Here is a 135,288-nt window from a genome sequence, read left to right on the forward strand (position 1 = left end):
CTTTGTCCAGGTCCCCTCTGAAGAAGCCAGAGTGGGAGCATTCCTGGTCACAACCTCAGAGCCACTTAGCACCTTGCCTCTCAAATTTTGATTGCCAGCTAGCAGCGGTGGCAACCCTTGGTAGTCTGTTAGAAATGCAGACCCTCAGACCCTCACCCCAGCCTACTGAATTAGACTCTGCACTGTACCAAAACGTCCAGGGGTTCCTATGTGCACACTAAGGCTTAAGTAGCAGTGACCTTAGCACACAGATTTATTTTCCCAGCCAGTTTCTGACCCTCATGAGATAATCTCCATGCACTGATCTCAGAAGACTGGGTCATTCCCAAGGGGCTGAGCTGGAAGGAGCTCCCCTGCCCATCTGGCTGCCTCCTCCCTCTGGGAAGCCCCTGCTCTCGTGTGCAAGGGGGCCAGTCCACCTTTCTGGGAGCAGCTACAGGCCACTCCCGGCTACTCCTGGCTTCAAGGGGCTCCTCCTTCTACATCTCTTTCAGCTCAACGGGCCACAGAGACACAGAGGAACGAGAAGGTCTGCCTCTCACACTTGGTAAGGACAGAGGCTATGGAAGCCCAAGCTCAGATCCCCTTGGGGCTGGAAGTCAAGATTCCTGGGCTTTGCCTCTGTGACTTCCTACCTGGTCCTCCTTGCTTGACCTAGAGGCAGCGCTTGCTCCCCACCTTGGAGGAATCTGTGTGAGCCCCAAGATCAGCCCTTCAGGGTGTGAGCCGGACAGAGTGCCCATGGGGAACTCACAGATGGGAACCTGATTTCCCGCCAGGTGCCAGGCAGGGTGGGCTCCAGGAGCCATGTGAGCATCTTCTCCAGGCGCCTTCTTTCCATCCCCCCTTTTAGAATCACAGAACATCAGAGCTGGATCCAGATGAAGCCTCTGAGATCTCTAGCCCGACTTTTATCTCGGTTTGAAGCAAATCGCCTTTCAGAATGCCCAGGGGTCAGGGAGCTGTTAGAGATGCACTCTCCAGGGCCCCAGACCCAGCTGAACCCTCCAGGGGTGGGGTCCAGGGACTCTGGCAGTGCTACAAACTAGTATGCTTTTACAAAAGATGAGACTGAGGCCCAGAGAGGGCAAAGGTCTTGCCCATGGTCACACAGCAGGTGGTGGCCCAAACAGAGAACAGGACCCAGATTTCTTGACTCCCTGCTCTTCTCTTTCCAGAACTCCCTGATGTTTTCTCTGAGCCTTCCTTGGCTCTGAGACCAAGGTGGCATGGCTGCCCTGGGACCCAGGCTGAGGGTGGTGCTCTGGGGACCAGGGGCAGGAGAATAGGGGTCCCTGTGCCCATTGTCTGGAGCAGGGAACCTGCCCCAAGGCTACTGCTGCAAGAGGAGACTGTGCCCTCTGAGGCCAGCACTCCAACGGAGGGGGCTGCAGCATCGCACTTCAGGAAACAGAAGCCCCTCCTGGCCCCTCCTCCCTTCACTGTTTACTGAGATGCCTCCACTCCATTCCTTTAAACACAAGGGCAGGAAAGCGGGGCTACCATTGCCTTCTTTCCTGGCGCCAGTGAGGACAAAAGACTCAAGCCTGGTCACCCCAAGGAGGGTCTGAGGTGGAAATGGGACTTTGGGCTGTGGCTTAGGAAGCAGCTGTTGTTGTCTCAGGAAGCTCAACAGGGACAAAGGTAGCAGAGGAGAGTAAGGGAAAAGTCATGGAGACACATGGATGGACCGACGGTGGGTGCCACTGGCAGCCTCCAAGCCCGGCCTCCTGGTTCTGCGGGCTGGGGCCTGGGTCTCACCCCACCTAGCTCCAGAAGAGGGGCTGGGGTCCAAGGAGGCTGAGAGCACCGGTACCAGCCACAGCTCCCATGCTACTGCCTTCTGGCAACCCTGGGAAGGGCTGCTTTGGGCTTTTTCCTGCCTGAGGCACCTGACCCAGGCTCTGCTGAAGAGGGAGGGGACAGGAAGGGGCACACGGCCAGCAGGCAGAGGGGCTCTAGGGGGCGGCCCCTTGTTGAGGGAAAGATGGAACAGGGCCTCCCAAGAGGGTCAGAGGCAAGAACCCTGTAAACACGATCAGGTGGGTGCTTCTGCTTTTTCTTGATTATTTCCCTTGTGGCTTCTCCATAGGATTTAGCAGAGTCTGGAGATGGAATTGAAGGGGTTTGGGGCTTTCTTTGCCCACATTCAGGTCAAAGAGGGAGAGGGATGCATTACTTATACTTTGAGAGAACCTCACAGGGGTGTGAAAACCCTGAGGGAAGTGTTACGGGTCAGACCAGCATTTTCTTTCCCAAAGAGATCTTGCTAGAAGGATTGCCATCCATCATACAGGCTCAGAGAGAAAAGGGAAATTGCCCACAGTGACCCAGCCTGAAAGAGGCAGAACTGGGGAGGCTGACAGGTCTATGGGGCCAGCTGCAGACCCCTCTACGTCCTCCATCCCGCTGCACTGAAGTACAAGGGGTTTGAGGAATGGAGCCAAGTTCGCAGCCCAAGACTCCTCCCCCAGACTCAGGAGAAAGACCCTGGGACAGCTGCAGACCCTCACTCCTGGAAACGAATAGCCTGCTAAGCTCCGATCAGAACTCAGCCCTGGCTTCCCAAGACTTCCCTCTTTCTTTACTACGTTTATTACTAGTACCTAGAAGCAGGGGCTCTGATATATATCTTGCATATTTAGCAACCCAGAAAATGCCTCTGTGCTTGCTGGAACAGGGCCGATCGTCCACAGTGGAGGCAGGGGGCAGGGGAGAGGTTGCGAATCACACCAGACTTGCGGTAGTGGGCCTGGCTGCTGCCTAGGTGTGCCGTTTGGCCTCTGCACTGCGAGACTCTTTCCTCAAACTCAGTCACCCTGGAACAGGTGACACTTCTGTAGCTGCTGGTGGTCCAGGGTCAGCAGTGGCTGGGTTATAACCAGATTGCAAAGCTGTAAATATGGACTCACGGGTATGATGTCAGGAGTCCTCTGGTGTAGCCCCAGGTCTGCCTTGCATCAAGGCCCCCTCTGTCCTCACCATGGGCAGGGCTAGGAGGGACAAGGGCCCTGAATGGCAGCATTTGGGGATTGCCTTACCCCTCCCAGTGCCCTCATCCACCACCCACACTTCTCCCAAGGAATTCTGCTCTAATTCCTACCTTGTCCCCAGAAGGCTGAAGATGTCATCCCTGTGTTTCTTTTCTTTGGTATATATTTTATCTTTTTAATTTAAGGTTTTAGAGAAATGGGGTCTCACTGTGTTGCCCAGGTTGGTCTCAAATTGCTGGGCTCAAGTGGTCCTCTAGCCTCAGCCTCCCAAAGTGTTGGGATTACAGGCAAGAGCCACCACACCCAGGCTTCATCTTAGCATTTCTAACAGGAGATGGCTCAAACATTGACCTCTGCCCCCATCCACAGCCGCTAGGTATTGAGAGAAGCTGGGGCCCGGTTAGTAGATCATGGACACCAAGCCCAAGAGGAATGTGTCACACGCCCTGCCAGGATGGCAGCAGGGTATAGGAAAAGAGCTTGGGTTTGCGGTCAGACAGTTTCCAGTATGAGTCCCAGCTCAGCTATTTGCCAGCTGTGTGATGTCAAGCAGGTTGCATCACCTCTCTGAGCCCCTGTTGCCATAGCTCACATGGTTGTAAATAGGAAAGAGTGAGATGATATACCCTATACATGCCCAGAAAATGGGAGCTTCTTTCTCTGGCATCAGTGCCCATTTGACCATGGGATTCACTGTCCAGGAAACCTCAGGGCAGCCTGTAGCCTTGAGAGTCTTGGCTGGGGACCTTGGCCGGCTCCAGCCTCTGCTCTGCCCACCTGCTAGGGCAAGGCCTGAGATGGACAGGCCTGGCATTCCTGATCTGAGGACCCATGGGAGCAGCCAGGCCCGGGTCAGAATATGGGCTTCCCCACTGACCCTGGACTACCTGCTCTCTTCCCTGGGCCGTGGTCTCCTTATCTGATGGATAATGGATTGCTCAGACCCATCATCTCAAGAATTTTTCATGTGTCCCATGTTATTCGATGAATCTTTGGCATGTCCAACTTTGCTTTCTCTTGGCCTATTACAAAGAACCTGCAGCCTGCATGATCTTTCTGCTTTAAAGGATAGAAAATAATGAAAACAAATCAGTCATTCCAGAATTTCTCATTAGTTGAGTGGTAGGATGCTATTATGAATATTATAATCCCAAAGGACAAATTCTTACCTAGTTTTACAGCTGAGGAAACTGAGCTTCAGAGAGGTGAGACAGCTTGTCCTTCCTTGGACAAGGCAGGCAGGAAGGAAGTGGCAGAGGCATCCAGGAGCTTAGTATTCTCCCCTCCTGGCACCTCCCTGCGTTGCCTACCCCTCCCACGTTTCCCTCCTCTTGCTTGGGCTTGGCTGGGCTCGCAGACCATCCTTGCTGCCAAGAACAGGCTGTTCTGACCAAGTCTCTGTTATAGCCGCTGGGGAATGGCCGGGACCCAGAGGACGCCGTGATCAACCTTGCAGGGCCCATGGGGTCTCTCACCATCCCCGAGCCCTCTCCCAGCCTCTACACAGAGATAGAGTATCTAAGCCAGGTATGGACAGAAGGGCCCTGGGAGGGGAGGGGCTGCGGAGCCACCTTGCCTGCCTCCACTCTGACAATTAGAGGAAGTGGAAGAAGGCCTTTTCCTCAGCATCTGCTCCCCAAACCCCACACCCCCGCATCTACCCACCTTCCGCATCACAGCCATAGGCCTAGCCCATTTCACCTGGGAAGCCAGAGCTTTTGACCTCACATCCTCTTTTTTTCCAGTCCAGAAAATTCCTGAATAGCTTGTTGGGAGTCACGGCTGACAGTGCTGTGGGCTGGCAGGAGGCCATAACTGCACCAGAACCCAGCCTGGGGCCTTGAGGGCACCCTGCGGGAGGGATGGATTGGGGTCATGAGAGGCCATGAATCAAAGCCTGGGAGTTCTGGGGAGGAGAAGTTGTTAGGTCCTGTGCCTCTGCAGATGGACGGAGGGCTGGAACTTGTGGAAAAGGCTGGGTGGATGCAGCAGCTACCTGGGGACCACCCCTCACACCCCCCACCCCTTCATTTGGGCTCTGCTCTCCAAACCCCACTGTTGTCTTTACAGACTACAGAGGAAAAGGAAGCCCCTTCCCAGGCCCCTGAGGGGGACGTGATCTCGATGCCTCCCCTCCGCACATCTGAGGAGGAGCTGGGCTTCTCGAAGTTTGTCTCAGTGTAGGGCAGGAGGCCCTCCTGGCCAGGCCAGCCACGAAGCAGTGTGGCTGGCTGGATCAGCACTGATTCCCGAAAGCTTTCCACCTCAGCCTCAGAGTCCAGCTGCCCGGACTCCAGGGCTCTCCCCACCCTCCCCAGGCTCTCCTCCTGCATGTTCCAGCCTGACCTAGAAGCGTTTGTCAGCCCTGGAGCCCAGAGCGGTGGCCTTGCCCTTCCGGCTGGAGACTGGGACATCCCTGATAGGTTCACATCCCTGGTCAGGGTACCAGACTGCTGACCCTCAGCAGGGCCAGGCAAGGCTCAGTGGATCTGGTCTGAGTTTCTATCTGCCAGGAACTCTCCTGGGCCTCATGCCCAGTGTCGGACCCTGCCTTCCTCCCGCTCCAGACCCCACCTTGTCCTCCCTCCCTGGCGTCCTCAGACTCAGTCCCACGGTCTCCTGCATCAGCTGGTGATGAAGAGGAGCATGCTGGGGTGAGACTGGGATTCTGGCTTCTCTTTGAACCAACTGCATCCCAGCCCTTCAGGAAACCTGTGAAAAATGTGATTCCTGGGCCCCACCAAGACCCACCAAAACCATCTCTGGGACTTGGTGCAGGACTCTGAATTTCTAACAATGCCCAGTGACTGTCGCACTTGAGTTTGAGGGCCAGTGGGCCTGATGAACGCTCAGACCCCTCCAGCTTAGAGTCTGCATTTGGGCTATGACTTCTCCCACCTGCCCCCATAAGATCTGCTCTGTCCATGACACCATGACCCAGCTGGGGACTCCCCTGAGGCCTGCCTAAGTCCAGGCCCGGGTCAGGTCAGGTGCACATTGCAGGGATAAGCTCAGGACCAGCAGAGAGTGGTTGCTTTTCCATTCGCCCTCCCTAGCCATGCCTTCTTGCCTTTGGAAAAATGATGAAGAAAACCTTGGCTCCTTCCTTGTCTGGAAAGGGTTACTTGCCTATGGGTTCTGGTGGCTAGAGAGAAGACTAGGAAACCAGAGTGCACGTGGGTGTCTAACACGGAGGAGAGTAGGAACAGGGCGGATACCTGAAGGTGACTCTGAGTCCAGCCCCCTGGAGAAGGGGTCGGGGGTGGGGGTAAAGTAGCACAACTACTATTTTTTTTCTTTTTCTATTATTCTTGTTTTTTAAGACAGAATCTCGCGCTGCCGCCCAGGCTGGAGTGCAGTAGCACGATCTGCAAACTCCGCCTCCTGGGTTCAAGCGATTCTTCTGCCTCAGCCTCCCGAGTAGCTGGGATTACAGGCAAGCACCACCACACCTGGCTAATTTTTGTATTTTTAGTAGAGACGGGGTTTCACCATGTTGGCCAGGCTGGTCTCGAACTCCTGACCTCAAATGATCCTCCTGCTTCAGTCTCCCAAATTGCCGGGATTACAGGCATGAGCCACCGCGCCTGGCCCTATTTCCTTGAAAAAGTGAAATTAAGAGTTGTTCAGTATGCAACACTTGGAAAGATGGAGGGGAAAAAGAAAAGGAAGAAAAAATGTCACCCATAGTCTCACCAGAGACTATCATTATCTAGTTTTGTTGTACTTCCTTCCACTCTTTTCTTCTCCACATAATTTGCCGGTGTTCTTTTTACAGAGCAATTATCTTGTATATACAACTTTGTATCCTGCCTTTTCCACTTTATCGTTCCATCACTTTATTCCAGCACTTCTCTGTGTTTTACAGACCTTTTTATAAATAAAATGTTCATCAGCTGCATATTCCATCCTATCAGTGTGTCTCAACTTATTTAACCAATTTTCTATCACTCGATATTTAATTTGCTTCCATTTTTGCTATTGTAGATAAGTGTGGGTGAATCTTTGCCTGGGGGTTTATCTGCATTGGGAGATTTCTTTTCTTTTTTCTTTTTCTTTTTTTTTTCTTGGAGACAGAGTCTTGCTCTGTCGCCCAGGTTGGAGTTGAGTGACGCAATCTCAGCTCACTGCAACCTCCATCTCCCTGACTCAAGCCATTCTCCTGCCTCAACCTCCCAAGTAGCTGGGACTACAGGCGTCTGCCACCACACCCCACTAATTTTCGAATTTTTAGTAGAGACAGGATTTCACCATGTTGGCCAGGTCTTGAACTCCTGACCTCAAGTGATCCGCCTGCCTCAGCCTCCCAAAGTGCTGGGATTACAGACATGAGCCACTGCACCTGGCCGGGAGATTTCTTAAAGAAGGATTTGCGTGCATGGAAAGTGAACATTTTTGAAGTTACTGATGCCTCTTGCTAAACAGCTTCCTGGAGTGGGAGCACCAATTTCACCCAGACCCTTGAATCAGTGTTTCTTGAAGTCCTCTGCACCTGTCCCTCCTGGAAAGGCAGGAGAAACAGTTCAATAATGGCCCTGTGGTCAGAACCTCGAGGGCCTGGGGGACTGGGTGGAGGTGGAACTGGTCTGATGAAGCTAGAGCAGCTCACCGGAAGGTGCCAGCCTGTGCCCGAGGCCCCTGGGCTGGGGTTGCACCAAGTACCTTCTCCAGGTGGAGAGTGAGCTGCCAGGCCCGAGCTCTGTGTGCTGCACCCAGGCTGCAGGCACTGTGTGTGCCAAGGTGTTTGGGACATAGGAAGCAGCAAGTTTCAGATGGTCCCAAATCCTCTGCTGGGACCTGGGCACACACACTGTCAGAATGCACCCTAGAAGTGCATCAAAAGCAGGCTTCCCCCCTGAAAAATCCCTTGGCTGGGGTTTCCCTCGAAGGAAAGAACCCTCCTGTCCTCTGAATCTCTCCTCACCTACTGGAGCCGGGGCTTCCTGGGAACCAGGAGGCAGTCAGCTCAGCCATCCCACTCCCATCCCTTGCCCATTCGCAGACTAGGCTAAATAAATTGACATATTTTGAGAGGCAGAGCACTCTCCCAGGCAACCTAGGATTGGCATCCATGGAATTCCAAGTTTCAGTGGATTTATGAGACATGCAAATATTACTCAAAGACACTCTCTTATTCCCACAGTACCACCAAGAGGGCCCAGCTCCTGACAGGTAGGGGAGAAAGGCCACTCCCTTACCAGCTGACACTTTGCAATCCCCCATTTTGATACACCTTGGTTTTGTGTTTGTACCTGAATACTCAGATCTGCAGTCTTTGGTATTTACGTGAGGTTTTATTCAATCCCCTTAAACAAAAAGAAGCAACAAGTCACTGCTCACCTATCCTGAGAATGAGGGACTTTTGCTGGGAGGTAAAACTTCAGAAAAAATTGGAGGAACATCAAAGAATTGCAAACATTTAGTTTTGCCAAATTAGGACAGTAAATATAACAAAAATAACAAACTGTCACTTACCAGTCCAGGTATTTCTTTAAAAGAAACTTTTTTTTTTTTTTTGAGATGGAGTTTTTGCTCTGTCGCCCAGGCTGGGGTACAATGGCACAATCTCGCTCACTGCAACCTCCGCCTCCCGGGTTCAAGCGATTCTCCTGCCTCCCAAGTAGCTGGGACTACAGGTGCGCACCACCACACCTGGCTAATTTTTGTATTTTTAGTAGAGACGAGGTTTCACCATGTTGACCAGGCTGGTCTCAAACTCTTGACATCAGGTGATCCCCCCCTACGGCCTCCTAGTGTGCTGGGATTACAGGTGTGAACCACCACGCGGGTGGCCAGAAAGAAACATTTTAACACCACAATGGATTATTTAAGGCCTCTCTTCCCCACCTTACTCTTGACAAAGAATTGGAGATTATGATTCTAATCCATTGAGGTCTATTAAGGAGAAATTTGTAAATTCATCCAGGAAGTGGGTAAGGAAGGGGCATATAGGGGGAAAGAAAACAGAAACAGAGAAGGTGGAAAGTGCCTAAGACATGCAAGAGGCTGTGATGTGCTTTGGGGGAGTCTTCCCAGGAGCAGGGAAGAGCTCTTCGCCAGTATCACTTCAAGGTGTGGCAAGCAAGCACCTGGGGCTGACAGCTGGGACGGCACCATGGGGCTGGATGTGAGTGCCGAGGCCCTGAGTCTGATGCAAAGCAGCAGATCTGCCCATCTGCAATCACACATGGGCTGGGACAGAAGAGACAAAACCAGTGGCCCTTTCCTTATTGTCTTTCTTGCCTTTTTTTGGATTGACTAAGTTCTATTTTTGTTTTCTTATGCCATTCTTTTTCCTTCTACAGTGTGGAGGTTATATCCTCTATTTTGAATCTTGAACTTTGTATTATACATAGATTTTCAACAAAGACTACAGTTAATATCCTCACAATCCTTAATTTTTCCTTGAATAATATAGGATCCCCAAACCCTTTAACTCCCATCACTCGCTCCTATCTTGCAGACCATTTTCTTCCAGTTTTTAATTCTGTTCATTCTCTCTTTTTTTCTTTTCCAATGAACTGGACATCATTGTTAATTACTATTTTTAACAGCTTTATTAAGTTATAACTGGGGACAGGCACATTGGGTCATGCCTGTAATCCCAGCACTTTGGGAGGCCGAGGCTGGTGGATCACCTGAGGTCAGGAATTCGAGACCAGCCTGGCCAATATGGTGAAACCCCGTCTCCACTAAAAATACAAAATTAGCCGGGCGTGGTGGCGCTTGCCTGTAATCCCAGCTACTCAAGAGGCTGAGGCAGGAGAATTGCTTGAAACTGGCAGGTGGAGGTTGCAGTGAGCCAAGCTCGCACCATTGCACTCCAGCCTGGGCAACAAGAGTAAAACTCTGTCTCAAAAAAAAAAAAAAGTATAGTTGGCATTCAATAAATTGCACGTGTTTAGAGTATACTATTGGATAAGTTTGGTATTATGTATATACCTGTGAAACAGTCACCACAATCAAGATAATGAATATATCCATCACCCCCAAAAGTTTTCTTCTGCTCCTTTGTAATCCTGCCTCACTCCCATCCTCATTCACCAGTCGATGGATATTTGGGTTCTTTCCAGTCTGGGGCTATTAAAAATTGAGCTGCTATGAAGATTCATGTACAAGTCTTTGCGTGCTATCACTTCTCTTGGGTAAATACCTCGGAGTGGAACATCTGGGCCATATGGTAGGTATATGCTCATGTTTTCCAAAGTGGTCATAACATTTTGCATTCCCACCAGCCATGCAGAAGAATTCCAGTTCCGCCATTGACACTCACTACTATCAGCCTTTTTCATTTTAACCATTCTGATAATTGTATAAACTGCACCAAAATTGTAGCTTTAATTTATATCTCTCTGATAACTAATGACTTTGAGCATCTTTTTATGTGCTAATTTGCCATCCATTTATCTTCTTTGGTGAAATTTCTGTTCAAATATTTCATCTATTTTTATTGAGTTTAGAGAGCTCTTCATATATTCTAGAAATAAATCCTTCGTCAAATATGTGATTTACAGTTATCTTCTCCCAGTGTGTGACTTGTCTTTTCATTCTCTTAAAAAGGTCTTCTTAGCTTGCTGCACTGAAAAAGGGAAAAAAAGAGTCTTTCACAGAGCAGAAGTTTGACATTTTGATGAAGTTCAGTGTGTCAATTTTTTCTTTTATGGGTCATGCTTTTTGGTGTTGTATCTAAAAAATCTTTGCCTAACCCAGGATCATAAGGATTTTCTCCTATGTTTTCTTCTAGAAGTGTTATAGTTTTAGGCTTTACATTTAGACTTATGATTGAACTTGAGTTAATTTTCATATACGTGTGAGTAAAACAGCTTCTTCTTCTTCTTCTTCTTCTTCTTCTTCTTCTTCTTCTTCTTCTTCCTCTTCTCCTCCTCCTCCTCCTCCTCCTTCTCCTTCTCCTTCTTCTTCTTCTCTCCTCCTCCTCCTTTCTTCCTTCATCTTCTTCCTTTTTTTGTGTATGGATATATCCAACTATTCCAGCACCATTTGTTGAAAAGGCTACCTTGTCCTTCCTCTACTGAATTGACATTGCACTACTTTGAAATCAGTTAAACACATTTGTGTGAGTCTGTTTCTGGCCTTTTCTGTTCTATTGACCTATTTATCTATCTTTATGTCAATACCACACTGTCTTGATTGCTGTAGCTTTATAATATGTCTCAAAATCAAGTAGTATAAATCCTCCAACTTTGTTCTTTATCAAAGTTGTTTTTGCTCTTTTAGATTTCTAGTATTTCCATGTGGATTTTAGCATCAGCTTATCAATTTATACCAAAAAAAGCTTGCTAGGATTTTGATTGGGATTACATTGATTACATAGATCAGTTTGGGGAGAACTGTCCTCTGAACAACATTGATTCCAACCCATGAATATAGTATAACTCTATTTATTTAGGTCTTTTTCTTAATTTGGGCTGCTATCACAAAGTGCCATAGTGTTGGTGGCTTCTCAACAACAGAAATCGATTTCTCACAGTTCTGTAGGTTAGAGGTCCAAGATCAGGGTGCCAGCATGATCAGGTTTTGGTGACAGCCCTCTTTTGGTGTAGTGAATTCTTATAATTTTATGTTGCCTTGGCATCCATTTTACATATAAGCTGGACTTTCTCATATCAGAAGCCGGGCCCCTTCCAGCCACAGTTTCCAGTTCTCTGCCCTCTCGCAGTTCCTCAATATGATCGATCCCAGTTCCTGCTTCATACAACCACTTCCTCGTGACCACCTCTCTATGAGACAGCTAGATATGACCCACCTGACTTGCCCTACCCTCTTACACAGGGACTGTGCAAATATGCCACAGTGACTACCTCACAGTCACAGCATGACCCCATGGAACTCGTGCCTGCTTGCTCTAAACCCGTCAATTAGAACTCTGTACGGGAAACTTGCTTGGGTAAACCCCTGGACTCCGATAAAAGCTTTGCCCCAAGGTCTGTCACCATCTCTCTCCTGCTCCCACTCACTGGTTGAGCTCCTTGCCACCTCCAGACTTCCCATTGGCAACCAGTAGATGCCCCTAATGTCTCTGGGACCTGTAAGTAATACATTTCTTCTGTTTCATGCATTTGGGTTTCACTTTCTCATTGTGTCTCACCTGACCTACACGCTGTAACTTAACTTTCCCCTGATTGGGGCTCTCCTAGAAAATTGCTATCTCAGACCGGGCGCAGTAGCTCACACCTGTAATGCCAGCACTTTGGGAGGCTGAGTCCAGTGGATCACTTGAGGCCAGGAGTTTGAGACTAGCCTGGCCAATATGGTGAAACCCCATCTCTACTAAAAATATAAAATTAGCCGGGCATGGTGGTACATGCTGTAATCCCAGCTACTCAGGAGGCTGAGGCAGGAGAATCACTTGAACCCAGGAGGTGGAGGCTGCAGTGAGTCGAGATTGCGCCACTGCACTCTAGCCTGGGTGACAGAGCGAGACCCAGTCTCAAAAAAAAAAAAAAAAGATAAGAAAAGAAAGAAAGAAAATTGCTGTCTCAGCTTATGGCCACTGTCAAGAGAGACCTAAAGACCAAATTAAAAGAAACCATGGGCCAGGCATGATGGCTGATGCCTGTAATCCCAGAGCTTTGGGAGGCCAAGGTGGGAGAACTGTTTGAGCTCAGGAGTTCGAAACCAGCCTGGGAAGCAAAGAAGACCCCATCTCTGCAAAAAATAAAAAAATTAGCCAGGCGCAGTGGCATGTACCTGTAGTTCCAACTACTCAAGTGGCTGAGGCAGGAGATTTGCTTGAGCCAGGGAGGTTGAGGCTGCAGTGAGCCATGATTGCACCACTACACTCCAGCCTGGATGACAGAGCAAAGACTCTATCTCAAAAAAAAAAAAAAAACTATCTTCCTCTTCAATGACACCTATGGAGTCCACTCATTAAAGATAAAGTGTTGGCTGGGCACGATGGCTCACGCTTGCAATCTCAGCACTTTGAGCACTTTGGGAGGCTGAGGCGGGCAGATCATGAGGTCAGGAGTTCGAGACCAGCCTGGCCGGCATGGTGAAACCCCGTCTCTACTAAAAATACAAAAAAATTAGTCAGGCATGGTGGTGCACGCCTATAGTCCCAGATACTCGGGAGGCTGAGGCAGCAGAATTGCTTGAACCCGGCAGGTGGAGGTTGCAGTGAGCTAAGATTGTGCCACTGCACTCCAGCCTGGGCAACAGAGCGAGACTCCATCTCAAAAAAAAAAAAAAAAAGATGAAGTCACAAGATGGAAAGAGGCTAGATCCCTGAATCAATGCTAGTAGCACCACTCAACATACATGAGATGTCATGTGAGCAAGAAATGAGTAACGAAGTTATTAAGTTGCTGAGATGTGGTGGTTGTTACAAGGGTTGGCCCCTCCTGAACTTCTGATCTAATTGATCTAGAGAAGGGCCTAGGCAATTGTATTTTTAACTCTCCAGGTGATTCTAACGGGCAGCTAGAATTGAGAACCACTGGATTGAGACAGAAATACAAGTGCAGAGTTGCTTAGTAGAGAAATACTGAGTTTCCAGGAATGCCCCAGGAAATGGGAAGAAAGTTGTCCAGAAATGAGAGAAAAAAAGAGAGGACAGAGAGGACCCAGCAACATGGTGGAGGCAAGGGACCAAAAGAGAAGAAGTTCACCAGAAAGACATTCTTTGTGCTAAGAATGGTCAGAAGTTCTTTGGAATAGAGGTGTTTAATAATCAATGCCAAATTCCCATCAGAACTATGAGGTGATATGAACCCCCATGGATGCTTTGGGGAAATCAAAGGAAGGGTGGTTGCTCATCTGGCCATTGCAGGGAGAATGGAACCGCCAAAGCTCCTGAGAATCCTCAATGATCCCGAAGGAGTGGCACGCAGCTCTGCTGAATAACTCAGGTAGGAAGAAAGCTGATCCCTTAACCCTGAAGGATTTGCCAAACATTGCCCTTGGGTGGTCTTCTGATGTCACTTATGGCCCCTGTTTTTGAGCACCTGGAAGCAATTCTAGTGTTACCACTGGGAGGGTCCATGACACTTTTACAGAAGATGAACCTGAAGCCCAGAGAGGTAGAGGGACCTGCTGGGGGCCACAAAAGTTCCAGGTGGAGCTGAGTGGATTAGCCACAGCATGTCTGAGTCCTCTAGCCCCATGAATGCTTGCAGACACCTGGGTGCAGGCATTTATTTTTTTTTAAATTTTAGATTTTTAGGGGGTACATGTGCAGGTTTGTTACATAGGCATATTGTGTGATGCTGAGGTTTGGGTTTCTATTGAACCTGTCACCCAAATAGTGTGCAGAGAACCCAATATGTCATCAATATGTAGTTTTTCTTTTCTTTTCTTTTCTTTTTTTTTTTTTTTGAGACGGAGTCTTGCTCTGTCCCCCAGGCTGGAGTACAATGGCACAATCTTGGCTCACTGAAATCTCCACCTCCCAGGTTCAAGTGATTGTCCTGCCTCAGCCTCCCAAGTAGCTGGGATTACAGGTGCGTGCCACCACACCTGGCTAATTTTTGTATTTTTAGTAGAGACGGGGTTTCACCATGTTGGCCAAGCTGGTCTTGAACTCCTGACCTCAGATTATCCGCCCGCCTCAGCCTCCCAAAGTGCTGGGATTATAGGCGTGAGCCACTGTGCCCGGCCAATATGTCATTTTTCAACCCTTGTCTCCCTCCTTCCCTCCCTCCCTCCCTCCTCTCATCGTCCTCAGTGTCTAATGTTGCCATCTTTATGTCCATGTGTACCCAATGTTTAGCTCCCGCTTATAAGTGAGGACATACGGCATTTGATTTTCTGTTTCTATGTTAATTTGCTTAAGATAATGGCCTCCAGCTGTATTCATGTTACTGCAAAGGACATGATTTTTTTTTTTTTTTTTTTTTTTTTTTTTTGATACAGCGTCTCACTCTGTCGCCCAGGCTGGAGTGCAGTGGCGTGATCTTGGCTCACTGTAACCTCTGCCTCCCAGGTTGCAATACAAGCAATTCTCCCGCCTCAGCCTCCTGAATAGCTGGGACTACAGGCGCGCACCACCATGCCTGGCTAATTTTTGTATTTTTGGTAGACACAGGATTTCACTATGTTGGCCAGCCTGGTCTCCAACTCCTGACCTCAGGTGATCCTCCCGCCTTTGCCTCCCAAAGTGCTGGGAGTACAGGAGTGAGCCACCATGCCCAGCCGATTTCATTATTTTTATGGCTGCATTATATCCCATGGTGTAAATGTACCATATTTTCTTTATCCAATCCACCACTGGTGGGCACCTAAGTTGATTCCATGTCTTTGCTATGGTGAATAGTGCTACGATAAGCATACAAGTGTGTTGGAGGCCAAAAGAATGAAGGTCATGATCAACTCAGTTTACCACTGGAGGCTATATAAGCAAACAGCAAACTGTTCTCATAAATGCAGAATGTTGGCAAACTGACAAACTGTGTCTGCCACCCAGAAGGAATGCTGAAGGCAGTCACGCCCCAGGCCCAGTGTTTGTGATTATCTACAGGCACACCTGAAGCCTGTCAGCAATTATGTGAACCTGTGATAAATCAAGCAGCTGACCAATGGTTACCTGCTCTTCCCTACTCTCTCTACCCAATAAACGTGGAGGGCTGTGGAAGCTCAGGGCCCTTGCTCACTAGAAGCAAGAAGCCCCCGACCCCTTCTTTAAAACAGATTCTTTTGTCTTAAGTTTTCATTTCTGCGTTCATCCTCTTTTGTTCAGTCCCCTAGTAACTGTCACAAGTGGTGCCCAAACAGGGATGAACAGGGACAGGGACAGATAGAGACAAGCAGGGACTTGCAGGGACTAGTAGAGACTAGCAGAGACAGACAGGGACAGACAGGGACATGAATGAGGAGGGTCTGCTGGAGCAGAGAAAGTGAAACTGACCAGACAAATGAGACACCCCTGAAGGAGTCTGCTGGCAGTGGATATAAGGTCAGTGCCCTAAAGAAGTACCTGGGATATAAGGTCAGCATTCTAAAGAGGTACTGGGAGCGGGAAGTTTCTGAATCAGGGTAACATGGGGCAGAATTTGTCCATTCTTTCTGTTTTTTCTGTTTGGAGTTTGGTCCGTACTGTCCTTTTGTCATTATTTCAAAATTTGAAAGAATTTTTTGCCCCACCCACAGCACCTATCAAGGGTGGTGAATAGGAGAGGGAGGGTGAAGATTGGCCTGTACCGTCTTCTTTTGTGGCTGCAGAAATACTAACTTTGGCTTTGAGAATGCTAACGTGGATTGTAAACGTGCACTGGCACCTGTGAGATGTACAAGAAGCTTAGGAAATTTTCTCAGAGCTTGTCAAGATGTGGGAACTGAGCTTCATCGCTCTACAATGTTGGCTCAAGCAATGGCTACTTTAGTAGTTGATAAACCTAAAAGCCAAGGGTCAAACCCTGAAGTGGGAAAATGTTATAATTGTGGAAAAATTGGACATTTCAAAAAAGAATGCCGTCAGATCTCTGGAAAGAAGGGATCTTATAATACAGTTCCCTACCCCACAATAGAAAAAACACCAGGATTTTGCCCTCCTTGCAATAAAGGAAATCATTGGGCTCATCAATGCCATTCAAAATTTCATCAAAACAGCACCCCTCTGTGGGGAAATGAGAAGGGGGCCTGGATGTGGGCACCTCAAACAATGAGGGCATTCCCAGTCCAGGCCACAACTCTGTTTCAGGGGTGGGTTTCCAGAGGCACATTGATTCCCTTTCCCCAGGAACACCTGGAAGCACAGGATTGGGTCTCCCAGTCAGAGAATGGGTTACTTTAGTTGGAGGAGAAAAATCCACCAAGATTCCCACTGGTATTTGTGGACCTTTGCCAACAGGATACATGGGATTAATTTTAGGCCAAAGCTGTCTTAACTTCCAGGGCATTACTGTAGTCCCAGGAGTTGTTGATTCGGATTTTGAAGGAGAAGTTCAAGTAGTGATAATGTTACGAGATCTTTGGGTTTTGAGCTGGGAGATTATATTGCTCAACTGTTGCTTATCCCCTGCAAATTACACCCTTCTCCACAAAAGAAGAAACAAGGGAATCAAGGATTTGGAAGTACAACTCAAAGGGACATTTATCTATCACAACCAATAGCATCTAGTAGACCCACTTGTGCAGTGCAAATTAAAAGTTTTGTGGGCTTATGGATACGGGAGCAAGAGACTGGCCTCTGGCAGTAATGGATCTTGGAGTTTTTTTTTTACTATACCCTTACACGAGAAGGATAAGCCTCGATTTGTTGTCTGTGCCTTCTGTTGATTGGAGAAAGCCTGTTTCTCATTATCAATGGAAAGTTTTACCCCAAGGCATGCTCAGCAGTCCTACGTTATGTCAGCATTTTGTAGGAAAAGCATTAAGGAACCTCAGAATATGTTTCCCACTGCCTATAGATTTACTAACGTGGGGACGAGGGTAGGCTTATGTTTTTATAGGAGATGGACAAACCGTGTGGGTGCCCTCCAGGTGTGTGCAACCATGGAACAGGAGACTGGAGGGACCCATGGATCCCAACCATGGGCCTGGTTCCCCTGGTATGAGCCAAGAGCCAGTTGAATCTGAGTGCAAAGACAGAATGAGGACTGACCAGAGTCACACTGACATCAACCCCCATGAGGACAGATTTTGTTCAATTAATGTAAAAACAAAAAGGGGGAGATGGAGGCCAAAAGAATGAGGGTCATGATCAACTCGGTATACCACTGGAGGCTATATGAGCAAACTGTTCTCATAATGCAGAATGTTGGCAAACTGACAAACTGCATCTGCCACCCAGAAGGAATGCCGAGGGCAGTCACACCCCAGGTGCAGTGTTTGTGATTATCTACAGGCACACATGAAGCCTGTCAGCAATTATGTGAACCTGTGATAAATCAAGCAGCTGACCAAAGGTTATCTGCTCCTCCCTGCTCTTTCTACCCAATAAATATGGAGGGCTGTGGAAGCTCAAGGTCCTTGCTCACTAGAAGCAAAAGCAAGGACCCCTTCTTTAAAGCAGATTCTTTTGTCTTAAGTTTTCATTTCTTTATTCGTCCTCTTTTGTTCAGTCCCGTAGTAACTGTCACAAGTGGCGTTCATCCTCCTTCGTTCAGTCCCGTAGTGACAGTCACACAAGTGCAGGTATCTTTTTGGTGGAATGTTTTCTTCTCCTTTGGATCTGCCCAGTGATGGGATTGCTGGAATGAATGGTAGTTCTATAAGAACTCCCCAAACAGCTTTCCACGGGGGCTGAACTAATGTACGTTCCCACCAGTAGTGTATAAGCACTCCCTCTTGTCTGCAACTTCACCAGCATCTCTTATTTTTTGACCTTTTAATAATAGCCATTCTGACTGGTGTGAGATGGTAACTCATGGTGGTTTTGGTTTGCATTTCTCTGATGATTAGTGATGTAAAGCACTTTTTCATACATTGTCACTTGTATGTCGTCTTTTGAGAAATGTCTGTTCATGTCCTTGGGTACAAGCACTTAGACGGAGCATCTTCTGGGGATGGGGGAGTGTGCAGGGGCAAGACAGAGGAAAGGAAGATATCGCAGAAAACAACACGTGTCACTCTGACTTCCATTCTAGTAGAGTCATCTGTGCTGTGCTCCCCAGCTCTCACCCTCTCCCAAAGCCATCCACCCAACCCCAACCCCAACCAAAGACAAGCAGAGTCAGAAGCCTTTGCTTTCACATTTAATCCAAGGAAAAAGAAAACCAGTGAGAAAAGTCAAGAATTGGATGGCTGAGGGAGGGGACAGAGGAAGCGCACTGGGGCTGGGACTGAATATGGACAGTGGATGGTAGGGTCCTCACTCTTTCGAGGTCCCTCAAATACAAGAGTCCACAATGGCAGGGAGGGAGAACAGAGTCATACAGCTAATGTGGTGGGTACACACACCTGTTCCAACCCAGCCCCAGCCCTGTTCCAGGTGAGCCAAGGACTGACAGCCTCTGCTCCCACCTGATAGGTACCTGGGATGGCTGTGGAGTGGGGCTCAGGCAGGGGATGTAGGAGGCTGCTCAGAGAGGAAAGACTGAGAAGAAACAGGAGGGAAAGGCCCCAGGCCTGCCCCTTGGACATCACTAGCAGTGAAGGTGCCATGAGAGCCAGGTACCCAACCCATCTCCATCAGAGATGATGGTCATTTGGACCAAGGGAGTAGAGGCAGCTGCAACAACAAATCTTCCCTTGCCTCTACCCTCAAATCCCCCAGGAAAGGTAGGAAATGGCAAGTGACCCCATAGCCTCAGGTCAGCAAGAAAACACTCCATTTCCTTCCCACTCCCTTAGGCTGAGGGTGATGCAAGGGAGCGCTGAATCAGGATGAAAGGACACTGACTAAGGGAAAAGAGGAGCAGGAGGATGAGTGTGTAGTATACGCAGAGCCACACCAACGAGATGGGGGCAGGCCTGGCCTTTCCACCCCATGTGTATACTCTATGCAAATGCAAATGAGATTCCTAGTATAAGAAATATATTCTAACATTTGTAATAAATATTCTGTTTATTCTCCTTCCCCTTCCCTAGGAAATGGGCACACAGTGGTTCAGGAGCCAGCTTTGGCTGACGCTGCAGCGAAGACTAGTTAGACACTCAGAAGAACTGGGAGGCACAGGGGTTTGGACTCGGGGTGTCACAGGTTGTCCCCTCTGAGGACAGGCTCACCCCGGAAGGAATGCAGAGAACAATGAAGGATGAGATGCCCAAGTACATCTAGGACAGCATTCTTTCTTAAAGGGAGTCTCCTATTTTATAAAACTGCCCTCCCCAAGTTATGGCAGGGGGGCATTTAGGGTAGGGAGACAATAAGACAAGGGAGGAGACATCAGGAAAGGACCAGGGCTAAGGAGTCTGGGATCAGGGTATCATAAGAAATGAGGGCTCATGGGGAACCCCCAGAAAGGGGCCCCAAAGAGTGACCTCCAAAACAAAACAACTCTTTGCTTCCGCCCCAAACTAAACCTGACACACACACACATGCGCACACACGCACACACACACCCCGGTGCCAGAGGCACAGACAGGTGCCGAGCATGCACGTGGAACCACAGGCTGTGCAGACTACAGTGTAAATGGCGCCTCTGGAGTTGTGTGTGAGGAACCTCCTGGAGGGCAACTGTCCTTCAAGCCCAGGCTCCCAAGGTCCCCTCTGCACTCCTCCTTAGCCCCTCCAACCCCGCAGCCCTGATGCAAGTGGGCTACCTGGACCTGGCTAGAGAGAAAACCAAAATGGACCAAGGTCAAGGACATAGAGCTCAGACCTGTGCCTGCTGTGGGCCATGGAGAACTTGGGGCTCTTCAGTTGGTAGCAGCAGGTTGTCACAGGGCTCAGCCCTCCATCCCACCCCTACCTGGGCTGAGCCCACTGGCCCCTGCCAGCCTGGTCCTGTGGGGAGCAGGGCTGACCTGTCAGGACACATTGGAGAAATCTGGAGAAACTTCGGCAGTGAGAAGCTGTGGATGAGGGAGGGACCGAGCAGCATCTGCCCTGTGACCCTGTCCGTTTCTGAGGGAGCTGGGAGCTGCAGTGCTCTGCAGCTGTGGCCACTGGCTCTCACTCTGACTCCTCCAGCCTTCAAGATGGCACCAGGCTGGCACCACCACCCGGGCCTGCCTGGCTGTCAGCAGGCCACATATTCCCCTGGTCACACGGAAACAGCCCAAGGCCTGTTCCTGCGACACAGGGGTGAGAGGTGGGAGGAGTCCAGGAATGGGGTAGGTGTGGCTAGTCCAGAGGAGAACTGGTGACTGGGGAGGGGTGGCGGGGGCAGTGTGCCTACTGACCATGTGGTCCCAAAGCAGCTTTTATCTTCTCTGTACTGACTATTATGGAGGTGACTCTGACACATTCCTGGGCAGAGCTTGGCCCTCAGAGATATCTGGTGGCCAATGGGCATCGGGAGTGGGCAGCACCTGGGCACAGGGTACCCCATGAATGCCCACCTCCCTGGCAGTGCACGCCTCTGTGCTGAAGCCAGACTTAGGGCCTGCTGGGAGCTGTTACCCAAGGACAGCCAGATATGGGGGCTAAGGATTGTGGCAGGGGGTCACAGGTCAGGAAGGGGATGGATTCAGGTTCTGGGTTTCAACACAGAGTGGGCCAAGGACCAGGTGAACAGGCTCAGTACACCCAGCTGACAGGCACCCACTGGGGCTCTGTCCGTAGCTTCTCCATGGCTGCCTGGAGCTCGCGGAAGGTCCTCTCCAGGTTGCTATTGACCAGGCAGAGGTCAAAGTAGTGCCCATAGCCCCTCTGGATGCGGCTGCTCTCCTCCACTGTCCGTCTCAGGTCCGCCTCCTGCCCAGGCACAAGGGGACCTCCCTACAGTCAGTGCCCACAACTCACCCCCACTGTCAGAAGGAGCTACAGCTGCCCCCGTTTCCCAAAGCCCAACCCTGGTGTGGACTCCCTGGCTAGGGATGCAGGGGCCCCTCTCTGCGTGCCTCAAAGTGGCTCACCATCAACCACAAACAGATGGTGAGTGCAAGGGAGGAAATAAGCTTTAATAACTGCCAATCACACCCCTAAATGCTTTGCGTGCCACATGATCTTCACTAGAGCTCTGCAAGGTAGGATTAATTCTTTCCCATTTATAACAGAGAAAATGAAGGCACAAAAAGGTCACACAGCCAGCCAGTGGCTAATCAGGGTCTGCCTGACTCTCAAGCCAGTGCTCCCTCAAGTCTGCCTAGGCTGCCTTACCTATGCAGCTAGACAGGCTGGTACCAGGGCAATCCCACCCTCGACCCAGTGGAAGCTGGATGGGCAGGGGTGGGGAAGGGTACTTGACAACTGACTTAAATAAGCTGAAGCTAGCCGCATCCCAACAGTTCCAGTTGGCCACACCTGTTGCCAAGGAGGAGGTACCCAGAATGGGGATCAGGCAAAGGTCCAGAGCTCCTTAAGGGGGTCATTGGCAGAAGGGTGCCAGCCTAGACAGCCTCTCCTGGGCCCCAGGCACGCTCTGATCTGGGGCCTGAATGCTGCAGCACCAGGCATGGCCAGCAGAGGGACCCCTGAGCTCAGAGCGCCGCAAACTCTCCACCTCCTGGGAAGGCGCAGCAAGACGTAGGGAGGAAGGAGGATGGGGCTGGAGTTCTGCAATGAGGCCTTGAAGCCTCTCCTCCAGGCGCTGCCTGCTCCCTGAGGCTGACTCAATCCTCCAGCCAGCCTTCCCGCCTCTGGCTTTCTCCTACCCTTCAGCTTTCCCCCAGCTGTAAGCAACCCAAGCTCACCTGGCCCACCTCCTGCCCACATCTCCCAGTGGCCCTCTGGAACTCACTCTGGCCAGCACTCTGTCTCTGCAGAGTGGGCTGAGCCAGGGGCCTGGAGTCAGAAGCACATGTATCCCAGGCTAGGCGTGTGCCTGGCTCACTCTGAGACTTTGGACTTCCTCTCTCAGACCTCCCCTTCCACATCTATGCAGGGGGGACCACGTCCTGCCTCACTGATAACTGGAGCAGGCCCCTGTCCCTCCCCAACACCACCTCCTTCTCTCTGTCAGCTCAGACCTGTCCCCCACCACCCTAGGCAGCTATCAGACCCCTCCCCCACACCTCAGAGCCCTCACCGTGAGCTGCTTGGTGGATACTCCACTCTCCAGCGCAGCCCTGTTCATGGCCCGCAGGGTCTCGAAGTCTGGGGCCTCGATGAACACCACGTAAGGGACAAACTCGGCCGTTCGTAGCACCTTCACCGCCTGCAGAAGGAGAAGGCAGGGTAGGGAGCATATCCCCATGTCTGTCCTAGGAACCAGAGAAAGGCTGTGAGGGTGACCGGGGTTGAGGTGGGCACTTGGGAGTGGATGAGAAAAGGGTGCCTGGGGGTCTGGTACACAAGTCCTGGGACAAATGACAAACAGCTGGCAGGTGGCTGGGGTGACTGGAGGAGACCAGAGGAGGAGTGGGGGCTCTGGGAGGCTGAGAAAGGTTCCAGGTGGGCTGGGTTTCTAGCAGTAGTTGAGGGTTAAGGGGGTACATGGGCGTGCTCAGGTGACAAGTGTCTGGAACTATATGGGGGAGCACTGAGGCAGCAGAGAGGACATTGGGCAGGCTGGGAAGGAGCAGAGTGGCGGTACCTGGGGGTTGACATCCAGCACGCACACCTTCCCAGCAGCGACCACGCCCCGGATGGAGTCAATACGTGTGCCATACAGGTTGCCCTCGTACTCGCCATGCTCCAGGTAGCGCCCAGCACGGATGTCAGCCTCCATCTCCCCACGGGACACAAAGCTGTAACCCTGACCTTCCCGCTCTGAGTCTTTCGGCCGCCGGGAGGTGTCTAGGGGGATGGGGGTAGGTTGGACCGAATGGGCACGGGCAGGTCACAGTGCCTCAGACACATATATGCACCCCTACCCAGGCCCCCATTTCCCAGCCTTGGAGGTGCAGTCTGCTTCCCATCTTGCCAGCACTGCTGCCTTTGCACACACCTGCCCCCCACTCTCCCCACTGGCACAGAGACATGAGGTGGCAATCATGGTCCAACCCAGAGCCCACAGATGAGAGGCTGAGGTCCAGAAAGGGCGATGTACAGCCAAAAGCCACACAGCAAGAGCCAAGCAGACCAGGGCAGTGCTCTTAGTCCTGCCTCTGGCAGCCAGGAGCTTCCACCACCCCCGCTGGTTCTGCCACTAAGAAGCCCTGTCTTCCACAAGGCTACACACGTGCAGCTCATAGCCTGTTTCACCCGGGTGCACAGCTGGGTACTCACTTTCTTCACGGCTTTTAGCAAATGAAACAAGAGAAGGAAAGGGGACGCCAGCCCAGCCCACTAGGCCACCTGTTGGCTGGACACCTCCCTCACCCTTCCTACCCACCCACAGAGGGCGTGCACCCCAACCCGTGTACCCAAAGGTACCACCTGGCCTGGTGCCCATGAAGATGCCCATTCGGTGGGCCCAGCCCCTGGCCCCCAGGGGAGTCCTGCTCCCTGTCCCCTACTCAGCAGGGCCCAGCTCCCACTCACAGGGCACCGTGGTGCCATAGCGATCTGGATCCCACATGATGAGCTTGTTCTTCAGGCTGCGCCGTCCCACGCCCTGAGCCCCAATCAATACCAGGGTTTTCCGGCGGAATGGGGGCATGCGGGCCACCTCCTCATAAATGAGCAGCTCATGACGGTCAAACTCTGGACACAGGGAGATGGCGCTGCTCACCAGGCTGCATGGTGAGGGAGGGGCGGAGCTCTCAGGGAGGCTGAGGGCAAGAGGGCTTGGAACAGGGGAGCAGGGGAGTCGGGCAGGGCCTAGGGACACGGCTGGCAGCATCTGAGCCAGGCACGCATCTTCACAGGTGATGGGTGGGGACAGGGAAAGGCATGCCATGTTAGAGGAGGGCAAGGGAGGGGGCGCTGTGATACCCACCTGCATTCTTGGTGGTCAAATACATCATTCGCTTCTTTTTCTTTCCTGAAAGGCTGCCGCATAGGGTCCCTGGCCATAGGGAGATGGGTGAGTGAGGCAGACAGGGCCCTGTCGGATCCCAGATTGGAGGTGTGGGGTAGGGGGGACCTCCTACCTGAGTTTGGTGTCAGCTCCAGGTCCCTCTTGACAAATGCTTTCCGCTTCTCCTCCAGCAGCTGGCTGGGGATGAGCCCAGCACTGCCCCCTTCGACATGACATGCCTGAAACGGACATGAGACCAAGATCTGCCTGAGCAAGAGGACCCCTCCCTGTGCCCTCGCCCTCCCATGCACCATACCTGGAGAGATGCGGGGGTGCCCGCAGCTCACCTGCCACCAGTTGGCATCATCCTGGTTTACAATCTGGAGCAAGTCCCCGGCGTTGAAGCGCAGGCCTGCTTCCTTGCAGGGGATGAGGCTGTCTCGGGCCGGGTCATAGTCAAAGTGACATTTCACAAATACCTGGGCCCAGGAATCAGCAAAAGGTTGGGGGACGGGTCAGCAGAAGGCTGCAGGTGGAGGTCTACCCCATGCTCCCTCTTTTGACAAAGATGTAAGGGGCAATGGAACTGTCCCCCTGCAGGAGTGATGCCTCCAGGCCTGCCTATGCGCCTCCCTGGTGCCAACCTCCCTTCGCATCTAGTACTATGGGATTCAGATCTCAGGACCAAGGATGTGGGACCACTAAGTAGGGGACAGGACCCTGGCACCTAATCCTGGATCCCTTCCTCCACTCACCCTTGGAGAAGGGCTCTGGTGGAGGGTGAGAGAGCCAATAGGATAGGTAGACAGAGCAGCCAGACCCCCAGAATTGACCAACCAGGAGACAGCTGTCCAGGACATACGACAACCCCACCCTGCACACACGCACAAACGTGAAGAACGCTGACCACGATGCAGGCACTCTCTCATACACTCAGGTACCCCAGGCTGTGGCTGCGTGTATAATGCCAGCCAATGTGGGAGCACGTGCAGGTGCAGCAGAGGCAGAGGCCTGTCCGTGGCTGCGGTCAGCTGCCCCTGGGCTGCAGTTCCCACTCCCATCTTCCCTGGAGGAAACCAGTAGGAGAGGAGGGCCTCAGTGAGACCTGCAACCCTGACAGCCAGGAGGCTCAGCCATCCCTTGGGCCTTGTGCTGGGTGAGGGGCCCACCTGGCGGGGCAGATGGGGCTCCTGGTAGCTGGGCAGGATCTTGAGGATGACACTGCCACTGGCGTTGCGCAGGAGCTCCTGCAGTGCACGGGGGTCACTGCCCACTGGCTGCCCGTTCACCTCCTTGATGATGTCACCCACATGCAGCAGGCCTTGCTGAGCCACCATGCCCCCATGCAGAATGCGTGCGATCACCAGCTCGCCGCCCTCCACGCGGAATGTTACACCCTGGATGTCAGAGGGAGTGTAAGATGAGGCCCCAGTTGCTCCAAGTCAGAATCTTCAAATAGTCTCCTAATGGCTCCTCCATTCCTGTCCCTACCCACCCACCCCCGCCCTCACAAAGTCCTCCTCCATCCTTCTGCCTAAATTCTTCACTTACAGCAGGTACTAATGTGGGGGGAAGCAGGCAGACTGGAGAGATGCGGACACAGGTGCGTGTGCAGTGTCTATGGTCTCCTGGGTCTTCCCCCGACCTTTGCTGCATGGGCCCTTCCCTGCACAAAGCTGGCCCCATCTTCATCTTCAGACCACGCTTGGCCTTTTTTGTCCGCTCATTGGTTATTCTCAATCCCCCACCCTCACCAGCCCCGCCTCTGGCCCTGTCCAGTCCTCACCAGATGTTCTCCGGCTGTCTTGCGGATGCCCACCATGCGCACAGCATCGGGAGGTACAGGCTGGTTGCTGAATGTAGGGTCCAGGCCAGGGCTTGGGGGTGGTGTCTCATAGGTCTTTGAGGCCACAGAGTCGTGCGTCTCCAGGAGGGACTGGGGGGTGGTGGGAAGAGAAGGGACAATGGGGCAGTGCCCTGGGTCTCTTCCCATCTCAGCTCCAACTTCCTGCTGGCCCCTCCAACAGCAGCATGCCCCGGTCCACCCACCTCCTGCTCCCTCACCCCAGCCCCAGCAGCCAGGAACCTGGAAGTGGGGCTCCTGGAGGATGTGGGCCAGCTCCGCGGCTGTGCTGCTCTGCTCAGCCAGCTGCGCCAGGTCCCGCAGGATCTCCTGCACCAGCTCCAGGTTGTTGTCTCTCACGGCCTCCAGCTTCGTCTCCTCCAGCCTCTCATGGGCCTGGGGGTGGAAGCAGAACCGGTGGGGCCAGGAGCTTCCCCAGGAACCCTGGGACACCAAGCAGCGTCCTCCCTCAGCCCCCAGGCATTTTCCCCACCCCACCCCCCAGCCCTCAGCTTCAGCTCCTCACTCACTGACACACAATCACACCCACACGTGCACATGCATTCCTTGCTGTCTCCTTTCTTCCCCAAAATTACTAGGACCTAGTTTAGGGAAGGAAGAAACCAAAGGACAAACCTTCCTTTCCATCCCTTTGCCACAGAGGGTCATTAGAAGTTACCAAATTGTCCCCAGCTCCCAGGACCCTATATGCATTGGCATTCAAAGACAGCTTCTTCCACCGGACATCATGGTTGGGTGGGGCCTTAAAGACCCTGAAGCCCAGGATGAGAAAATTAGAGCGGTAGAATAACTTTCCCAGGGCCAATGGGACTTGAACTTGCATCTTCAGGCCCTCAACTCAGTGTTCCCAGTGAATGAGGGGACAGGTAATCAGCACATGGTGCCAGGAGCAGGCCCTGCACCTATTTGTTGCTCTGCTGGCTCCGGGCTCCATACCAAGGTGCGCTGAAAACAGAAAAGGAATCCTTCGCCCGTGACCAGCCCAGTGGGGAGTGTTAGGTTCAATGGGTCAGGAAGAAAGGAATTCCATTTCAAGAATTATATGAACACCTTTTTTCTCCTCTGAATCTTTGAAAGATCATTGCAGACAACATAAGCCACTTTACCCCAAAGTATTTCAGCATGTATTTCATAGGAACAAAGACATTCTGCTGCATAAACCACAATGTCATTATCACCTGCAAGAAATTTAACATCGATTCATTAATATATTACGTAAGACAGTCCACATTCAAACGTTCACTCTTGTCCCAAAAGTATCCTTTATAATTTTATTTTTTCTGATTCAGGATCTAATTGATGATCATATGTTGTATTTGGTTGACACATCTTTTTATTCTCCTCTAATCTAGAACAGATCCCAATAACTTTTAGACTTTCAGAACATTTGTTGTTTTGTTTTTTTGTTTCTGTTTTTGTTTTGTAGGGACAGGGTCTCACTACATTGCCTAGGCTAGTCTCAAACTCTTGGCTGCAAGCAATCCACCTGCTTCAGGCTCCCAAAGCCTAGGATTACAGGCATGAGCCACTGCACCCAGCCTAGACATTTTTAGACTCCAGGCCAGTAGTTTTTAGGATGCTCTACCACTAGATTTAGTTGATTGTTTCCTCATGATTAGACTTACGTTAATCCTTGTGACAAGAGTTCTGTGTAGGTGATCTTGTGTCTTTGTGTCTTTCCCATACTTTAAGACTATGTGACTATTCTGTTCCCCCAAAATCCTTCACCAATGGATTTAGTGTCAATTTATGACTCTTGCCTAAATGAATTATTATACTGGAGGTTGCAAAATAGTGATTACCTAATTCCCATCATTCCTTCTACATTTATTGGCATTCTACTATAAGAATGAGCTTTTCAGCCAGGCACAGTGGCTCACGCCTGTAATCCCTGCACTTTGGGAGGCTGAGGCCAGTGGATCACCTGAGGTCAGGAGTTTGCAAAACAGCCTGGCCAACATGGTGAAACACCGTTTCTACTACAAATATAAAAAATTAGCCTGGCGTAGTGGTGGGCGCCTGTAATCCCAACTACTCAGGAGGCTGAGGCAGGAGAATCGCTTGAACCTGGGAGGTGGAGGTTGCAATGAGCTGAGATCGTGCCATTGCACTCCAGCCTGGGCAACAAGAACGAAACTCCATCTCAAAAAAAAAAAAAAAAAAAGAATGAGCTCTTCTTTTCTCCTACCACCTTACTCCTCTTTCTCTCCTCTCTCTCATGATATCACTATGAATTTTTTTTATTCCATATGTCCTAATCCATTACGATCACTATCTTCGTTGACCCAGTTTATCCCAAATTTGTCCAGTGGGAGCCCCATTCACACTTCTGTCCTGTTGACATGTTCCCATCAGTCCTTGAGCATCTTCTTCCCTTCTGGCACAGGCTCATCTGATGCGTTCCCTACCCCAGGTCTGGAATCAGCAATTTCTCCAAGGAACCCTGATTCCTTTTAGCAGGAGATAGTATTTAGAAACCAAGATGTGGGCACTCAGTACCCATTGTTTCTGGGCATCATTTCTTTGGCAGTCATTGGTAGATACTAATGGCTCCAAATAAAATTAAATTCTAAAGGATTTTTCTCATCTTCCCCCATTCCATATTTGTGTCTCCCTTCTCCTTCAGTGAGAACTTATTTCCCAATAACATCAATATATTTACTTATTTGTTCTGTCCTTCAATATTCAAAGCAGTTTCAAAATTGCTATACAACTGCTACTACCTATCACAAATCTATTAAGTAAAAATCAGCGGGGAAGGGTAGTAGGGGTGTAAAGGATAAAAGACTACACACTGGGTACAGTGTACACTGCTTGGGTGATGCGTGCATCAAAATCACAGAAATCACCACTAAAGGCCAGGCACGGTGGCTGATGCCTGTAATCCTGCACTTTGGGAAGCCAAGGCAGGAGGATCACCTGAGGTCAGGAGTTCGAGATGAGCCTGACCAACATGGTGAAACCCCATCTCTACCAAAAATACTAAATTAGCCAGGCATGGTGGCACACACCTGTAATCCCAGCTACTCAGGAGGCTGAGTCACGAGAATCACTTGGACCCAGGAGGCAGAGGTTGCAGGAGCTGAGATTGCACCACTGCACTCCAGCCTGGGCAACAGAGCAAGACTCTGTTTCAAAAAAATAAATTAAATAAATAAATATATTGCCCTTTCTTACATAAAACATAGAACACTGTATATGCCCTTTGATACCCTAGGGCTTTTATTTAACTGGTTTGGTTTGTTTTCTGGCTTTTTATTTAAAAATATGTCAAAGAAATCACTCCATGAAACTGCATGGAGATCTTCCTTTATTAATTATTATTGTTAGTTTGTTTGAGACGGAGTCTTGCTCTGTCACCCAGGATGGAGTGCAGTGGCGCAATCTCGGCTCACTGCAACCTCTGCCTCCCAGGTTGGGATTACAGGCATGAACCACCACGCCCATCTTATTATTTTAATTACGGCATTTGACTCCATTGCATGACTGGATTCCTGTAATTTATTCAACCAGTCTCCATAGGTATTTAAGTTGTTTCTAATACTTTGCTATTGCAAATAATGTTGCAGTAAATGACTCTGGCATAGTATTCTATATCTGTGGAGAAGATCTTCCATGTAAATTCCTAGAAGTCTTGCTGGGTCAAGCAGCAAATACATATGTAATTTGCTTAGATACTGACAAATTCCCCTCCATGGGACTTTGGCCAGTTTGCCCTCCTGCTAGCACTGCATGAGGGATTTTCTTGAAGCCCACCGCTAGAGTGTTGATCAAACATTTGCATGTCTGCCAATCACATGGAGGAGAAATGATCTCTCAGTGGGGCTTACTTTGCATTTTGCTTATTATGAGTAAAGTCAGACATCTCTCCATATGTTTAAGGGCCATCTGTATATCTTTTTCTGTGAACTGTCTACTCATGTCTTTCCCAATTTTTCTGTCAGGTCTTGGTTTTTATTCTTTTCCCTATTTTAAAAAATGTTCTCTCTCTATTGGAAAAATTAGCCCTTTGTGATATTTCTTGCAAATAATTTCCCCCAGTTTGCCACTTGTCTTTTGACTCTGCTTGTGGTGTTTTTGCATGCAAAAAAAAAAAAGAAAAAAATTTAAGTCAGGTGCAGTGGTTCACACCTGCAATCCCAACACTTTGGGAGGTCGAGGAGGGAGGACTGCTTGAGCCCAGGAGTTCAAGACCAGCCTGGGTAAGATGGCAAGCCCCCGTTGCTACAAAATATTTTTAAAATGCATCTGAACATTTTTAATACTCATTTTGATGCATGGTGGCATGCACCTGAGGTCCCTGCTACTCTTACTTGGGAGGCTAAGGTGGAAGGATCGCTTGAACCCAGGAGATTGAGGCTGCAGTGAGCACTGTTTGCACCACTGCACTCCAGCCTGAATGACAGAGCAAGACCCTGGCTCAAAAACCAAATTTTTTTAATGTGGGTGAATTTAATAATCTTTCATGCATCTGAATTTTGAGGCATAGTTTTTTGTTTTTTTGTTTTTTTTGAAGGGAGGGCTTTTCCCATATACAGAGCCTTGTTTTCTTCTAGGACGTGTATGATTTATATTTTCACATAGAGATCTCTGATCTGCTTGGAGTTTATTCTGATATATGATGTGAGGAATAAATACACTTTGATATCTTTCAAAATGACTATCCAGATGTTCCAATACCATTTATTAAAAATTCATGGCAGAGCACAATGGCTCACACCTGTAATCCCAGCACTTTGGGAGGCCAAGGCAGGAGGATCACTCAAGCCCAGGAGTTCAAGACAACAAGACCCCATCTCTATTTTTAAAAATTTTTTTAATTAAAAAAATTCAAAAGAAAACTATTGTTTGATTTTTTTTTTAGGTGTGAGAATAGTAGTGTAACTTTAAAGAATCCTTTTCAGTTGAGCCCAGGAGTTTATATACACAATGAAACACTTGCAGATACAATCTATTATGGCTGAGATGTACTCCAAAACAATGGAGGAGAGAGGGAAGCGGGTAAAGGTGTGGATGAAACAAGATTATGCATGACTTGTTGAATGTTGAAGTGGGGTGCTAGGTGATGGATGTTCAGGATATATTTTTAAATGTTTTCATAATAGAAAATTTGTTTAGCCATGAGATGGTGAGATTTGAGTAATACTTCATAGGACTGCTGTGAGAATTTGGTGAGATGGACACAGTGCCTGGCAGACAGCAGGTGCTCAATAAAGGTTAGATGCTTTCTGCCTTCTCTTTTCCCAAACAGGCCAGGGAACAGCACCCCACATGGCCCCACAGCCTCCTAAACCATCCTCTGCTGGGTGGGCAGCATTTTAGACTGACACTCACAACCTACTGGGGAAACAGACAATTGATGGGGCAAAGGACTAGCATTTGGGGAAAGGAACAAGCCCCAGAGGGTTGGTCTTCCACAGAGCCCTATGTGATTTTCAGTCATTTAGCTCAGCCCAGCCTATGGAGCCCCAGAGTGAGGGAGGCATCCCAGCTCTGGCTCTATTACCCTGTGCCTAGGACAATGTTGGGAATCAAAGCCCTAATAACTGAATGTCAAGAATAAACAAAGGCACTCAGGCAGCAACAATCTCACCACAGCAACCCTTGCATGGCTCTTTTGGGTTAACAGGAGCCAGCTCTGGCACAGGTGTCCTGATGTGAGCATTAGAGAGGTCACTCATTTTGACTTTAGCACTATCTGGTCCATGGATGGAGGACAAGTTTTCCGAGGAGACATGTTTGATCAAGGGGGAAGCCAGGGTGCCTCCTAAGCTGCTTACCTCCTATCTTTGACTTAATGACATTCCCACCATGGGCTAATCCATTCCTCCTCCTGTGGCCACCCCTGGACATTTTATACCCACAGATATGAAAGCACAGCTCTTCAAGCTCAACCTCACAGCCCAAAGGAAACTTTAAACATTTAATCATTCAAATACAAAACCAACAACTCAGTGGGCTGAACTAACAAATAATTTTTTTTTTTTTTAGATGGAGTCTTACTCTGTAGCCCAAATTGGAGTACAGTGGCACAATCTTGGCTCACTGCAACCTCCACTTCCTGGGTCCAGGCAATTCTTGTGCTTCAGCCTCCCGAGTAGCTGGGACTATAGGCACATACCACCACCCCTGGCTAATTTTTTATATTTTAGTAGAGACGAGGTTTCACCATGTTGCCCAGGATAGTCACAAACTCCTGAGCTCAGGTGATCTGCCTGCTTTGGCCTCCCAAAGTGCTGGGGTTACAGGCGTGAGCCACCACACCTGGCCTAAATTAGATTTTTAAAATGATGTAACAAGGATCTACCCACCACCCAAACTAAAAAACAAAGCTCTTGTCAATATCCTACATCTAACCACACGCCCCCACTCACCCTTCCCACTTGCAGAAATCACCATCTTTTTTTTTTTTTTTTTTTTTTTTTTGAGACAGAGTCTCGCTCTATTGCCCAGGCTAGAATGCAATGGCACAATCTTGGCTCACTGCAACCTACACCTCCCGGGTTCAAGCGATTCTCCTGCCTCAGCCTCTCGAGTAGCTGGGATTACAGCATGCACCAACACACCCAGCTAATTTTGTATTTTTAGTAGAGTCGGGGTTTCTCCATGTTGGTCAGGCTGGCCTTTAACTCCCGACCTCAGGTGATCCGCGCGGCTCAGCCTCCCAAAGTGCTGGGATTACAGGCATGAGCCACCATGCCCAGCTGAAAGCACCATCTTGATTTAGCGTGTTTGTCATTCCCTGGCTTCCCAGTTAAAGAGTTTTAATGTGTCCGTATGTATTCCACATACTTCTGAAATGAATATAGTTAATAAAAAGGGAATCGTTTCTGTCCAAAAAAAAATTTTTTTTTTTTTTGAGACAGAGTCTCGCTCTGTTGCCCAGGCTGGAGTGCAGTGGCGCAATCTCGGCTCACTGCAACCTCCGTCTCCCGGGTTCACGCCATTCTCCTGCCTCAGCCTCCTGAGTAGCTGGGACTACAGGCGTGCACCATCGTGCCCGGCTAATTTTTTGTATTTTTGGTAGAGACGGGGTTTCACCGTGTTAGCCAAGATGGTCTCGCTCTCGGCATGCCAAAGTGCTGGGATTACAGGTATGAGCCACCGCGCCCGGCCGTATTTTCTATGACATAAAAAAAGGGGAGAATCATGATTTTATCCATCCCTGGGGTCTGATTTTTTTTCACTTAACATTAAGTGAACAATTATTTCCCTTACTACTTTTTTACTCACTATTATTTTGCTAAGACTTATTCTTCTTTTTCATGTTAAGTGACATGTGGCCCAGAACTAGAAGAGTGATTTGAATTTCTGTGGTAGCCATTCATTTCATTCTGCTCTGAAAATCATCCTCAGCAAAGCAGGGGCTCAAGCTCATGGTAGAGCAGAAGCTTGGGTGGGAGACACAGCTAGCTCGTAGTGGGGCCAGCCTGCACTCTGCTCTGTTTGCTCCCAATCCAGAGCTGTAGCAGGCTGCAAATGCAAACACTACACAGTCATTTCACTGAAAAGTTTTCCCTCTGCTCTCCACTCCAACCCCCCGATCATGGCAAAAGACAGGGAATTCCTATTTGAAGCCCTGGTTCATAATTAAATAGCGAAATTAAAAGCTGAAAGATGTCCCAGAGAGTAGTGTGTCAGAAAGTAAAGGAACTCTTTAATCTGGGTTTGACAGATATGACTTGCTTTAGCTGACGGGCCATTATCAAATGTGAGCAGAGGCTTAGAAAGTGCTTGTGACTGGGGGCTTGTCCTTCCTTGCTTGTGAGACCACCATGTGAAGGTGGCTGAGGATGAGAGACCCTCCTAGAGGATGAGAGACCACATGGAAAGGGGTCTGGCCATCCCAGACATTGCAGTTTTCCCAGCTAAGACATCAGATATGTGAGTGAGGCCATCCCGGACCACCCAGCCCCAGCTAAGCAAGCCCAGGCCAGAAGAACCACCCAATCAACCCACAAAATCAGGGGAATTAAATCACAGTTGTTTTAAGCCATGACACAGCAGGATGGTTTGTTACACAGCAAAAGTGAACTGATACACTGGCCTCACCACTACACCCTCTGCTTGTCATGTCCCCTTGTCAGAGCCCCTATCTTAGTGACCTCCCTAGACCTTTATTCTTCTAGGGCCCTGTCTTGCTTTCCCAGGTCTTCCACCCTAGCCTCCCCACAGAACAAGAGGCCTCCCTGTGAACTCCAGTCTGAAGCTAAGATTATAACAACTCTTTCTGATTCAAAAAGGCACTTCTGGCCGGGCATGGTGGCTCACGCCTGTAATCCCTGCATTATGGGAGACCGAGGCGGGTGGATCATCTGAGGTCAGGAGTTCGAGGTCAGCCTGGCCAACATGGTGAAACCCTGTCTCTACTAAAAATACACAAATTAGCCAGGGATGGTGGGCCTGTAATCCCAGCTACTCGGGAGGCTGAGGCAGGAGAATCGCTTGAACCTGGGAGGCAGAGGTTGCAGTGAGCCGAGATTGCACCATTGCACTCCAGCCTGGGCAACAGAGCAAGATTCAGTCTCAAAAAAAAAAAAAGCACTTCCACTTCCATAACCTCCACCTAGCCCTAGCCCCACTACGACTCTGAGGGATAGGTATCATTCTCCCCACTTCTCAAAAGAAATAACTGGGCTGGGCATGGTGGCTCACGCCTGCAATCCTAGCACTTTAGGAAGCCAAGGTGGAAAGATCACTTGAGCTCAGGAGTTCAAGACCAGCCTGGGCAACATAGTGAGAACTCACCTTTCTTTTAAAATAAATACATAAACAAATATTAATTTTTAAAAAATTCCTCCATAAGAAACAACTGAAGTTCAGAGAGGTTGACAGATATACCAAACTCACAAAGCCGGTCAGTGGAATCTTCTGACTCCAAGCCCTGTGTTCTTTCTTCTTCATCTCATGTGAATTAGTTCACACCAGTCTTCACATGCCTCTCAGCTGTCCCCATTAATAACAATTTTTCTGAATTTCTGAATGTCCCCTGCCTTGGATTCTTCACCTCGGCCTTGTCTGCAGCTGGAACACCTGCTGCTGGATCCATGTCAGCCCTCCCAGATGCCAGCCACCTGCCAGGGCCGCCACTTGCTGTGTGCAGCCAACCACCTGGACTTCTGATCTCTCTGCCAGACTTGACTTCCCGTAGGGCCTTTAACCCTCTGGGTTTGTATCCTCAGGCCCTGCCCCTCCCTGATCCCAGATCTACCCAGCCTGGCCCCTCCTACACTGTCTGCCACATCCCCAGAGAGAGTCAAGCCCAGCTCCACAGCGTAAGGGAGGGAGGCCAACAGCTACCACATGTGGCTCCAATCTGATTTCATTCTTGTGGGTTTCTGGGCCACTTCACCAAGTTTTTGCAGCTGGATCTTTGATCACAGTGCTTTGTCTATTAGGTTAGAAATTTGTCTGTGTACACATAATGATTAAAATTGGTGAGAAGGAGGAAGTAGGTCCCATTGTCCAATGCAGGGAGCTCTGAGAGACACTGTCTTTGATGAGAGGAGTGGCAAATTTACATTGCAAAGGATCACCCATACAAGGACAGAAGAAATGTATGGCTTTTTTTTTTCAATGAGCTCAGGTAGGCTCCTTTATGGAGATTCACTTCCTGTTTGTTTCACAACCACAGGGAGAGAGAAGTCACTGGATTGCCTTAGCCCGTTAGGGTTAGGCTCGTACTGGAGGTCTCAGAGGGGAAGAAACGTCCATACTCTCTTCTATTGTGCTCTATGAATCCGGAACCATACCAGGAATTTCTTGGAAAAATTCCTGACCAGGCTTCTCACCAAAAACGTTTCTAGAGAAGGGAGTCTACTTACAATGTGACACAGCACATTGGTTCATTCTCAATTAGGCTTTACTATGAGGTCCCAGGGCTGGGGCATTGTGGGGTCCAGTGAAAGGAAGACAGACTTGGGCTTCATCAGGAAAACAAACTATCTGGCAGTTCACTGCCATGACCCCAGCACTGTGCCTGGTATGTGGTGAGTGCAAAATAGGTATTTGTTGAACGGATGGATGGATGGATGGACGAATGAGTGAATGACATAGCCAGCCAGCCAGCAAACCCATCATCAGAGAGCTGTCAAGCGGACTGTCGAGTGGACTGGACCAGCGAGGAATGCTATCACGGGGGACTCTGCTTTGAAGGGTATTGGCGAGAGGGCTGTCTCACTCTGAGACTCTGCCATCCCAAAGCAGAGTCTCACTGTCTCACTGTGGAGACAATAGCTAAAGTATCCAGAGGTGATATGGGCTCATAAACCCAACTCTGAAATCAATTTTGGAAAGTTACAGATGTTGAGGTTCAAAACTGCACATATTCATCAATTTCACTGCCAAGTGTCCATTCTAGAGAAACCCCCACACGGGTGCAGAAGCAGATGGATATGAGGATGTTCACTGCAGCACTGTTTTTCAGAGAGCAAAATCAGCAGTGACATACACATCTCTCAGGAGGGGAACCAATAAACAAACAGCTCTATTCATATATTAGAACAGGGGTCCCCAACCCCCAGGCCATGGACCAGTACTGGTCCGTGGCCTGTTAGAAGTAGGTGAACAGCAGGAAGTGAGCAAGCATTACTGCCTGAGCTCCGCCTCCTGTCAGATCAGTGGTGGCATTAGATTCTCACAGGGGCGCCAACCCTACTGGGAACTGCACGTGCCAGGGATCTAGGTTGTGTACTCCTTATGAGAAGTCTAACGAATGCCTGATGATCTGAGTGGAACAGTTGCATACCAAAACCACCTCCCTCACACTGATCCATGGAAAAACTGTCTTCCACAAAACTGGTCCCTGGTGCCAAAAAGGTTGGGGACTGCTGTATCAGAACACCACACCACAGTTCAAATGAATCTCCCTATCTCTATATCTATACTTAGGTCGATAGCTGTACTACTTGTATGAAATAGAAATCTCAAAAACAGAAGCACCTTACACTATCATTTCATTTATATAAAATTTAAAAGCACACGTAATGGCCAGGCATGGTGGCTCACGCCTGTAATCCCAACACTTTGGGAGGCTTGGAGGCAGGCAAATCATGAGGTCAGGAGTTCGAGACCAGCCTGGCCAATATGGTGAAACCCTGTCTCTACTAAAAAAATACAAAAATGGCCGGGTATGGTGGCTCACGCCTATAATCCCAGCACTTTGGGAGGCCGAGGCAGGCGGATGGCGAGACCAAGAGATAGAGACCATCCTGGTCAACATGGTAAAACCCCATCTCTAATAAAAATACAAAAATTAGCTGGGCGTGGAAGCGCGTGCCTGTAGTCATAGCTACTTGGGAGGCTAAGGCAAGAGAATCGCTTGAACCCAGGAGGCGGAGGTTGCAGTGAGCTGAGATTGTGCCACTGCGCTCCAGCCTGGTGACAGAGCGAGACTCCGTCTCAAAAAAAAAAAAAAAAAAAAATTAGCCGGGCATGGTGGTGCATGCCTGTAGTCCCAGCTACTCGGGAGACTGAGGCAGAAGAATCACTTCAACTTGGGAGGCGGAGGTTGCAGTGAGCCGAGATTACGCCACTGCACTCTAGCCTGGGTGACAGAGTGAGACTCCAGGAAAAAAAAAAAAAAAAAAAAAGCACACATAACAAAGGTAGAGCCAGGCATAGTGGCTCATGACTATAATCCCAGTGCTTTGGGAGGCTGAGAGGATCACTTGAGGCCAGGAGTTTGAGGCTAGCCTGGACAACATAGCAAGACCCTGCCTTTACAAAAAAATTTAAAAATTAGCCAGGCATGGTGGTACATATTTGTAGTCCCAGTTACTCAGGAGGCTAAGGCAGGAGGATCATTTGAGCCCAGGAGTTCCAGGCTGCAGTGAGCTATAATTGTTCCACTGTACTCCAACCTGGGAGACAGAATAAGACCCTGTCTCAAAAAAAAAAAAAAAAAAATCCCACAAAGGTATACTGTTTATAGCTAAACACATATGTAGGCAAGATAAGCCAACATTCAATGAAATAACATCAATCTCTAGGCAGTGGTTACCTGTGGGAAGGGAATGCAGTGAAAATGAGGAAGGAGAGAGGCATTAACTGTGTCAAACTTTTTATTTATTTATTTATTTATTTTGAGACAGTGTCTCACTCTGTCACCCAGGCTGGACTGCAGTGGCGTGATCATGGCTCATTGCAGCCTCGACCTACCCAGCTCAAGCAACTCTCCCACCTCAGCCTCTTGAGTAGTTGGGACTACAGGTGAATGCCACCATGCTTGGCTAATTCTATTTTTTTATAGAGACAGGATTTCACCATGTTGATCAGGCTGGTCTTGAAATCCTGAGCTCAAGTGATCCATCCACCTTGGTCTCCCAAAGTGCCGGGACTAAAGCTGTAAGCCACACCGTGCCATGTGCCTCATACTTTTTATTTCTTAAGAAGAAATGGCAAGAGTCAAAACAAACATTATTAACATTTTGGAGATGGGTACTCAGGAGTTTGTTATGTTATTTTTTAAAACTCTTTTGTATTTATTCATTCAACAAATATTCAGTGAGCACCTACTATGTGTCAGGCATTTTGTAGGCTCTGGGGATACTGCAGTGAATCAAAAAGACAAACATCCCTGCCTTCATGGAAGTCTCTATGTTTGAAATGTGTATAATTCCTTGTTATTATTTATTTACTTATTTATTGAAGACGAGCTCTCACTATGTTACATGAACTGCACTTGAGCTTCTTGGCCTCAAGCAATGCTCTCACCTCAGCCTCCAGAGTAGTTGGGACTACAGGTGCGTGCCCCTACTCCCGGCTTCTTGTCTTTATTTTTAGTAAATGAGTAGGATCTTCAACTGCTGAATGAAAGGAACCCTGCCTTTCTCCAATCTCCTCCAATCTGCTCAGTTTTCTCTTCCCCAGAACTTCCCACTATTAAACCTCTGCAACTTTTCATCTTTCGCTGTTAACAATCTTCCCAAGTCTTCAACCATTCCACAGATAACGTGAATAGGCTACATCCCAAGGACACGGTGTCCCCTGCAGCAGCAATCCCCACTCCAGTGGGACGTGGTCCTCCACATCCCATGCCAGGGCCGGCCATAGCCAGCCTGTGACAGAGTCCCCGCTCTACAGAAAACCCACCACCTGGCTGTACCTTCTTTCTCCCCACCCTTGCTGTCATTGCCGACTTCCTGGTCACCTCTACCACCATGCACTGAAAACCCTGGGGACTGCCTCAGTCTTCTCCCCACCCTGACGCCTGCCATAGCCCTACATGCCAATGGGTGTGTGGACAAGCCCATCCCACTCCTGAGCCTTCCATTTCTGGGTGTCTTCAACACTGATGACCTACCTGTCCACTGCAGCCCCACCCTACATTATCATGGCATCCCTAGAACTGTCCTCCTTGGAAAACTTTTACCTCCTACCTCCCTTCCTCTGACCTTGGTCTTTTTCTCTTCTATCTATATCCCCACCATCACCCCTCAAATACTCTGTGACCTCAGAGAGCCACCGAGCCTTTACCTCATTTTCTCCCTGTTCTGCCTCTTTCCAGCCTGGGCCTCTTTTCTCTGAGCCTCTCTCACCAGCTCCCTTCACAATTCCCTGCATCCAACTTCCACAGCCCCAGGCCAGCACATGCCCTGGACCAAAGCCCCCGCTCCTTTCTCTTCCTCTCTGGATGGAGTCACCCCCACCCTGGGAAATCGGGCACCTGACATGGACAGTCGAGGTCTCCATCCATTTAATTCCTTCTCCCCTTCAGTGACCAGTCAAACCTTCCCTTCTGAATCTTCCTGCTCCATCTCTGATCCCTAATTCCCAGGAGAGGACTGCTCCACCTTCACCAAGAAATCTGAGCAATTAGGTCTGATTTCCCACAGCTCCCAGCCTTGTCTCCAACGAAGCCACGGGCACCATCCCCACCTCCCCTCCTCAAGAGAGGGGGCATCCTTCCACACTCCCTGGGGCAGGATCCCAGGTGCCTTGCTGTCCCCTAGCCCTCACTGCCAAACACCAAGTTCCACCAGTTTACCCTAAGGTCTGGGACCACAGCTCCAGTTCAGGCTCTCAGCATCTTATACTCAACCCACTAAAGAGCCACTAACTGGCCTCTCCAACTTCAGATATAACCCCCCAACAGTCCTCTACATGGCTGCCAAAACACCCACATTTGGCCCTCACATCCCTGCTTAAATACTGTAAAGCCTGCCAGGCACGGTGGCTCATGCCTGTAATCCCAGCACTTTGGGAGGCTGAGGCAGGCAGATCACCTGAGGTCGGGAATTCGAGACCAGCCTGACCAACATGGAGAAACCCCATCTCTACTAAAACTACAAAATTAGCTGGGCGTGGTGGCACATGCCTGTAATCCCAGCTACTCGAGGCTGAGGCAGAAGAATCACTTAAACTCAGGAGGTAGAGGTTGCAGTGAGCCAAGATCACGCTATTGTACTACAGCCTGGGCAACAAGTGCAAAACTCCTTCTCAAAACAAAACAAAACAAACAAACAAACAAAACCATAAAGCCTCCCTGACACTCACAGAAGGATGCCCAAGCACCCACACACAGCCCCCAGTGCCCTCCAGACCTGCCAACCTTTGCACAGCTCGCATTGTCTCACACTTGAGGCTCAGCCTCACACCAGCACTTCCAATGCCCTGCACACTCTTGACTCTTTCTTACCTCTGTGCTTCTGCTCAAGCTCTTCTGTGGCCCAGAATGCCCTCCCCCTCTTCCCTCATTCTTCCACTCAGCTCAAGTGGTCCTTCCTCCAGGAAGCCCTCCTTGCCCACCCCAGGCTGGGTTAGGCACCTGTCCTTTATGCTCCCAAAATGCCTAGTGTATCCACCTCTATCACTGTCATTACCAAATTGTCCTATAATTTTCTCTTTTAGTGAATTTCTCCCCAACCTGATACATGGCAGGTGACCTTAGAAAGACATGCACACAAAATGCCCAAAGGCAGAAGGACAGGCAAGATGAATTCTAGAGATTCTCCAACATGTGCATGCTGGCCTGCACCAATCACACACTCCACAAGCTGGCAGTCACCAAACATCCACCCACGCACTCACCAGACAGGTGTGGGGGCAGCCCCTCTACCTGCAGCCACTCAGGTCACCACCTGGGCATGATTTTCTTCTACAATCCCCTTCAGGGGGGCCTCTTGTGCCACATGTCCCATTCCCAGGGCCCTCTGTAGCTAATAGCCCACCCCCTACTGTGCCTCCCCAAGCACAGTGCCCTTGTGCCCACCTCCCTGGAGCACTGTACCTTGGCCAGGGATCTTACTATGGGACTTTCCATAATGCCTCGAAGGAAGATCAGGTCCAGCTCTGCAGCCCCCGTGGCATTGGGGAGGGATCCCAAGTTGTCCAGGACTTGCTGCATGGCTGGGGGAAGGTATGGGCAGTGAGATACACAGGTACCAGCTGGGTACAGAAGACCAAAACACACCACAATACTTGCCACTTCCCCATCCCCATGTCCCACAGAAGACAGCCCCTCCCCGGCAACATTCCCCTCCCTGCCCAGCACAGGCACCCCAGGCCCTTGAATGCCTGGGACAGGGATCCTGAAGGAAGGGGACAGCTTCCTTGGCCTGTTCTCTCCACCCTAGGTAATGCCAGCCTGAGCAGGTGGGAGGCTCCAGGCAGCTGGAAGACTCTGAGGTGGAGAGAAGGGAGAAAGGGAAGCAGGTGTCAGGTTCCAGGTCCTGCCCTGCACCAGAAAACCACAAGCTGTTGGGTGGATCACTTGAGGCCAGGAGTTCAAGACCAGCCTGGGCAACAAGGCAAAACCCCATCTCTACTAAAAATACCAAAATTAGCCAGGTATAGTGGTGTAGGTCTGTAATTCTAGCTACTCAGGAGGCTGAGGCAGGAGAACTGCTTGAAGCTGTGAGGCAGAGACTGCAGTGAGCTGAGATCACGCCACTGCACTCCAGCCTGGGTGGCAGAGCAAGACTGTCTCTGGCCGGGCACGGTGGCTCATGCCTGTAATCCCAGCACTTTGGGAGGCTGAGGCGGGTGGACTGCCTGAGGTCAAGAGTTCGAGACCAGCCTGGCCAACATAGGGAAACACGGTCTCTACTAAAAATACAAAAAATTAGCTGGGCGTAGTGGCAGGCACCTGTAATCCCAGCTAGTCGGGAGGCCGAGGCAGGAAAATCGCTTGAACCCGGGAGGTGGAGGTTGCAGTAAGCTGAGATCCTGCCATTGCACTCCAGCCTAGGTGACAGAGCAAGACTCCGTCTCAAAAAAAAGAAAAGAAAAGAAAAGAAAAACCACAAGCTCCTCACTCAACCTCAACCTCTAGATGGGCTGAAGCCCAGGGCTCAGCCACCTGTACCTGGCAGGCTCAAGGATGAGACAGATAGTACTCGGAGCAAGTCCCTGAGTACAGGCCCAGAGTCAAGCAGGCAGCCACACAGGAGCCAGGGCCTGCAGAGCCTCCAGTCTAAGCACCACTAATTCAGTGTGACATTGTACAAGTCACTGTCCGTCACTGGCCTCAGTCTTTCCTGCCTGTAAAATGGATGGATTGGGCTAGATGATGTCTACAGGCCTTCAGCTCTGAGTGACAATGATCTATAATCACTGAGAAATTAACATGGATGATAGGAAGTCAAAGCTGAGGCCTGGAACGCTGGCAGGAGCTAGGGAAACAGGCACTGGAGGCCTCGGTGTGACCCAAAGGCCGAGATCACACCAAGTCATCACAGGGATAAGCAAACTCTCAGCCCGGAATGGGACATAACGGAGGACACGATAACACCTGCAGCTGGGCCGCAACAACGCCCCCGAGACCTGAGGTGGGGGCTGCCTTCACTCACTGGCAGAGGTGGGAGTTCCAGGCTGTGGCAAGTTCCGGGGAAAGGAAGCGAGAAGCAGAATGTGCCCAGCTGGGGGCAGAGATGGGTGAGGGGTATCATTACTCTGCCACCATGCCGCCCATGCCTGCATCTGCATAACAGCACCCAAGCCACGGAGGACGGGGGAGGATGCACCCCTGGCGCCTCTCAATGCTCTTGTCAGTGCCCCCCTCCTCCAGGAAGGAACAGGAGTGGGGAGGAGGGGGCACTGGAACTGGAGCTGGCAGAGATGGTTCAGGGACTCCTGGACTCCATCTCCTCCTGCTCCCTGCCTTCTCCAGAAAAAAAGTCCAAGCTTGCCCTTCAGACCCTCTTGCCCAGGCTGGGGCTTGGCATTGGTCAGAGACCTGCGAGGCCCTCAGTGGGCTCTGAAAAAGGCCAGGGCAGGGACCCTCCCCTTCCTGCCAGGGTATGCCAGATTCCCTCCGTCAGTTATCTGGGGGAGGACTGAGCCAAGGGAGTTGGTGCCCTCTGCCCAGGACAGCTCTCCTGAAGGTGCCCTCAGATGACCTCTCCCAGGCCACCCTCCCCAGATGCCCCGACTCTGCTGGAGGAAGGTAGGCTAATGGGCCAGCAGCCCCGCCCCCATCTGGCCCCCCCTTCCCTACCTTCCCTCTGGAGCTCCGCTTCCTCAGAAGACTCCAGGGATATACCCTCCAAGGAGACCCCGCTGCCTGGGCTGCCTGCCATGGCGGCCCCCAGACCCGAGGACTCCCGGAGTGTCCTACACGCCGCCGTCTGCCGCCTCCCCAGCCAGAGCCTGGCCGGGCTGGGGAAGGCGGGAGTCGGAGAGCGCCCTCTGAGGAACCAGCCAATGGCAAGGCTCAGCCGCCGTGACCGCCTTGCTGATTGGCTAAAGCCCCGACTGGCGCTTCGCGGTGCAGAGCAGGAGGTAACCCGGGTGGGAGAAGGATGGTGGGAGGGAGCCCTAGTCCCACAGATTGCCCAATCCCCAGCATGTCAGTGTCGGTGGGGATGGGGAGGAGGCGGCTAACAGGAAGTTTTGGGGAGGCGGTAGGCATGCTGCCCCTTCAAGACTGGCGCGGTACCCCGAGACCCTCCCCTCACAGCCAGCTTCAGGAGACCCGAGGGAGAAAAGTCTTGGCCCATCTTGTCCCTGTACCCTCTTTTCTAGAAGCCCCTCCTCTAATACACCCCATGCCACCTCCTCCCTATGCCCTCTTACCTCTGCTCTCAGTCCCCTCTCCAGGCCCTGTTTCCTTTACAATGGTCCCTCAGTCGAAGGAAGTCCCCAAGAACGACTCAGCCCTCCACCAGGAGGCAGCCTCACTTGTGCTCGGGGCAAATACCTCAAGCCTCAGACGCCTCCCCCTACCCGCCCTTGGTCAGCCACTGGGAGGCAGGGTACGTGGGGGAGGTGGCATCGCTGTGGGTAGGGATGGTGCCCAGCCCTGCTTACCCCTCGCCTCACAGAAGCTTCTTCCCCTCCCCCATCTCCCATGAGCTCTTCCCCCTTGATGAAGGGGGTGATGCCCAGGGAGCAAGTCAGGCATCTTGGAACTCAGTTCCCCAGAAAGGAAAAGTGAGGGCACATTTGCACACAGGGAAAAGTGTGGGCAGAAGGGAGGGACTCAGCTCCGCCCCGGTGACCCCATTCCTCTGAGATCTTGTGCCCAAGAGGCCACCATCAGGGTACTGCAGCCTCCACTCAGCCATTCCCTGAGGAGTGGCACCAGGTCGCATTGCACCCCTGGTTGCCATGGCAGTAGAATTACACACCAGGACAGTAACCCAGGGATGGAGGAGAGATTTAAAGGGACAGCTCCACCTGAAAGCAGCCACATATCCCAGCCTTGATCCAAAAAAGGGAGGGAATCTGGTGACAGGGGAAGAGGGAGCAAGGCTTCAGGTCAGGAGATGCCAGGTTCAGGATCTCTAAGTTCTCAGCCCAGTGCCACTGCCGATTTATCTCCCAACTCTCAGGAAAACGGCCCCTGACTTTACCCAAAGTAGATATGGGGTCACCCTTTCCCTCCCTTCAACCATACTGACCCATGGGGAAGGGCGGAAAAAGGACCTTTTTAGCTTTGCCCTTTGCAGAGTCCAAGGCAGGGATCTCCCAGGGAAGGAGGAGGGAAGGGGAGCCTGAACTCAGAGGCAGGGACACAGCTATCTCTCTATCCTGTGGGAAGTATAATGACCACCAGATAATAAGGGGCAGAACCCACCATTAGATTTTTGGAGCTGGGAGCTAATGTAGCTCGGGATAGGACAGAGGCTGCCTGAAAGAAGAGAAACACTTTGTACTGCTTCCTTTGAATATGAGAAGCCAGGAGCAGCCCCTCAAACAACATGAAGGGGAGCAGGAGCCCCAGGAGTCCTTTGAGGAAGTAGAACCCACCGCCACACCCCAAGGCTCCACTCCCTGTCCCCCATCCTCCCCCACCACACCCCCATCAAGTGGTCTGCAACAAGGAAGCCAAATTGCTGGGCTGCTCCTCCTCCTACGCCCCAGTCAGGCACTATTGATGGGTTTACTCGGCAGCCCCGGATGGAGAGGCCATTAAGCACAGGCTCAGGGGTGGGTTTAATTAACGCCTAAGCAGCTTACAGTGGGGCCTAGGCAGGCTGAAAGAGGCGGGGAGACCCCAGGGAGCCCAGCAGGCTGGACAGGAGATGGGGGACTGAGCCCTCCGATGCTGCAGAAGCTGGGGACATTGGTGCCATCCCTCCACTGCAAGGAGAAGAGGCCTTTCCTGGACAAGTGTACCACAGTTTAAGCTCTGGCTCACTCCCTTCACTTTCTCAGAGAGGAGGCACAGAGGAATCATTCTACCCAAAGTGGCAGCCCTGGAACCTCTGGCAGAGGCAGTAGCAGGGCCTAGAGCAAGAGAAGGAGCTGCATGGGAGGGAGGCATCCAGGCAGGGGGAGGTTCAGACAACTCAGAGCAGAACCACAGCAGTTCCCAGCTGCCCAGGCCTCAGAGGGCCTCTATCACAGGGAACTTAACCTTCTGGGGTCCTGCGTGCACTACGGGAATCTACGGGCCCCTAGAGTAGAATGTACATTTTGTGCATGGATGTATATGTCTACGATGAGGGCTCACTGCTGTCACCAGATTCTAAGTGACTCAGGACCAATAAAAGTTAAGAACAGGCCAGGTGTGGTGGCTCATGCCTGTAATCCCAGCACTTTGGGAGGCCAAGGCAGGTGGATCACCTGAGGTCAGGGCAGCCTGGCCAACATGGTGAAACCCAGTCTCTACAAAAATACAAAAATTAGCCGGGCATGATAGCAGGTGCCTGTAATTCCAGCTACTTGGGAGGCTAAGGCAGGAGAATCACTTGAACCTGGGAGGTGAAGGTTGCAGTGAGTCGAGATCCCACCACTGCCCTCCAGCCTGGGCAACAGAGTGAGATTCCATATCAAAAAAAAGAAAAAAGTTAAGAACACTGATCTTGTCCCATCATCTTATCTTAGGGAAATCTCAGGTCTTCAAAGGGAGGTGACTGTTTCAAGGACACAGGGTTAATGCCAAAATAACAACTCAGGCCAGGCACAGTGGCTCACACCTGTAATCCCAGTACTTTGGGAGGTCGAGGCAGGTGGAGCACTTGAGCTCAGGAGTTTGAGACCAGCATGGGCAACATTTTTGTCAAAAATTAGCTGGGCATGGTGGTGCACACCTGTAGTCCCAGCTACTTGGGAGGCTGAGGTGGGAGAATGGCTTGAGGCTGGTAGGCAGAGGTTGTAGTGAGCCAAGCTTGCGCCACTGTACTCCAGCCTAGGCTAAAGAGCCAGAACTTGTCTCAAAAACAACAACTTGGTGGCAGTGGCAGCAACAGCAGCATAATAATTATGACTATTCCTAAAAGTAACGTGCTCTCCCATTATAGCCTTTGCGTCTCACAGCAGCCTCTTTACAGAAGAATGTGAGCTCCAAGAGGTTAAGCAGTTTGCCACTGAGGCTTTGCTAGTTTGTCTGAGTGGCCCACTCCCTTGTCCTAATGCCTCCTACAGAGCCACGTCCACGTATCCTGACCTGGTATTCTCGTTCCTTCACTCACAGCTTCCTGACCCCCAGTACACCCTGTCCACCTCTGGCACATGCTGGCCTAGTGGGCAGCGATTATGGACTTCTCAGCCCCAGGCTGTGCTGCTGTAATCCCTCCACCCCCAAGCCCTTCTCCAAGGCCCAGCTCCGGGGCCACCTCCTCAAGGCCTGGTCCTATGCCACTGCCCTCCAGCAATAGTATGGGTCACCTCTGGAGCATGCATCCCCTGCCCTCCACGGAGGTGAGTTGTGCTCCAGCCCTACACTGGAGCAGGTATGGGTCTTATTCCTTCTCTTCTTCGTTCCAGCACAGGAACCCACACAGAGGAGATGGCCACAGCAGCTGCCAGAAGGAATGGCTGAGTGGTAGGGTGGACAGCAGTGGAGCCAGTTGGTTCTTATCTGGAGCTGTGCAAGTGCCCACCCCTACGTCCTCGCCTGGCACCCTCTGAACCACTGAAATAAGCTAACATCCTCACCCCCTTCTTACCAGTCTCAGAGTTGGTGGCGGCAACCGGCATGGTGAAGGAGGCAAGGGCTCTGAAACGTCTCTCCTGGAGAGGGGAGAGAGGAGGATGAGCAGATACAAGGGCAAAGCAATGGGGAAGAGAATAGGAAGAGCCTCCCCTTCAGGACAAGCCAGAAAGGTAGGGGAGAAGGTGCTGCCCAGAAAGTGGGGGTTGGAGAACAACAATGATTCCAGCAGTCCTGGCAAGCAGGAAGAGCAGGTATTACTTGCCTATTTCTCTGAGGAGAAGGAGACTAGGGAGGATAATGGAGGTTAACTGATTTGCCCAAGTTCACAAAGCTAATAAGGAGAGCTAAAATGAAAATCCAGGTTTTATGACTCAAAAATAAGTATATAAATAAAGTGTTTCTTCCTGCTGTCTTTTTTGTTTTTTGAAGAGGAAACAAGTAGAATTTTTAGAGCATAAGAATATAATTTGGCTGAGCAAGGTGGCTCACGCCTATAATCCCAGCACTTTAGGAGGCTGAGGCAGGAGAATCACCTGAGCCCAGGAGTTTGAGACCCACCTGGGCAACACGGCAAGACCCCCATCTCTACAAAAAAATTAAAAATTATCCAGGTGTGGTGGTGCATGCCTATGATCCCAGCTACTTGTGGGGCTGAGGCAGGGGGATCTCTTGAGCCCAGGAGGTCAAGGCTATGGTGAGCCATGATTGCGCCACTGCACACCTGCCTGGGCAACAGAGCAAGAACCTGTCTTTAAAAAAAAAAAAAGAGTAATTTTAAAAATAATAAAAGAGTCCAGAATTTGAGCCAAAGTAGAAAACATGAGTACTCCCAGACTGTAGGTTCCCTGAGAGTCAGACCCACATTGATTTCATTTGCTTCTGGAACCTAGGCCTACCAAAGCGTCGATGTTCCACATTTATCTGGGGGGCTGACAGAAGTGATATCTACCTCTCCATGGCCCCTCTGGCTGGCTCTCTCTCCTCTCTCCCTTTCTTAGCTCAGAGCTGGCACAAGGAGACCAAGTGCTCTGGGCAGAACCAAGCATGGAGTCTACAGCCCCAGTTTCCATTCCATCCCCAGGATAGGAGTGGCTCCCTCGTTCTCCCAGGAGAGGGCAGGGGGTTACCCCCCACCCTTCTTCCCTTTGCCTTCCTGGGCATGTGCTGCTGGATAAAACCCTAATTCCCAGTTGCCATGACAACAGGAGGCAGTGGCTCACAGCAGGGGTGGGGAGTGGGGGGAAGCATCTGGCAGTGCCCACTTTAGGACTGAATGCCTGCTAAGTCCTGGGTGGGGGGGGAACCACAGCAACTCCACCTCCCCCCAAAGAGGATTCTTCCCAGAGGACTAGTACCTGATTTCAATAAAACCCTCTCTGCTCCCATTCCCTTCTCAGGCCTGAGCCGGTCACCTGAGCTCAGGTGAAAGAAATTACAAAAGTGAGGGGGATGGTTCCCTTTCCTCCCAGCTCTGCCCCTGAGGACATGGAAGAAAGGTGCTTTCAGGGAGAGGAAGGGCACCCCTATTCAGGCTACACCCAGGCTGGAAGAAATGCCCAGGATCCACTGCGCTGGCCCGTTCCCCTGGTGCCAATCTCTACTCCTAGAGAGCAGGGAGGAAGGATCCCTTCCCTCCCCCTCCCAGGCCTTCATGACCTGGAGCCTTCTCCTGGCTGGCGCTGCTCTCCCTCACAGGGTCAGAGAAGAGACTCTAGAAGTCCTCCTTCCCTAGAGCGTGGAGGGTGGGAAAACGCAGGGAGGATCCTGTATGAAATCCCTGCCCTCGAAAGTCTTGCCCAGCCTGCCTGGGTTTTCTCCCGGGGAGTCGGTTCCCACGGCATCGGCTGGCTTTGCTCCCCCACGCCCGTCCAAGCCTCTGAGAGGGCGGGGCCTGGCTGTGCCCACAGGAGAACGGCAGTGCCAGGCAAGCTAGCCTGGCTCCGTGCCAAGGTCCTGCACCCAGACATCTGGGAACCTGCACCTCGGCTTCCAAAAGCCTGGGCCCAGATGCCCCCTCAGCTCTGCCTCCGAGATATCCACATCACCCATAGTGTCCGTAGGCGAGCGGACCAGCAGTGAAAGGGAGAGGTTTCTTCCAACCTCCCACCCATCCCTCCATCCATACACATACAAAGAGGTGCGGAGAAGAAAGGTCTGACAAAGGCGCTTTGGAGAGCGAGAGGTCGCGGGGAGGTCTGGACAGAACTGAGGGCCAGAGGATGGGATCGAAAGGCCAGGCGGACGTGCATGCTTGGACAATCAGACCACCCCTGCCCCAACGGACCCAGCCCTAACACCCTGGGCGCTAGGACCTGGGGGAGGGGGGCGTGTTGTGAGCCATCAAAGAAGGCTCTCTGCGTGCGCGCCCGCCAGAGACCAGGGATGAGGTCACTAAATGACTGCCCCGGCCACCAACCCCCACCCCGTCTTTATCCGCACCCCCCCCCCTTAATTGACCTAACTTTCTAACCCTAGCTCTTCGCTTCTGGCACCGGTCCCCTCCCAAGTCTCCAGACCCTAACCCTGGCTCCCGACCCGCCCCGCTACAGCCTGGGAAGCGGGAGAAGCAGCGCGCCCCCTTCTGCGGACCCCCTCCCAGGGAAGATTGTGGTGTTGGCTGCCTAGGGGGACCAGGGGGCCACCGGGACCCAGCGCGACCTCTGTCTCGCTCCCCAACCCCCGGAAGCGCTAACAGCACGGTTCTTACGTAATGCCGGGCTTCTAAGTCCCCCCAACCCGCACAGCCCCCGGGGAGGCCGCGCGGATACCCGGGCCCCTCACAGCTCACCACCTTGGTGCCTGAAGCCACTTTGGAGCCCCTACCGCAGGGGCGGGGACCAGTGTCAATGGGCAGCGGGGCTTGGTTCTCCCAACCAGCACCCCAGAAAGAGGGCCCAGGGGCGGGGGCGGGTGGACAGGGAGGGAACGGGCCTGGGTGAAAGGGGTCTGTGGAGTTTAAACCAGTGAATAGGGTCCTAAGTGCCGTGCCAGGACGAAAAGGAGGCGGAGGTCTTGGGGTGGGTGCTGGCCCGGGGGCCGGGGGACGCCTACCTGCGCCCCGGGGAGCCCCTAGCTCCGGGCGGCTCCAGCGCAGCCGGGCGCTCAGCGTTTATTGCTTGTCAATCGCTAGCCCGGCTCTTAAAGCGGCGAGGCCTCTCCGCGAGAGGGCGGAGGCCCGGAGGAGAGGGGAGGGGAGGAGAACGCGGAGGCCGGCACAACTCGGAGGAAGTAGTCTTTCCCAGCAGCTGGTCCGGGGGCAGCCAGGTAGTGGTTTGGGAGACACCGCACAGACCATGACGCCCTGCTGGCGTCCCACTGGGAACAGTTAGGGAGGCAGGACTGGTACCAGTACCCGCTGGTGCCCCTCGGCTCCCAAGGATCCCTTAAAAGGGCGATAGTAAAAGTGACTAATGAGACCGGCTTGATTACTCCGCCCACCCATCTTGGCTTAGACCCGTGTTCTAGTTCCAGACGTGCCTCACTTTTCCTCGTTATCCTGCTTCCATGTTGAGAAAAAGAATAGGACGACTTCAGAGAGACTCCCAGGAAGCAGGATACCAGCTCCAGAAGGCCTCGGGATCAGGGGCAGCTTTTTAAGGACTCAGAGGGTGGATATCTGGATTCCAGACTTTCTAGAAATTTTACAAAAAAGAGGAAATGTCTTCCTGAAAGGATTCGAGAGCCTCTTTTAGGTCTGGGTGAGGGAGGCCTGGTCCTTTCCCTGCCTATGGAATAAAGAAGTAACTGGCTAGCCTTCCTCAGAGTCCCAGCCCAAAAAGTAAATAAAGGGTTAAACCCACTGGCCCGCCTTCGCCCAGCCTCCGGCTCCACCCCAGATCTGCTAGTAAAAGATGCTGGGCCTCCAAATACGGGAAGCTCTGTGCAGTGCGACTAGCATTTAGGGCCAGCTACGCTACTTCTCCGACCTCGGCGTTCCGCCACCGCGTCCAGTTGCCCTCAACAAAATGTGAGAGTCATCCCTTTTCCTTGCTAACTGGATTCCTAAGATCATAAATGGACTGCATCTTTGGCCGGGCGCGATGGCTCACTCCTGTAATCCCAACACTTTGGGAGTCGAAGGCGGGAGCATCGGTTGAGCCTAGGAGTTCGAGACTAGCCCAAGCAACATAGTGAAACCCCATCGCTACAAAAAATAAAAATAAACAAAATTAGCTGGGCGTGGTAGCGCGCGCCTGTAGTCCCAGCTACTTGGGAAGCTGAGGCTGCAGTGAGCCGAGATTGCAACACTGCACTCCAGCCTGGGCAACAGAGTGAGACCCTGTCTCAAAAGAAACAAAAAGAAAAGAAATGATTACATCCTGGAAACGTGCTTGGAAATCTCAGAAATGGGAATCTAACCCGAAAGCAGGGGACTGGTCCCTGGGTCCCAAGACTCAGCTCTCCCCTGAGTTCCAAGGGTATAAGTTTGGATATAGGGAAAAGCCACAGAGGCGGCCAAACTGCTGAAAACCACATTGTTTAGGTGACCCAGGCTTTTACTGAGAGAAGAAAGCCATCGAACCCAGATAGCTTTGACAGGAATTGCAGGCTTTGGTCTCTAAACAAAGAGGGTTCTTGGAGCGCATTGCTTGCAGCTCTCTCCTCTATCTGCAAGCTAGAAAATCCTTCTTCTTCTTCTTTTTTTTTTTTTTATTTTTTGAGAGGAGTTTCGCTCTTGTTGCCCAGGCTGGGGTGCAATGGCACGATCTCGGCTCGCCGCAACCTCTGCCTCCCGGATTCAAGCAATTCTCCTGCCTCAGCTTCCCGAGTAGCTGGGATTACAGGCATGCGCCACCATGCCTGGCTAATTTTGTATTTTTAGTAGAGACAGGGTTTCTCCACGTTGATCAGGCTGGTCTCGAACTCCTGACCTCAGGTGATCTGCCCGCCTCAGCCTCCCAAAGTGCTGGGATTGCAGGCATGAGCCACTGCACCCAGCCTAGAAAATCCTTCTAATTGAATTCAGGAAGAGTTCCCCTTTCCATTATAAAGGCTACCCTCCACTCTCACCTGTCCACCTCTGGGCTGGAAATTACTCAGCTATTTGTATTTTGGAAGAGGAAGGATCTTGAATCTCTACAAGATATTAATTACTTCTCAATCAAGCAATTATTACCTCCATAGCAACCCACATCAAACCTTCCATTCCATTTAGGATCCTCAGGACAGTCTGGGATCTCAGATTCTGGCCCACCTGGGGAGGTGGAGCCCAACTCATTATTCTTAGCGGCTGCCCCACTGCATTCGTCGGTCAACAAGTATCTCTCTAATAAAGGCCTTGCAGAATGCCAGCCTCTCACATCTGTTCAGGACCTTACAATTGACAAATTGTTTCATTCTCACAACAGCCTTGTGCAATTACAGAATGAGAAGAAACATTTATTGATGCAGAATAGGATGCTCCTCTTCTGTGCCAGGCAAGGTACCACTTTTTGTGATACTGAGATAGATAAGGGCCCTGACCTCCTAGAGTTCGCAATCTGGGGTTGAAGTTGGGAAGGAGTGTGTTACACAGATACAAAAAGCGCTTCTTGGTAGCACAGTTGAATGCCATAATAAAGGTGCAGTGTGTCCTAAGCTGTTCCCCAAAGGAATAGAGGTGCTAATGGTTGGCAGTGGAGTAGCTGGGAAGGGAAGCAGGTTTGAAGGTCGGCAATGCATCCCCTAGCAGTTAAGGGCTGCCCCCTACCTCAAGAGGGGAATGAGTCCTTCTTCTCTGAGGTCTGTAATTAGCTCTGCTTTCCTCCCTGCCTCAGCCTCAGAGGTCATAAGGGTGTAGGTAGTATCTCTCCTTCCCCAAAAATCAAGGTATTCCTATGGTGGTGTTCAGCCCAGAGTTTTGGGAGTCAAGGCACAGAGAAAAACAAAACTCAAGAGTGTTACAAATTTCCGCAGATAAGGCTTTGCACTGAGTGATGTTGCACTTCCTATAATGACCAGCAGGGGCCACCAACAGCTATTCCCAGTCTATCTACACCCACCCTCTGCGGTGCTTTGCCTCCACACCTGCGACTGACCAGTGCCTAGTTCTGGAAACCTTATTTATGGACTATTTAAAAAAAAAAAAAAAAAAAAAAACTTGGACGAGGTGCCATGGCTCACACCTGTAATCCCAACACTTTCGGAGGCCAAGGTGGGCAGATCATGTAAGGTCGGGAGTTCAAGACCAGCCTGGCCAATATGATGAAACCCTGTCTCTACTAAAAATAGAAAAATTAGCCGGGAGTGGCGGCGGGCGCCTGTAATCCCAGCTACTTGGGAGGCTGAGGCACGAGAATCGCTTGAACCCGGGAGGCAGAGGTTGCAGTGAGCCATGATTGCACCACTGCACTCCAGCCTGGGCGACAGAGCGAGACTCCGTATTAAAAAAAAAAAAAAAAAAAAAAAAAAAAAAATTAGAGCCTTCAATGGACTATATAAAATTATATAAATATTTGCCCATAAACTATATTTGTGTTATTCACCTAATTAGTATGCATATTAGAAATCACAGACATAGGGATGAATTTTTATTTTCATTTATTTATAAATAAATAAACATATTTTGAGACAGGGTCTTCCTCTGTTGCCCAGGCTGGAATGCAGTAGCATGATCATAGCTCACTGCAGGCTGGACCTCCCAGGCTCAAGCCATCCTCCTGCCTCAGCCTCCAGAGTAGCTGGGACCATAGCTGCATGCCACCACACCTGGATAATTTTTTTAAAAATTTTTTGTAGAGATAGAGTCTTGCCATGTTGCCCAGGCTGGCCTTAAACTCCTGGGCTCCAGTGATCCACTTGCCTCAGCCTCCCAATGTGCTGAGATTACAGGTGTGAGTCACTGCACCATGCCAGGATTAATTTTTTAACTATAAATAGAAATTCTAATTTTGTCTTCCCATACCCAAAAGGATCATCTTGCACACTCCTAGGTGCACACCCACTTTGGAAACCACTGTTCTAAAGGAAAAGCTATGCCGTCCTCCCTAGTCCCCACCTCAACAGGGCATCCAGACAGGAATGGATCCAGACAGCTTTGCCTTCCCACCAGGACTAAACCAAGGCCTCCGTGAAGGACCAAGTTTCCTGGCCTCTTACTCATCACACAACCTCAAGACAGAAATTGAAGCCCCCCCCACGCCACTACCACTACCATTACCACCAGCCTGGCCTGCGTTCATGTCAGATTGCCTTTCTAGAGGGCAAAGCCCCAAAACCTCTCTTGGAAGCAGCATCTCTTCCTCCACCTGGCCCAACAATTGCACTTTCCCTTGCCTCCTGATCTGAGTCTGCCCACCTCCCTGTTGGGGTGGGAAGTTCTGGAACCAGACAATTTTGTGTTGAAATCCTGGCTCAGCCACTTCGTGTGTGTGTCTTAGGCCAGTTAAATAACCTTGCTAAGCCTCAATTTCGTCATCTGTACAATGGGGATAACGACTTTGGGAGAGGACAGAGGTAGAGTGGCTGCCACGTGCCAGGCACACAGAAGGTGTTCCATAAATGCAGTTCCCTTCTGGGAATAGGTCTAGGCAGGCTCTAGCTAGGTGCCAGCGGGCTGTGGGTGGTTAGTCCTTATCTCTGGCTGTCTGCTGTGTCCTGGCTGATCTCAGGTTCTCCTGCGGAAGGCAGGATCCACCCCAGGGCTTCTGGAGCCCCAGGTATCTGTTACAGATAGCATGTCCTCTTCTCGCTGCCCACACACTCTTTACTGGCACCTTGCCCACATCCATCTGTGCCACCCACTTCTCTTTTCCTCCTCTCCCTCCAGTGCCTCCACTGAAGTGCCAAGGGCTTTGATATGGGCACCATGTGAGGGGTCAGTAACAGGTGGCCCATCACCAAAGTGGGGAAGAGCTTGCAAAAGTCAGTGCATCGGGGTGTGGGGTGCATGCCTGTAGTCCCAGCTACTCAGGAGGCTGAGGCAGGAGAACCCCTTAAGCTCAGGAGTTCAAGACCAGCCTGGGCAACATAGTGATACCCCAGTCTCTCATAATAGTAATAGTAGTAATAATAATAATTTTTAAAAGTCAGTGCAAACCCTGGGAGCAGGAGGAGTCCTGCTAACCACCCCAATGATCCAATGTCTATTGCTGGAGCCCCCCCTACAAGCCAACCATAATTTGAAGTGTCCCTGTAGACCCTGGGCAGGGCAGAGATTGATGAGGTAGTGGGTGAGGGAGTACAGGAAGCTTCTGGACAGTAGGAGTTGAAGAGGGGATCAAAGCAGAAAGCAGACGCAGTTACACGCCCTGGGGACCACATGAGGCACTTGAGTTGCTCTTTGGAGACAGATCAGAGGAGTGTCCCCGCTTGAACTAGTGACCTGGAGGAGAGATGTACATATACATACACCATGCATGTGTGCACACGCTCACATATACAGACACACACACACTCACATACACACTCTCACTCTCACATATACACACACACCCTACACACACACACTCACACTCAAATACACACACATATACCACCCTCACACACTCACATATACACACACATACATATCCCTACACACACTCACATACACACACAGACACAGGCACTCAGACACACTCAAATACACACAGACACACATACACTCACATATGCATACATTACACCCACACTCAGACACACATACATATACAGACACTCACATACACACTCACACAAACACATACACACATACACCTACACACATACACACACAGACACACTCAGACACACACACACAAATACACACATACATATACAGACACTCACATACACACTCACACAAACACATACACACTCAGACACACACACTCAAATACACACATATATAACACTCATACACTCATATTTACCCATTCATGTACACACACTCACATACAGATACACACATACACACACACTTATATGTACACACATACATACACGCATACACTGACATACACATACCAATACACTCACAGACACTCTTGGACACACACATACACATACACTCACAAACAGACACACACTCAAATACACACTCATACACACACACTCATAGACACACACACTCTCACATACACATACTCACACATACACTCATGTATGCACACATCCTATGCTGCTTCCCTCCCCGCTTGTCCTGGACCAACGCAGTGCTTACAGAGTAGATTGGAGCCCAGACAGAAGAGGGGAGGCTGGGGCTGTGGAGAACACTGGGTGGCCTCAGGCAAGCCATTTGTCCTGGGCTTTCTCTGCTGTTAAATGGGCAGGATAATATCCACCTCGCAGGCTCTGCAACCACTGCGTGGCCTGATAAAAATGCGTTGTGAGCCATGATGGGGGAGCCCTGGGCACCCAGGCTGTGCCCTGGCCATATCCCTTCCTAGGAATGCAGGACAACCCATCCCAGAGCTATTCTCTACCCCTCCCCTGCCTTGACCACCCAGCGACTCTGTCTGCAGCCTTGCTTGGCATCAACTGCCCAGGTCCAGCCTCCTCCACGCCCCACAGGGATCTTCTTGTTGCCCTCCTCATTGGGGTTCAGCCACCCTGGGCTCACCCTGTGCACCTCTCCTCTCTGAAGTGCCTGGGGACAGAGCGGGGGACCTCCTGCCCATTCCCTGCCACCCCATAGGGGCTTCAAGCCCTCTGGCACCTCTACTTCCAGCTCGATTCCCTGAGGTACTGGTGTGGGGAGATGTGGAGCCCTGGGAAGGGGAGAAGCTGCCATCCACCCCTCCCCCAAAAATTGCCTTTTTCCAGGCCAGAGCCATTGTGGGGGGCTGTCCCCACCCTCACCAGTACAGACTGTAGGAGAACCCGCCATCACCCAAGGCAGACTGGGAATCTGCAGGTTCTTGGCAGCAGACCTCAGATAAAGAAACAAGCAAAGAGGTCAAGTAATTTGTCCAAAGGCATCACACGGGTCAGTGTAGAGCTGGGGCTTGACCCCAGGCAGTTGGCCTCAGGCTCCACTGCAGATGCTGCACCTCGCTTTGCAGGTACTATCATTACCTTCATTTTATAGATGAAGAAGCTGAAGGTCAGAAGAGTTCAATGACTTGCCCAGGATCACACAGAAAGCGAGTGGTGGAGCCACGCTTAGCAGGTAAGCTTAGTAAAAAGCTTAGTAAAGAGATTGACTTAGTTTTCCATCAATTATTTTTCAATTGACAAAACTGTGATAACTCACAAAAACAGCTGAACATAAACAACATTTTAATTTGACTTAAGACTATACATATAATCAGTGTTTAAAGAAATAAATTCCTGGAAACAATTTGTAATCTTTCTTGCTAATCCTTAGTTGCTCATCATGGCTGAGTCTAATCTCGAAGGCACCTAGACTTGATTAAGATACCTTTACTAATGCACCCTAAATCTGTTATTAGCTTGACATCAGACACAGGACTTGAGGACAGCTTAGCAGCTCTTGACAGCAGCTGGCAGGAATGATGTAATGTGAGAGTCTTCTGGCTTTCAGAGACCAGTTTCCTCCTCCAGGGCAGAAAACTCAGCTGTTTGGCCTTGGTTTTTGCATCTGTAAAATGGGAGGTTGGGGGATAGGAACTAGATTACTAAATTCCCTTCCAAATCCATCCATCTAAAGAGACAACTTTGCACTCTGCTCATAAAAAAGATAAAAATCTTCTTTCCAACAGGGATTTCCAAGAAGTGGCCTCTTGGTAGACATTTCTTGAAATATTATTCCATTCAATAAATATCTATTCCCACCTGACTGAAGTTCTTCAAGGACAACAATTATATCTTAGTGATCACTGTAACTCCAGCACCTAGTTCAGTGCTGGCCATCGAGTAGGTGCTCAGTATTTTTTAATTAATTAATTTTGAGATGCGGTCTCAATAGGTTCCCCAGGCTTAATCTTGAACTCCTGGTCTCAGGGGATCCTCCCACCTCAGCTTCCTGAGTAGCTGGGACTACAGGTGTGCATCACCACACCTGGCTCTAGGTGCTCAGTTAATACAAGGTGCAGAATCTCCGAGAGGCAGGGCAACACAACAGTGGTTTGTAACGTTCCCCAGGTGATTCCCATGTACAGCCAGGTGAGGCCTGCCCGGCAACTACATGCAGAGAGGACCCCCGAGGCCTCTTTCCTCAGAAGGTAGCTGTGGTCATGGAGGGCACTCAGGGTGGCAAGGCCTGCTCCTGAAAAAGCCGTGAAAACCCAGAGGAGATGGAAGAGAAGAGGCCACCAACAAGGGATGGCCCCAACAGTGCTTCCCAGTGCCCACCCTACAAAAGGGGCTTCTGTTTGGTACTAAGGACACGGAGTTCAGAGAGGCTGATAACTGGCCCCCGACCATACCCAGCCAGCAGCTCCAGGGTCTCTGGTCCTCACAGTCCCTGGCATTGCATCTGAGAGTAGGGGCAGAGCTAATGCCATCAGTAGGAGTCACTTTTGTCCCCTAACTTAGGGGAGACTGTCCTGTCCTTACAAAGGAATGTGTAAGCACAGCTGATCAACATCTGCATAAGGAAAGATGTTTCTTCATGCATTTCTGGCTCCACCGAGACTCGTGACTCAACCAGTCCTGTGGCTGCCAAGCAGAAGCAGACTCAGCACTCAAGGACCATTTTCCATACCCTGTATCTGCATGCCCAACCAATCAGCAGCACCTCTACCCTACCCTAGACCCTGCCCACCAAACTAACTTTGAAAAACTAATCTTCAAGTTTTGGGGGAGACCGATCTGAGTGACAACTATTTCCTGGTGGCCAGCCTTGTGTCAATTACTCTTTCTTTACTGCAATGCCATGGTCTCAGTGGATTGGTTTTGTCTGTGCAGCAGGCAGGAAGAACCCATCAGGCGATTACAGTACCTGCATCCCCAACCTGCTTTGGGAAGAATCCAGCCAAAAAACTTGAGGCCGGCAGCTTCAGGGTGAGAACAAGACAAAAGGGGGATGGAAGGAGATTGACTCGCTGTGTCTCAGCTCCAGAGCAGCACGCCCCAGCCTCCCAAGGATTTACACAAATCATCAAAGAGATTCCTTGAGTTAAAAGGTTTGAGTCTGCAGTTCTGAGACCCCCCAAGGATGTGAGGAAAGACCCAGGCCTATCTCCTTTGGGAGGGGCCCCAAACTTGGGGGAAGGGGTGCTGGATGCCAACTGAAACCCAAACATAAAATTCTAAGCTCACCCAACCATCTGAATGGACTCCTCCTCTCCTCTCAGCAAAGGGCATTCCAAAGTTAACCTGAAAACTAGTTCAGGCCATGATGGGAAGGGGAGCCCAGCCGTGCCTAATTATACCATCCCTCCTTTTGGACTTACTGATAGAACAGACTCTTTAAGTCTGATACGAAACATTTACAGTCTGTTCTCTCTGAAGCCTGCCACCTGGAGGCTTCACCTGCATGATAAAACCTTGGTCTCCACAATCCCTTATCTTAACCCAAACATTCCTTTCTGTTGATTTTAAGTCTTTAGACAATAATTTAACTCTTTCTAGCAATTGCCAATCAGAAAATCTTTGGATCTACTTATAACCTGGAAGTCCTCCACTTCCCCAACCCCATTCCAGTCATCCAGACCAAACCACTGTACATGTCACATATATTATTGATGTCCTATGTCTCCCTGAAACACATAAAACTAAGTTGTGGCCTGATCACCTTGGGCACATGTTCTCAGGATCTCCTGAAGGCTGTCATGGGCCATTGATCATGCATAGTAGGCTCAAAATAAATCCCTTCAAATATTTTACAGAGTTCAACTCTTTTGGTTGACACACCAAGCTCAAGCAGGAAGAACCGGGCTCAAGAACTGTCTCTCTCCTTTCTCTCTGTTAGGCATGGCGGGGAGGGGGGGGGGGGGGAGGGAGTGTTGTGTTAGGCATGGGGTGGGGGAGGGAACAGGGTTGTGTGCAGAGAAAGATGCAATTCTTACCTTGTCAGGGTCCCTGACCTGATGGCAACCCGTGGTGGAGTCTTCACAGTGACAGATACCACCGCAAGGGCAGACCCAGACTGTACAACCCCCAAAGCAGGTCTCCTCACTCACCGGGATAGATAGAACTATCGGCCCCAATTCCTCAGCCCTACCTGCACCCACCGCTTGCCATGGTTTCCTGGTGGGTGGAGGGTACTTCCCCCCCCCCACCCCACCCCACCCCCGGCTTCCGGCTTGCCCACGTGGCTTGCTCTGGCCATGGAATGAAGCAGAAACGAAAGCCTGCCTGTTCCGAGCCCACGCCGGAAGACACCTTAGGCGGTTCCGCGGACCCTGTGCGCTTCCACCTTCACCCAGAAGGCCTTCTCTGGTGCAGCCGCTGCTTCTTCAGCCTCGGCCCAGAAGGAACGGAGGCCCCTGGCCGATCCGCAGGCCTGCAGGGAGCCACAGAGCGCAGCGGCCGGTCCAGCGTTCAAGCCCAAGCACAGGCCTGCGAGAACTTTATTCCAGCCGCCGTTTGGGATGGTTGATTAGGACGCGTTGCTGTGGCGGTAGCTCACCAATCCAATGCGTGCACCCGCTCCTTTATTAGGCTATAGGGCCAGTGGCTCCCACAGGGACCTGATACAACCGTGCGTTAAATAAGGAGCTTATTGAGCTCCCATGTCGTAAGCCGGTGGAGAAGTCCAGGGCTAGTGTTGGGGCTCCGGCGGGGGCTGTGGCCCCCATCCGCACGGAGCCTCCCCACGGTTCACAGGTCGCGGTCTTCGGAGCCTCCAGCCCCGTGAGCCCGAACAGTCCACAGGGCGGCGCCAGACCCTCTTCCCAAGGCCACCCTCTGAAGCCTCGGCTCCAACCGGTTCCACTTCTGCTTAAGGCTCAGGATTTTCACTCTTCTCGAAAGGGGGTGACCCTCCCCTGATCTTCTGAATCGCAACAGCATCTCCCTCCCTCCAGGACCTCAGAGCCAGAGCTGGGCGAGAGGCCCTGACCTCCGGGGTAGGGTGGCAGCGTCCCTGTGAAGGTGCGGTCCTGGCTCCCATCCCCAGGCGCCCGGCCTCTCCCACCCTCAGCGCCCTGCTCATCTCCAGCTGAAGATGCCAGGGCACCTCTGCTTCCTCCCCCCACTCTCTGCAGTACCGCCGAGTGAGCATAAAAGGGCTTAATATAGGCTTCGCCGGTCGTGGTGGCTTGCGCCTGTAAACTCAGTAACTTGGGAGGCCAAGGCCGGAGGATCACTTGAGGCCAGGAGTTCAAAACCAGCCTGGGCAACAAGGTTAGGCCCGTCTCTTAAAAAAAAAAAAAAAAAAAGAATAAAATAGGTTCCTTTTTCTGGGAGATTGGGAGATTGATGTAGGGGAGGGAGCGTGTGAGTTGGAAGGGAGGCATTGAGGATCAGCCGTTTAAAGCAGCATACAAGGATGTTCAAGGCTAGAGATCCACAGGTGTATTTTCAGAAACTGAATTTCCTGGCCGGGCGTGGTGGCTCACGCCTGTAATCCCAGCACCTTGGGAGGCCAAGGCAGGAGGGTCACTTGAGGTCAGGAGTTCAAGACCAGCCTGGCCAACATGGTGAAATCCTGTTTCTACAAAAAAATAAAAATAAAAATCAGCTGGGTGTGGTAGTGGGTGCCTGTAATCCAAGCTACTTGTGAGGCTACGGCAGGAGAATCACTTGAACCTGGAAGGTGGAGGTTCAGATCACACTACTGCACTCCAGCCTGGGTGACAGACAGAGTGAGACTGTCTCCAGAAAAAACCCCAAAACAAACAAACAAAACCCCTGAATTTCCCTGTGGACATCTTTTCTCTGGCAGCCTTTTTGAATGAGGGCTATGTTTTCTCCAATACTATATGGCCTGCGGACCGCTCAGCTTTCATTCCAGTGAAAACATTCCAGAACAAACTCCGGGTCAATCGCAGGTGTTTTTCCAATCAACTCGGGATGATTGTGTGTCACCTGCTGCCCAGCTAGAATGACACCTCTCCAGGCCTCTGACTTAGCTAGGTCTCCACCATGTGACTCCACCATAGACTCCATGCCTTCTTCTTTTGCAAACCCTCGGACACCCAAACACCTACCAATTTCAGCCCTTTCTGTGCAGGTGCCGGAGCCCAGGAAGCACACATCAACGCTCGCTTGCCAGCAGGGTGTTGCCAATAAAATGTAGTCACGTGGAATTTGGAATGTGGAAAGGAGGTAGAAGTCATCCTTTCCTCCCCTGTAGCAGCAGGCATGCGGGCTCTGGTGGTCAGCTGGACTCAATACTCCCCCACCAGTCACCAGCCTGGGGACCGTGGGGCTGCAAGGACCTCAGCAGCGGTGTCCCAAGTTTCCTGACTTCTTCCATCCTCTGGAAATCAGCTGTGGTAAAGTAGCCTGAAAGCCAGTGGTGCAACCCCCTCCCCCCAACCTTCACCACCTCTAGCCCCTCCAATGATAAGCACTAATTGCCTATATACAACCCCTTTTTGTTTGAAATATCTAGAGTAATTTCTGTTTTCCTATCTGGGGTAGTGTAACATAAAAAGAAATATAAATATATATTGGTCTCTGCCCCCAGTTCCTAACACAAAGCTCCTAAAACCCTGGAAATTCCTGAATGATGGGGGTGCTAGGAGCATTGTCTTCTTTTTTTTCTAATTTATCATTTTTCTTTTTTTCCAGATGTTTTTTCCTTTTTTTTTTTTTTTTTAACTTAGGGTATACATGTGCACATTTAACTTCTTTTTTTTTTGAGACGGAGTCTCACTCTGTTGTCCAGGCTGGAGTGCAGTGGCACAATCTCGGCTCACTGCAAGCTCCGCCTCCCGGGTTCACACCATTCTCCTGCCTCAGCCTCCTGAGTAGCTGGGATTACAGGCGCCCGCCACCACACCCAGCTAATTTTTTTTTGTATTTTTTTAGTAGAGACGGAGTTTCACCGTGTTAGTCAGGATGGTCTCGATCTCCTGATGTCATGATCCACCCGCCTCAGCCTCCCAAAGTGCTGGGATTACAGGTGTGAGCCACTGCGCCCGGCCTTTTTTTTTTTTTTTTAACTTAAGGGATACATGTGCACTTTTTTAAAACTTAGGGGATACATGTGCACGTTTGTTATATAGGTACACTTGTGTCACAGGGGTTTGTTGTACAGATTATTTCATCACCCAGGTACTAAGCCTAGTACCCAATAGTTTTTTCTGCTCCTCTCCCTCCTCCCACCCTCCACCCTTAGGTAGGCCCCAGTGTCTGTTGTTCCCTTCTTTGTGATCACGAGTTCTCATCATTTAGCTCCCACTTACATGAGAACATGCTGTATGTGGTTTTCTGCTCCTGTGTTAGTTTGCTGAGGATAATGGCCTCCAGCTCCATCCATGTTCCTGCAAAAGACCAGTCATTGTCCGTATTCTAACAACAGTTAGATGTACCTGTTCAGAGGTGGGAAATGATACAGAAGGATGTGGTCCCTTTAAATGACACGGAAGTGGGGAATGAGAGTGCTGGGTGGGGGTGTGTAGTCCCTGGCTAGGGCTCCACCCCCAGGCCTGTGCCCACAGACCTAAGTGAGGACAGGCATTTTTGTTTTCCTGCCCAAATGTTGCATTTTCCAAGACCTCCCCTGGCCTGCCACGCCCCCATCCTGTGCCTATAAAAACCCTGAGACACTTGCAGGCACACATACAAGGACGTGGACAGGAGCAGATCGGCAGAAGAAGACACAAGCAGCTGGACATCAAGAGGGTGTCGAGGGGAGCACGCCAGGCAGGCCACCAACCGGCAGAACGGCAGAACGAGGCAGAGTTTGGCTGAGGCAGTGGGAGGACAGCCTGGGCTGCTCAGCAGCCTGGCTCCAGGGGAAAACCTTCCCACTCCACCCCCTTCTGGCTTTCCCCATCTGCTGAGAGCTACCTTCACTCAATAAAATTTTGCACTCATTCTCCAAGCCCAGGTGTGATCCAATTCTTCTGGTACACCAAGGCAAGAAAGAACCTGGGATACAGACAGCCCTCTGTCCTGGCGACAAGGTAGAGGGTCTAGTTGAGCTGGTTAACACAAGCCGCCTATAGACGGCAAAACTAAAAGAGCACACGGTAAGACATGCCCACTGGGGCTTCAGGAGCTGTAAGCATTCACCCCTAGACACTGCCATGGGGTTGGAGCCCCACAGCCTGCCTGAATGTATGCTCCCCTAGAGGTTTGAGCAGCAGGGCACTGAAGAACCAAGTCACTCTCCCTGTCCCACACCCTGCGAGGGGCACAAAGGAACTTTTCTCATTTCAATATGGTGTCCAAGAAAGGGTGACACATCTCACAGAGGGCCTAGGCTCAGGAGGGCTGGAGTGTGAGACATTCCCCCTCCCCTGTGAACTTAGGAATGTGGCCAACAATTTTTTTAAAAAATGGCTACCCTGTAGTGCTTTAACTGGACGTATTTAGACAACGCCTTACACGCTGGAGAAGGACGATATACTATGTGAATCTAATAAGTCTACAAGACAATACTTCTCTCTTTTGGCTGTCTCCTTCCTCTCCAGGGTGATAACAACTCCATGAGGGTTGTCATCATTTCAGCAACAAGGAAATAATGATCCCAGAAGCCCCCAGTGTGCCCCTTTCCAATCATAACCCTCTCTCTAACCCTTATAGGTAACCACTATCCTGACTTTTGTAATAATATTCTTGCTTTTAAAATGTAGCTCTGGCTGGGCACCGTGGCTCACGCTTGTAATCCCAGCGCTTTGGGAGGCCAGGGCGGGTGTATCACCTGAGGTCAGGAGTTTGAGGCCAGCCTGGCCAACATGGCGAAAGCCTGTCTCTACTAAAAATACAAAAATTACCCAAGCGGTAGTGGCGTGTGCCTGTAATCCCAGGTACTCAGAGGAGGCTGAGGCAGGAGAATTGCTTAAACCTGGGAGACAGAGGTTGCAGTGAGCTAAGATAGCACCACCGCACTCCAGCCTGGGTGACAGAGTGAGACTCTGTCTCAGAAAAAATAAAATAAAATAAAATAAAAATAAATAAATAAATAAAATAAGTAAATAGTTCTGGCTGGGCACAGTGGCTCACACTTGTAATCACAGCACTTTGGGAGGCCAAGGCAGGAGGATTGCTTGAGCCCAGGAGTTCGAGACCAGTCTGAGCAATACAGCAGGACCTTGTCTCTAGAAAAAATTTAAAAATTAGCTGGGCATGTTGGTGTGCACCTGTAATCCCAGCTACTGGAGAGGCTGAGATGGGAGGATTGCTTGAGCATGGGAGGTCCAGGCTGCAGTGAGCCATGTTTGCACCACTGCAGACCCTTTCTCAAAAATAAATAAAATAAAATGTAGTTTTACCTATTATATGTCAGTCATAAACAATATAGTTTAGTTTTGCCACCTTGAACATTATATAACATTATATAAATGAAATCGTATTATACATATTATTTTCTGTATCACTTCTTTCACTCAATAATTTGTACATTTAAGACGTATGTTGCTGAGCAATCACAAGTAAAAGAGTGGAGAAGGGGCCTAACAGTAAAGGAGAATGAGGAGAAGGGAGAGTTGACAAGCAAAGGTGAAAGCAGAAAGCCGGTTGTCAGTATGGCTTGGGGAGATAAAGGTGGCCCAGGAAGGCCTCCAGGAAAAGGCTGCCATGTGAGGCAGGACACAGAGGACAATTGAGGAAAGGTGATTCTTACAAGACTGTGAAGGTGCCATTGTAGGTGTTGGGCTCTGGCACAGGCACTTGGTGGAGCCTCTGCTTTGGGCTGAGATCAATACATGACAGCATCTTATCTTCGCAGGTACAGAGCTCACATATGTTGGTGCTTGTGGAGGCCTTCTGTTCCTCTGGTGCAGTTAAAGCCTTATCTTGGATGTAACCTTCAGACTGCACCAATGAATCCTGAGTAGGTTCTAGCTCAGCAGGGGGACCTGTGACTTCAGTCAGTTTTCGATGCAGAGTCTGAACCTGGTCTGGACGAGGAGCTGTAGTCTTCTCCAGGGCTGTGGAATGTCCAATCTCTGTAGTGGGTTCTGGAGTTATGGCAAGCCCCGGGTCTGGAGGCTGAGTTGAGGTCTCCTCTGTGGTTGGAGACAGTTTAACCTCTGTAGTAGGTTCTGTAGTTATGGTAAGCTCCAGGTCCGGAGGTTGAACTGTGACTTGAGTCAGGTGTGAATGCTGGGTCTGAACCTGGTCTGGATGTGGAAGTGTCACCTCAGGATGCTTTGGAGGAACTAGAGTCTTCTTCAGGGGTGTAGAATGTCCAACCTCCGTAGTGGGTTCTGGAGTGATGGTAAGTCCCAGTCCAAAGGTTGAACTGTAATGCTGGGTGACACTGGATGCTGAGCTTGATCCTGACCTGGTGTTGGAACTGTTACCTCTTGATATACTGGAAGTTGTGGTACAACTTTCTTAGGAGGCTCAGTTGGGGTCTCCTGGATGGTTGGAGAAAGTCCAACCTCCATAGTGGGCTCTGGAGTGATGGTAAGTCCCAGGTCCAAAGGTTGAACTGTGACACTGGGCAATATTGAATGCTGAGCTTGATCCTGACCTTGTGTTGGAACTGTCACCTCATAATGAGCTGGAGGTTGAGCTGCAACCTCCTTAGGTGGCTCTGGAGGCTGAGATGGGACCATCTGCCGGCTTGAAGTTTCTACCTCCTTAGGGGGCTCTGGAGTCTGAGCTGTGGCGTCTTGCTGGACTGAAGATTTAATCTTTTCAGGAGAATGCAGAGGTGGGGAAGGGAGATGAGGCTGGGCTAGAGAAAAGTCAGCATGCTCAGTGGGAATAGAAGGATTGTCCTGCTAGACTGGAGAAGGTTCAACTTCCATAGTGACGCTGCAGGTATGGTAAGCTCCATACTCACATTTTTAACTGTGGTATTAGGCAAAGTTGAATTACTTCTGAATACTGAAGACAGATCTAGAGGTGAAAATATCATCTCATCATTCAATGAACTTTCAAAGTCTGAGGAGAGCTGAGTTGGACGCTGAGTTGTGGGCTCTTGAAGTACTGGAGTAAGTTCGTCATTTTCAGGGGTATTTAGCTGCTGAATTATAATCTCTTGCTGGTATTTCAAATGTTGAAACTGCTCAGGGGACATTAAGGGCTGAGCTGGGGCCCCCTGTTGGGTTAAAATTTCAACCTGATTAGTGAAATCTGGAGTCATGGTAACCACGTGATCCACAGGTTTAACAGTGGCATTGTGCAATGTTGGAGGCTAAACTTGATCATGACTTAGAGGAGAAACTGTTACCTCATGATGCTCTGGAGGTTGAGCTACAACTTCATTAGGGAGCTCTGGAGTCTGAACTGGGGCCTCCTACTGGATTAGAGAAGACTCAACCTCCTTAGGGGTCTGTGGACGCTCAGCTGCAGCCTCCTGCTGGGTTGGAGAGGGGTTCTCATTATTAATAGGTTCTGGAGATTGAACTGAAGTCTCCTGTTGAACTGTTAAAGGCTCAGCCTCTTCCAATGACTCTGGAGGCAGAGGTGGGCCCCCATGCTGGGTGGCAGAAAGTTCTACATCATTAATTGGCCCTGAGAGCTGAGCTGTAGCCTCCTGGTGGATTGGAGAAGTTCCCACCTCTGCAGTAGGCTCTGTTGCTATGGTGAGCTGCATGTCTGGAGGCCTAACAGTGACATTGGGCAAACCTGAATGCTGAGCTTGATGGTGACCTGGAGGTAAAACTGTGACTTCATGATGTTCTGGAGGCTGAGCTGGGGTCTCCTGCTGGGCTGGAGAAGATTCAACCTTTCCAGAAGACTCAGAAGGCTGAGCTGGCTGCTGCTGCTCACTGAGGGAAAGTTCAGGCTCCATAGGAGGACCTGGAGGCTCAGTTGCGGCCTCCTGTTGGGTTGCAGAAGGTTCCACCTCCTCTGGAGGCTGAACTGGGGCCTCCTGCTGGGCTTGGGAAGATTCTGTCCCATTGGTAGGCTCTGAAGTTATGGTAACCTCCACATCCGCAGGTTTAACTGTAATGTTGGGTAAGTTATAATGAGCTTTATCCTCACCTGGAGGTTGAACTGTCACCTCATGATTCAGTAGAGTTTGAGCTAGACTCTCCATAGAGGACTCTGGAGTCTGAGCTGGGGCCTTCTGCTGGATCTGAGAAGGTTCAACCCCCCCCCCTCCCCGCCCCCACCCAGGAAACTCAGAAGGCTGAGCTGCCTGCTTCTGCTCACTGGGGGAAGGTTCAGCCTCCACAGGAGGACCTAGAGGCTCAGCTGGGGTCTCTTGCTTGGTTGCAGGAGGTTTTGTCTCCTCAGGGCACTCTGGTGTCTGAGCTGGGGCCTCTAATTGGGTTGAGGAAGAGTCCACCTCCTCGGGGTGCCCTGGAGGCTGAGCTGCGGCCTGTTCCTGGCTTGACGTAAGTTCCTTACCCGGCTCTGGAGTTACCGCAAGCTCCATATCCACAGGTTTGACTGTGACATTGGGCGAGCATGAATGCTGAGCTTCACTCCAACTTTTCAATGGAACATTTACCTCGTGGTGTATCAGTGGCGGAGCTACAAACTCTTCAGAGGCAGGTCGCTGCTGTCCTGGGGTCTCCTGCTCTGTTGAAGAAGAGTGGACCCCCTGAAGAGACTGTGAAGGCAGAGCTGGGGCCTCCTGATGGGTTAGAGAATGTTCTTCCTCCTCAGAGAGCTGTGGAAGCTGCGCTGGGGCTTGTTGCTGGAGCGAAGAGGACTGGATATCTTCAAGGGTCTCTGGATTTTGAGTTTCGGGCTCTAGATGGAATTGACAAAGTCCAACTTGCTCAGGGGGTCCTGGAGGCTCATCTGAGTTCACCCAGAGTTCTGGAGGCAGGCTGCCGGGATACAGTATATCCATAATTGAATATTCATTCTGCTGAGGTTTTTTTTTTTTTTTTTTTTTAAGACAGAGTCTCGCTCTGTCGCCCAGGCTGGAGTGCAGTGGCGCGATCTCGACTCATTGCAACCTCTGCTTCCCAGGTTCACGCCATTCTCCTGCCTCAGCCTCCCAAGTAGCTGGGACTACATGCTCCCACCACCACACCCGGCTAATTTTTTGTGTTTTTAGTAGAGATGGGGTTTCTCTGTGTTAGCCAGGATAGTCTCGATCTCCTGACCTTGTGATCTGCTGCCTCAGCCTCCCAAAGTGCTGGGATTACAGGTGTGAGTCACTGCGCCCGGCCCATTCTGCTAAGGTTTTGATATAAATCAGTGTGGAGTTCCAACAACCTTAGCAAGCTTCCGATGCTGAGCTAGATCTTTCTTCCTGTTCTTGGGCAAAACAATAAACTTGGTTGCTTTTGAATCCTTACTGTCTAGAGTTGGAACAAGTATTTCATCTGCCTGATGATCTGCAGCCTGATCTAGATCTGCAGTTTGAACCTTACTTTTGAGGTGAGGAGGCTGAACTAGGGTCTGGTTCTGATCCCAGTCCAGCATTGGAACCGCCTTTGGGAGCCTTTCTTGTCGAATCAGCCTGTCATTTAGATCCTGGTGTGCAGCAGAGAACTGCTCTGGCCCCGGGAGCAGCTCTCCAGCTGAATCCGTGTCCAGGAATGGAACCAAATGGGGCGGGGCTGCCATCTGCGAGGAAGCAGAGGACCCCAGGTAATCAAAGCCCCTCGGGTCTGCCGGGGGAGTAAGCGCATGGGGAGATTCCCACGGGAGATGGGAGGAGCGAGGAGCGGGAAGACCAGGGCTCAGTCGGCCGCAGGGGATTAGAGGTCAGCTGGAGCGGGTCCTTGATCCACTCCAGAGGCTGAGCCTACTGGACTAGTAGGCACAATAGTCGCCACGTGAGGAGGGGCCGTGGGCCCCAGGGACGCTGCCGGGACATGACACGCGCTGGCGCCTTGCACTGAGCGGGAGCCATCCTGGCAGCCCCCAGACGCTCGTGCCCCTGACAAACGCGCGCCCCGCCCCGTCGTTAATGACACCTTTATTTACGCCACCTTTATTAGGTTGGGGTCCAGATCTGCTCTATGTCACCAGGGCGATCTTAAGTCACAATCCCGCCCAAGGTCCCCTTCCCACCGCGCCCCGCTGGAACACCCCTCCCCTCCCCTTAGTGAGGAAGGATTTGGGCCGCAGACCTGGGTGGTCTCAGGACTCCAGCGGCCTGTGGGGTGGGGTGGGGTCGGGACGCGGCACAGCTTCCCAAGGAAGTCACAGGACCTCGCCTCGGGATATTCAGAAGTGCTAGTCCAGTTCTGGCAGCCTGAACTCTTCCTCCTCCAAGGTGAAATCCGAGAATACTCTTCCTTCCAGGGAGAGCAACTGACCTGCAAAATGGGCGCCAGTTAGGGTGGCAGGGAGGACGCACATAACAGTAATTTATTCCAAAGTGTTGCCACTTTCGCTAAACTTTCGGTATCTTTTGTTGCATGTTTGATAATTAATTCACCACCCTATTAGGTAGGGGCTGCCAGGGAATGAGCGAGGACTCCAAATTTTCTGTAGGAGGGGTGTTGGGAGTTGGCAATTCGGTCTGGGAGAGAAGGTTTTAATCCTAGTGAAGAGCTCTTTGCACCAGCCTGGGAGGAGGCTGAACTGTCATCCTGCCTTGACTCAACACAGCCATTACCCTAGAAGTTACAGAGTCACCCTTCAGAGATCTACCCTGTGTGCACACATGGAGAAAAGGCTTAGGTTGTTAAAGTCAGCACGTTAAATAATTTCCTGAAATGCGACTGTAACTAGAACCCAGCTGACTTCCCTCACAGCCATTCTTACCTATTTTATTACTGTCTGGCATAATTACCAGCATGTAAACTCCAAGAAGGTGCTTCATCTTATTCCAGTGCCTCGCATAGGCATAGGGTACATAGTGATGGTTTTAAAGTGGAAGGGATTCCAAGGTTCGCCTCATTTAGGGATGGATCTATTGTTATAATCAGTTTTCTGAAATCAGTGCTGACTTCCTCTCACATTTCACAGGAAGCTAGACTTCTTAAAGCCTGAGGTTTCCTCGGTGGGTTTTATTTAAATTGAATTAAAATATTTATTTTACAGGGAAAAACTTCAAAACAAAACACTTTGCAACTTTGCGGTGAAAGTTAAATAAAACACTCTAGCTCCAAATTAAGTTCCTACTCAAATGAAACACTTTTGCTCCTTTTTTTTAAAAAAAAAATTCATATGTAGTAAATAACAACTGTTTTTAGAGATTAATTTAGAAAGTTAATCCCCATTTAAGGCTTTCATATACAGTCATGCATTGCTTGCCACATGAGGAGTTTGAGAAAGGTGTCATTAGGTGATTTCACCATTGTGCTAACATCATAGCATATACTTACACAAACCTAGGTGATATAGCCTACAGCACACCTAGGCTATGGTATGGCCTATGACTCCTAGGCTATAAACCTGTACTGTATGTTACTGTTGTTAGGTTTTGAAGAAAAAGCGAGGGTTAAAGAAAGACACACAGAAAGAGGGCAGCTCAACAGCAAATGCAGGTTTTATGTCCAGCATAAACCCTACAGAAGTGGGAGACCAGCCTTGTGCCAGAGCCCACCACTGCTTACAGGCTAGGGCAATTTATAGGTATGGGGGGGGAGGGGTCTGGGCAGTAGGGCTTGCTGCCTGGCAGGATATTGATGAGATGTTCCCATGATGAGGTGGTTCTGGCCCTTGTTCCAGCGGGATGTCATCATGGTGTTCCTTGGACCTTTGTCCAGCAAGATATGACAAGGATGTTTCTTTTTCTTTTCTTTCTTGTTTTCTTTTTCTTTTCCTTTTTTTTTTTTTTTTTTTTTTTTTTTAGATGGAGTCTCACTCTGTTGCCCAGGCTGGAGTGCAGTGGTGTGATCTCGGCTCACTGCAACCTCTGCCTCCTGGGTTCAAGCAATTCTCCTACCTCAGCCTCCTGAGTAGCTGGGATTACAGGTGTGCACCACCATACCCAGCTAATTTTTGTGTTTTCAGTAGAGACGGGGTTTCACCATGTTAGCCAGGCTGCTGATCTCGAACTCCTGACCTCAAGTGATCTGCCCGCCTCAGCCTCCCACAATGCTGGGATTACAGGTGTGAGCCATTGCACCAGACCAGGGATGTTTCTTTAGTTGGGCCTTTCTCCGCCCTGTGGGCAGGTGGTTAGGTAGGATGTTTCTTATGGCCTGAACCCCTGTGAAATGTTTCACTTTGACCAAGGTCTGCAAAATAGCAAGGAACTTGCAACATGGTTCAGTTTGGCTAACATTCTTGCCTTTTACTTTAATATAAAAGGAAGAGGGGTGTTGTGTTGTTGATTGTCTGGCTACTTCCTTCTGAATAGGGGTGCTGTACTCAGCCTGTGGGCTTTGAAGCAGTGGGCATTCGACTTCAGAGTTGTTTTCCTTGAGGCACTGATACCGGACTTGGCGGAGGAGAGTGATGGTACTCATGTGTTTCTGGGTGGTTGCCTGAACAAGGGAGTTCAGCCTTTGGGAGATAAAGCAGGATATGAAGGTGAGTACACATGGGCCAATTGTTAGTATTAGGAGGCAGAAAATTAGGGGTCCTCCAACCGGCTATCCTGGTGCCCAGTGTAGCAGAGATGTTTAGTCCTGCTAACGGGAATGAAGTGTACAGCCCGCTTGGTGTGTGGGGTGGGGGGAGGAAATAGGCATTACTAAAGGAACCTGAACCTGAATAGTTTGTTTGTTAGGCAAAATGTTATAGTTTGGAGATTGAAACACCAGGGTGCATATTCCTGATCAATTGGCCAGTAGGCAGAAATAAGATTTTGCACCACAAAGAAAGAAGATCACGGGTGCATTGCCACCACGCCCAGCTAATTTTTATATTTTTTTGTAGAGGTGAGGTTCCCCGGGCCCAAGTGCAGCCTAGGGAATTCTGGCACTCTCCAGATGTCAGAGGTCATAATCAAGGATGACGCCTTTAGTTAGGCAAACCAACTTAGAGCCTCCACTCCATACTATAGGGGAGTCCCAGACGAGAACACAGCTTGGGCTGGGTGTGGTGGCTCACTCCTGTAATCCCAACACTCTGGGAGGCTGAGGTGGGTGGACACTTGAGGTCAGGAGTTCGAGACCAGTCTGGCCAACATGGTGAAACCCCGTGTCTACTAAAAATACAAATATTAGCCAGGCGTGGTGGCCCGTGCCTGTAGTCCCAGCTACTCAGGAGGCTGAGGCAGGAGAATTGATTGAACCTGGGAGGCGGAGGTTACAGTGAGCAGAGATCATGCCACTGCACTCTAGCCTGGGCAACACAGTGAGGCTCTGTCTCAAAAAAAAGTAGTAATTATAATAATGTGTTATATGTCATATCCTATGACGTATAATGTAGCTATGATGATACAATAATAATAGCTATTATTCTTAAAATGGCATCTGAGGCAGGTCTTGAAAGATATGCAGCTTCATTGGCCAAAATTTCCATCACTTCCTGTTTGCTCTCTCCTCTGTCAATCAGCTGCTACCAGGGAGGTCCAGTTTCTGAAACACTGGAATTGTGTGAGCAGAAGTCGCCGCTCACACCAGCCCTCGGTGTGAGGAGGAGGACATCTGAGGGCAAGGTAACTGCAGCCCCCAAGCTGCCCTCCACACTGGAAGCCAGTCAAGGCGTGGCCTCCTCAGCCGGAGTTGACATCCAGTTCTGCTCTGGACCTGCAAAGTCTCTGAGGGCTTCCTGCCAGGCTGCAGGGAGGGGTTTGGGTGTAGGCCCGGTGGACTGTAAAATTACCCATTTGCCCCAGATTAATGATTAATGGGTCCCTGTCCTCACACTGTCTGGGAGAGGAGCCCAGGGCCAGGCTAGGTCAAGGGGAGCCCGATAGCATCTGTCTCTGCTAGGAGGTTTCAGAGATATGCTCCATGATGGGTTGACTGCACCTGATGGGTGTGGAGTCAACGGGTGATTTCTGAGGGCACCTGGGGCCTGGCCAGGCCGCATACCCTCTGGTGAGGCTTCCAACTTCTGGGGCATACAGAGAGGACGTAGCATCCAGTCAGATGTCCTGGTTAAGGCAGGTGGCTCCAAACAGGAGAGCTGTGCCCTTGGCTCAGAGGAACGTGGGCTTCTCTGACTACTCCTGGCTTGACCACAGGACTTACCTTGGCCAGTGGCACATGAGCAACATGATAAGTGCCACATCTAAGCAGGATGTGGCACTTTAAGAGCTACTGCGGCCGGGTGAAGTGGCTCACACCTGTAATCCCAGCAATTTGGGAGGCCGAGGCAGGCGGATCACAAGGTCAGGAGATTGAGACCATCTTGGCCAATACGGTGAAACCCCATCTCTACTAAAAATACAAAAATTAGCCAGGTGTGGTGGCGCATGCCTGTAGTCCCAGCTACTTGGGAGGCTGAGGGAGGAGAATCGCTTGAACCCGGGAGGTGGAGGTTGCAGCCTGGCAACAGAGCAAGACTCCGTTTCAAACAAACAAACAAACAAACAAATAAAAAAGGAGCCATTGCCTGGTTCTACTTTTGCTTTGCTTTTCTTTTTTTCTTTTTTTTTTTTTTTTTGAGACAGGGTCTCACTAGGTTGCTTAGGCTGGAGTTCAGTGACGTGATCTCTGCTCACTGCAGCCTCCACCTCCTGGGCTCAAACTATCCTCCTGCCTCAGCCTCCCAAGTAGCTGGGACTACAGGCTTGTGCCACCATGCCTGGCTAATTTTCATATTTTTAGCAGAGATGGGGTTTTGCTATGTCGTCTAGGCTGGTCTCAAACTCCTGGACTCAAGCAATCCACCTGCCTTGGCCTCCCAAAGTGCTGGGATTACAGGCGTGAGCCACCGCAACTAGCCCACCTTTGCTCTTTTACCCTGGCTAGGAGGCCAGGATGTCCCAGAATGGGGTTACTTCTTTTGGGGTGAGCCCTGGAATGATGTATATTCCACCCACACTGGGGGCACCCAAGGAGGCCCCCTTCCCTTCACCTGCCCCTCACCAGCATCCCCAAGGCTCACCCGTCTCCGTCCTCTCACCCGTCTCCGTCCTCTCACCCGTCTCCTCCGTCCTCTCACCCGTCTCCGTCCTCTCACCCGTCTCTGTCCTCTCACCCGTCTCCGTCCTCTCACCCTCTCCAGCCTGACCAGGCGGGAGGTCCTCATGCCCTTCCCAGAACTGGGCACTGTGGTGGCCCCGGCACAGGCTAGGGCCCACCTGAAGCAGTGTGACCTGCTGAAGTTGTCCCGGCAGCAGAAGCAGCTCTGCGGGAGGGAGCCCGGCCTGGCTGAGACCCTGTGGGACACTGTGCACCTCGGCCTGGAGTGCCAGTTCCAGTTCTGGCATGAGTGCTGGAACTATAGCTTGGAGGGCAGGAAGGGCCTGCTCAAGAGATGTGGGGAGGAGGAGGGCTGGGGGGGCGCGGGAGAAGAAGATTTCTGGGAGGAGGAGGAGGCTGGGAGAGGCCACCTTTTCCTCTCCCCTGGACCCCGTGCCCAGACCACACTGCCCTTGCTACCCTAGCACGGTTCCAAATGAGAAGAGTCCCGGGAGTTAATGAGGGGCAGTTGAAGACCAGGTGTGGCCCAGCCTCAGGTTTGGGGGAGCAAAGGAGCAAGGAAGATCCAAGAGAAGAGGAGACACAAGCCTGTTCCTGGAGGAGCCCACAGATGAGAGGGGGGTCCCCCAGTTACCTTCCTCTGCCTCTTCACACACACACATCAAACAAGGCACATGAAGACATGAGGACGGGCGGCAGCTGGTTCCAGGCCCAATGACATGAGCCAGGCCATGCATTTGTTCACTCCTTTATCTGTCTCTTTGTTCATCACATCCATTGATCCATCAGTCCCTCCCTCCCTTCCACTCCCATTCTACCTCCCTCCCTTCTTCCTCCCTCCCTTCCACCTCCACCCACCCACTAAGCATCCATGGAGTCCCACAGTGAGCCAGGAACTGTGCTAGATGCTGGAGGTTCAGAGCTGAACAAGACCCCAGCTGCCCTCCGGAAGCATGCAGTCTAGAAGGGAGAACACAGGTCACCATGTGACTCCCTCATCAAGGGGAAAGGGCTTTGATGGGACATTTTTTAAAAAATGCAGTGATGCCGTACAGGGCAGCCAGGCCTCTCCTAGGCCAGCTGCTCTCCACGGTCGGCAGTCGAGCTAATAGCCTCTCTCTGTGTCTCTCTCGGGACATCACTAGCACCCAGATGCACTGGAGGGCAGGTAGGAAGTAGTGAGCCGGTGGGAGGACAGCTTTGGGCCACACCCAGCAGAGAGGAGTAGTGGTGGTCCCGGAGTGGGTGGGATGGTTAGTCTGGGGCAAGTCAGCCAGGAGACTCAAGGTCACTCTATCATTGGGCCTATTCCACAGTGGGTAGCAAAGAATGACATTTGAGAACCATCATGCATCACAGGAAGCCCCCGGGGCTTATCTCAGCAGCCTCAGAAATAGGCCCATCCAAATGGTCACACACTGACTTGGAGTCAAAATGGCGGGTTTAGCCCCAGCTGTGCCAGCACCAGGTATCTGAGTAGCTTCTCTTTGCATCTCAGTGTTCTTCTCTGAGAAATGGAGGCCATAGCCCCTGGCCTGCTGCCCTCTGGGAATTTGGGCATGTACTCCACGGTGAATTTGGAAATTCCATTTAAATGGGAACTCGCAGTCAGAGTTTAAGGGGCAGTTGACAGGGAGACCCACCCGGAGCTGTGTCCTCAAGCCACATTCCCTCGTCCTGCCCATTGCAGAGCTGCCACTACCGCCTCCTGCCCTCAGAGAGCAGCAGGCAGCCTCTGAGCTTCTTCCTTTCCTCTCTTCCCCCTTTCCTCCCTTCCCATACACCTCTATAGTTCCTGGAATGAGTAAGGGAGTCTGGAAGAGCAAGGGGCTGAGAGCCTTCAGTGCCTGCAGAAGAGCCTGGGTTTGTAAGGGCAGCCAAGGCTGCAAAGGGACAGACACATGGTTTGAGCTCTTGAGCTCTTCAGCACTGGGCTGTGACTAATGGGGATAAGGAATAGCCTGTTTGCTGGTATTTAGGGTACACTAGTCCCCAGATATCTCCTCCCACCTGTACTATGGAAATGTATCATGGGAATCTCATTTCTTTTTCTAGAGATTCTTGGCTCCATAGAAATGCGGTCCTGGTCTCACTTGGCTACTGGGCCATCCCATAAACTTCAGTGACATTGACATTGAATTTCTCACCCCCACTGAGAGCAGGGTTGGTTTGTATGTTTGTTTGTTGTTGTTTTGAGACAGGGTCTTGCTCTGTCACCCAGGCTGGAGTGCAGTGGCACGATCCTGGCTCACTGCAGCCTCAATTTCCCAGGCTCAAGCAATCCTCCCACCTCAGCTTCCCTAGTACCTGGGACCACAGACATGTGCCACCACACCTGGCTTTTAAAATTTTTTTTGTAGAGACAAGGTCTCAATATGTTGCCCAGGCTACTCTCAAACTCCTGGGTTCAAGTGATCCTCCCACCTCAGCCTCCCAAAGTGCTGGGATTACAGGCATGAGCCACCATGCCTGGCCGAGGGCAAGTTTTAATAAGGAGAAGAGGCCAGAAGATGAGACACTTTCAGGAGAAGTGGAGATGGGAGAAAGGGGTTCTTTTAAGGCTGGGTGTGGTGGCTCACGCCTGTAATCCCAGCACTTTGGGAGGCCGAGGTGGGTGGATCACGAGGTCAGGAGTTCAAGACCAGCCTGGCCAAGATGGTGAAACCCCATCTCTACTAAAAATACAAAAATTAGTAGGGCACAGTGGCAAGCACTTGTAATCCCATCTACTCAGGAGGCCAAGGCAGGAGAATCGCTTGAACCTGGGTGGCAGAGGCTGCAGTGAGCCAAGATCCTGCCACTGCACTCCAGTATGGGCGATAGGGTGAGACTCCATCTCCAAAAAAAAAGGTTGGGGGGGGTTCTTCTATGAGTGGAGGGGCTCTCACGCCTGTTAATCACCTAGCATGTGCCAGGAGCTGCCCAGAGGCTGAGCTACATCACCCAACTCCATCTTCACAACAGTCCTATGCCAGGATTTAACGAGCTCCATTTCACAGATGAGGATGTGGAGGCTCAGGAGAGATAATGTCCCCTAATCAAGGTCACACAGCCAGGAGGGAGTGAAGTCAGGATTCCTACCCAGAAGCCCCTGCTCTTCCTACTGTGCCCCTTCTGGGGTTGGGGTGGGCACAAAGAATCGGCACATATTTTACAACCTTGCCCCATAAAAGCAGCAATATTGAGGAGGTAGAGGGGACCTGACAGGCCACACAGCTGAGGCTCTGTGGCCTGAGGCAGCCAAGGCCTAAGTCCATCATCCAAGCAGCCAAGACCCACCACCCTCCAGAAGGCTCAGCAGGTCATGCCTCAGGGGCTCCAAAATAGCCAGGCAGGCTGAGAAAACCTCCAGGTTGTGCAGCGGGGCCTGCAATCCTGAAACCAGAAACTGCAACTCCACCCCCTCCCCATGGCAGTGGGCCTAGGGGGAGGGAATAGGGGTGCTGGGATCCCAAAGCAACCCTGCAGGAGAAGGAGGCAGAGGCACCTTGGATCTAGCCAGATGGGGAGGGGCATTTGGTCTCAGCATAACCCCCTTCCAAACCCTGACAATAACCCCTGGGAAAAGCACAGCCCCCTCTCAAGCCCAGAGCCAGTTTCTCCCTAGGATCTGTGTACTTGGAGCAAAAAGTTACCCGACACCCCAGGCCTCCCTGCCTCTGCCACCCACACTTCTGGGCCCCCGGCAGGGACTGTGACCTGGTCAGAACAGCTGGTAGCCCATGTGCTTCCACCCCCACCTTCTCTCCATTCCAGACTTTCAGGTCATGACACGGGGAGGAGAAGAAGGATATGCTGGGAGTGGAGCCTCAGAGGGAAAGGGGGCAGGGATGCTTAGGAATATAAAGGGCCTCAGGTCCTGGCCAGAGACGTTCTGCTGAGCTCCTCTGCACCTGCCCAGCACCATGGTAATGTCTAGTGGCCAAGTCTGGGCCCCCATCAGCTGTATTCTCTAGGAGCTTGGGGATGGGGGCTGGCACCAAGGGCCCCTCCTCAGGCCCACTAAGGGCATGAAGGAGTTAGGCCAGGGCAGCCTCGTCTGCCATTCTGATGGCCAGGGTAGCTACTAGGGCTTCTTATTCCTGCTTGGGGTGGTGGGGATGAGGAGAGTTCCTGGTTAAAAGAGGGCTGAGGGGCTTAGGAGCTCTGGGAGTGTGCATCATGTTTATGGGCATCATAGTCTGTGAATCATTGTGTGTTGCAGGCACAAAATTCTCTGTACATTGGGTGTGTGAATCCTCAGGCTGGCTTTCCTGTGTGTAACTGTTAGTCATTCATTTAATATGTATTACTGAGTATCTACTAAGTGCCAGGCACCGTTCTAGGTGCTTGTGATCCATCAATCGACAAAATAGGCAAAGAGCCCAGCTGTAATTAATGATGCTTACACTGAGGGAGGATATGCCACTGGGAAGGGACTCAGTCAATAAATATCATAAATATAGAATATAGTAAGTTAGAAAGTGCAGGCCAGGTGTGGCGGCTCATACCTGTAATCCCAGAACTTTGGGAGGTGAGGCGGGAGGATCTCATGAGGCCAGGAGTTTGAGACCAGCCTGGGCTACACAGCAAGACTCCATCTCTACAAAAAATTAAAATTTAGCTGGGCATGGTTGTATGTACCTGTAGACCTAGCTACTTGGGAGGCTGAAGCAAAAGAATGGCCTGAGCCCAGGAGTTTGAGGCTGTAGTGAGCTATGATCCCGACACTACATTCCAGCATGGAAGGTAAAAGAAGATCTTGCCTTAAAAAAATAAATAAAATTAAAAGAAAGAAAAGACAAAATAGTGCAAAAATAGAGCAAGAAAAAGACAGAGCAAGATGAGGGGTTTGGTTGCAATCTTATTTTATTTATTTTTTAAATAGTAGAGACAGGGCTGTCTGTCTTTTGCCCAAGCTAGTCTCGAATTCATGGGCTCAAGCAGTCCTCCCACCTTGGCCTCCCAAAGTGCTGGGATTACAGGTGTGAGCCACCGCACCCGGCCGGGTTGCAATTTTAAATAGGGGTGTCAGGGTAGGACCCATTTAAAAGGTGGATTTTGAGCTAATGCTTATAAGGGGAGACAGAGCTGGCCATGAGGATGACTGGAGGAAGAGTCTTCCAGACTGAGAACAGAGTGACTGTCATTTTGCGGGAACAGCAGGGAGAAAGGAGAGGAATAAGCAAGGAGTTTGCGGGAGAGAGGTCGGTGAGGTTAGGGAGCTGACCAATGGCTTTATGCCGTTCTCATGCGTCCACCTTAGGGTGTGTCTCCCCATTCATTTTTTTTTTCTTTTTTTGAGAGGAAGTCTGGCTTTGTTGGGCAGGCTGGAGTACAGTGGTGCAGTTTCGGCTCACTAAAACCTCCACCTCCCGGGTTCCAGCAATTCTCCCGCCTCAGCCCCCAGAGTAGCTGGGATTACAGGCGCCCGCCACAACGCGCGGCTAATTTTTGTATTTTTAGTAGAGACGGGGTTTCACCATGTTGACCAGGCTAGTCTTGAACTCCTGACCTCAGGTGATCGCCCGCCTCGGCTTCCCAAAGTGCTGGGATTACAGGCGTGAGCCACCGCGCCTCGATGCTCTGCCTGCATCACCGGGCATGTCCAGGTGTGCACCATTCCTCCGAACACCAGGATGTCCCTTACGGCGTCCGTGCACTGGTGTGTGTCCCAAAAACAGACACGTCCCTCGGTCTGAACGCCCCTGCACCCCAGCCTGCCCACCGCGCGGAACACCTGCAAGCTCCGGTCCCGGCGCCGCGCTGACCCCAGCCCCGGCATCACGTGACCGCCCGCGGCTCTGTCTGCCCCGCCCCCTCCAGACGCCCGCTCTGCGCTGCGCATTCGCTCTGGCCATAGCCGGCCTCGTGTCGCTGCTGCTGCTGCAGCCCGAGGGCGCCCTGGGCGAGGAGCTGCAAGTGCCGCAGCCCAGGGCCACCAGTTGGCTGAACTTAGGCTCCATCAAGAAGTACATGGGGAAGCTCTTCAACAGCAGGTGGGCCAGCGGAGGGCGTGAGGAAGGGAGGGAGGGAAGGAGGAAAGCGGGGGGGTGAGGAGGCCCGGGGGGGGGGACAAGGACGCCCCCAGGCACTCCCACGCAACTCGCGGCCCCGAGCTGGGCTCGGGGAGCGGCCTCATGACTGCAGAGACTTGTTCCCAGCCCGAAGAAATCTAAAAACCACAAGAAAACTGCGAACGCCACGGACACCTCCCCATCGAAAGCCACGAACCCCCAGTGGCTGAACACCTCGGAATCCCGACCACCGACCTCCTCCCGGGGCCCCAGGTAGGACAACCTGGACGCTCGGCACCGAGCCAGGGGCCTCGGGGCTGGCGGCAGCTTGGGTGGTAGCGAGAGGAAGCTCCTGGGGGCGGGCATGCGGGGAGACACAGCACCCCTGTGGGGGGCTTCTTTCTCCAGGCTGGGCCTTGGCCTCCAGACGCCTCTCCGCCCACCAACCCCTTTATATTGAGAGGGGCCTGGACCCCTCCTCATCCCCTCAGTGAAAACAATAAAGACAAATTTTTGTTGCTTCAGTGACTTCTGTGGGCCTGAGGGCAGGGAGGGACCAATCCATCGAAGGGGAAGGGGGACCCTGGAGTTTCTGCTGTGAGAGAAAAAGACCTCAGCTGTTGGGGTCCTCCCCTGCCTCCCCTGGCAACCCATCCACCTTCCCCCACGCCACCCACACATGGCCTTATGGGTCTGGCCCTCCACCCCGTGGTAGAGACACAGATACAGGTCCTGGAGAAGACACTTTTTGCCCCTGTAGTCCTGCACAGACGGCACAAGTGTGGGGGGCTCTAACCCAGAGGGAGAGCAGAGGTGAGAGAAGAAACCTCAAAGGAGGGGCTTCAGTTAGACACACCCCAGTTCCCACCTGGCTCAAGTTTCTACCAAAAAGCCCAGACTCCTCTTCCCATTCACCGCCCATCCCCTTAAGCTGCCAGAGAAAATGCTGGGACTTCAGACTCCCTCTCCCAGACTCAAACCGTTCTCTTGCGAAACCATCTCTCTATCCAGACATCCCTTGGATTTAAGAATCAACCTGAGGCCAGGCACAGTGGCTCACACCTGTAATCCCAGCATTTTGGGAGGCCGAGGTGAGCAGATTGCTTGAGCCCAGGAGTTTGAGACCACACTGGGCAACATAGCAAGACCCTGTCTCTAAAAAATAAAAAAATCTGCTGGGTGTGGTGGCATGTGCCTGTAGTCCAGCTATTTGGGAGGCTGAGGCAGGAAGATCGCTCGAGCCCAGGAAGTCAAAGCTATGGTGAGCTGTGATCATGCCACTGTACTCCAGCCTGGGTGACAGAGCAAGACCCTGTCTCCAAAAACAAACAAAAAATCAATCTGAGCCAAGCAGCTGCGTCCTCTAGAAGCTCTTTGCCTTTTAGGACCTGGTTCTACTTCCAGGTCATTTGCACACACCAGATGGAGTAGGACTTGACGGGAAACACAATTGTGGTGTCATTTCCATTTCTGTGCAAGGTGCTGACCCCAGGAAAGTGGACCCTGCATCCTCCAAACCCGTAACCCCATCCCTTGAGGCCAAGCATGTGGGGGAGGCAGGAGAAGCCTTTCTAGGAACCGGAAACATTCTAGTTCCCTCACTTCTCCCCTTTACACACGCACGTACACACGCATGGACGCGCGCACTGTCCCCACCTATTCAGGGTGCCTGAGAAGGGCCAGGAAAAGATGGGTTCTCTGGGAATCTGGGAAGTCCTCCCTAGGGCAGGATCCAGGTCCTTGTCCTCCCAGGGCTGGAGTATGCAATCTACAGATTCTACTCATGGTGGCTGGAACGCTCAGCTAATCTAGCCTCCTCCCCTTCCACAGCAGCTTGAGTACCTCCCGTGCCCAGGACTTCACTACCTCTCAGGGCAGCCCACTCTCCAAATTTCTGGACGGCAGCTCAGGCCCCTGGATGCAGCCATGACTGCCGTAGCACCAGAATCGTTCTTCCAGGCTGGGCTGTGCCCCTGCCCCCATGCCAAGGACGCTTTCGTATAAATTTTGGTGCCTCTGCTGCCTAGGCTGCAGTAAGGCACTGGTGAGGGGTGCACTTGGGGAAGGGTTGTCATCAGGCCGTGTTGGGAAGGTCTATGGGTGCTGAACTGGGAAGATTCAAGACTGCCGCTTCACAGACTTGCTGAAGGACCATGAAGGACCATCTGCTCAGAGAAGTCCCTGCCTTCCTCTGGCCACCACTTGTCCCTCTGTGGAGGGGAGAGGATGAGCTGAGTGACTCTGATGACCCCTGCCAACGTTCTGGATGATCCCCTTTTCCTCTGCCCTGCCTTCCCCTTTCTCTCCCATGCATTTGGCGTTTCCTGCTGCCTCCACCAGGGGTCCACAGAGACACAGGACAGGCTGTGGCTTTGACTTGCTTTATTGAACCTGTGTGGGAGCAGGGAGCAAGCTTTGGCCAGAGCCAAGGGTGCGGACGGGAGAGCTGGGCTGCCACTGCTCATGGAGTCGTAGGAGACAGAAGGTGGCATTACAAGTCCAGCGGGCTGAGCTCCCTGTGAGGACAGGGCAGGACATGGCAGTGTAGGGGGTAGGCCTCGTGCCCTCAGGAGGCCTCAGGCTGGCCCTGGGCTCCTGTTCTCCCTCTTCCACCCCCCACTACACTTTTCCAAGCCCTGATTCAGTCCCACCACCCCCATTTCAGCCCCAGGGAGCTGGACAGACAGGACAGGGAGTCAAACTCACCTGGGGGCAGCAGCATGCGGGGACCCCCACTCTGAGAAGGCCAGCGTGTCCTCTTTGTGTCTTTTCCCATACCTGGGAGGGAAGAGGCAGCAGGGGCAAGCACTGTGCTGAGGTGCCAGCCCACCTGTTTCATATCTGCCTGTAGGCACCATCTTGCCCAGGGCACATTGGTCTAGGCCTGTTCAGCACAGATGCCCTGTTTTCCCAAGAGCAGGCCTGGAAGGGGCTGGGGCTGGGCATAGGGTGTGGCCAGGAATGTGGAGTGGGCCCAGGGTCCCAGGGGCTGGGATCTCTCTCCCCGACTGTAGGACACACCTAGGCCTGGTCAGCATGTTGATGTATCTACGGAGATCAGCTGCATACTGGGCCATCTGCTCTGGCGTGGCATTGTCCCCTGGGTACACTGGCTCCAGCGGGGCTCCCTGGGCACCCAGCAGTGGCTGTAGTAACAGAGCCACACAGGTGGACAGGAGCAGCAGGGAGAGGCAGAGGCGTGTGGCAGCCATCTGAGGAGCAAGCAGAGGGGAGGTGGAGAGCCCGGGCTGCAGATTTTCACGTGCCCAGGAAGCAGGGCCCATCTACCCAGCCCCTTAGCCCATCATCCATTTCTCCAAGCCTGGGGACAAGGGGGCAGAGCAAAAGGCCACTCCAAGCTGACCACTCCACCTCCTAGACACTGCTCTGAAGGCACGGACAGCCTGTCCTGTGAGCAGCCCAGCAAGCCAGGGCCTCGAAAGTTAGAAAAGTATAGCAGAGAAAATGGGGACATGAGTCCTGGAGACACGGGACTCATGACATCCAGGGCCTCGTGGCTCCGAGGAGGCAGCAGTTAGTGGCAATAAGGGCATGCCAGGTCACCCACAGGGTGAGGGACACAGAATGAACTCGGGAAGCCAAGGACCAAAATCCATGGCCTTGTGGGTCTGGCCCTCCACCCTGCGATAGAGACACAGATATGGGTCCTGGAGAAGACGCTATTGTCCATGTCGTCCTGCACAGACCGGCAAAAGCACTCACACAGGGACCCCAGTCACTCACAAGGTCACAGTCACACATTCCAGTTCACAGCCATGCACACGAGTGTGCACATGCACGTGCAGTCAGCAGACGGCTCTTCTAGCGTGACAGGTCTGTCCAGATGCAGAAAGCAAGACCCAAGCAGGACCTTAGGCCTCCCAAGGCCCCTGGCCCTGCAAAGCACCAACTCCTCTCCATCCCAGGCCCCAGCCTGGGGAAGGCCCCCAGAGCCCCTGGCAGGCTGAGCCCACTTACCCGGAGTCCAGAGTAAATGGGCACTAGACCAAGTGAGCACCTGCCTCAGGCCGGATGAGCCCCTGCCCTCGCTGGGCCGCTTTATAGTCCTCAGCCCCCCAGAGTCCCCGCCTCCTGTCAGCCTCTCTCGCTCCGAAGCCCTTACCCCTCCTCTCACTGTCTCCTGATACTGGCAACGCCAGTACTGAGGCCAGAGACGGGAGGGGGACAGGGCAGTGCTGTGGGTGCCAGACCAGCAGCATAACAGATAAAACTGGACCACAGTAAAAGTCTCCTATGGGCCCCCATCACTGACACCCCTTCCCTTTGGGCACCAGAGCAGGCTTGGTTCAAGAAAGATGGGGTTCTGGGACTTGAGAGTGACTGAAAGGTTTTGGTCATAGGCCTTGGAACTAGCTCTCCTGCTTCCCAAAGATCAACCCAAATCATCCAACGGATTCTCTCGGGGCAGAAGATTGAGGCTGCAGCTGGAAGATTGAGGCTACAGCCAGAGCCTCCAGGCTGAAGAATGGAAACTCAGGCCATCCTCTGCAGCTTGCAACTAGAACAAGGTGGGAAGAGGGAAGGGGCCTCAGGTCCTCAGGCAAGGTGGAAAGGAGTGGGGTGCCAGGCTTGGAGAAACCCATTTGGTGGGTGCATAGGATGCAGAATGAGAACTCATGTGCCTGGGTTCAGGGGAAAGGTTGAGGGAGTGCCAGTTTCCAGTAGCCATTTCCCTCCCCATCTCAGAGCCCCCATTCCAGGGAAGTGCTAAAAACCAGCTTCATTTGTAAAGCCTCACATTTTCCAAAGTGCTGCCAGCTCAGTCACCTCACTAAATCCCCACAACAACCCATTTTACAGATTCAGGATCTGAAATCTGCTCAGAGATGTCAAATCACTGGCCCCAAACCACACAGCCAGTCAGTGGGCGATCCAGAGTTTGAAACAAAATCTAACTTCAAAATTTAACTCCAAACCTGAACTGTTTTTTTCCTAAGTGGGGCTGTCAAAGTATTGGTATAATTTCCCACTTTTTGGCTGAGAAGCCTGAGACTCACACAGGTAAAGACGCTTGCTCAAGATCTCATAGCTGCCGAGGTTCCGAATTCTGGCTTAGATTCTCAACCCCACTAATCCACCCCCACCAGAAGCCCTTGAGTCTCCCCTGCCCAGCGTCTCTTCCCAGCCCCCAGTCTCCCTCCCCAGCCTAGGCCAAGGAGTGGTAACTGGCTGTGTCTGAATGACACGGTGACACCGAGTACGGAGCTAAGAACTTAGGACTGCTGACGTTCTGCTGTCCCAGATCAGTATACCAAGAAGTTGGGGGATGCGGGGGCCTGTTGGGGAAGAGGGGACTGGAGGTGAAACTCCAGGGATCTGGCAGGGTGGGCTTAGAGTCAGATAGACCTAGGTCCAAATCCTGGCTCTGCCATTGGCTGGCTGTGTGAGCCTGGGAAAGTAGTTTCTTTAGCCTCTCTGAGCTTCACTTTTCCTCTCTGTAAAATAGGCTCATCACGCCCATCTCAAGATAGGGAGAATAAAGGAAGGCTCAGCAAACATCAGTGTTCTGCCTTGACCCTCTCAATTTTGATTTTGGTTAACAAGAAGAGCCATAATGCTTCACCAGACAACTTACATTCCACAAGGCAAATATGAAAGTCGTTCTGTCTCAGCAAGCCCGGGCCTTTCTCTGGACTGAGGTTTTCCACTTGTAAAACAAGGATGTGAACTGGTGGCTGGTCTCAGCCTGGCCTTGGGTTTGGCGGGTAGAGGTTGCAGCTCGCCGCCAGAGAGCGCCAGGCTCTAACCCTAGTTAAAAGGATCTGCGCTCCCACAGGACCACGGCCTTGGAGGGACCTGTTCTGGCTGCTACTCATGTGGAGACCCAGCCCCACCCAACAGACAGTGGATCTAGGGATTGACTCAGACGCCAGGGCCACTTATAGCTCTATCCTGTTGCAGAGGTAAACCTAAGTGCCTAAGAAATAATAGGCACTCCACAAATGTCAACCAAACTGTAGCTTTCACTTTTCTCCTTTGCAAACAACAGATTCCTCTTCTGGGTCCTTTCAGGGATGTAGTGACAATCCAGGAGGAAGTGGTAGTAGATGTGCTTTCTACTGCCATGGCCATGTATATTAGTTCATTTTCATACTGCTTTGAAAACAACTGCCCGAGGCCAGGTGCAGTGGCTCACACCTGTAATCCCAGCACTTTGGGAGGCTGAGGCGGGTGGATCACCTGAGGTCACGAGTTCAAGACCAGCCTGGCCAACATGGTGACACCCCATCACTACTAAAAATACAAAAATTAGCCGGGCGTGGTGGCGCATGCCTGTAATCCCTGCTACTTGGGAGGCTGAGGCAGGAGAATCACTTGAACCGGGGAGGCAGAGGTTGCAGTGAACTGAGATCGTGCCACTACACTCCATCCTGGGCTGTAACAGAGTGAGAAACCATCTCAAAAAACACACAAAAAACAAAAAAGAACTACCTGAGATTGGGTAATTTATAAAGGAAAGAGGTTTAATTGACTGACAGTTCAGCATGGCTGGGGAGGCCTCAGGAAACTTACAGTCATGGCAGAAGGCGTAGGGGAAGCAAGACACCTTTCTCACAAGGCGGCAGGAAGGAGAAGTGCTGATCAAAGGGGAGAAGAGCAACTTATAAAATCGTCAGCTCTCGTGACGACTCACTCACTATCACGAGAACAGCATGGGGAAAACCGCCCCCATGATTCAATGACCTCCACCTGGTCGCTCTCTTGACACGTGAGGACTACGGGGATTACAATTCAAGATGAGATTTGGTGGGGACGCAAAGCCTAACTGCATCACTATGTCTAGAACACAGCAGTGGTTCTCATCTTGACGTGTTCCTGTCAGAGGTGTTTGAACCAGAGCGACTCCATCTTGAACAAGGGCTGGGTAAAATGAGGCTGCGACCTGCTGGGCTGCATTCCCAGGAAGTTAGGCATTTTTAGTCACAGGACAAGATAGGAGGCCGGCACAAGATACAGGTCACAAGACCCTGCTGATAGAATGAGGTAAAGAAGCTGGTAAGAACACGCAAAAACCAAGAGGGTGATGAATGTGACCGCTGATTGCCCTCACTGATTTTTCTTTTTCAGCAGAGACGGGGTTTCACCGTGTTGGCGAGGCTGGTCTCAAACTCCTGACCTCAAATGATCTGCCCCCATCGGCCTCCCAAAGTGCTGGGATTACAGTCATGAGCCACCGTGCCTGGCCTCGCTGATCATTATACACTAATTATAATGCATTAGCATGCTAAGAGATGCTCCCACCAGCGTCAGACAGTTTACAAATGCCATGGCAACATCTGGAAGTTACCCTCCATGGTCTAAAAGGAGGCGGAACCCTCAGTTCTGGGAAATCCCCACCTCTTTTCTGGAAAACTCATGAGTAACCCACCCCTTGTTTATTAGTATATGATCAAGACATAACAATAAAAATAGCCAAACAGCAGCCTGGGGGCTGCTCTGCCTATGGAGTAGCCATAGGCTTTTATTTATTGATTGATTTTGTAGAGATGGAGGCTCACTTTTTTGCCCAAGCTCAAACGATCCTCCTGCCTTGGCCTCCCAAAATGCTGGGATTACAGGCATGAGCCACCGCACCTGGCCCTTGTTTCCTTACTTATCTAATAAACTTACTTTCACTCTACTCTGCGGAATCACCCTGAATTCGTTCTTGTGTGAGCCCCAAGAACCCTCTTTTGGGGTCTGGGTCAGGACCGCTTTTCAGTAACATTCCCATAGTCCTTGCCACAGAGCCCTGCTTAAAGAAAGCACCAATTCCTGGCCTGCAGACCCACTAAATGAAGATGATAGTGGTACCTCTTCCCCTGCCTAACACCACGCCCTCTGGCACAAGGCGGATGGCCACTGGCAGTGATGGGGATGAAGTAAGTGCTATGAGACTAGGAGAGGAACACCCCAGAAACACCTGAGGTCACAGAGTGAATGAAGGCAGGTAAAGGAGCAAAGGGAATGGGGGCCCCCACATACATGACCCCAGGGCAGCAGCTTGGCCCGCACGGAGTCCTCCATCACACACACTGCCCCACCCCACCCCTGTGTCCTGGCTGTCTAACTGCAATCCCTGCTGCCTTCAGTTAATCAACCAATGAATGGTCATTCATCGCACATCTGTTCTGGGCCTCATGGGGGCAGCGGGAGGTGATGAAGAAGTAAGCGTTCTACAAAGAGGTCAAAGCTGAGTGAGGAGCTGGGGAATGGCTTGCGTGAGGAGCTGGGGAATGGCTTGCCTTTTTTTTTTTTTTTTTTAGATGGGCTCTCACTCTGTCACCCAGGCTGGAGTGCAGTGGCATGATCATTGCTCACTACAGCGATATCTCCTGGGCTCAAGGGATCCTCCCATCTCAGCTTCCCAAGTAGCTGGGACCACAAGTGCGTGCCACCATGGCCTGCTATTTTTTTATTTTTTATTTTTTGGAGAGATGGGCTCAAGTATCTACCCACCTCAGCCTCCTAAAGTGCTGGGATTATAGCCATGAGCCGTTGCACCTGGCCAGGATGGCTTTTTTTGAAAGTGAGGACACGAAAGTTCAGAAAGGGGAAGAAACTGGCTGTGGCCCTGCAGCAAGCTGGCAGCCGTCCCTCACCTAGCCCTGCGCTTCAGAACCTTACTCAGAGATCATCTTACAAATGCCTCTTTGCTACCTTGTGAGGGAGGCAGGAATTACTCTTCGCCCTTACCAGATGAGAAAACCGAGGCCCAGTGAGGTAGCTGAGGCTGTCTAAGGTCACATGGGAGTCAGGAAGGGTCAAGACTAAACCCAGGTCTACATGGTTCCAGCCTGGCTTTATCCCTGTTTGCAGAACCCGCCCCCCCCCTCCCCCAAATCCCAACCCGCCACTGGCCAGAGCCTGGCCCAGCTCTTAGGCCAATGTCTTATTCCAAAATTAAATGGCAGCAGCAGAGGAAGGGATAGATTGGGGGGTAGCTGCCCCCAGATGCCAGGACCTATGCCCTGGAGAAACCCTTGGGCTGGGGATAGTTGTGACATGCACACACATACCTTGACCCCCTTGTCTCACCCACTCTGAGCCAACTCAGGACCCAGTGGGGGCTCACTCCACTAACTTGGAGGCTGGGCTCTGCCTCCACTTCTCTCTGCCCTGGGAACTCCATCTGCCTCCAGGGCCTCCTGAAGACACACAGGGAGAGTTCAGTATTTCTCCTTTCCTGTCTCCAGTGTCTGCAACAGCAAATCCTATCATTGCCGCTCCAAATTTTTCTCAAAGAGGAAGGCTTCTTTCTTGCCGAAATAGAAACTAAACCAAGCTACATAATACAGTTTGAGAACAGCCTGGCCAACATGATGAAACCCCGTCTCTACTGCAAATACAAAAAATTAGCCGGGCATGGTGGTAGGTGCCTGTAATCCCAGCTACTCGGGAGACTGAGGCAGGAGAATTGCTTGAACCTGGGAGACAGATGTTGCAGTGAGCCGAGATGGCACCATTGCACTCCAGCCTGGGTGACAAGAGCAAGACTCTGTGTCAAAAAAAAAAAAAAAAATAGTGTTGGGGAGGTAAACAGGGAGGGCAGGGCAGGAAGATTCTTGGAGGAAATGAGGCCTGAAGTGGCCTTGAAGGCTGGGGGCAGGGGGAAATGCTATTTCACAGAAGCAGGGCTCTGTGGCAGTGGGGCTGAGCACTTTAGGGGCGCACACTCAGAAACTGCGTGAAATGCCACCAAAGGAGGAAGGGGTGTTATGAAAAGCCTGAGTTTCTGGCAAAGAGTTTAGATTTCACGTTTAGTAGAAACAGAACTGCTTCAGGGTGAGATATCTTACCTCTGTCCCTCACTCTAAGGCCTCCTGCAAGCCTCCCTCCCTGTCCGCCTTGGGATTCCCATTGCTTCAATGAAGAGATAGGCCCAGATGATTTCTAGATGACATTCAAAGGACATCATGTTCCTAGCAGATAATGTTAGGTGCCCAAATATCCACATTCTCCTTTCATCATCAAAGACCTTGAGATGGTACATATGTAGGTTTGTTATATAACCTACATATGGCTGGAAGCGGTGGCTCACACCTGTAATCCCAGCACTTTGGGAGGCCGAAGCGGGTGGATCACCTGAGGTCAGGAGTTCAAGACCAGCCTGCCCAACATGGTGGAATCCTGTCTCTACTAAAAATACAAAATTAGCTGGGCCGTGGTGGTGTGCGCCTGTAATCCAACCTCCTCGGGAGGCTGAGGCAGGAGAATCACTTGAACCCAGGAGGGGGAGGTTGCAGTGAGCAGAGATCGTGCCATTACACTCCAGCCTGGGCAACAAGAGCAAAACTCTGTCTCAAAAAAAAAAAAAAAAAAAGATAATCCATTTATAAATTTAAAAAAATTTTAAAAACAAAGAGCTCGAGATGGGCGCACAGCCACTCAACTAAACACATCTCATAGGTTGTCTTTGCAGCTAAGTGGGGCCATGAGACTAGGCTTTAGCCAATGGGCTGAGAGTTAAAGTGATTTTTGCCATTCCGTTTTTAGGAATGGATGTGCCTACCTATGGCAGATTATATTTTTCAAAGATGACACAAAAATATCTATCTCGTGTGATTCTACAGTGGGGTCTGTGTCCCCTCTTCTTGAATGTGAGGGTACTTGTGACTGCTTTGACCAACAGAATATGGGATATGATGCCATATCTTCTGAGGCTGAGTCACAAAAATGATTGTCATGAGTTAAATTGTGTCCCCGCTGAAATTCATATGTTGAAGTCCTAACTCCCAGTACTTCAGAATGTGACCTTATTTAGAAATGGGGTCATTGCAGATGTAATTAGTTAAGATGAGGTTGCCAGGCGCAGTGGCTCACGCCTGAAATCCCAGCACTTTGGGAGGCAAAGGAGGGCGGATCACAAGGTCAGGAGTTTGAGATCACCCTGGCCAACATAGTGAAACCCCATCTCTACTAAAAATACAAAAATTAGCCGGGTGTGGTGGTGCGTGCCTGTAGTCTCAGCTACTCCGGAGCCTGAGGCAGAATCACTTGAACCCGCGAGGCGGAGGTTGTGGTGAGCCCAGATCATGCCACTGCACTCCAGCCTGGGCAACAGAGCGAGACTCCATCTAAAAAAAAAAAAAAAAAAAAAAAAAAAAGATGAGGTCATACTACAGTGTGTGAGCCCCTAATCCTGTAGGACTGGTCTCCTTTGAAAAGGGGAAATTTGGACACAGAAACAGATATGCAAAGAGGGAAGATGATGTGAAGAGGCACAGCTCAGACACCCATCTTCAAGGCAAGGAGAGAGGCCTGGAACAGATCAGAAGGAATCAACCTGCCAACTCCTTCATTTCAGACTGCTAGCCATGAGAACTGTTGTTTAAACCACCCAGTCTGTGATTCTTTGTTATGGCAGCCCTAGCAAACTAACCAGCAATGCCACCTTCATCTGATTCTCTTGAAATACTCCAAGCAGGAGACCAGTTACCATGTAAGTCCAACTACCCCAAGAATATCAGGATGGAGAGGTCACATGTAGGTACAATGGTCAACAGCCCCGGCTGAACTCAACAGCCGGCACTAGCATGCGAATGAGCCTTCTCAGGCATCAGCCCAGTGGATCCTTAACCGCAACCCTGCCAACTTCTGATAGTATCCGCATGTGAGACTCAAAGCAAACTGCCAGGGGGAGCACTTCTTGATCCTGACCCACAAAATCCTGAGTGATGTACAATGGTTGCTTGAAGCTGCGAAGTTTTAGGGTAGCTTATTATACAACATAGTAACCAGAGTGCCTACCTTCCCCTTCCCTCCCTTGCCACTGGCTAGAACACAGATGAGGCCATGGTGGGCTGTCTTCAGTCCTGTAAATGATATAGATGAGGGCATGGGGAAGCCACAAAAGAGGAGCCTGGGCTCTTGGATGCCCTCATGGAGCACAACTGCCAACTCTCCAGGTGCCACTCACATTTCATGCAAGAGAAATAAATTTCCATCTTGTTTAAGCCACTGTTAATTCCACCTGTTTTTTTTAAGCCAAATCAATATCCTAGTAATATGATATATGTAAAACAAACAGCTCAGTGTCTCGCACATAAATAAGTGCTTTTTGGAAAAAATAATTATTGCTATTGTCATTATTATTATACTAATAATAATTATTAATAATATTATTACCCTAAACTGCTCAACACTCCTCAAAATGAACATGAGGTGGACCCATGTCACTGATGGCCAATGAGACATGTCAAGCTGGGCAGAAATTGTCTGTGGTCATGCCTAATTCATACCAGGTCTTTCTTCCATCCGCCTTAAACTGACTATAGCTCTCCCAGGCAGACCAATAGACAGGGGATCATGGACACCAACACACAGACACATCCTCCCACTCCCCACTCACACAATGAACGAAAGCTTCGGGCAGCCACTGTGTGCTCTTGTCCCACCTGTCCTGCTGCAGGAGAGAAGACAGGAGGCAAAATAGGATGGAAAGTGGGTCTAAGATAATCAGTGGGGAGAGGGAGTCAAAGAAATGAACTCCATCACCAAGAAATCAGGCAAGGCTTCCGGGAGGAGGTGACCACTATCCTGAGAGTATCTTCCAGGCTTAAGAGAGGGAAAAGGCTCTGCAAGGAGGTAAAGTGGCCTGGGCAAAGGCGCAGAGCATCAGAATCCACATAGCCAGTGACCTTCACCTGCCTCCTCTGCCTCACCCTTTCAGCTCTACCTCCAGGGAGGCTGGAGGGCAGCACAGGGGAGGGTGGGTGTCAGAGCCCTGTGGCCCCCAAGGGACCTGTGTCCAAGCAGGGAACTTCTCTGCAGCTATGGCAGAGTCAGCTTTAGAGTCTTCTCTCCTTCCAGAACTATTGAACTGCAAATAGTCCTTAAAAACCCTGATCCAGGCCGGGCGGGGTGGCTCACGCCTGTAATCCCAGCACTTTGGGAGGCCGAGGCAGGCAGATCACGAGGTCAGGAGATCGAGACCATCCTGGCCAACATGGTGAAACCCCGTCTCTACTAAAAATACAAAAATTAGCTAGGTGTGGTGGCGAGCACCTGTAGCCCCAGCTACTCGGGAGGCTGAGGCAGGAGAATCACTTGGACCCAGGAGGTGGAGGTTGCAGTGAGTCAAGATTGCACCACTGCACTCCAGCCTGGGCGACAAAAGCAACAACTCCGTCTCTAAAACACAAAACAAAACAAAAAAAAACCCTGATCCACTGCAAGGATGCCCCCAGCCTTCCTGTCATTTTTCCCCTCTCTAGGTCACAGGCTTTGACCTCAACCTGATTTTCCCCCTCGTCTCCTAGCGCCCTGCTTCAGATTTGGGTAGGTCTTGCTGAACTGGAGTCCCAGAAGACAGCCCACAGATACAGGAGGCTGTGTCCCAGGAAGGAGACATAGGCCCTTCCTTCTTGAGGCCCCAGGAGGGAGACAGGACACAGAGACATAGACAGAACTCTCAGTGAACACAGCAGAGGCCCTGAGAGCTGGGCAGCCAGAGAGGGCAGGAAGAGTGCAATTGGGCAGTCAAGGCAAGCTTTTTGGAGGAAAGGGGCAGGGAAGGGTGGATGTCAGGGGAGATCAATCTGCAGGCAGGCTCTGGAATAGGTGCAGAGTGGTAAGGGATTCGAGTTGGATTCCAGTTTAAACATCCACAGAGCCTTTAGGCTTCAGTAGCTAGTCCAGGGGAGGGGAGTACATGGAGGGCGTCCCTATGGCATTGTCACTAAGAAAAACAGTTTGTGACTTATCCACTGAGTGTGAATTCAGCGAGATGGGGAAGGGCGGTTTCTTAGGGATAGGGCAGCCTCCACACTCCCAGTGCTCCTCTACTCAGGGAAAGGGGGAAGGTAGAAATGGCCTGCCTCTCCGGCCAGCACACATACAGCCATCTCACCCCCACAAGCTCTTCCTCCACAGCCCCATTTTGGATTACACTTCACCTCCAGCCACTCCAGCCCTGGGCGCTAGTAATACAGCTCCTGGGGAAACGCCCCGGGGTGTTGGTGCCCGACTCGTCCCCCAGCCGTCTTTGGCTTCACGGGGTGGGGAAGGGACAGCCCTGACCCCATCTGCTCTCCTAGGCTGCCTAGCAGGCTCCTGTGGCCCGTCCCCGCCCCTTCTTCCAGAGCTCCATCCACCCCTGCCCCCACTCGACCAGAGTTCCTTCCACAGCAGTTCCTGGTCTGGGCGCTGTCCAGCTTCAGGCTGGGTGGTCGAGTCTTCCCTGGGCTCCGAGCAGAGGGAACTCCGCAGCCCGCCCCAGCCTTGTCCTGGGGCGCCTCTGTCCAAGTCGGTTTTCTCTTCCCTGGCCCCCACGCCTCCACCCTCCACTTCCACGGGATGCCACCTCCACGAAGGAGAAAAGAAAGGAAATACAAAGGCACACACTCCGTTTCTGTGGAATTTGCTCTTTATTTTGGGACCAGGGAAGGACCACACACAGCCCTCCAGCCCAGGGGGCGGGGGCACCGAGACGCGGGCGAAGGGCCGCACCCCAACCCTGCCCAGACGCCGCCGTCGGGAGGTGGAATCCGGGTTTCTGGGGTCGGGAGTGCGTATGCAAATGACGTGGGCGTGGTTGGCAGATCTCCCAGGAGGCCTCAGGGGTCCTCACCACAGGTCTGCGCCCTCCGACCTGCGGAAGCGAAGGGGAAGGAATTGGATCTGGGGAGGCGAGCCTGGGAGACGTCAAGTGATGTTGCCAGGGTAGGGCCAGGCCGCGCTCTCGGAGGCAGGATGTGTGGTAACGAGGGCGCTTTTACCGCGACCTGACGGGGCGGTCCTCGCCGTCGGGGAAGAACGTTTTGGAAAGAAGCGTGTCCGGGCCGTCTCTTTTCCCATACCTGGGGGCGGGGAAGGGAAGAGCGTGGTCAGATCTGGCCACGCCCCCAGGTGGAGCGGGACCTCAGGGTGAGAGCCCCAGGGGTCCCGCTTCGCGCCTGCGCTCACCGCTGCCGGGTGACCAGGTTGAGGTAGTGGCGCAGGGAGGCGTAGTAGCGGTTCAGCTCCTCCGGGGAGGCGTCTTCGCCGGGAGCCTCGGGTTTGATGGGATAGGCGTCGACCAGCGCCCCCAGGCAGACGAGCAGGGCCAGAAGCACTGTGGTCAAGGCGGGCCACGGCCTGCGCACGAACACCATCTGGGAAGGAGACATTGGGACGTGGGTCATTCCAAGCCTCGACCCTACACGGCGGGAGGCTGTGGCTGCCGTCGGGGCCGCGTTCCGACGCTCTCCCTGGGGCTGGTACCGGACCAAGGCTCAGCCACCGGGCTTGCTGTGTGTTCTTGGGCACTGCACCGTCTCCTGACTCAGTTTCCTCATGTCAGAGGGGCATAAGCCCTGCCTGTCTCCCCACCCCCACCCCCGCTGCTGGCCTCCTTCCCACCTCCGATGGCCCCCTCCAATCCAGTTTCCTACCACTCACCCCCAGCTTCCACCATCCCAGCCTCAGTTTCCCCACAAAAACAGCCTGGGTTTCCCGGTACAGACCATGCTTGAGCCCCCAGCCACTCACAGCGATAGTTTGTGAAGCAGATGAGCAGGAGGTGGAAGGCGAGGGAAGTCCCAAGGGCTGCACTGCCGCAGGTCAAGCTGAGGCCTCCTCTGCTCAGCGCTTTCCTTGTGGGGCTTATATCCCCGCCTGGAAAGGGAGGGGGAGTCCCAGGGGGAGGGGGAGCCAGCAGGGGGTGGGTCCTTCTTCCTCCCTCCTTCCACCCTTGTCAGATCGCTGAGCTTATACCCAGCCAGTGCGTGATGTCTCCACCTCGCAGGAGCTGAGGGGGCAGCTGCCATGCTCAGATTCGGGGTCTCACTGGATGGGGTACTCAGCCTGAACCCCATGTTCACCCCAGAGCCCCCCAGTGGCAGGTCTAGCCTCCTGAGGAAGTAAAGCGGTTGGATCTAGACTCCTGGGGCAGCCCCTAGGACCAGGGTTGAAATTCTATCTTCCCTAGCCTGTCCCTGGGTGGGAGTTGGGGCGTGGGAGGGTGGACACATTCCCTCCAGTCCGTGGGATCTGTGACCACTCTTTACAAAAGACAACTCTTTTCAACCTCTGCTCAGTAATACCTTGGAGAAGGGCTGAGGAATGACAGGACCTCTTGGGGAAAGTCTCCTGGAGGCAGGGTGGGAGCACCTGACCTTGGCTCCTGACCTACAGTTTATGGTGTCTTGGGGGAGAGGCCTCTCTGAACACTCCATTATGTCCTCTCTCTATTAAAGAGTTGGAAAAGAGGCAGGAGGAGGCAGAAATCAATCCCCCCACCAGAAGAAGCTGAGTCGGCCACCTGTGTATCCAGACTGGCACACACAGACCCCAGTCCAGCCATGTGTGGTATAGAGCCCCCTCCCAAGGCAGTGTCTCCACCCCTATGCAGGTGTCATTCAGGGCACTGGTGTCTTCTGGGCCTGAGTGATGCCAAGGCTTCCCAGGCACATGCCACTGTCCCCAGCCCGTGGCAGTCTCCACTGGGCTCTAAGCCCAGATCCTTTGAAGGAAAGGACTTGTTTATTAAGCACCTACTGTGCACCGGGTAGTGCATAATTTCAGGCATCACAAGATGATGAACTGAGTTTATCTCCATTTTCCTGATGAGGAAACTGAAGCCCTGGGAGGTGATGGAGCAGCCAAGCTCACCCACGATTCAAACAGGAAAAGCAGGGTGAGGCAGAACCCAGGAAGAGGACCTCTCAATTGTGAGGGGCAGAAAGGCTCAGCACCTGGAGTAGCCATTGGGGCGCCAGAGGCAGGCCTGGAAGCAGGGACCCGAAGACTAAGTCTGGGGCCCACACCCACTCGGAGAGGCCGAGTAGGAGAAGGACCTTCAGACTGCCAACCCTCTCAAACCCACCTGCCCAGGAGGAGAAAGGGCTGTGGGAAGGTCTCCCCATAAAGTCCTTCCAGCTTCCTCTCCCTGGCCTGGCCAGACCTCTAGTACTTCCAGATGTCCCATCAGCCCATAGGGACTGACGGGGCCAACTTGTCCAGGCCCTTGGTTCTGAGCCAGCCCCTCCAGCCCCAGGACAGATGGCTGTGGGCACTATTTTTAGAGCTCTCCTGAGATGGGGAGTTCAGGGCTCTCTGTCACCATTTTATGGGTTCAATCACCTGCATTCTCCGGAAATGGCTCCTTATCAGCCAGTCAGGCCCCATGGGATTCCACATCCCAGGAAACACCAGGGTGCCCTGCTAAGCATGGGGGTGGAAGAGGACACCAGGACAAGGGGACATAGATCCTGCCCTTGGAGGGAGGAGAAAAGTCATTCTTCTTAGGGAGCCCTCATCCAGGGGGCAAGACACACCCCTGCGCTTCAAGAACCCCAGTCTCAAAGGAGAGACATGGCCATGTCATAGGGGAGCCCCAGTATGAGCTGTTCCCAGAACACATACAGAGAGACAGAGACAGCCTTTGTCCTGTTTGGAGGGGAGACAGCGGAAATCAAAGAATTCCATTCCTCCATGGAAAGACAAAAGACAGGTGCTCACCCTAGGATGGAGGGGGCAGTGGGGGCTGGTTAGGACATCTGTGAGCCCAGGGATCAGGGCCTAGAGAAGGACCCTGCAAGCTAACAGGGACAAGGATACCAGAGAGTAGGGGGCTATTTGCTCTTCTGACCCTGCAGCGGCACTAACCATGGTGCTGGTAGGGTATTTCTAGTGCACCGATTCGGGGCAGAGATGAAGGAACCTGTGAGATGGCCACGGGGAATCTGACATCCCTGGAACCCTGTCATGTCTTGGGGAATGTGGGGTCCAAGGACAGATGGGAAGAGAGGAGAGACACTGTAGAAGCTAGAGGGCATGGGGTGGCCTGAATTCGGGCTACAACCTCTGAAGAAGTCACTTCCTCATTTATAGCCAAAGTAAATGGGCCCCTAGGTGGTCTCAGTGTGGACCAGGAGCCAGCCGCACATCCTCGCAAACCCTCTCTATCCATCATACTCCCACCCTCCAATCTCACTCCCCAATTATAGGGCAAGCTGATTGGTTCATTAATCACCGCCTCCTCATCGAAGAGCTTATTAACTTGTTGATTAGCGGGGAAGATGTCTCAGCCCTCGATCAATGGGCTCAGCCACCCCCCCATCCACACACCCACACCCATCATTGCTGCATGACTCAGTGGCCATGAGACATATCTAGGGTGTAAGGGGGGAAACTTCAGAAACAATTGTTTTTGTAGAAGTGAGACCAGGACCTGCCTCCAGTTTGTCCTTGAAGGGTAGGGGACATAATCAAAGGGGAGGGGACAGAATCAAAGGGCTCCTTTGGTCCCCATTCTGAGAACACCTGGCAAGGCCACCCCAAGTCAGGGAGAATATGGACCTGGACCCCAGCCAACAATTCTCTTTGTCCAGTGGGCTCAAGGGCCACTCATCAAGATGGTGTGGCCTCTGCCATTCATCCCCAGAGGCTTAGAATTCTGTACCCCATCACCCACCTGCCCATACCCACTCCCCACACACAAGGCCTCTCTTTGATCACCATGCACTGTGCAGCACTGCTCCACTGCTTTCCACTCTCAGGCATTTCCTCATGCCCAGGGTCCTACAGACAGCAGGTTGTCATACAGCAAGTGTAATTCAGGCCAGGCGTGGTGGCTCACGCCTGTAATCCCAGCACTTTGGGAGGCCGAGGTGAGTGGATCACCAGGTCAGGAGTTCAAGACCAGCCTGGCCAACATGGTGAAACCCCATCTGTACTACAAATACAAAAATTAGCCAGGCGTCGTGGCGCGTGCCTGTAGTCCCAGCTACTCTGGAGGCTGAAGCAGGAGAATTGCTTGAATCCCGGAGGCAGAGGTTGCAGTGAGCCAAGATCGCGCCACTGCACTCCAGCCTGGGCGACAGAGGGAAACTGTCTCAAAAAAAAAAAAAAAGAGTAATTCAATCCTCATCAACAAGCACTTATTAAGTCCCTGCTGTGTGCCAGGCACTGATCTAGGCACTGGGATAGAGCAGTGAACAAACAGGCAAAATCCTTGCCCTTATAGAGCTCACATTTTAGCGACAGAAAATAGAAAATAAATAAATAAGCATGGAGGCTGGGTGCGGTGGCTCACGCCTGTAATCCCAGCACTTTGAGAGGCCGAGGCAGGTGGATCATCAGAGGCCAGGAGTTCAAGACCAGCCTGGTCAACATGGTGAAATCCCGTCTCTACTAAAACTACAAAAATTAGCCAAGCGCGGTGGCGGGCGCCCGTAATCCAGCTACTCAGGAGGCTGTGGCATGAGAATCACTTGAATCCAGGGGGCGGAGGTTGCTGTGAGCCGAGATGGTGCCACTGCACTCCAGCCTTGGTGACAGAGTGAGAATCTGTCTCAAATAAATGAATACATACATAAATAAATAAGCATGGAATATGTCTGATAAGTGCTATAGAGAAAAATCAGAGCCGGGTGTAGTGGCTCATGTCTGTAATCCCAGTGCGCTGGGAGACCACGTTGGAGGATCACTTGAGCCCAAGAAGGAAGTGAGGAAGCAAACCATGAAGCTACCTTGGGAAGAGTGGGGGGTGGGTTTAGGAAACAGCGATGCCAAGAAGTAAGGGATTTTCACTTTTTGTGGTAGGAGCTCTCTTAGGAGCCCTCCCTCTTAGCTGAAGCTTCTGCAAAACACAGTAACAGATACCCGTGGTGTGGTGCGCACCCAAGGCTCAGGCTTCTCTCTAGAACAGAGGTAAGCAAACTCTGTAAAGGACCAGATAGTAAATATTTTAGGCTTTGTGGTCCATACAGTTTCTGTTGACACCCTTAGGTTCATCCACTGTAGCTTGAAAGCAGCCACTCAATACACCAAAAAAAAAAAAAAAAAGAATGGGCATGGTAGTGCTTCAGTAAATCTTTACTTACAGACATTAAAGTTTGAATTTTATATAATTTTCATGTCATAAAATTTGTTTAGTTTATTTCAACTGCTTACAGATTCAACCACTTTAAAAGCCATTCTTTTTATTATTATTGAGCTCAAGGGATCCTTGGGCCTCAGCCACCCAAAATGCTGAGATTATAGGCATGAGTCACTGTGCCTGGCGTAAAAGGCATTTTTTTTTTTTTTTTTTTTTTTGAGACAGAGTCTTGCTGTGTCACCCAGACTGGAGTGCAGCAGCATGATCTCAGCTCACTGCAACCTCTACCACCCAGGTTCAAGAGATTCTCCTGCCTCAACCTCCCAAGTAGCTGGAATTACAGGCACATGCCACCACGCCCGGCTAATTTTTGTATTTTTAGTAGAGATGGGGTTTCACCATGTTGGCCAGGCTGGTCTTGAACTCCCAACCTCAAGTGATCCACCTGCCTTGGCCTCCCAAAGTGTTGGCATTACGGGTGTGAGCCACTACACCCAGCCCCTAAAAGGCATTTTAACCCACAGAATGTACAAAAACAGGCCCACAGGGCCATAGTTTGATGACCTCTGGTCTAGAAAAGCAAGAACTCAGCTATCTCTGGGTTGAGTTGCCTTTTGGTTGGATGTGTCCCTAGCCTGTTTATGCCAGGTGTATTTGTCATTGTAATCATATAATTGAATTAAATATTAATTTAATATTGATGAAATATGAGTGCATAAACAATTGTTTTCTTGCAAACTACGTTAAATGCTTTGGAAGTAATACACAAAGAGATTTGCTGACATGTTGAATTAGATGTGAAAGATAAACTATTACGGGAAAATCCTAAAAATCTAGAAGTGTGCTACATCAGATTGCTTCACAAGCGTCTTTAAGTTTAAAGAAATTGGAAATAACAGGTGACAAATTATAGGCTTGTGGGTGTGATTTATGCAAGAAAGTCAAAGGGTGATTTGAGTCAAGATACCCAAAGAAAAATTCGTGCCTGAATGTGAATTTTGTCTGAATGTGAATTTTGTGTTTGAAATCAAAACAAAGTGACTAAGATCTGTATGTGTCTTTATGATTGCCCACTTAAACTGACTTTTTCAAAACACTGGTCAATGACTCAGACCTGTTTATATCAAAACAAGGGCTTCTCCAGTATTTTATATATTTCCAATATAGTTTGATTGTTTAAAGGGTATTTCTATTTAATGGCTTAAATAACAACCAAAGAATTTTTAAAAACCAATAAAAATAGGCTGGGTGCAGTGGCTCATGCCTGTAATCCCCGCACTTTGGGAGACCAAGGCGGGCGGATCACCTGAAGCAAAGAGTTTGAGACCAGCCTGGCCATGTCAAAACCCTGTCTGTACTAAAAATACAAAAATTAGCTGGGTATGGTGGTGCATGCCTATAATCCGAGCTACTTGGGAGACTGAGGCAGGAGAATCACTTGAACCTGGGAGGCGGAGATTGCAATGAGCCAAGATCGCTCCACAGCACTCCAGCCTGGGTGACAGAGCAAGACTATGTCTCAAAAAAGGAAAAAAATAAAAATAAAATGCTGGTATGTGTTGCGAAGCCTGAAATTAGACCCTGTGAGGGTCCCTGGGCGCCAGCCCCTGTGAGTTCTGTGCACATCCTCTCCGCATGAGTGCTCCTGTTCTCGGATAAGCTCCTGCTTGAATCCAAAACTCTTTCAAGGGCCCAAAAGTCTCAAGAGGCCTGTGCTGCAGGTGCAGAAACTCAAGTCCTGAAAGAGGTATCGATTCAGGGAGAAACAGTTCTGACCTGTCAGACACAGTCAGCTCCCTGATTCACCAGGCCCTTGTGGACTTGTGTCTTTGTGGCTCCTGGCATCTGATGTGATACTGGCATGTGTGTGCTCCTAGGTTATTGAATCAGTCAGTCAACATGTGAACATATTAGCTAAAATATTCGTGCACCTGCCTTAATAGATACCAAATAGCGGTAGCTTAAATATCATAGATGTTTATTTCTCTCTCTTGTAAGAGACCAAGCTGGTAGCCAGGGGATAGGGTGCCTCTGATCTACAAGGAGCCCAAACACCATCTATCTTGTTACTCCAAGATTATGCACCCATCTACATGGTTTAAGAATGTTTGGCCGGGCGTGATAGCTCACACCTGTAATCCCAGCACTTTGGGAGGCTGACGCGGGTGGGTCACCTGAGGTCAGGAGTTCTAGACCAGCCTGGCCAACATGGTGAAACCTCATCTCCACTAAAAATACAAAAATTAGCCAGGCATGGTGGCAGGCGCCTGTAATCCCAGCTACTCGGGCGGGCCAAGGCAAGAGAAGCACTTGAACTGGGAGGCGAAGGTTGCAGTGAGCTGAGCTGAGGTCATACCATCGCACTCCAGCCTGGGGGACGAGAGTGAGACTTCATCTCAAAAAAAAAAAGAATGTTCATTAGGCCGGACACGGCGGCTCACGCCTGTAATCCCAGCACTTTGGGAGGCCCAGGTGGTGGATCACCTGAGGTCAGAAGTTGGAGACCAGCCTGGCCAACATGGTGAAACCCCATCTCTACTAAAAGTACAAAAAAATTAGTCAGGTGTGGTGGCGGGTGCCTGTAATCCCAGCTACTCAGGAGACTGAGGCAGCAGAATTGCTTGAACCCGGGAAGCGGAGGTTGCAGTGAGCTGAGATCACGCCACTGCACTCCAGCCTGGGCGACAGAGCAAGACTCCGTCTCAAAACAAAAACAAAAACAAAAAAAATGGTGTTCATTACCCCACATTCACATTCCAGGCCACAGGGATGAGAAACAAGGAAGTAGAGGGCAAGCATTTTGCCCTTTAAGAGTTGGGTATGGTAGAGGTCAGCTTCCTGGCCCACACCTGTAATCTCAGCACTTTGGGAGGCTGAGGCAGGAGGACACTTGAGCCCAGGAATTTGAGACCAGCCTGGGCAACATAACAGGATCCTGTCTCTACCTAAACAATAAAAAATAAATTAGCCTGGTATGGTGGTGTGTGCCTGTAGTCACAGCTACTTGGGAGGCTGAGGTGGGAGGATCACTTGAGCCTGAGGAGTCAGGGCTGCAGTGAGTTGTGATTGCTCCACTGCACTCCAGCCTGGGCAACAGAGCAAAACCCCATCTCAAAAAACAAACAAACAAACAAACCAAAAAAGCGAAGTTGGGGAGGAGGGAAAGTATCAGGAAGAATAGCTAATGGCTGCTGGGCTTAATACCTAGGTGACGGGATGATTTGTGCAAACCACCATGGCACATATTTACCTATGTAACGAAACTGCACATCCTGTACATGTACCCCTGAACTGAAAAGTTGGAAATAAAGAGTATGATGAGGAAGCTGCATTGCTTGTTGTGCTCCTGTCCTATTGGCCAGAACTTAGTCATGTGGCCATGTCTAGCTAAGAAGGCCCTTGGCCTCTGTTTTGCTCCATTTTTTTTTCTTTTTACTTTTTTTTGAGACGGAGTCTTGCTCTGTCACCCAAGCTGGAGTGCAGTGGCACAATCTCAGCTTACTGCAACCTCCGCCTCCTGGGTTCAAGTGATTCTTGTGCCTCAGCCTCCGGAGTAGCTGGGATTACAGGCTCTTGCCACCGCAACCAGCTAAGTTTTGTATTTTTAGTAGAGACAGGGTTTCCCCATGTTGGCCAGGCTGGTCTTGAACTCCTGACCTCAGCCTCCCAAAGTGCTGAGATTATAGGCGTAAGCCACCATGCCCGGCCTATTTTGTTCCATTTTCCCCAACCCTCATGTCAGCCCAGTTTCTGTCTTCTCTGCCTCCAAACTCAGCTATCTCTTACCACAATGAAAATGGCCTTCACCTCAGCATGCATCCTCCTCCTCCCTCAAACCCCTGCCTGGAAGTGGGAGCCTGTCACCCTACCTCACCCATCTTTTCCTTTCACTCTTTCCCATCACTCTTAATGAAAGAGACTGTGAGTTGTTCCCCAGTACCTATTTTCCCCTTCTTCCCTTACAATAGAGTTTAGCTGAGCATATGGCTTCCCAGCTAAAAACTACATTTCCCAGTCTCCCTTGCAGCTAAGTGACTTCCTGTGACTAAGTTCCAGCCAATGGATGTGCACAAGAGTGATGTGTGCCACTCTCAAAATGTGCTATTAGAAGGAATGGGGGTACCCTCTCACTCCTCTATTTCCCCCCTTCCATGACCCTTAATGCAATGCCAAATGGAAATGTAAAAATGAGCCATTTTTCAGCTTTACGGAGGTATCATTAACCAATAAAATTGTATATACTTAAAGTGTACAATGTGATGATTTGATATATGTATACATTGTAAAATGATTACTACAACCAAATTAACACATCCATCACCTCACATTGTTACTTTTTCTTATGTGAGAATGCTTAAGATCTACACTCTATAGTACAGTATTATTAACTACAGTCACCATGCTGTACAAAAAATGAGCCATTCTTGACCACATGAATGAAGGAATCTTTTAGTCGCACGGGTGCCCTCAGACTGCCAGGACCAATTTGCCTGCATCACGTTGGAAGTGCCTGGGGCTTCCCCATTCCCCAGGGGCGGGTTTAACCAATGACTGATAAATGTAGGGGCATAAACACTTCAGTTTGCCTCTGATTTGTATGACTTGAGATGTAGTCAACAGGTGTTACCTGGAAAGTGCAATGGGCATTTTCTGGGGGGCGGCACACAGCTGCTGAAACAGCCATCACGGTAGCAGGCGAGGGCAAGGGCACCAATGCCTTCGTTCAAGTCCAAAGGGCCTGGAGAAGTTCTTGTCCCCTGAGCTCTCAGCACTGACCCGCCAGGGCTCCCTTATGGTACTGAACCCACAGATAAGCCACTAAGAGCAGGATCAAAATTAAGCAGCACAGAGACAAGAAAAGGGGGAGAAAGAGATCCAGATAAAAAGGAGAGAGAGGAACAGAGCCAGAAAAAGCTCAGACCAAAGCCACCGTCATTTTCACATTATGTGAAAACAATAAAAGGAAGAGATTTTTGAAGTTAGAAAAACTCTCTGGTGAAGCCTCCTTCTGAAAATTCAGGAAAACTAGTTTCACATAAAAATTAGCAATGTAAAAGTATTAAGATCAAATCCCATACAAAACTATTATTAGAAAAATAGCCCTGAGCTGGGCATGGTGGCTCATCCCTGTAATCCCAGCACTTTGGGAGGCTGAGGCAGGCGGATCACTTGAACTCAGGAGTTCTAGACTACTCTGGCCAACATGGTGAAACCTCGTCTCTACTAAAAATACAAAAATTATCCAGGCGTGGTAGCACACACGTGTAATCCCAGCTACTCGGGAGGCTGAGACAGGAGAATCGCTTGAACTCAGGAGGCGGAGGTTACAGCGAGCTGAGATCATGCCATTGCACTCCAGCCTGGGCAGCAGAGTGAGACTCCATCTCAAAAAAAAAAAAAAAAAAAGAAGGAAGGGAAGGAAGGGAAGGAAGGGAAGGAAGGAAGGGAAGGGAGGAAGGGAGGAAGGGAAGGAAGGGAGGGAGGAAGGAAGGAAGGAAAGAAGGAAGGAAAGAAAAGAAAGAGAAAAATAGCCCTGGCCAGGTGTGGTGGCTCATGCCTATAATCCCAACGCTTTGGGAAGCCGAGGTGGGTGGATCGCTTGAGCCCAGGAGTTCGAGACTAGACTGGGCAACATAGAGAGACCCTATTTCTACCAAAAATACCAACAAAAAATCTGACATGGATGGTCAAAATAGGAAAAAAATACAAAAAATAGCTGAATGTGATGGCATGCACTTGTAGTCCCACTACTCAGAAGGCTATGGTGGGAGGATTGCTTGGGCCAACATCAAGGCTGCAGTGAGCTGTGACTGCACTCCAGCCTGGTGACAGAGAGAGACCCTGTCTCTACAAAGAAAGTTATGTTATATTACCATCATTTTTCTTTCTTTCTTTTTTTTGGGGGGTGTGAGGGGACAGGGTCTTGCTCTGTCATCCAGGCTGGAGTGCAGTGGTGCAATCAGCCTCCTGAGCAGCTGGGACTACAGGAGTGTACCACCACATCTAGCTAATTTTAATAGTGTTTTATTCTTTTATTTTTGTAGAAATAGTCTCACTATGTTGCCCAGGCTGGTCTAAAGTTCTTTGGCTCAAGCAATCCTCTTACCTCTACCTCCCAGCTATTCTGACCTTCAAATGCATAATCAAACTATTATCAGCATGCAAGATCTCAGGGAATATTATGCCCATGAGCTTTTCCTGAGGAATCTACTAGAGAATAAACTTCAGACAACCAAAATGACTAGAAAGACATTGACATAAGGCCTGGTGATGAGCATTAAGTTCAGTTATGTAGAACTAATGCTGGCTGGACGCGGTGGCTCATGCCTGTAATCCCAGCACTTTGGGAGGCCAAGGCAGGCGGATCACCTGAGGTCGGGAGTTTGAGACCAGCCTGACCAACATGGAGAAACTCTGTCTCTACTAAAAATACAAAATTAGCCGGGTGTGGTGGCGCATGCCTGTAATCCCAGTTACTCGAGAGGCTGAGGCAGGAGAATCGCTTGAATCCAGGAGGTGGAGTTTGCTGTGAGCCGAGATTGCGCCATTGCACTCCAGCCTGAGCAACAAAAGCGAAACTCCATCTCAAAAAAAAAAAGAACTAATGCTAAATGAGAATTAAAAGGAAGAAAGTGTATTATGTAACGATTAGATACTCTAACTATGTATATGTATATAATAAAACCAGAAAAAATGTGCAGGGAGAGCAAGGGGGTAGCATATGCAAAAAAAAAAAAAAAATCAACTGGGCACGGTGGCTCGCGCCTGTAATCCCAGCACTTTGGGAGGCCAAGGCGGGTGGATCACCTGAGGTCAGGAGTTCGAGACCAGCCTGACCAACATGGAGAAACCCAGTCTCTACTAAAAATACAAAATTAGCCAAGCATGGTGGCCCATGCCTGTAATCCCAGCTACTCAGGAGGCTGAGGCAGGAGAATCGCTTGAACCCGGGAGGCGGAGGTTACGGTGGGCCGAGATTGTGCCGTTGCACTCCAGTCTGGGCAACAAGAGTGAAAGTCCATCTCAAAAGAAAAAAAAAATCAACTGTTCTCCATAATAACTGGTGGTGCCAGTCAGTATTTATTCTGAGACTTCTGTGTAATATAGATCAAACAAATGCTATTCTAAAATAAATGGGATTTTTAATGCTATCATCTCCTGTGTCCTTGAGAACAAGAATTTACAATGTGGAAGAAAGAGGACACAGATGTCATATAGAAGAAGTTAAATAAACACCCGTCAGTCCTGAATTTGATTTGGAAATCTCTGTTTACAGAAAAGGGCTAAAAACAATGTTGAAACCAATAGCAATGAACATCCCTAGCATCCAGACTAATCTTTTTTTTTTCTTTCCTTTTCTTTTCTCTTTTTTTTTCTTCCAGCTTTATTCTGGAATAATGGACAAATAAAAATTGTATATATGGCCAGGTATAGTGGCTCACACCTGTAATCCCAGCACTTTGGGAAGCCAAGGAGGGTGGATCACTTGAGGTCAGGAGTTCAAGACCAGCATGGCCAACATGGTGAAACCCCGTCTCTACTAAAAATACAAAAATTAGCTGAGCATGGTGGCAGGTGCCTGTAATCCCAGCTACTCGGGAGGCTGAGACAGCAGAATCATTTGAACCCAGGAAGCAGAGGTTGCAGTGAGCTGAGATCATGCCATTGCACTCCAGTCTGGGCGACAGAGTGAGACTCCGTATCAAAAAAAAAAAAAAAAATTACATATTTGGCCAGGCATGGTGACTCACGCCTGTAATCTCAGCACTTTGGGAGGCTGAGGCAGGCGGATCACTTGAGGTCAGGAGTTTGAGACCAGCCTGGCCAACATGGTGAAATCTCGTCTGTACCCAAAATACAAAAAGCAGCCAGGCGTGGTGGTGTGCGCCTGTAATCCCAGCTACTTGGAAGGTCGAGACAGGAGAATTCCTTGAACCCGGGAGGCAGAGGTTTCAGTGAGCCAAGATCATGCCACCGCACTCCAGCCTGGGCGACAGAGCGAGACTCCATCTCACAAAAAAAAAAAAAAAGAAATCAGAAACAAGTAAAATTATATTTTTTTCTAGCCATTGTAAGTACAAAACAAAAAATGATTCTTTCCTGGCATTTCCTGTTTCTGCCCATTTACATTGGTGCTTCCCAAGATGAGATCCTTGGCTCTCTTTTCTTTTTTCTTCTTCACTGTGGGGTTGTCATCTACCCCCAAGGTTTTAATCACCCCCAAAATCTCTGTCATTTGCTCCTCTGCTGAGTTCCCTATCCACATAGTCCACTGTTTCTAGACATATCCCCGTGGATATCTCTCAGTCAGCTTAAAGTCAATGTAGCCTAAATAGCAAAAATAATAAATCAGTCTTTCTCAAGTGCCTACACTGTGCCAAGTACTATGCCAGTTACGTCTCACATATTATTTTAGTCTTCACAACACATAATGTACCATCATTAGCCTGGTTTTACAGAATATGAAACTAACGCAGAGAGAGGTCAAGTCAGTAGCTCACCCTTATCTTAGCTTGTTATCTGAATTCCCAAATCTCCAGGGACCTCCAGCTCCATGAATGGTATCTCCATCTCTTCAGGTGACTGAGTTGGAAATCTTGACTTCACTCCACCAATGACCTGAGTCATTCTTAGAAAGTCTGAAGAAGGAGCATGCAGTTCTGAGGGTGGCAGCAGGTCCAGGAATTGGAATGTGACCACAGGGGAATTCCTCATAAAGGGCTGAACTTGCCTGAATGAGTTTCCCCTGGAATACAAGGAAGTCATATGAAATTGCAGTTTAGGCAGTGCATTCAAGAGTACATGGCAGACATCGTTTTGTGTTAATAACTATATCCTGCCCTTTACCCCAACACTCCCAATCCTCCTTATCTGCCCTGTTTATTCCCCAGCACTTACCACTTTCTAGCATTCTATGTAATTGACTTATTTGTATGTTTGTTGTCTGACTACTAGAATGGAGGCTCCAGGAGAGCAGAGGTTTTTGTCTGTTTCTTCACTGATGTATCCTCAATGACCAGGATAATGTGTGATACATGGTGGTGGCTCAAGTATACTTCCTGAATGAATGGATCCACATCCTCACTGTCCATGGCTGCATGGTTCACACACAGGCACATATATAAGCATGTATACACACATACACACACACATGCACATACATGCGTATGTCTTGAAGACAGAAGGCTATTCCTATCCCACCACAGTCCAGATCTTCATCAAAGAAGAAAGCAAAAGGCCAGACGCGGTGGCTCACACCTCTAATCCTAGCACTTTGGGAGGCCAAGGTGGGTGGATCACCTGAAGTCCGGAGTTCGAGACCAGCCGGGCCAACATGGTGAAAATCTGTCTCTACTAAAAATACAAAAATTAGCTGGGCGTGGTGGCACGTGCCTATAATCCCAGCTACTCGGGAGGCTGAGGCAGGAGAATCACCGGAACCTGGGAGGCGGAGGCTGCAATGAGCTGAGATCATGCCACTGCACTCCAGCCTGGACGACAGAGTGAAAGTCTGTCTAAAAAAAAAAGAAGAAGAAGAAGAAAGCAATTCCCTAAACACTATGCACTCTCCCTTCACACACCGTGCAGGTTAGAGGGAGTGAGATATCAGGGCCTGTCCAGAGCAGGCGAGCCCGATACCTCACCCCACAGAGCTGTCACGTTCAGCTCCCTCTGAAGCTGTGGAACTTGCAGCTCAGACCACAAACTCTGGGGCTAGGATGACTAGGTTGGCCACTGACTAGCTGTGTGATCTTAGGAAAATTACTTAACCTCTAAGGGCCTCAGTTTTGTCATCGGCCACATGTATATAACAATAGCATCTACTTCATATGGTTGTGATGGTTTAAAAAGCTATTAGGTTCCAGATGAGATGGAGTAAGCAGCCTCCACCCTGTCTCTCCTGCTGAATGCTGCTGTGAAACATGGACAGACATGCACGGGGCAGCTCTCTGAAGAGTGTGAAAGTAAACACAGTGGGGAAACGGGGGAAGAAAGCCAGAATTCAACATTCCACTGAGCTGAAATGAGTTTCTCATTTTTCCTCTGATATTCCCCAGCCTCGATACAAGACAGTGCCAAATCCAGAATGGGCACTGGGGCTACGAGAAGGATCAACAGGAGAAATGCTGGTTCTGCCTCGAGGAGTGGAAAGGGAAGGTCTAGCACTGAGAGAGAGAAAAGGAACTCCATTTTTCTCTTCTTCATTCTCCCATGCCCCAGCCCCGAGACAATTCCATCGGAGTAGCAGTGGTGACAGTAGTATCAGTGGCTGCAGGGTCCACAGACAACCAAATCTTTCCCTCTCTGATCAAGAGTTGTGGGCCAGGGGCTGTGGATCATGTCTGTAATCCCAGCACTATGGGACGCCGAGGTGGATCACTTGTGGGCAGGAGTGACACCAGCCTGGGTGTGTATGTGTGTGTGTTTGTTTTTAAAAACAGTTGTAGTCCCAAGAAGAAGAACCCCTATAGCTTTCTTCTCTTTGTGTCCTCCTGCCACCTGGCCCTGAACACAGACACAATCATAGGAAGTGTGCAGTAGAGCGGGATAACTAAAGAAGAAGAAATAACACTGATTTTACACAATCTCTTCCAGAAAATAGAACAAGAGAAAATACTCCTTCGTTCATTTTATGAGGGCAGCATTATCCTGAGACCAAAACCAAACGAAGATATTGTAAGAAAAAAAACCTACAGATCAATATCTCTCATGAACATATATGTAAAAATCTTCAACAAAATATTAGCTGGCCGGGCGCGGTGGCTCACGCCTACAATCCCAGCACTTTGGGAGACTGAGGCAGATGGATCACTTGAGGTCAGGAGTTCGAGACCAGCCTGGCCAATGTGGTGAAACTCTGTCTCTACTAAAAATACAAAAATTAGCCAGGTGTGGTAGTGTGCACCTGTGGTCCCAGCTACTAGGGAGGCTGAGGCAGGAGAATCGCTTGAACCCAGGAGGCAGACATTGCAGTGAGCCAAGATTGTGCCACTGCACTCCAGCCTCGGCAGCAGAGTGTGACTCCATCTCTAAATAAATAAACAAGCCGAGCTCAGTGGCTGAAGCCTGTAATCCCAGCACTTTGGGAGGCCAAGGCGGGTGGATCGCCTGAGGTCAGGAGTTTGAGATCAGCTTGACCAATATGGTGAAACCCTGTCTCTACTAAATATACAAAAATTAGCCAGGCATGGGGGCATACGCCTGTAGTCCCAGCTACTCAAGAGGCTGAGACAGGAAAATGCCTTGAACCTGGGAGGCAGAGGCTGTAGTGAGCCGAGATCGTGCCACTGCACTCCAGTCTGGGTGACAGGATGTGACTGCATCTCAAAAAGAAAAAAATATTAGCCAACTGAACTCAGGAATATATAACAAAAAAAAAAGTATATGTTACAATCAGGTGGGATTTATCCTGACAATGCAGGGCTGGTTCAATATTCAAAAATCAATCACTTGGCCAGGCGCAGTGGCTCACGCCTGTAATCCCAGCACTTTGGGAGGCCGAGGCGGGTGGATCACTTGAGGTCAGGAGTTCTAGACCAGCCTAATCAACATGGGAAAACCCTGTCTCTACTAAAAATACAAAAATTAGCTGGGCGTGGTGGCGGGCACCTGTAATCCCAGCTACTCCAGAGGCTGAGGCAGAAGAATCGCTTGAACCCAGGAGCAGAGGTTGCAGTGAGCCAAGATCTCATTACTGCACTCCAGCCTGGGCGATAGAGCAAGACTCTGTCTCAAAAAAAAAAAAAAGCAAATGCTCATATTGATTGATAAAGAAAAACCATTTGACAAAAATTCAAAATCCACTCACAATTAAAAAAACAATACTCTTAGGCCAGGCTGGGTATCTCACACCTACAATTCCAATGCTTTGGGAGGCTAAGTCAAGAGGTAGGTATTGCTTGAAGCCAGGAGTTCAAGACCAGCCTGGGCAACATAGTAAGACCCTGTCTCTACAAAAAAAACTTTTTTTTTTTTTTTTGAGATGGAGTCTTGCTCTATCGCCCAGACAGGAGTGCAGTGGCGCGATCTCAGCTAACTGCAACCTCTGCCTCCTGGGTTCAAGCAATTCTCTGCCTCAGCCTCCCGAGTAGCTGGGATTATAGGTGCCCGCCACCACACCCGGCTAATTTTTTGTATTTTTAGTAGAGATGGGGTTTCACCATATTGTCCAGGATGGTCTTGAACTCCTGACCTCATGATACATCTGCCACAGCCTCCCAAAGTGCTGGGAATACAGACATGAGCCACCACGCCCAGCCAAAAGTTTTTTTAATTTGTTGGTCATGGTGGTGCCTGTAGTCTCCGCTACTTGGGAGGCTGAGGTGGGGGAATTGCTTAAACCCAGGAGTGTGAGGTTACCGTGAGCCATGATCACACCACTGTACTCTGCCTGGATAAAAAAACAAGACCCTGTCTCCTAAAAAAAAAAAAAAAAAAAAAAGCTGAGGAAGGTGGCTCATGCCTGTAATCCCAGCACTTTGAGTGGCTGAGGCTGGAGGATCACTTGAGGCTAGGAGTTCAAGATCAGCCTGGGCAACATGAAGAAACCCCATCTCTACTAAAAATACAAAAATTCCTGGGCGTGGTGGCACATGCCTGTAATCCCAGCTACTCAAGAGGCTGAGGCATGGGAATTGCTTGAACCCAGGAGGCAGAGGTTGCAGTGAGCTGAGATTGCACCATTGCACTCCAGCCTAGGCGACAGAAGGAGACCCTATCTAAAAAAAAAAAAAAAAGACAGTGAGTGTGGTACAGGTGAAATGACAGATAGCTAGGTAAATGGAACAGAATAGAAAGTACAGAAATAGACCCATGCAAATATGGCAAATTGATTTTTGACCAAAGTGCAAAGACAACTGAATGGAGAAAGGACTCCTAGAACCGCCAGCATAGTCAGGACACAGAAGGACTATATCACTCCAAAGGACCCCCTGGTACTATCCCTGTGTGGTCACGCCTGTCAGCCCTAATGTTTGCACCCACTACCATCACTATAGTTCTATCTTTTAGGGAATATCACACAACTGGAATAATACAGTATGTAACTTATCGAGACAGGCTTTGTCCACTCCTAATGCCCTTGAGATTACTCCGATTTGTTCTGTGTATCAATAGTCCATTCCTTTTTCTTGCTGAATAGTAAATATGCCAATATATTAATGTGGTTTGTTTACTCAGTTACCCATTGAAAGACATTAGGGCTGTTTCCATTTTGGATCAACTATGAATAAAGCGGCTTTAAACATTCATGTGGGCATATTCATCTCTCTAGGATAAATACCCTGAAGAGAGTTTTCTGGGTCATATGTAATTGTGTGCTTAACTTCAGAAAAAGTGCCAAAATGTTTTCCAGGATGGCTGTACCATTTTGCATTCCCATCATCAGTGGACAAGAGTTCTAATTGCTCTGCACCCTCTCGGCACTTTGGATTGTCAATATTTTTTATATTACCCATTCTAATGTGTGGACAGTGGCACCTCATCATGGTTTTAACTTGCATTTTCCGGCCAAGCGTGGTGGCTCACACCTGTAATCCCAGCACTTTGGGAGGCCAAGGTGGGCAGATCACGTGAGATCCGGAGTTCGAGACCAGCCTGGCCAGTATGGTGAAACCCCATCTCTACTAAAAATACAAAAATTGGCCAGGCGTGGTGATGCAAGTCTGTAATCCCAGCTACTCAGTAGACTGAGGCAAAAGAATCGCTTGAACCCGGGAGGCATAGGTTGCAGTGAGCCAAGATCGCGTCACCGCACTCCAGCCTGGGTGACAGAGCAAGGCTCTGTCTCAAAAAAAAAAAATTGCATCTTTCTATTGTCTAGTGATGTCGAACATCTATTCATGTGCTTATCTGCCATCTTTATAACCTCCTTGGTGCAGTGTCTGTTCATGTGTGTTTTTTTTTTTAAGTGGGTTGTTGGTTTTCTTATTGTTGAGTTTGAAGGGTTCTTTATATATTCTGGATACAAGTCTTTTGTTGAATATGTGATTTGCAACTATTTTCTTTCAGTCCGTAGCTGGTTTTTTCATTTTCTTGACCCTGTCTTTCATAGAACAAAAGTTTTTATTTATGATGAAGTCCAATTTATCAATTGTTTTCTTTTGTGACTCATGCTTTTGGGTGTCCAGTCTAAGAACTATTTGCCTAAACTGAGGTCATGAAGATTTTCGCCTACTTTTCTCTAAAAGTTTTATTATTTTACATTGCTTTCCCTTTTGAGCTAATTTTTGTATAAGGTATGAGGTTTCGGTTGAAGTTCTCTTTTTGTATACGAATGTTCATTGTTCAGACACCATTGTTGGATCTAGGAATCTATACATGTGTTAAAGCTCATAAAGCTGTACACCAACAAAATGGTCAATTTTATTTTATGTTACTTTATTTATTTATTTATTCTATTTATTTATTTTTTTTTTCTTTTTGAGAGAGGGAGTCTCATTTTGTCACCCAGGCTGGAGTGCAGTGGCGCGATCTCGGACTGCTGCAACCTCCACCTCCCAGGTTCAAGTGATCTCCTGTCTTAGCCTCCTGAATAGCTAGGACTACAGGTGTGTATTACCACGCCTGGCTAATTTTGTATTTTTTTTAGTAGAGATGGGATTTCACCATGTTGGGCCAGGCTGGTCTCAAACTCCTGACCTCAGGTGATCTGCCCGCCTCAGCCTCCCAAAGCACTGGGATTACATGCATGAGCCGCCACACCCAGCCAACTTTATGTTACTTTAAAAAACATTTTTTTTTTTGAGACAGGATCTCAATCACCGAGGCTAGAATGCAGTGGCACAGTCATAGCTCACTGTAACCTTGAACTCCTGAGCTCAAACGATCATCCCACCTCAGCCTTCCTAGTAGGAAAACAGGCATGCACCACTATACCCGGCTAATTTGTATTAGTATTTATTTTTGGTTTTTTTTTTTTGTTTTTTTGAGACGGAGTCTCACTCTGTCGCTAGGCTGGAGTGCAGTGACGTGATCTCGGTTCACTGCAACCTCCGCCTCCTGGGTTCAAGCGATTCTCCTGCCTCAGCTTCCCGAGTAGCTGGGATTACAGGCGTGCCACCACGCCCACCTAATTTTTGTATTTTTAGTAGAGACCGGGTTTCACCATGTTGGCCAGGATGGTCTTGACCTCTTGACCTCGTAATCCACCTGCCTCAGCCTCCCAAAGTGCTGGGATTACAGGCGTGAGGCACCGCGCCCAGCCTATTTTTGTTGAGACAGGATCTCACTATGTTGCCCAGGCTGGTCTCAAACTCCTGGCCTCAAGTGATCCTCCTGCTTCAGCCTCCCAAAGTGCTGGATTACAGATGTGGGCCACAGCACTCTGCCAAAAAAGTCATTAAAAAAAAAAAGTTATTTCTAAAGTGCTTAGAACAGAACTTGAAAAATAGTAAGTTTTTAAAAAGTGTTTGTCACTTAAAGATACATTCCTGGCTTCCTAGGCAAGCCACCCTCCTACTGTAAGCACCCATGGGTGGCTACTGACAGATCAGGAGAGTCTCTTGGGGTTTGTGCCTGGTGTGGGATCACATCCTAGGTGGTTGTGGAGGAAAAGTTAAATATTAAATCTGAACTCAATTGAACATGGACAGAAACAATGTTCACCAAGTACCAGAAGGGGTTGTGTGAGCCCCTGAGGCATTCATCCAGCGCTGTTTTGGAGAAATCTCTATTTTAATCTATTCCTATACATTAGTGAAAAACAAAGCTGGGCGTGGTTGCTCACGTCTGTAATCCCAGCACTTTGGGGAGGCCAAGGTGGGTGGATCACCCGAAGTCCAGGAGTTCGAGATCAGCCTGGCCAACTTGGTGAAACCCCGTCTCTACTAAAAATACAAAAATTAGCCAGGCATGGTGGCGGGCACCTGTAATCCCAGCTATTCGGGAGGCTGAGGCAGGAGAATCACTTGAACTGGGAAGGCAGAGATTGCAGTGAGCCGAGATCGTGCCACTGTACTCCAGCCTGGGTGACAAAGCAAGACTCCGTCTCAAAAAATAAATAAATATATATATATAAGAAAAACAACAGACAATCGCAAAAACAAGTTGACCTTTTTGTGTTCCTTGAGCCTCGTCATCACGAAGGGCCTTCGTGCCTGGACCTCATGCCAAACAACGCGTTACAAAAGAGCTAGGGTCCCATACTGCGCCGAAGCTTCATGAGACCTCTCCTCGTACACGGACAAGTGGCCGACTCTGGAGCCCACCCAGGCTGTTGCTTCTCAGTCTGGTGGTGAATCCTCCATAGTCTGGTGATTGTGAATATCTTTTCCCTTCTCCCCTTCCCATTGCAATTTGCTTATTATATCAATCTGCTTATTATTATATCATTTGCTTATTATATCTACATTGCCATTTACATGGGATAAAGGTTGTTTACCCTTAAAGGTATCGTGTGTGTGTCTTTTCTTCTCCCCTCACGCATTTCCCGCACATAACATTCGTGTCCCCCGATGCTACTGTGCAAGCAGAAGAGAAGCAACAGGGAGACTCAGACCGTCCTGCACAAACTGCCCCCTTTACTAGTAGAGGGCGGGGTGGAAGGGCAGGCAGTGGGGGATGGGTCTAGGTGAACATGCGGGCACCTTTGTAGAGAGGGGTCCCATGGTCGCTCAAAGCCCCACTCTAGAATCCGACAAAACCTGCTTCAAACCCTGCCTCAATTGTTTACCCAGTCTCTGTGGCGTGAGCAAATCATTTCATCTCTGAGATTTGGTTTTGTCATCTGTGAAAAATAGGTCATAAAAGTGCCCGTAAAGGGTTAGGAGGATTGAATGAAATAATGGCTGTCAGAAGCTCAGGACTGTTGCCAGCTCACAGTGAGCACCCCATAACGTGCTACATTTTCTTGCTATTGTTTGCAATAAAGAGACTGGCAGGATGCACCCTCAGTGTGAACAGTGGGTTATCTTTTGTTGTGGGAATTCGGGTCCTAACATCGTATTCTAAAAATGTTCAGAGTTACAGCAAATTGAAAAAGGCTGTTCAGCAAGTGGTGCTGGTGAGGATTAGGATACTTTTTCTTTCTTTTGGCTTAGCTATAGTTTATATTTTTCTACAGCAGACATATATTATTTCGATAATTAGAAATAAATATGGGGGGGAGGTTAAGGAAAAAAAAATTCAACGGAGCAGGACCAAGGACAGAGCCCTGTGGTGCAAAGCCGCCACTTCCCACCTTCAGCCATGGATTGCCTTTAGAAGCAGCCTCTCATCTAATTAGAAATTCTTCCAGCCGTTGAGCCATTTCGCCCACACATCACCCCATGTCTGCAGGATGTCAGGATTTTGCTGTGTGCCTTGCTGAAGTCCAGACATGAGGAGCTTGCGGCACTCCTATCCCCGACCAAATAATTCCATCAACGGGGAAAATCAGATCAACCCAGAACCATCTGTTCTTAATGGTTTCTGATCACGTCTTTTCTTTCCACATACTTACAAACCTAGGGGTGGTGGAAAGGGTATGGATTCTGGAGTCAGATGTTCTGGGTTTGAATCCCACTCGCATTTCTTAGCTGTGTGACTTTGGGAGAGTTTGCTTGGCCTCTCTGAGCCTCACTGTAAAAAGAGAATAATAAAGCTCATGTCACAGGCTTCTTTTGACAATTAAACAGTGGGTAGGCTGGGCACAGTGGCTCATGCCTGTAATCCTAGCACTTTGAGAGGCCAAGGTGGGTGGATTGCTTGAGCCCAGGAGTTCAAGACCAGCCTGGGCGACATAGCGAATTCTCGTCCTACTAAAAATAAAAATAAAATAAAATAAAATAGCTGAGTATTGTAGCACGCGCCTGTTGTCCCAGCTACTTAGGAGGCTGAGGCGGGAGGATCACCTGAGCCCAAAAGGTCAAGGCTGCAGTGGGCCAAGATCACACCACTGCACTCCAGCCTGGGTGACAGGAGTAAGATGCTGGAAAAAAAAAAAAAAAAAAAAAAAAAAATATATATATATATATATATATATATATATATATATATATATGCCGGCCAGGAATGGTGGCTCACATCTGTAATCCCAGCACTTTGGGAGGCTGAGGTGGGTGGATCACCTGAGGTCAGGAGCTCAAGACCAGCCTGGCTAACATGGTGAAACCCTATCTCTACTAAAAATACAAAAATTAGCCAGGTGTGGTGGCGCACGCCCGTAGTCCCAGCTACTCAGGAGGCTGAGGCAGGAGAATCGCTTGAACCCGGGAGGTCAAGGTTGCAGTGAGCCAAGGTCATGCCACTGCACTCCAGCCTCAGTGACAGAGCGAGACTCCATCTCAAACCAAAAACGTAAACAAAAACAAAAACAAAAACCAACCAGTGACTATCTCTGCATGCTTCTCTACCCCCTACCAAACTGTGGTTTCCTCAAGGACAAGGCAGGGGCTTCTAATCTTTGTGCCCCAGTGCCTGGCACAGAAGGGGACCATCGCTCCACCTCACCCCACCCTACCCGATACATATCCCTTCTCCTTCTTGCTCACGTCTCTGCCACTGGCCTCTACCCACATTTCTCCACAATTCTCACCAACTCCCTCTCGGTATATGCTTCTCCCCAGTGTTTACCTCCGCCCTCTCATGTCCCCCCACCCTGCTTTCCTGGCCTAGAGTGACAGGCCCCATCCTTCATCCCCCATTCTGCATCTCCAGTGGCCTTGAGCTGCTGCGCCGCCCATGGCCTTCAGCGGGGCAGGGAGAGGGAGGGGGAGAGGGAGGCAGGGGCGGCAATTCATTTACCCAGGCACTTGTTAGCAGCTTCATTAGTTCCAAGGGCTCCGCAGAAAGCCATTAGCTGCAACTCAGTCTGTGCCATCCATCAGAGAGGAGGGTGGAAGGTGATAGCAGAGAGAGAAGAAAACAAGAATTGACCCACTCCCACCTTTCTGCCGCCTCCCAGAGAGAATAAGGCCCAAGTCAGTGACCTGGAAACTAGAGTTCCAGGGGCCACTCCTAGATGCCCCTTGCACCAGGACTCATGCAAGGAGTCCTGCCCTAGCTGGGAACACGCTGCAGTTGTTCCGGCGCCTGCCCGCCCAACACTGGCACTGCTGACCTGCAGTTCCTTGGCAGATGCACTCCCAACTCTCCCTGCTCCATGCCCCTTTGTCCCTCTGTTCACTTTCTCCTGCTTACCTTCACCCTACTCTGTGTCCTCAGCCCAGTTCTGGGGTCCCTTGAAACTGCAGCACCATCTCAGAGCCACCTATGCCACTGCCACAGGGGTCTTCCCACTTAGAGTCCCCACTTTGGAGTTGGGGCCATTCAGGAAAGCCTCCTGAAACTGCTGTCCCAGAGCCTGGGGCTCCTAAAACCACCGCTGAGATGGAGATTTCCTCTAGAACAAGGATTCTTAAACGGGGTTCCTCAGTGAGCCTCAGGGGCCTGTGAACCCCTTGAGGTTGCATAGTAAAACATGTATCAAAGTGAATCTTGGCCGGGCACGGTGGCTCACACCTGTAATTCCAGCATCTTGGGAGGCTGAGGCAGGCAGATTGCTTGAGCCCAGGAGTTCAAGACCAGCCTGGGCAACAGCGGGAGGCCCGTCTCTACAAAAAAATAAATTAGCCAGGCATGGTGGCACACACCTGCAATCTACACTACTTGGGAGGCTGAGGTGGGAGGATCACTTGAGCCCAGGAGGTCAAGGCTGCAGTGAGCCATGATTGTGCCACCAGACATAAGGGTGACAGAGCAAGACCCTGAAAGAAAGAAGAAAGGAAAGAAGGAAGGAAGGAAGGAAAGAAGGAAGGAAGGAAGAAAGGAAGGAAGGAAGGAGGGAAGGAAAGAAAGAAAGAGAGAGAGAGAAAGAGAGAGAAAGAAAGAGAAGAAAGAGAAAGGAGGGAAGGAAAGAAAGAAAGAGAGAGAGAGAAAGAGAGAGAAAGAAAGAGAAGAAAGAGAAAGGAGGGAAGGAAAGAAAGGAAGGAAAAGAGAGAGAAGTGAACTGTATTTTGGCTGGGTATGATAGCTCACACCTGTAACCCCAGCACTTTGGGAGGCTAAGACAGGAGGATCGTTTGAGCCCAGGCATTAAAGACCAGTCTGGACAACATAGCGAGACTCTGTCTCTGAGAAAAGAAAAGAAAGCGCATCTTTCTGGGGAAAAGAATTTTTCATGGCTTCCATCAATACTTAAAGACCCCCCTTTCCAGCCTCTCTCCCAGATCATATCTCCTGCAGGCAAGTCTCAGCGTAATTCCCAAAACAGGCTATTACACCCCCACCCCAGTTTGGGTCTGTACCTCAGAAAGAAAAGCAAGGAAATTCTCTATAGGACTTGCCACTTGTAAATCACAGTCACATCCATTTTTAAAATGTAACCTTTGCAGCAACACTAAAGGTAGACAGGAATTGCTATTTGTAGAGGTCACCTCCCACTCCCGCCCCCTGGCTGGGTTGGGGCCCCTCCCTGTGCTCCCAGCAGCATAACCCTCCATACTCTGCCTCAGAAGGCAGTTTAAGTCTCACCCTTAAACTGTGGGCACCCCCTGTAAAGTGCCCTTATCCGTAAAGTTCTGTTTTTCTTCTGCCCCTTCCTCTTTCCTGTCTGCTGGAATAAATCTCTAATGGCTGGAACTCAAGCAGTCATTTTGGGCCACACGATGAGTGTCACACCTTAGGGAGCCAAAATGAAAAGCTTGAAGGATCTCTGAACCACCAAAAGGCCTCTAGGCTTTTTACATGAGGGAAAAAAACTTGATGTGTTTCCAGCAGTTGTTCTTAAAGGGTGATTTCCAGATTGGCAGCAGCAGCAGCAGCATCACTTGGCGGCTAATTAGAAACACGCATTTTCAGGCCCCATCCCGAACCTACTGAGTCAGAAGCCCTGGGCATGGGCCCCAGCAGTTGGAGTCTTACCAAGCCCTCCAGGTGATTCTGATGCATGCTTAAATTTGAGAATCCCTGATTTAAGTCCTTGTTATTTTGAAATTTATCTTCACTCACAGCTGAGCCTAATCTCAAACCGATAAAACATCAGGGAAGGCAAGGCTTCTAGACAATGGCTGCACCTGCCTATACAGCAGTTTTGTGGGAAAAAAATTTAAAGGACTTCTAACAAAAACATGCTTATGGAGGACATAGTGAGACCTCTTCTCTAATAAAGATGAAAAAAAAAAAAGCTGTAGTCCCAGCTACTCAGGAGACTGAGACAGGAGGGTCACTTAATGCTGGGAGATGAAGGCTATGGTGAGCTATGATGGCACCGGTGCACTCCAGCCTGGGTGACAGCGAGACTCTAGTTCAAAAAACAGAAAAAAAAAATTATATATATAATTGCATATCCTGCACAATCAGAAGCAGACCAGCGGTGGGGGGAGAAATGGGTGTGTGGGTAGCTAGGTAAGGCCCAGAAATAGAAGAGCGGGAAGAGTAGGGGAGGGAACAACAGGGCCAAGAGAGTTTAATCAGTGACACACAGCTTCAATTTACCCAAATGCTAGCTCCATAAATGTCAAAACACATTTTCAACTTTTTATTGAAGACTAGCACACCTAAAGTGCACAGATTGTAAATGTTCAGCTCAATGGATTTTCACAAACGAAGCGCATCAGTGCAACCAGCACCCAGCTTAAGAAACAGAACATTACAAGCCCCTAGGAAGTCCTCCCGTGTCCCCTACCTTTCTATCCCTTCCCTGCTGAGGATAACCATTTTTCCTGATTTCTAACACATAAGTTATGTGGAATCAGATAGTATTCCTTTTTCTTTCTTTCCCCCGCCTTTTTTTTTTTTTTTTTTTTTTTTTGAGACAGAGTCTCACTCTGTTGCCCAGGCTGGAGTGCAATGGCACAATCTCAGCTCGCTGCAATCTCCACCTCCCGAGTTTAAGCAATTCTCTTGCCTCTGCCTCATGAGTAGCTGGGATTACAGGCATGCACTACCATGCCCGGCAAATTTTTGTATTTTTAGTAGAGACGGGGTTTCACCATGTTGGCCAGGCTGGTCTCAAACTCCTGACCTCAGGTGATACGCCCGCCTCGGCCTCCCAAAGTGCTGGGATTACAGGAGTGAGCCACCATGCCTGGACTTTTTTTTTTTTTTTTTTTTTTTTGAGACAGGGTCTCACTCGGTCACCCAGGCTGGAGCGTAGTAGCATGATCTCGGCTCACTGCAACCTCTGCCTCCCGGGTTCAAGCAATTCTCTGCCTTAGCCACCGGAGTAGCTGGGATTACAGGTGCCCACCACCACACTCAGCTAATTTTTGTATTTTGAATAGAAACAGGGTTTCACCATGTTGGCCAGGCTGTTCTTGAACTCCTGACCTCTTGATCCACCCTCCTCTGCCTCCCAAAGTGCTGGGATTACAGGTGTGAGCCACCACGCCTGGCCACATAGTATTCTTTTAGGTTCAGTTTCTTCTGCTCAATATTATGTTTGTGAAATAAATTCATCCGTGTTGTTGTGTGTACAGTTTGTTCATTCTTGTCTCTATATAATATTCTATTGTGTGAACATATCATTATTTATTTATTTGTTGTATTTACAGGCATTTGGATAGTTTCAGGTTTGGAAATATTATAATTACTGTGGCTATGAACATTTCTTTTTTAAGCATGCCCATCTGAGACAGCAGAACTTTTTTTTTTTTTTTTTAGTAGATATAAGGTCTTGCTATTGCTATGTTGCCCAGGCTGGTCTCAGACTCCTGGCCTCAAGCAATCCTCCTGCCTCAGCCTCCAAAAGTGCTGAGATTACAAGCATGAGACCACGCCTGGCCGAGCAGAACATTCTTGGAAGTGTCTTTTGGTGAACACATATACACACGTCTGTTGAGTATATACACCTAGGAGTTGAATTGCTGGGTTATAGGGTGTGTATGTGTTGCATTTTAGCAGATATGGCCAATTTCCTGAAGTGGTTGTACCAATGTACACTCCCATCAGCACAGTATGAGACCTGGTTATACCACATCCTCACCAATATTTGGCATCATGTTTGTCTTTTCATTTTAGTCATTCTGGTGGATGGGCGATGGTATCTCACTGTGGCTTTAATTTGCATTTTCCTGATGATTGATTAAAAGAGCACCTTTTCATGGTTTTGTTTTTTTGTGTGTGGTTTTTTTTTGTTTTTGTTTTGTTTTGTTTTGTTTTTGACAGTCTCACTCTGTCGCCCAGGCTGGAGTGTAATGGCGTGATCTCAGCTCACTGCAACCTCTGCCTCCCAGGTTCAAGCAATTCTCCTACCTCAGCCTCCCAAGTAGCTGGGATTACAGGTGCACACCACCATGCCCAGCTAATTTTTGTATTTTTAGTAGAGACGGGGTTTCACCATATTGGCCAGGTTGGTCTCGAACTCCTGACCTCGTGATCCACCCACCTCGGCCTCCGAAAGTGCTGGCATTACAGGCATGAGCTACCGCGCCAGGCCCTTTTCATATGTTTATTAACCATTTGGTTATCCTCTGTTGTGAATTGTCTGATCAAGCCTTTTGCCCATTTTTCTTTTGAATTGTCCACCTTTTCTTATTGATTTGTAAACATTCTATTTATTTTTTGGAAATAAGTCCCTTACAAATATCTTCTCCCACCCTGTAGCTTGCCTTTCCATTCTCTTAATGGTATGATCAATATAGTCCAATGTATCACTTTCCATAAACATTTTAAATCAGTAGCCAGAACATATGCATCCTCCTAGCAATTAGATCAAATTGCCTCTTCATGGACAACTTCTTAGCTCTGCCCAGCTCTGCCCAGGGGAGCTCTCCAAAGCCCTGCCCACCTGCATATTAGACCCACACTCTCACCCACACACATCACCCCCCAACTCTGAATGACAGGTCAGTACCAGCTAGTAAGCACTCCCCTTTCAGAGTGGATGGGTTGGGAATCCCATCTCTGAGAGTGTCAGGCCGGCAGGAGAAGCCACCTCAGAAGTCTGGAGTGAGGCTAGGATGGGGCAAAAATACTTGTATATGTGTGAGTCAGTGAGTGTTTCCTCATGCATGGCCCTGAATGCCGGTGTGCATTTTTGTAAGAGGAGTCTCCTCTACTGATTGAGGAAGGACAGTACACACTCATGTACACCACTTAGCTACAGTGTGAACCATGCCCCTAGATGTGATGCTCTTGTGCAGTGCACAAACTGAACACTTGTACTTGGCAGGCTTGCTTACAGGCAGAGTCAGACAAAAGCCAGAGTTTAGCCAAGGTTGTGGTAAAAGCAGGGAGACTAGCAGGGGCTGGGGGGGAAAGCAGGTTAAGGCACGTGGCAGGAACAGGCATGACTGAACAAAACCCAACAGGACTGGACAAAGTCTTTCAAGCTCATGAAATGTCATCAAGACTTGTGCCTGAAGATGGGCCAGGCTGGATTCTGCGCTCAACTGGATGCCTGAGCCTGATGCCTGTGTTCAGTCTGTGTTCAACGGGCTGCTCCAGGCTGGGGACAGCTGCTCATTTTGTCTTGGATAAGAGGGTTTCTTCTTCAGATGACCTTTGGTAAGGGGTGTTCTAAGGAGAAGGAGGAAAGTGGTGGCCCCAAGTCTGTAGCCTCCAGCAGCCAATTGGGGTGCTAAAGGCAGCTGGAGGCTGGGCGTGGTGGCTCATGCCTGTAATCCCAACACTTTGGGAGGCCAAGGTGGGCGAATCACCTGAGATTGGGAGTTCAAGACCAGCCTGGCCAACATGGTGAAATCCCGTCTCTACTAAAAATATAAAAATGAGCCGGGTGTGGTGGAGCACGCTTGTAATCCCAGCTACTTGGGTGGCTGAGGCACGAGAATCGCTTGAATCCAGGAGGCAGAGGTTGCAGTGGGCCGAGATCACGCCATTGCACTCCAGCCTGGGTGACAGCGAGATGCTGTCTTAAAACAAACAAACAAACAAACAACAACAACAACAAAAACGCAGCTGGAGTAGGAGACAGGGACAAGGAGGGTTTTGGGGGTGGAGCTGATGCCCCGAGATAAGGGAAGCAGTAAAGGGGTGCTGGGTGGCCCTCCAGTGGTTCTCCTACCGCAGGCCCTGCCTGATGGAGCCCCAGCTCTGGGGCCTGCTCAGTGCCCCCAAAGACCCAGTCCTGCTGAGAACGGGAAGCTTGAGCCTCTTTCGGGAACTCAGGGATCTGGGTGCCTGTTCCCAAGGGGAGAATGAGAACTGTTAGGCAGCAGCCTGGCTACAGGGGGCACTGCAGGGATGAGGACCATGCCCTGGGGGCTCCCTCAAGGCCCCCCAAGCACACATATCATAGGCATAGCCCCTCAGATACCACTAGTTCACCCACTGCCCTCATTCAACAAGCTCAGACACCCAACGCTCCCCGGGGCCGGGTCTTAGGCGCACATCGGCTCGCGGTGCACGTCCACTCTCCTGTAGGCTCGTGCCCTTGACATATCCGGGGCTGTCACAGTCCCATGCCCCCACCCCGACCCCGCGCGAATCTGCTCGATGACGTCGCTGTCGCATCCCACCGGCCTCCCGGGGTCCTCCCCAGGCGCGCGCAGGGGCCGCGTGTCCGGTGCCGGCCGGGCTGAGTGTCCTGAGGCGAGCGGCTGCTGTTTGCGCAGCTAAGTGGCGTCTGTGTACCCAGCGGGGCGCAGCGGCCGCGCGCTTATCTCCCGCAAACACCGCGCCCGGATCCGCCGGAACCACGGCCGCGCCGCCCCATTTGCACGCCCCGGCCGCCGGAGGCCCTTATCGCCCGCGTTTATCGGGCCATCGCTGATAAGGAACCGAGGGAGCGGCGGGGCGGCCCCTCCCCTTGGATCCAAGAAGCGATGGGGTCGCTGTTAGGGGGGCGCCAGCCCCGGGGATGCGGGGAGCCTTCGCAGCCTCCGGGTCAGCCCTGCTCCTTTCCCCTCTGCGCGGCCGGGATGTGGCCTCGGCCTGGCCGACCCCGGTGCCCTGTCGGTCCTGGCCTCCTTTTGCTTATGGCCCTCTACACAGCCAGGGCCCCATCTCTTGACCTGGATTCACAGCGGGTGGGAGCAGAAGGCTAGTCGGGAATTCCTAAACACAGCTACCATCAACACCACCCATAATAACCAATAATTATAATAATATCTAACTGAAATGGGGCGTGGGCCTGCCTGAGAAGCATGACTGCCATCTGATTTCATTTTCCCAACTATTCCGTGAGGGACGCACTGTTTCCCCCATTTCGCAGAGGTGGAAACCGCTTACTTAGAGAGGCTGTAAGCCTTAGGGCTTGCAGCTGGCCAGCGGCCGGGTAAGGATTTGAAACTGGGTCTGTCCAAACCCAGAGTCTGCACTTGCCTCCTAAGACACCAGCGTGTTAGTCCCACCTCCTCCTTTACAGGCGAAGAAAGGGACGCAGCCTAGAAGGCCTGTACCAGGCAATCCTCTGCACTGCCACATCCATGCCCTGCCCAATGCATCTGGGTGTCGGGCACCAGTCAGCTCTGAGGTTATTGAAATTGATCATCTAAATCTACACCAGGGCTTGAGCGGCTGATTAAATCTCGATTTTGCTGTTAATTAAATCCTGCATGGTTGCATGAGATGGTGGAACTGGGCATGACTTTGTCTGTTTCTCTTCTAAAGTTGTAGAAAAGTTGTTATATGACTTTTATAATGAAAAAGGAAAGGCTCTTCTAAATATACAAACAAACAAAAGAAATATAAAGGAAAGGTTTATAAATTTGATGACATTAAAATGTAATACTTCTCTGTATAATAAAAAACTAAATTAAAATGCAACTCTCAAAATTAAGAAAACATATTCACAACATATACAACCAAAAAAGCACTAAGATCTGGCATATATGAAGAGTACCTACAAATAATAAGAAAATGACAGAGACTCCCACTTATTTTTATTTATTTATTTTTTATTTGTAAATACATGAAACAAGATCTTGCTCTGTCACCCAAGCTGAAGTGCAGTGGCGTGATCATAGCTCATTGCAACCTCAATTTCCTAGGCTCAAGCAATCCTCCCACCTCAGCCTCCTGAGTAGCTGGGACTACAGGTGCATACCACGCCACCTAGCTATTTTTTAATTTTTATAGATACGGGGTCTCACTATACTCATAGACCAGGCTGGTCTGGAACTCCTGTCCTCAAGAGATCCTTGGCCTCAGGCTCCCAAAGTGTAGCCACAAAGATGTTTTTAAATGACAATGCCCAAGGCTGCCTGGGCCATGGCGAGTTCCCTCACAACACAGTAACACCCTCACTGGTGAGACCGTAACAGGCCTCACAGGAGGCTGGGTTACGGTAAATGTACCTATCCTTCAATCCAAGGCTTCCATGTTTGTGAATGTAACCAATGGATATATCCAGAGACAGCACAAGGCTATTCATCAGTGTGATTAACAGTAGCACACACACAAAATAGGAAACAGCACAAATTTCCAAATGTCCATGAACAAATTATAGTATAAACGAGGTGTACTATTCCAATAGAATCATTAAAAATCATGTTTTGGAAAAATGTTAAATGACATGGAAATATTTATGAAATATGATTTTATGGGGGAAAGAAGAATACAAAAAATACCTATATATAATAATTCCAATTTCATATAATATATGTCTACACACAGGAAGAAAAGTCTGTAGGGGTATTCTATATATGAAAATGTTGGCCGGGCGCGGTGGCTCACGCCTGTAATCCCAGCACTTTGGGAGGCTGAGGTGGGTGGATCACCTGAGGTCAGGAGTTTAAGACTACTAGCCTGACCAACATGGTGAAACCCCGTCTCTACTATAAATACCAAATTAGTTGGATGTAGTGGTGCATGCCTATAATCCCAGCTACCTGGGAGGCTGAGGCAGGAGAATTGCTTAAACCCAGGAGGCGGGGGTTGCAGTGAGCTGAGATCATGCCATTGCACTCCAGCCTGGGCAACAAGAGCAAAACTCTGTCTCGAAAAAAAAAGAAAAGAAAAGAGAGAGAGGGTGAGCGTCTAGGTCTTTCTTTCCTGAACACGTCGTGCCCATATGCGTGTTCAAGACAGATGGCATGGAGTGTGCCTGAGAGGTCAATGACGGTTGCTCTCCATGGTTCACCCCAAGACTGGGTCATGTGGCTTCCTGTGCACCCCAAGTTTCTGTAGCCTTGCAGCTTAAAGGAAAGGAGTTTGAATATTGTGGCACCAGACAAGCCTGAACTGAAATTCCAGCTCTACATCCCACTGATTTTCAGCAAGCCACTTTGCCTTCCCAAGCCCTGGTTTCCTCATCTGTAAATGGAAAGAACAATAATAGCCTTGCAAGGTCATGTAAGGACCACAGATATCGGGGAAAAAACACAGAGCGGGGGTTCATTATACCCTTCCCAGGGCTGCTGTCTGCCTCAGGACTCAGAAACCAGAAGCCACCATCAGGGCAGCCTGCGTGTTCCTGCCCTCTGCCCACACACCTGCTGACACGTGGATTCTCAGCACCAGCTGTCACAAACTATTTTTGGGATCCCAACCCTATCTATCATCCCAGTTTTGTTGCATGATAAGCACACTGCTAAGCATTTTACATTTAATCCCACAACAATCCTATGAGGTTCATGTTATTAGCTCCACATTACTCATAGTGAAACTGAGGCTCAGAGAGGTTATGCGACCTGCCCAAGTTCCTACAGCAAGTCAACAGCAACACCAGAGCTCAGCTCAGGCTGGTCTGGCCCTGGCCTCATGAAGCCAGATGCTAACACATTCCTCGGGCCCCCGTGTCCACCCCTCCTCTGGTGGTCAGCACAGACATGGTGACCGCAGCCCTGAAGCCATGTCTCTATTACCAATATCACCAGACTGGGCAGAGCTCTCCCCTCCCTTGCCCTTATTAATTGCACCTGGAGACTCCTGAGAAAATGGGGCTTCCCTCCCTCCCCGCCGCTGCTCTCTGACTTAATTACTTCTCCTTCTGGCTGTAATGAATGTTTCTGAGCCCCTGGGACTGAGCTTCATCAAAACCAGCTGCTCCAGGACTCCAGCCCTGTCTCCCCAGCCCTATTCCTCTGGGCCCAGCCCATCGCCTCTACCCTGGGACTTCAGCTACAAAAGGCATCTGGGCAGGGGAGACTCCCAGCCTCTCAGCCTCCCTGCTGCTGATGGAATTCAGCCCAAAGATCAGACCTTGAGAGGTTGACCCATACTGGGGGTTCTGAATCCTCAGTCCCCCATCCAGCAATCTGTCTCCAGGTCTTGGAGCAGACAGCTCAGAATGACCACTCTTCCCAGCTTCCCACACGCCACATCCCTGTGGGGCTGGCATGAAGAGGCCATTTCTTCCCTTTGTTCATCCAACCAACATTCACTGGGCCCCTCGTCTGTGCCAGTCCTTGCTCCAGGCTCTGAGAGGAGGCCAGTGCCCATTGTTCTGAGCAAAACAGACATGGCATGTGCCCTCTAAGAGCTTACAGTCCAGCAGGGAACACAGCCCAAAACAAACGGATGAACAGAGAACTAAAATTAGCAATAGGGAGGGAGGAAGGGGGCAAGGATGGAGAACGAGCGCTTCGGTAGCAGGGAGGGGCAGAGAGCAGTGGGACATATGCCTCCATCTGTCCTGTCCAGTCCCCACGCCGGAAGTCCTCACAGCAGTCTGCTCTGCATCCCTCCTACTTCAGACCAACATGGTCTACTGGACCATCGCCTCCAATCACCCAGGGCCACAGCCACACACCATCCCACTCATCCATCACGGAAACGACCACAGGGAGGGGAGAAGGTGACCGTTTGGAGCCCCAGAGCCACCAAGTCAGGAAGAAGGGCAGCAGAATGAAGTCACTTCCTCCTGTTTCTGCCTCTTCATCCTTCCACCAGGGTCTCATCCCACTGCCAATCATCAAAATAATTTCCAGGTAGATTAAAGAGTTAAACGTAAAAATAAATTGAACTATGGAAAAACAGGATGAAATGGAATCATCAGACCTCTTGCGGAAGGGGAGCTTTACGAGCGTAAAAGCTCTGGAAGAAATCACAAAAAGAAAGGTCAACAGCCTTGCCCGCACAAGCGTTAAATGGTGTGCATGTCATAAAAGCGTAACTGAAATCACAGATCGGACCACCTCGCTTTGCCAGGCTAACTTTAATTTATCCTCAATTCAGCTCCCCGGGGAAGCTTCTCTGACCACTTCACCTGCCCTGGGTTGACTGCCACCTCGAGCACTCCAGGGCACTCAATCCTCTCTCAGAGCGGAGTTGAAACTATGTTGTGATGATTTCTTTATATTTCCATCCCCATGGACCATGGGCACCTTGACATTTTATTGTTTTGATAATCTCCATGGCCAGCACATGGAGATATTTAACACAAAGTAGAACTCAATAACATCTTTTTTTCTTTTTAGTGGATGTTATATTTTCTGGTTCTCTAGCTTTTCTTTTTCTTTTTCTTTTTTCTTTCTTTCTTTCTTTTTTTTTTTTTTGAGATGGAGTATCACTCTGTCACCCAGGCTGGAGTGCAATGGCACAATCTCGGCTCATTGCAACCTCCACCTCCTGGGTTCAAGTGATTCTCCCACCTCAGCCTCCAGAATAGCTGGGATTACAGGCATGCACCAACACACTGGCTAATGTTTGTATTTTTAGTAGAGACGGGTTTCGCCATGTTGGCCAGGCTGGTCTTGAACTCCTGACCTCAAGTGATCTGCCCGCCTTGGCCTCCCAAAGTGCTGAGATTACAAGTGTAAGCCACCGCACCCGGCCCTAGCATTTTTTTAATTATAAAAAACACATAACAGGCTGGGCGCAGTGGCTCACGCCTGTAATCCCAGCACTTCGGGAGGCCAAGGCGGGCGCATCACAAGGTCAGGAAATCGAGACCATCCTGGCTAACATGGTGAAACCCTGTCTCTACTAAAAATACAAAAAATTAGCTGGGCGTGGTGGCGGGCACCTGTAGTCCCAGCTACTTGGGAGGCTGAGGCAGCAGAATGGCGTGAACTGGGGAGGCAGAGTTTGCAGTGAGCTGAGATCATGCCACTGCACTCCAGTCTGGGTGACAGAGCAAGACTCCATCTCAAAAAAAAAAAAAAACCACATAACATAAAATTTGCCATCTTAATTTTTGGAGGAACTGCCATACTGCTTCCATAGCAGCCACACCATTTCACATTCCCACTAAGAGTACACTAGGATTCCAATTTCTCCACATCCTTATCAACACTTGTTATTAGCCATCCTGATGTGTGTGAAGCAGTTTTGATTTGCATTTCTCAACTGTTTTTTAAGTGAAGGAATCAATAGACTAAGAAAAATTCAGATGGCAAATACGACAAAGGGTTAATACAAGTCCAGCACGGTGGCTCCACACCTATAATCCCAGCACTTTGGGAGGCTGAGGTGAGAGGATCCTTTGAGCTCAGGAGTTTGAGGCTGCAGTGAGCTATGATCACACCACCGCACTCCAGCCTGGGAGACAGACCAAGAGCCTGTCTCTTAAAAAAAAAAAAAAAGAATATACAAATCTATAAGTAAGACATTAGGATCCCCCAAAGGTAAATGGACATGAACAGACAAGTCCACTAGCAAGGAACCATACTATCACTGGCAACCAAAAAAGGCAAAATGGGATGCCATGTTTTACCTGGTAAGATTTCCAAAATAAATAAATCAAGCTCACAGATGGCAAGAATACAGGAAAACAGGCACACTGGCTGGCTCGTGGCTGGTGAGCGTGTACACTGGCACAATTCTTTGAAAAGCAGCTTCTCGACGGGGCGAGGTGGCTCACACCTGTAATCCCAGCACTTTGGGAGGCCGAGGCGGGCAGATCACTTGAGGTCAGGAGTTCAAGACCAGCCTGGCCAACATGGTGAAACCCTGTCTCTACTAAAAATACAAAAAATTAGCCAGGCATGGTGGCTCACACCTGTAATCCCAGCTACTCGGAAGGCTAAGGCATGAGAATTGCTTGAACCCAGGAGGCGGAGGTTGTAGTGAGCCGAGATCGCACCATTGCACTCCAGCCTGGGTGACAGAGCGAGACTCCGTCTCAAAAAAAAAAATAAAGAAAAGCAACTTCTCAAGACTCAAGAGCATTAAAAATATTCATGCACTCTAACCCAGAAATTCAGCTTCTGGGCACTTGCTAAAATATTACTTCTAATGGCAAAAACCGCAATTACTTTTGCACCAACCTAATACATGCAATCCAGAGATACAAGGCACAAAATATATACCACAGTTCATTTATAATAGCAAAAACTTGGAAGCATCATAAATCTCTAATAACAGCATATTTGATATAAAATTATGAAACATTCCTACAATGTAACATTATGCAGTCACCTAAAAGATGATTACGAAATTTATGATATGAGAAACTAGGATTTAATGTTTTGCGGGAAAGACAGGATATGAAATGTCACCTGCAATAAGATCTCAACTGGGGCCAGGCACAGTGGCTCATGCCTGTAATCCCAGCACTTTGGGAGGCTGAGGCAGGTAGATCACCTGAGGTCAGGAGTTCAAGACCACCCTGGCCAACATGGTGAAACCCTGTCTCTGCTAATAATACAAAAAATTAGCTGGGCATTGTGGCAGGCACCTGTAATCCCAGCTACTTGGGAAGCTGAGGCAGGAGAAACACTTGAACTCAGGAGGTAGAGGTTGCAGTGAGCTGAGATCTTGTCATTGCACTCCAGCCTGGGCAAAAAGAGTGAAATTCTATCTCAAATAAATAAATAAGATCTCAACTGGGAAAAAAAATAAGGGTAGTAAGTCTATATAAAACTATATGGTCAGGCTGGTGGATGCTGCTTCTGGCTGATGGGCTGTAGCAAATGCTTTTTTTCTTCCTTTTGCTTCTCCATGCTTCCTCTCCCCACAACATACCTCTTCCTGAACCAGTAATGTCATTAAAATATTTTGTGCAGCCTGGGCAACATGGTGAAACTCCATCTCCACAAAAAATTGGCTGGGCATGGTGGCCCATGCCCATAATCCCAGCTACCTGGGAGGCTGAGGCTGGAGGATCACTGAGCCTGGTGGTCGAGGCTGCAGCAAGCTGTGATTGTGCTACTGCACTCTAGCCTGGGCAACACAGTGAGGCCCTGTCTCAAAAGAAAAAAAAAAACAGGCAGGGCGTGGTGGCTCACGCCTGTAATCCCAGCACTCTGGGAGGCCGAGGTGGACGGAGCACGAGGTCAGGAGATCGAGACCATCCTGGCTAACACGGTGAAACTCCGTCTCTACTAAAAAAGTACAAAAAATTAGCCGGGCATGGTGGCAGTGCCTGCAGTCCCAGCTACTCGGGAGGCTGAGGCAGAAGAATGGCGTGAACCTGGGAGGCAGAGCTTGCAGTGAGCCGAGATTGCACCACTGCACTCCAGCCTGGGGGACAGAGCGAGACTCCATCTCAAAAAAAAAAAAAAATTAGCCAGCCATGGTGGGGCACATCTGTCATCCCAGCTACTCAGGAGGCTGAGGCGGAAGGATCATTTGAGCCTGGGAGGCAGAGGCTGCAATGAGCTGATATCATGCCTCTGCACTCCAGCCTGGGCAACAGAGTGAGACTCTGTCTTAAAAAAAAAAAATTGCTGTGACATACTAAGTGAAAAATCAGAAAACTTAACTCTATATACATAGTGACACAGCCGTGTTTTTAAGTGTAAAAAGAGCTTGAAAAGAAATAGACCAAAAGCAAACTGCAGCTGTATTTGTGGGCCAGGTGGGTTTTGTTTATCCAATTTTCAACATTTTTGGTAACTTTTCTAAATTACTTTTATTTTTTGAAATTATTAATTATTATTATTATTTTGAGACAAGGTTCTGCTCTGTTGCCCAGGCTGGGGTGCAGTGGCACAATCTCTGGTCACTGCAGCCTCCACCACCTGGATTCAAGCGATCCTCCCACCTCAGCCTGCCCAGTAGCTGGGACTACAGGCATGCCACACCAGCCCTGGCTGGCTAATTTTTAAATGACTTGTGGAGATGAGGTCTCGCTTATTACCCGGGCTTGTCTCAGACTCCTGGGCTCAAGTGATCCTCCTGCCTCAGCCTCCCAAAGTGCTGGGATTACAGGCATGAGCCACTACACCCAGCCTGAAAAAAAAACATGTATTTTAAAAAAATAATAAGTATACTCTGCTGTAACCATCAGCCCCCTCTGTCTGTTCCCACTGCCAGGCTCCCCTCTCTCTGCCTGGGAGCTGTTCTTATCTCCCAAGTGCTCAACGGAAATCAAGGCACTCCCTTCCTCAAAACCCTGCAGCGGCTCCCCAGGTCTCCTTAACCTACACCCCGCGCCTGGCCTCAAGCTACCGTGGGCTTTACCCTTCCCCTGTCCCACTCACAGTAACAGTCAAGTCAGCGA

At 50.3% G+C, this 135,288-nt stretch overlaps 5 protein-coding genes and 2 pseudogenes across 18 annotated transcripts in view; 1 reads left to right on the forward strand and 6 right to left on the reverse strand.

Moving 5' to 3' along the window:
- The window catches only part of CD300LG (CD300 molecule like family member g), an 11,039-nt gene extending 9,416 nt beyond the window's left edge, over positions 1–1,623 (forward strand). For 2 of the 3 annotated variants that reach the window (XM_009251681.4, XM_024235197.3), the window contains 2 exons: positions 495–547; positions 1,179–1,623. In XM_009251681.4, coding sequence (XP_009249956.2) covers positions 495–547; positions 1,179–1,217 — 92 coding nt within the window. In that variant the 3' untranslated portion in view covers positions 1,218–1,623. Of the gene's footprint in view, positions 1–494; positions 548–853; positions 1,149–1,178 lie in introns of those variants that run through there. The other variant, XM_024235198.2, reaches the window with a different exon arrangement.
- Positions 1,624–17,909: 16,286 nt separating this feature from the next.
- Positions 17,910–52,741, reverse strand: MPP2 (MAGUK p55 scaffold protein 2). Of its 11 annotated transcripts, none has more exons than XM_003778827.5 (14): positions 50,575–50,840; positions 47,537–47,600; positions 41,431–41,549; positions 27,308–27,379; positions 26,424–26,576; positions 26,124–26,273; positions 25,507–25,734; positions 24,685–24,816; positions 24,471–24,576; positions 24,317–24,385; positions 23,920–24,081; positions 23,030–23,232; positions 22,523–22,651; positions 18,629–21,249 (listed from the first exon to the last, which is right to left on the reverse strand). In XM_003778827.5, exons 2-14 carry the CDS (start codon positions 47,565–47,567, stop codon positions 21,073–21,075), a joined length of 1,731 nt encoding a protein of 576 aa, XP_003778875.1. In that variant the 5' UTR covers positions 47,568–47,600; positions 50,575–50,840; the 3' UTR covers positions 18,629–21,072. The 11 variants fall into 11 exon arrangements, with proteins under 11 accessions (XP_054393029.1, XP_054393032.1, XP_003778875.1 ...); XM_054537053.2 differs by lacking the exon at positions 50,575–50,840 and adding an exon at positions 49,655–49,893; XM_054537054.2 differs by lacking the exons at positions 18,629–21,249; positions 47,537–47,600; positions 50,575–50,840 and adding exons at positions 17,910–18,139; positions 43,639–43,825.
- A 4,923-nt stretch (positions 52,742–57,664) lies between these two features.
- LOC129051399 (leucine-rich repeat-containing protein 37A-like) lies at positions 57,665–68,390 on the reverse strand (annotated as a pseudogene).
- LOC100935954 (leucine-rich repeat-containing protein 37A3-like) lies at positions 67,571–69,184 on the reverse strand. Its single transcript, XM_063719065.1, is given in 1 exon segment — positions 67,571–69,184. A coding segment is annotated over 1 exon segment (1,614 nt).
- A 22-nt stretch (positions 69,185–69,206) lies between these two features.
- On the reverse strand, positions 69,207–70,222 carry LOC129051401 (leucine-rich repeat-containing protein 37B-like; annotated as a pseudogene).
- Positions 70,223–83,644: 13,422 nt separating this feature from the next.
- Positions 83,645–85,311, reverse strand: PPY (pancreatic polypeptide). Of its 2 annotated transcripts, none has more exons than XM_024235027.3 (4): positions 85,256–85,311; positions 84,299–84,489; positions 83,984–84,055; positions 83,645–83,793 (listed from the first exon to the last, which is right to left on the reverse strand). In XM_024235027.3, exons 2-4 carry the CDS (start codon positions 84,487–84,489, stop codon positions 83,769–83,771), a joined length of 288 nt encoding a protein of 95 aa, XP_024090795.1. In that variant the 5' UTR covers positions 85,256–85,311; the 3' UTR covers positions 83,645–83,768. The 2 variants fall into 2 exon arrangements, with proteins under 2 accessions (XP_024090795.1, XP_002827502.1); XM_002827456.5 differs by lacking the exon at positions 85,256–85,311 and adding an exon at positions 85,022–85,109.
- Positions 85,312–95,623: 10,312 nt separating this feature from the next.
- Positions 95,624–96,377, reverse strand: PYY (peptide YY). The gene is made up of 3 exons (XM_024235522.3): positions 96,185–96,377; positions 95,998–96,078; positions 95,624–95,870 (listed from the first exon to the last, which is right to left on the reverse strand). Exons 1-3 carry the CDS (start codon positions 96,370–96,372, stop codon positions 95,846–95,848), a joined length of 294 nt encoding a protein of 97 aa, XP_024091290.1. The 5' UTR covers positions 96,373–96,377; the 3' UTR covers positions 95,624–95,845.
- Positions 96,378–135,288: the final 38,911 nt, after the last annotated feature.

Source organism: Pongo abelii, chromosome 19 (genome assembly GCF_028885655.2).
Source record: "Pongo abelii isolate AG06213 chromosome 19, NHGRI_mPonAbe1-v2.0_pri, whole genome shotgun sequence".
NCBI lineage: Eukaryota > Metazoa > Chordata > Mammalia > Primates > Hominidae > Pongo > Pongo abelii.

Bases quoted from the DNA above. Each gene is read 5' to 3' on its own strand.
- MPP2 (XM_054537059.2), bottom strand. From the start codon at position 52,741: ATGAGTTGGGCTCCACCTCCCCAGGTGGGCCAGAATCTGAGATCCCAG. The intron at 47,601-52,639 runs GTAATAATTGCT...TCCCCTCTCCAG, and splicing joins TGATGTGGGTTGCTATGGAG to GAGAGACGTTTCAGAGCCCT. The intron at 25,735-26,123 runs GTGAGGACTGGA...TCTGACATCCAG, and splicing joins AGACAGCCGGAGAACATCTG to GGTGTAACATTCCGCGTGGA.
- PPY (XM_002827456.5), bottom strand. The intron at 84,056-84,298 runs GTGTGTCCTACA...CTTCCCTCCCAG, and splicing joins AACATGCTGACCAGGCCTAG to GTATGGGAAAAGACACAAAG. The intron at 83,794-83,983 runs GTGAGTTTGACT...CTGTCCTCACAG, and splicing joins CCGCATGCTGCTGCCCCCAG to GGAGCTCAGCCCGCTGGACT.
- PYY (XM_024235522.3), bottom strand. From the start codon at position 96,372: ATGGTGTTCGTGCGCAGGCCGTGGCCCGCCTTGACCACAGTGCTTCTG. The intron at 96,079-96,184 runs GTGAGCGCAGGC...CCCCGCCCCCAG, and splicing joins AACCTGGTCACCCGGCAGCG to GTATGGGAAAAGAGACGGCC. The intron at 95,871-95,997 runs GTAAAAGCGCCC...TCGCTTCCGCAG, and splicing joins GACCGCCCCGTCAGGTCGCG to GTCGGAGGGCGCAGACCTGT.